A 136989-nucleotide genomic window follows, 5' to 3' on the forward strand; every position below is an offset into this window, starting at 1 on the left:
CTAGTGCGAATTTCCTTCCATCCACAACTTTGTTATGCAGCTTTTACTTCAGGAGGCAGGAGGTTTGCCCTTGTTTGGATAATTGTGAACTGCTGAGGGCACCAAAAAAAAAGAGCTGACAGCTAATGCCCTACATTTCCAAAAGCCCTACATATTCTTTCTGCTGCCATAGCTGAGACATCTAAAAAACGTGCCACCTCAGCGTATCTAGGCACCAGGAAATGCTGGCTTAAAATTAACTTTGCCGATCTCCTGTCTCTTTGGCAGCCTGAGAACGTCAGCACCAGAGTCTGCAACAACGTGTGGATGACCGCATTTCTTGCAGAGCTGTCTCGGAGCTTGGCAGCCCGGCTCAGCGCGGCTCATGCAGGCTGCTCTCGCTGCTCGTCTCAGCCTTCGCTGCTGCCGCTCAGACTGCCCTGGTGATTAACATTGCTGGTGAGGGTGGCCCTGCTCCTTGCAAATATCCCAGTTGATTTTTGCCATCTAATCAGGTCTTCTTGGTGACAACACCCACAGGAGGGAAACGGGGCTCATAAACCTGGTGATCCAACTTAAAAGCTGCTGCTGGCTCTGACCACATCTCCGTCTATTTCTGTGCGATGCTGCTGATCCCTTTGGTCACCTAGTGCAGGAAAACGAAGCGAGATGGAAGTTAGACGAGGTCCTGTCACTAGGATAGCCCCCAAGACCTGGCCTCTCCTGCGAGGCATCATTACCTTGCTGCTTAGCACAGACCCTCTGCTAGACAAGCTCCCTCAGGTAGACAAACCTCCTACTCCGGCTGTACAGGCTTCTGCCTCCCTCGACAGCTGACCGGGAGCGTACTTGCATGTGCCCGGCAGCAGTGTGGACTTCTGCAGTGTGAGGGTGCCCTGCCAGCCCTCGCACAAGGCCTGCTAGCAAAGCAGGTGAGGAGGTGAAGGAGGTGAAGAGCAGCGAGGGGATCCTCCTGCATCACCACCCCAGCCAGCTGGCTCCACGCACCTCCTGCTTTGCTGGAAGCACGTTTTCAGACAGGAATCTAAAACTGGCTCTGGGAAGGGAGGAACTGAAACACAGAGAATGGGGCGGAGCGGCCTGTTGATTTGGCTTCTGCTGCCCTCCTGGGCATGCTTTGGTTGATCATTTCTAGTTTTATACAGGTACTGAAGAGGGCTTGCTTTCTCTCTGGCTGTGTCCTTTAAGACAGGATCAAAAATTAATAATTGGTTCCTATGTACAAATAACTCCACACCAGACTGTTTTGCTGCCCAGGGCACCTGGGCTGACTACAGTTGTAACACTCCTAGCCTGCTTCTTGATGCACTTATATCGGTACTGAACTGATGGGGAGCAATAAAATCAGCTGACACTTTCTCCAAACTGTTGCTGTCTCCGTGTTAGAACTGTTACCAGTGTAGCTACGCTGTACTAAACTCTGCCCATCATCTCTTGTACTTACACTAGTAAAAAGTGTGAGTATACAGATTAGACCTTAGTAGGAAGATGTTGCTAGTGATGTGGGTTTTTTTCTGAAGCAACTGGGTGCATTTGGCTATTAGCAAAGGATTTGAGCGTATTCTAACTGATGTTACTCCATCTGGCGCTGAGATTAAGTCAAACCTTTTGGTATCTTTGCCTGTTGTGAAAACCAAGAATAACTAAATATTTCTCACACCAAGATACCGTATCGGGGCGGTATTTCACGTACCCGGAGTAATCACAAATTAATGCTGCAAAATGAGGCTCTGATCGCATCAGAGGTTCCTAACAGAAGGGGTTTCGTGCCCACACCAGTTTTAATGGAAGTCAGCTGGGCTGTGGAGGGGCGCAGAGAGGTTGCTCGTTCTGCTGTAGCTATGATCCTGGTAGTCATCATTAAAATCAATTGTAAGTACCAATTCTCTCATTTTTATGCTTGCTAGGGATTATGTAGTTTTTAAAGCAAAGCTTTTGGAAAACTTCCAGAGAGAATGTAACCTGTACATTTCTGCTTTGTGAAATAAACAAATGAATGTATTTGACGCTTCAGATGAGAAACTCAGATACCGGTTCCTACCAAAAAAGCATCGATTAATAGTGATTCTGTAACACTTACGGATCAAAGACCCAACTCAGGTTCCTTTGCATGTTAATTAATTGTGTTTTAATCATTCAGTTTAGATTTTCTAAAATGGAGACAACTTAAAACAGACAGTGACGAAAATGTCTCTTCCAAGGGCTTTAATTTCTCCTAGAGACCTACTTCTTGAAAAAATGCCAGATCTGGAGAAGAAACTGCTCTCCGATCCCCAGATTAACTCTTCTTTGCGTTCAGGGACAAGGGCCATCAGGGACATTCCTTTCATTCCTCCACCACAGGTTTAGAAGGGCAAAGTTTTCTTCCCTAGATTTCTGGGTCAGTTAAGCTGATGAGAAATCATGGCTTTTTTCTATGCAGGAGGATAGTTTTATAGGTTACATGACTCTTGGACTACTTAGTCATGAACTCCATCATTTCACCGTTTAATCGCAAAGGCCACCATGAATTCTGCAGGTATAAATACCCGGTGACAAGTCCTGCACTGCTGTTGTTGTCTTTGCAGTCAGAAAATGGGCAACGGTGTACTTCAGTAATTGCTTTTAAAGGGTAACAGTTTGCCCTGAACACTGCAAAGGAGGAGTCCTTTGTATGATCTCCTCTATTAGATTCCTTCACCCGGTGTTACCGTTCAAAGTAATTACAGTCTGAACACACACTGAATCAAATCAATATAGTTAGTCACTGATGTCCAGCTTGCGCTGAAATGGGGAGAAAGCGAAGCATGAGCAGCCCCTTCTGAGGTCAGGAGACCACATATTTTGAAGCCTATGGTACTGTGACCTGATGTTGTGGCATTAACACCCAAACACAGCCATCCCTTGAGTCCGCTTCTTGGCACTGCCATTCCCTCAGGCGGGACAGCTGAGGCAGGTAGGAAACCAGAGCAGCGTGCCTGCCAGATCCCCCAAACGAGCTCTGATTTGATGTGGCTGAAACTTGTGGTGGAATTGATTTGTATAAAACTTCCTTTGGTTTAAATCCCTGCAGGGTGTACTTTAAATCCCATAACTCAGATCAAAACTACCAACTACAGACCAGCCGAAACCGCAAGTTTTGATTGATACGCAGCCATAACGCAAACTTCAGCCAGCTGGCGTTACGCTGTCCCTGAACAGGGTTTCGTGCTCCAGCGAAACCCTCGCCCGGGATCTCTGCGCGCCCGAGTCCCTGTGCCGTGCCCGGCGCGATGCTTCCCAGCGGGCTTCCAGCTCCTCCGGCACCCCAGCGCCTGGAGCACCACCGGCTCTGCTGGAGGAAGGACACCTTCGCTGGACACCCGTGGACGGGCTCGCTTGTGCTCCTGCCTCCATCAAACTCCTGCCTCCGCCTGCGCCCTTCTCCGAGGAGTCAGACGCGCGGTTCGCCGCCCGCGGGCCGTGCCCTCTCCTTCCCCCGCCGCAGGGGCAACCCAGCGGCTCGCTGGAGCAGAGAGGGGGCTCCGCAGCCACAGGCTTCGCCTCGCCGCTCCTTCCGCAGAGCAACGGGGAAGCTGCGGGAACGAGCTCGGGGCCGGGCCGCCCCAGCCCGGCCGCCGCGCAGCCCTCGCCCAGCAGCGGCACCCGCCGTTACCCGCCGCCAGGCCCCGCTCCCGGGCGACGGGGACCGGGGGGACCCTGCCCGCCCAGCGCCGGGGGCTGCCGATGAGCGCACTGGGGTTCGGCTTGGCGAGAGGCCGCGGGGGACGAGCACGACCCGGCGCCGAGGGACCCCGCCGCGGAAGGGGTCCCGGTCGGTCGGTCCGTCCGTCCGTCCCGGGTGGGCAGGGGGTTGCGGAGCCGGGCCGGGGACAGAGAGACGCGGAGCCGCAGCGGGGGGAGGAGGGCGCGGGGCTCCCCGCCGGGGCGCGGCCTGCTGCATTTCGGGTTTTTGAGGTTTTGTTGTCCCCTTGGCTCCCCCCCGCCGCTGCACCCCCCCCCCCCCCGCTGACCCGCCCCCCGGCTCTCTCCGCCCCGCCCCGCCCCGCCCCGCCCCGCCCCCGCCCCGCCGGCGCGGCTCCCGCGGCCGCGCATTGTGCATCGCGCCGCTGCCCCGGGCGGCAGCACCGGCCCCGGCCCCTCTCCGCTGCGGGGCCGCCGGACACCCCCCCCCCACCCCTCACCCCACGGGCCGGGCCTCCGGCTCCTTCCCCCGGCGGCGCCGGCCGGGGTCGCGCACGGTGAGTGGGGGGGGCGGCGGGGCCGGCACCTGCGGGCGGCGCGGTCTGTGGGGTCTGTGCCCAGCCCGGGGCTCGCCCCGGAGCCTTTGGGAAGGGGAAGGGGCTCTGCCCCCCTCCCCGCCCGGCGGACAGGGCGCGGTGCGGCGGGGTGCGGCGTGTCCCCTGGCGGCGGGGGCTTGGGGGCGGCGGCGGGGACCCCCCCTGCCGCCGCGGGGCCGGGCGGGGGTCGGGGGCTGCCGGGGGAGCGGGGCAGCGGCCTCCGCCGGCCGAGGGGGGCTCCCGGCTTTGTTGGTCCCCGTGGGGTGCGACCGAAGGCAGCCCTCGCAGCCCTTGAGATGATTTCTGCTCGTTCTGGAGCTCGGGCTCGCAGTTTTTGCACACTGCGTGAACGCCAAGCCGGTGCTTGTGCAGACGCTCATCTCCTTTTTTTTACAGTCTGAAATAGCGCTCTCAGGTAACTGGAGTTGACTCTAAATGTGATTCCTGTGGGTTGACTGCTGTAAGCCTTTTTCACGCAAGTAAGATCTATATGCATGAGTAAGATTTTTTTTTTTTTTTTCCTTAGCGGAATGATTTTGCATGTTTCCACCCAGCAGTGTATAATCTCTGATAGCTTTTGCAGAAGATGGGCTTGCCCCTTTCAATTTCTGTGTGTGTGCAGTCGCTGTTAATTTTGGCAGCTCCTAAGTGATCCTTGGTAAAGGTCTGGTGTCTTCGTTTTCTTCAAGAATACATTAAGTTGGATGTATGCCAGGGTTTTAATATTGTAGAAGCAACAAGAGAGACAGCCTTGGAAAAAGGATCGAGGAAATGATTTAGCTTTTCTAACGTTCATCATTTCCCGCCAGTGTACTTTTAAGCATTTCATTTTAAATTGCAGGAAACAATCAGTTTTTGCGTTTACCAGCATGTTGATTAATAATGGATAGGTAGGTCTAAAACTAAATTTTGATGCTTCATTTAAAATAAACGCTTTTCCTTTCTTCTGTCTTGCACACCTATTTGCTTTTAGGAAAGAGTGGAATAGTAGGTGATGATTAGGCAGCTTTCTCACAATTTGAATAGAAGAAATAGTTCAGTATAGGCTGGCTGTAGAATAATGGACACACTTGGCATCTAGTGCGTAGTTGGATGTAAAGCTGTGCCTCGCAAAACTCTTCTTTGTTCCTAACTTCTCCCGTAGCCAAAGAATAGCCTATCTAAAACTTAGTTCTGGGAGTCAGATGAATGGTGCATGTAAGTCTAGTTTCTCTATGGTAGTCTATTAATATGTGACTTACCATGAAACATGTATTGACAGGGATTTCGTATTTATAATACGCACCGTTTAGTGAATGACTTAATGCTTCATCTTTCTTTTTCTCATTAATAATCTGATTAGGGGAAGACTCTGGAAGGAATATGGAATTGAGACGCATTCCCGGTGGATATGCAGTAAAAAAGACACAGCAAAGCAGACAGTGTAAGAGGAATTTCCAAAAGTACTCATCACCCAAGACAGAGGCAGACTTTGAACGCTCCTCGGCTTGTGTTTAGGCTCCAGAGTAAATTGCTAGATTTTCAGCTCGTTTTTGTTAGCTCTCAAACTTTTGTATCCAAAGTTCCTTGGGGGACCTTGAAGGAAATGCATCTGTGTAAGCCAAGTTCTGAGTCTTTCAGCACTTGAGAAAATCAAGCCCTGAGCACTTAAAAAAGTCTGATCCTTGGGTAACAGTCATACCTCCCCCCATTTCCATTCTAGAGGTGTTCCCTTTTAATTTTTATGGCAGATAGAATTACAGATGTAAAATATAGCCACGATAAAGCAAGCCAGTAAAATTACTTCCTTTTTTTTTTTTTTTTAATGTAGAAGCCAGCGGGATTAATGAACAGCTCCATAAACACACATGATAAAATGCAAGATCGGCAATAGAACTGTAAGTGGCACTTAATCGGGGAACGAAAATAATAGGTAATGGCTAAAAATAGTATTTCCCGTCTCTAACAATAGAGTTAAATATTGTCATGGATATTAACTGCAACAAAGTAGATTGGTCCAGAGCTGGAGGCTCTGGCCATTCGTTTGATGATAAACCACAAATGCAAACCAAAAAGCTGTTCTTTAAAGGGAAAATCGGAGCTTTTTTGCTGCACAATAGTGGCGCTATGATTTCTGGAATGTATTCTGATCTCGTGTAGCTCAGCCCAAACTGCTGAGCTGCATTCAGGTTGTGCCTAGATTTACACAAGTGGTTGGTCCCATGCATGGGCAAGAGCATCCTTGCGCCAGAAAGAAAGCGCTTAGGTCTGGTTCTGATCGTTTAACAGTGTTTGAAGTGTTTCAACATCACTGCTAGAAAAATGCCTTCATGTTAAGGTCAATGAAAAATTTGCCTCTCTGATAGCCCGGGCCGCAGCCTCTCGAGGAACTGTTGAGTTATGAGAGCAGGTAATTATCTATCTGCCTCATCTGTGGCCCAGGACTCGCTGACACCGAGCACGGAGAAGAGAAGAAAATGACAAATGCTTGTCCAGAAGCACATCCTCACGTCCTCTTGGTGGCGTTTGCTTTCCCCCTGGTTTCTTAGGATAAGACTGGTGAGTTTGGGGTGTGGAGAAAACAGTGGTTAATTAGCTAATGCATATCTAGCCCTTGTAAGATGGAAAATACTGTATGGGGATGATTTGAATTAAGTACTGTTGTTCCCTGCTATTAAAGAAATTGCTTGCCTGCTCTGTGTCTCAAGTTGGAGTTGTAGGTGATTTTAAAGTATTGTTTGAGCTGTGGTTTAGCTCAGTTGAAGGAGAAAGGCCAGGGAAGGTCTTTCGATAGGAAAAATAATAGGTAAAGATTTTCTTGTTTAAGCCTTTTTCTTAGTAGCTGTAAAATCTGTGTATATGGCAGGGAGGAGAAGGGAGTTGAATGGAGCCGAGCAAGGAGCTGTGGTATGAGGTAAAATTCTGATATTGTTCTCTCATGCCACCCTGCAAATACATTTGCATTTAAAATTTCCATGCAAGCCAAACTGTAGGACCGGTGCAGAATGCTAAATGAAACCTGACAGATAGCTTGGAAAACACCACATAACGATGCCAGGCATTCCCTTGCTCGGACAATTGAGTTGAAGATTGTTTCTTGTAATGATTATGGATCCAAAACAAAGACAGGTGCAGGAAAAAAACGGGACATCAATTTTATTCTGAGCTATTTTTACTTGAAAGATGTTTACTTTCTGTCGCATTACCCTGTGACTGCTGGAAGACTCAGAGGAACTGTAAACCCCAGATCCCTTTCTGCCCATCAGCTAGCCACAATATATGCCTTTGTGTCGCTCAGGCTGAAATTTACTCTGCTTGGGAGGCTGACGAGTGGTTCAGGGCGCAGTTGTGATCTGAAAGATGCTGGGTGTCACCAGGGAGGTACCCTTTATGCCGCTTGTGCGAGCAGACAAAGCAGCAGCTCCTTTGTGGAACTTGGTGATGCACCTCCTGTATAAGAATAAAAAGTGTTTATGCTCAGTGGTGGTGTGATGTAGAAGCCAGGATGATGACAGTCGAGGAAGGAACATGAAAGGCATCAGAAGAGCTCGGTGGGTTTTACCTTTTCATGTGTAAAACTTGGGTGTCTGCAGCTATTGGCAATGAACTGTCCCTCTGCAGACAGACCGACGGTGCAGCACAATCTGAGGAGACTGAGGGATGGAAACAGGAAAATAAAATGAATGATAGGGCAACGTGTGTATTGGGTGTGAAAGAGCGCATGCAAAGTCACAAGGCTGGAAAAAAATCAAGGGCCTGCGGTCAGGGGTGGCTGCTGCAGTGAAGCAGTAATACAAGGCAGCTCAGTTGTCCACGATATCCCGGTTATGAATGGAAGAATAACAGGCTTTACGTGTGCAGTGTGGCTGCGTCTGGCTCCCTGGCTTAAATATAGGACACCTGCCCTTTTAAAGTTTGGGAGGGAAGGGAAAGAGCTGATGAGGAAAGCAAAGGGACGGATTTCTGAGGAATGATCAAAAGCGCTTAATATAGGCAGATTATCTAAGAAGCAAAGATACCAACAATTTCAGGTGTGGGTAGTCAAGAGATGATCAGCCTTTGCAAGAGGGTGCAACTAGACTTAACGGGCTGCAAAAGAGAAGGTAACGTGAACATCAAGAAAAGCTTATTGAAGGAATGAAGCTACATAATCTTCCATGAAAAATGCTAGTAGCGTTGTTGGTTGGCATTTTTTAAAGCTCATAGAGAGCCCTGGAGAATGTTCTGCAGGGTTGGCAGCGCAGGGTCACATCTCCCCTGGCTGAACTGTGCCTGGGGATTAGGATGGAGGTTTCAGAAATGAGGCTGTTCAGTGAGCAGGCCAACTCCTCCTCTGCTTGGAGTTAACTTCTCAGCTCCCCTGTGTGGTCTGCTGGAAGGCACAGAGTCATTCTCTGCGAGCTTGGATTATGTCCCCGTAGGGAGGGAGATAGACTGGATGAATTAATAGATCTTATTCCATCTTTAGCTTACAGGAGCCTGTGATCCAGGAAATAAACGCACACTTATCTTGCTGGCAGCTGAAATGCATGCCGTTGTTCAGTAAAACAAATGCTATAGCATCTCATATGCTTTTCTGGTCACGTGGCGAGGGAGGATGGGAGGAGGGATGTGATGGAAGACACTTCCCTGTGGTGAGCACAGCAGGCCAGGCTAGAAATATTGCTCGGTTTACATTGACTCTGTGTCATTGGATCCATGTTGAATTCTCCTCTTGAGGAAAAGCTAGAAAGCAGCAGGCTCGGGGTGTTTTTCTGCTTTAAGTTCCAGCTGTTATCGGCAAAAGAAAAAAAAAAATCACATTCTTGGACAGTAGTTACCTCTTCCTTTGCTGAGTCCTGTAAGACACAACATTACGTACTGGCCGAAATGTGAAGAGCAACTTCAAAGAGGTGTGCAGCTCTGCTGAAGTCGTGGGCAATGCACAGGTTAGAAAGCCGGGGGACGTGATCCAAAATGCACCGCAGTCAGGGGAGAGACTGGCGCTTTGGCTTCGGTCCAAGATCTCATGTTTGCTTATGTTTGGATTTAATCAATTTTGGGGGGATTAAGGTATTTTTTAGAACGTGGTTCAAAGAATATAAAGAGGTTGCAATTTTGAACTTAATGAGTTTTATGGCATTACTGTATAGTAGTGATTATTGTCCTGCTCCCCTCTTCAGATATGAGGTGGGTCAGTTCATGAAAAGTCTGATTAAAGACACCACTGAATAGCATGATGCATGATAGTACAATGACATAACTCTCACAGTGGTTTGATGTCTTAACATGTAATCTTTCCTCCACTGGATTTCTTGTTGTATCCCAAAATAAACTAGAGTTTATATAAATTAGACATGCTCTGACTGCAGAACAGGTGGCGTTATAAGTGCTCCAAGATGGTATGTTGTTGCTAGATAAGGAGGAATATTTTTTTATTCTGATTCATAGCGGCTGCTTTAAAATTTGGAGACAGTTTGACTGTCATCAGCATGAATAGTTTATCGGAGGGCAGGCAGGGAAAACATTGACAAACATTTACAACACTAGCTTAAGGATGACTCTCCTTTAGTTAAGTGTAACTTGAGTCCCAAAACTTCCTCATCTGGTGACTTGGTACCAGGTTTTTACTTCCTGCGTTGTCCATTTGAAGTGGAAAGTCAGAAAAAAAGAAACTATGAAATTTTGTTGTCATGATTGGAAAGGAAATCAGAAAGCTGAGAGAAGTTAAGCGTTCTTCCAGGAAGTGCATTAACCCAGCTTGGATGTGCTCATCCAGCCCCGCCGTAAGCCAGTACTGCTGGTTTTCTTTTCACCACTATATTAATTTTTCTTTCTGTAAAATATTCTTCCAGGGCTCTCTCCAGGAAGAATGGAGGGCCGCTTCTCTTCCTTTGATTAATTACTTATATCCTGATCTAGAGAAATACCAGCAAGCTGGTTGAATTTGGCGATTTTCAATCCAATTGATTCCAATGAGTAAATTAATTTCACGTTCAATTGTCCCTGTAAGAGGAATGCCCACTGCTCTCTGCATTAGTTCATAGGTATCTCTTGGGTTTATAGTCAATTACTTTTTAAAGTATGAGCACTAATGATTACATACATAGAGTCTTGATTCACTCCTGATTGTGCCACTGGTGGTTACCATGACTTTGTGGTCATGGTTTTGCTTGTTTGTTTTCCTGTTTTTTGTGGTGGTTAGTTTTGGTTCTTTTGGTTTTTGTTGTTGTTGGTTTTGTTAATTTAATTTAATTTTTGCTCTGGAGGACTAGGCAAAGGCCACTGTCAGCAGGTTGTCAGACTAAACAGATGATTGGGTTGGCTTGGCATAACAAAAGCTCTACTCCTAAATAAAGCATCATTCATGGTATAAATTATCCTGTAGTGTAGCCTATCAGTGAGGTCTGAATCAGTCCAATTCAAAGTGCCAGGAAAAAGACATTCTTGTGGTAATTCTGGCATTCCTGGAGATAGAAGGTATTGGAAAATTTGAGAGAGAGCTTGTTCTCGTAAAATATCCGCGCCAGTTTTGTATAACTGAGAAGCAGCTTGGAAAGTTCAGATAAGAAGCCAGATGTTGGCCCAAACTTGTGAGATTTGCTTGCATGGATCAAATTTGGCCTTACAGCATGCTTCCCAGATTAATTCTGTAATGTTTAATTCCAGCATGAGTCGATTTTCCATTTTATTCTGCATGACTTTTGTTCATTTATCATTATTGAACAATTTCCTGGGGATACTCAGGCTTACGTATGTGTTTGTATGACTACCAGAATTGTCTGTGGTTATACAGACAGGACAGAAGACATTAATGGAGGTTGGAAGATAAATTTTTCCCATCTACAGCACTGTATGTACCTTGCTACAGTCATCAAGGATTTCTTAAAGTTTACCAGAAGATTTAAGTTGAAGAATGATCCCAGCCAGGAACAAGATGCAAGGTTTCTGCTTAGCATACTCATGTACAGTAAATTCCTCTTTCTTTTGCTGTTTTTGGGGTCAAGTTTTTAACATTGATAATACACCACAGTCATCATCCCTTTTTACTCTTTTGCTGGGAAAAGAGTATCCAAAAGAATATTTATTAGCTGATTTAAATTCAGTTAACTTCATTTCCATTTCGTGGAGTTTTTAACAATGTTTAATGAGAGATGCAACTGAATTGCAGAGCTATTATCTCCCCCTGAATACGTTGAGGTCTTTCTTGAATTCCCTTGAAGGTTTCTCGATCATTCATATTTTAATCCTGGCCCTCATAATTATTTTGTAGCATATGGAAAGTCCTGTAGATGCTAATCCTGGTGGCCTTAGTCATGCTTATTTAACAAATAGTTCCAGTCCCCCATTTATCTGCCTTAGTATCTGTTATTTATTGGTGATTTGATTTTTTTCTTTTTCTGCCTTTAAACCCTTGGGTTGGGGAACTAAGACCGCCCTGTGCTCGGCAGAATGCAAACACAAAACAAAGTGTTTTGTTTTGTGCATTCAAACTTTGTTTTTATGACTAAATGAGGGAGATTCCTCTTAACTGATCTGTACTCAGACGTCTCCCTTGCCACTTCAGCAGCATTTAGATATCCTAGAAAGTAAATCTCCAGCTTAGGGAAAACAATTTAAAACTGAGCACGACTATTGCAAGAACAAGCCTTGTGCTTGTTGGAAGCTGTAAAGCATGTAAGTTTATAAAGCCTACCTTTCATCCGTGTGCTTAGGCAAAAATGTGATGCTTTCCTCTCTGTTTTGCTTTGCTTTTCCGCTCATTCAAGCAAACGGGCTGATGAATGCTTAGGCGAAATGTGTCCCTCCTATTGTCTGCCTTGTTTGCTTTCCTTCTTTCAACAGCTTCTCTATTCAGTGTTAAACAACAGGAGAAGAAAAACGCTACTAAAAATGAAGATATTCTATGATCACATTATCCTGTGAAGAAGGACGTTCTGCTTCCCCCACAAATGGTCAAACTAGAGGGGTTCCTTGCGGTTCCTAAAATCTGTGATGGCAAGAAGAATGATAAAAGCACATTGAAATTACAAATCATTGCATTGCTGAGCACAAACTACTATATGTGGAGCACTCTGTACCCTTTGAAGACTATGGCTTGGAGTGTGATTTTGTAGGCAGCAGAGGTTCAGAGGCAGAGCTTGGGGATGTCAGAAGGCAGTTAACTGAACTAGGCTCTTTTCTAAGCATTCTTTGTTTTTCCTTTGGTTTCCCATACTGGCACTTACACGTACAAGGACATACATAGATACACATGCAGACGCATGATGTTTAACAGACGGAGCACGAAGGCTGACCCACTGCTCTTAATACAGAAGCCACGGCTCTGCGCATTTTGCAGTGCGTCGTCCCAGTGCCCCGTGTAACCTTGTATGAGGCGTTACGTGGAATGTGACTCCTGGAAAGACACGCTGGGTAGCTAGGCGATGCCTTTCTTGTATCGGCACAGCTGGTGGGAAAAGCGTATGGGGCTTGCCATTCTTCTGATCCAGGAGAAGGCATGTCTGGACAGACTCCGGATGGCTTCTGTGCAGTGGTCCCATCACCAGCAGGTGCTAGGAAGGATGGACACGGCTCTATGCTGCTAGGACATACCCTTTAAGGCTCCTTGCTTCATGCTCTCGTAGGGAATACGAGGAATGCTATGTAGTCATGAGGAACACTGAAACAGCTGAGACACCTATTGGGATTCCTACTCTTTCAACCTGAGCTTTCCAAAGCCTGGTGAGATCTATCTGGCAGAGTCCTGAGGAGTTCAGAATGGCTTTTCATCCACAGGTCCTACTGAGCAATGCTTACCTAACATGGGGCAGGATCCCCTGTGGTTTGATCTTTGGGTACGACCCAACTCTCTACCGCTGTGTGATCCCATGTAAAGTCCAGAGGCGTGTTGTGGTTTGGGATGGCCACAGCGATGAGAACTCCTTCTGGAGGAGCATGGGGAGCTTAGGCAACCATTGCTACTGCTTTGGCTGGCCCCAGCAGCTTCGTGCACGCATTCAGAGATCCCAGATATAAGCACATAAAAGCCATTTGCTTAGGTTCCCCCCCACTGCCCTTTTTTTTTTTTTTTTTTTTAAAACTCCTGCATCTGCTGTGTTGCACAGTCTCCTGCCTGCCTCTACAAATGAGACAGTAATGGAGCAGATTTATTAAACCGATAGATTAAAGAACAGGAAATAACAGTGGATTTAGTGGAATTTGAAAATGGTTCTGACCTCTGAGGAACACAGCGTAGTGTACTGGAATAAAGCTGAAAGATGGTGGTGCCCTTGGTCAGGGTGCCCAAAGTCATGGGGAATTTGAGACTCACTTTGCTTAGGTTTTAAAAGCACCTCGTTGTTTTGCTGACTACAGCAAAGCCCCTATCTTCCTACCTTGGAAAAAAAGTACAAAACCTTTAGCGTGCTAGTGATGCAGGTTCCTTTCAGACCAGCATTCGGTTTACTTCTTAATTTATTATGTTTTTTGCTTACTGGGATGAAGTCAAATGGATTGTGGTGCTTTGGGTGGTGGCAGGAGGTGTCTGGGACTGGTGAGTCCAGTGCTGTTGCAAACAAATCTCGGTGCTCGTGGCTTGCTTTGTAGCTGCCGAGCAGGGTGTGAGGAGCCAGGGCTTAATGCTGTCGTGTTATGGAGTTGGGCGAATTCTGGGAGAGCACTCAAGTAGGAAATCTAAGTGCAGGGTTTAGGTGAACGAGTGCGGAGAAGTCGAGTAATGCCCATGCATTTAGAGTAGTTGAAGGTACTGATTGTTTTTGCATTGAATCCGGTCTATAAGCAGCACCGTGTGCCATTCTCCTTGGGGCTTTTCCATGCAAATGGTGCTATCTCCTGCTGTAGCTGATGCCTGCAGTGCTGACAGCCAGGTCTTGTGTGCTGTCCTGTTTCCCATCCCTCCCTCTTCCCCACCGCCTCCGATTGCTTTCCAGTTCCTTCTGTTTAAGAATTATAAATTACTACAGCAAACCTATTGCTCTCTGGGGTTATGTTTAACTGTTGCTGATTTTACTGAACGGAGCTGTGCAACAGCCTAAAAGAGAAGACCATGTGAATTAGGATACTAGGTCACGTTCCGGGCTTTCAGTTTCTGCTGAGGGGAAGAGCAAATGTTGCAAACTTGAAGAAATACAAGGGAAATATTTACTGCAGCCTCTATGCATGGCATAACTTTAGGGGAGGATGCAGATTTGCCAGCTCTGCTGTACCTCGGTACACCGAAGTGAAAGGCAGCGCGGCTCCCTGGTACCGAAGTGAAAGATGGGTGTTTGGCACAGCCCTGCTTGCTGCAGCTACGACCTCGTGCCTTGTCCCAGCAGGGCTGTGCAGTGCGGGACAGTGGCAGTGGGGAACGAGGACAGAAGGGAAATGACCTTCCAGTTTTCTCTCCTCCCTCCCAGGAAACTCTGGGCCATGTGAAGTCACCCTGAAGCTAAAGCAGTTTAAAAACTCACTGAGTCAAGCCACCACCCTTGCTAGAGAGCAGAAGTCTGGTCTTCATTTCAGTTAATTCTGGTTCGGTCACCAAAACCCCTTTGTATTTGGCCCTTAGGGCAATACTCCAGCTGTCCATTTTAAAGAGCCAGTCTGGCTAACGCCTTCCTGGGGGAAGAGCCTTCCTCTTATGGGGGTTACCAAGCCTGGAGAGTCCTCTGGCTCCACAGAGGACATTTGTGTTCAAATAGAAGCAGGCAGAGCTTTTTCCTGAATCAAAAATCCCTCTGTCTGGTGCATTCACCTTTTGACTGCTGCAGCATCTTATTTGCTGTGCTCTCCTGGCTCCTTGGCAGTGCTCTCCGCTGTTGCGTTTCATTGTATGTTTTCTGTTAACACAAAGGCATCTGTGTTAATCTCTCATTTTCCAGGCAATTCGCCATTCTCTTCCAGCCTCTGGCCACCTCCTTTTTCTCAGCTTTTTACCAAGGTGAAAGGCAAATTTGGTAAAAATATGTATAAGGGGGGATTGACCCAAGTTTTCAAGACATTAAAATTACTGCAAAAGGAAACCAAATGGGCTTATGCCCTTCTTTATTTCTGTTAGATTTTTTTAATAACAGAAGGTCAGATTCAGCCCAGCCTGGAGGTCTCCGTGACCATAGTAAGTCAGGCGAGGGAAGCGGGGCTCTTGCATTTCTTTCTTTAGCAACACCTGTAGCCTTCTGGCCAAATCCCACAATCTTAGAAAGGCAGCGAAGTATTTCAGCTCTTGAAGGCCTGCTTGTAGACTGCTCCATCGTTGAAGAAAATGCACTTGGGGGGCTGTGGGGGAGGGAGCATTCCATTGTCTTTGGGTTTGGTTTTCACTTTTGAGGGTTGTTTTTGTTTGTGTATTTTTTTCACTTCCTTGAGCATCACTATCATATCAGGAACTAACTTGTTAGAGTATCTTTCTTCTCCTGCCCTTTAATTAACAGATGAGAGCTACTAAACATCATCCCATGAATATTTCCGCAAAACCAAGACATTCCTGGTGTATATATAAGGTAAACAAATGGAAGGAAGAAGCAGGATTTTATAGCAATCATATAATATCAATAGTAGGCTTTCAGCTTCTTCCGAGGCTTCAGAATTAATTTGGAGGCAGGGAAGTAATCTTTAAATTACCTTTAAATAGAGTGCTGAGGAGTAAAAAAAGCTGCGTTAACTCTGCATGGGGAATGGAGCAGCAGTGACCCGGACCATCTTTCCTTGAGGACCACTGCGTTATAGTCATCTCGGGGAGGTCTTCAGTATTCAGAGTCGCATACCAACTCAGTGTGAAACAAATGGAGCCTGCCAGCCTTTTGTGGCATCTTGTAAAGCCTTTTTTTCCCTCATCATTTGAAAATGAAGGGAAATAGGGAGGAATTTTTGGGTTTGTTTTTGAGTCGTCTGGCTTGCTGCTATGATATTATGTGGAAGTGCTTTCGCTACTCTTTAGTTACCCATGAATGATTGTGACTAGAACATATCCCAAGAGAACATATGCTTCTGTTTTTGCTTGTGCTTAATTACATTTTTTGTGCTGCCTTCCCACAGCACCTACCTCAGTCACATTTTGGTCTGTGAGTCTATGACTGAGGCTCTGCATTTTGAGAGTAATGCAAAAAAACCCCAACAAGTAATAATTCAAAATCCTTAAATACAGCTACTTCTATGCTATTTTATAGATGCTTAGGAGCCTGCTCGATGAAGCTTGGAGGAAAAATCGTCTGACTTGTAGTTAATTTTTATTGAGGTGCGATTGCCCTTGAAGCTTGGGGAGAGTTTTCCCCAAATAAGTCTGAGACGCGATGCTTAGGCTTGCGCAGTCTCTCCAGCAGCTTTCAGGTTTGGTGTTTGGTTCCTGGGGGTTTCCCCCTCTTCGTTCTCTCTGCGTCTGAACCCTTGGCAGCTTTCCAGCATTGTTCTCCAGCCTACTCTGAACAAGTGGAGGAGCGGCGCTCTCGCCGCTAATTCAGCAGAGATTGAGCGATAGCGTTCGGTAAAGGTTAGAGGTGCTGGCTGAGGGTAAGTTCAATTCAGCAGAGATTGAGCGATAGTGTTTGGTAAAGGTTAGAGGTGCCGGCTGAGGATAGGTTCAGGGTCACCCACTGGGCCACGTGCCTCAGCTCGTGGTTCCTCCCCGTTGTATGTGCCTGTTTCTTACTCAGTGAAGGGAAGCACTACCAAGGCTGGTCATCGCTCTTCAGGATCTCTCTTCCAAGTCTTTTTTTTTTTTTTTGGTGCAATTTTTCTTTTTTTGTTACATAAGTGGAATAACTGATGCTCCAGTGTAAATACTGTGGCCCTGGCAAAAGCTTCTCCTCTCTCTCTTCATTATAAGTGCTGTGCACATGATTGTGTCTCTGTATAATGCAGAACAGTGGCAAAGACGACTCCAGGTAAATTCATCATCAAAGCAATTACCAGCCAGTATTGTCCACCAGCACAGATTTGACAAGCTCCGCAGTATGCCTTGATACCCACGTTCTTTGGTTATCGCCTAACTTTCGCTATTGGAATGCAGAGTTTTCATAAGATTTCCCAAAGTTTGGTGTCACCTGTAGCAGGATCTTCTGGTTGGGTTGTGCTGCTGGATCTGAAATCTAAATCGTGTTGCCCTTCGACTGCTTGTGATGCTGCCTTTCCTTTGCTTTCATGGAAGCTTGAAAATTCTCCGGCTATATCATCTTTTGTTGAAGAAGCAGCTTTGTTCAGGTTTTAAATGACTCCTCCTGCTTGCATAGGGTTGTTACCCGCTTACAGAAGCGTTGTGGAAATAGTGTTAAAAAAGTTTGCAGGTTTGCATTCTCCTTGCACCAGCAGAAAATTGCATTGAGGGTTTTGCTGGATGACTCAGATAAGGCACAGCAAAGATGTTGCACTGCCGTCCACTTTGCAAACTGCTGTTTCCACTTAAAATATGGAGAGGCCCCCTTTGCCCCAGCTGTTTGATACTGCCCCTGCTCCTCTGCCAGCGGTTAGTCTTGCACGGTCTGCTTAGCAGAATAGGCTGTGTGACTGCTCCCTAACCCACTTGAGGCAAAATCAGAAAGCTCAGCTTAAACTGCGAATGGGAGCTGCTTAAATGAGGATGGCTGTCTCAATATTGGCCTGGCTGCTCCTCCTCTGCCCCAGGCAGGAGGGATGGCTGGACCCGGGGACTGCCTTCACCCTCCCACTTGCATCCGCAAAGGGATCAGTTTGCACAGTGTGACGGTATCTAAGCAGAAGCTTATATTGGTTTAAATAAATCCATTTAACACTAGTGCAGCAAGCATATTTTGACAGAACTAGAGTGTTCCTGTGAGCCTGGATAACATGTTAGTTTGCAAAATGTTTATTTTTAAAATGTCCAGTAGTGTTTTTCTAGCAGCTCTTTTCCTCTCCTCTGCCTGGTGAGAGGCTAATGCTTGGGGCTTTCATTTATGAGTGGGGTTTTTTGTCCACGTGTCTTGGTACACGCTCCCAAAGCTCACAGAGTGCGGTGCAGGTAGCAGGCTGCCTGTGGTCTCGCAGCAGGCGGTAACTCTTCCTTTGCTGGAAACAAACTCATCCATCCGTTCACATGTGAAAATCTCAAGTCATGGAAATTTCGGTAGGAATGAAGACGTGACTATGAAAGTCTCTCAGGACAACCTGGCAAACTAAAATGGGGACGAGAAAGACACCACCACCCAGTCTGAAAAGGGTCTTATTTTAAAAAGTTTAAAGTTGTGTAGAACTTTAGCCAAGTTGGGAACCAGTTGCATAGTCCAGGATAACTCCTTGGTTTTACCAAGTGGAGTAGAATGGGGAAGAAGTTTTAGGTTTTTCTTTTTATTGATGAATCAGGGTTCCTTTTTTTTTTTTCTTTCTTGTTTTTGTAATAAGGATGTTTCTTTTCAGTTCAGGTGACACCAGTTTAGCACTCAAGATGGTCTTGAGGCTTTCATGTTTGTATGCTCAGAACAGTGGCAGGTTGGGACAAAGCAGTGCTGCGACGAATGACAAAGTGACGTCTTATTCTGGCTACAGAGTGACTGAAGGGAGACTCTTAGTGATGTTGCTGCTGTTGCAGTTATTTGATCATGACAGTACTTAAGCAACTTATTAGCAGAACCATTGTATTAGACTTTACATAAGCACATGGAAATAGACACTTAAAATGCATATATCCAGGCACACGTATATATGTACACACATTCTAAGTTAATAAAAAATAAGAGGTCTGGTAAGAACTCCTTGGAGTGAGAAGACATCTAGAGCCAGCGCCAGTGAGGATGCTACAGCCTCCTTCAGTCAGCTGATAAATGTCCAGTGTCACCTGGCATGGCTAAGTCTTAATGGACAAATATATATTAGATTTTTCTCTGATTAAACCACCAGCCATCCTGCAGGAATGCTTCCAAATCATGCTCTCCTCAGCCGATAGGCTGGGTTTTCTCCCTTGATTTCTTTGCAGCTGGTGAGCCAAACCAGCATCACACCTGCCTGCCGTTCATCCGCCGGCTTTGCCGGTGCCAGACCAGCTGTGCAGCAGCAGTTGCCATCTGTCTGGGGTGAGGACAGATTGCTAGTGCAGAGACTGAGGAAATAATTATAAGGCGAATTTAATTTGGTCTTTGAGCACATTGAGGTCCAAGTAACTCTCCTTCCTCCCGCTGAAAGAATCGGGGGAGAGGGGGGGAATTATAGGAGGGAAATATAGGGAGGAAAGAATTGAGCTGCATCCTCGCCATCTGTCTACTGCGATTCACGCAGCTGCTCTGCCATTGACAGGTTGCTGTCTCTCCCCCCAGCGCAGAGAGCCAAATGGCTTGCATCGGGAACACAAACCACTGAATATTAATAGTGGTAAATAGCCTGGTCAGAACAAACTGTAAGAAGAGCCTCTAGCTGCTCGAAAACCTTCAATATTATCTTCCTTCTTCTCTCCCAGAATTTGGGAGCCAAATATAATTTCAGGACGCGTGCTTTTTCTGGATCAAATCCTGTACCTCTGAATGCAGCATGATCAGTTTTAGAACATTAAAAGGTTATCTAGAAGCAAAGGGGAATGGCCAGTTAGAGCTACAATGGGACTACTTTTGTCCTTCAAATTAGTTAAGGATCTACTTAAATGCTTCATTAGCTGAGGGCCTCCATCTGCTACCTGGGGCTGCACGGTTTCTGACAGTCCCAGCTCCAGGGTCATATGAAAGATGCCCTCCTTTGATTTGTGGAGAATATGTATTTTGCATCTATTGCTGTGGAAACATGGCAAACAGGCAAACATGGACTTAAAAATACCAAGGGTGTATTGTGCTTTTGTGAATAGCTTTAGATATTTTTCTTGGTAGAGAAAGGTTCATATGGACTTCGCCTGTCCTCTCCTGGAGGCTCTCCAGGGAGGGTCTCATAACAACCTGGGTCCTGATCCAATATCTGTTGACATCAACAGAAAAATACCTTGTGTACCCAATATAAAAAAATCCGGCACAACACTATTTTTGGTTTTCCTCTCCTGGTATTACTGATGATCATAGAGATTTTCCAGAGGGTAGTCACTGGCAAGTGTCCCTTCCTGAGCCTGAAGAACCATTCAGGCAGTTGTTAATCCCCAAGAATAGCTCTGCGCTTTATCCATTACTGAAAAATGGAATATTATTTGGAGACTCAATGTGTCTCTCATAACTGTTCAGAGAGATGATGGTGGGGTGACATTACAGCTCCCTAATATTTGCACTGTAGGACTTAAAATTTATAGTGGCAGGAGCACAAAATGATAGCTGAGTTGAATCCAGGTGCATCTTGTGATAGTCCTGTGATTGCTGCTACTTCTACTTACCTCTTCCCTTTTGAAGTCAGTTTGTTTCCCACAAAACCCTCCTTACCTATTGCCCCCAGCACACCAAGTCCTGACACTGGTGCACAGCTAGCCTCTGGCTGGTTTCAGTGATGGAGGACTGGTGGAGCCACGAATCTGCTGATTTCTCTGTGGTAAATCCAAGCCCAACATTCCCATCCCTGCAGACTTCGGGAACTGAGAGATTAGAGACCCGGTCTGTCTCCTCCCAACCGTACTTTACACTCTGCTATTCAGGCATATCATCCTCACTAGAGAGGAGTCAAAAATTTCTTTTATATCCTTTTCTCCTTTTATTCTCAAGAGGTTCTGGCAGCAGTACCTGCTTTGAGAATGGCAGCAGATGCAGGCTGTGGAGCTGTAGTCTCATGTTACTAGGCTTCCTCGGGAAGCTTTTGACTAAGCAGCTGCCGTCTCATGCGTAGTCAGAAGCTGAGTCTGAGAGTGTAGTAGAAACGTCGGAGGAAATTTAAGAAGTCATTGCCTCCAGCTATTTGCTGCCTTTCTTCAAAATCTGCAAGGCTGGTAGAGCAGAAAGTATCTCAGTATTGCATCTGGCAGCTTCACTGGAACCTCACCTTCTTTGGCAGCGTAGCTGACACCGCTGGATTTTGCACGGAAACAGAGCATAGCACGTCCCCTCTGCCGACTTCGCTTTGGCAGAGCAGGGGGAGAGGCAGAAGGGGTGGTCGTGTCATCATTTCTTAAATTTCTCTTTCCAGACTTGGAAAACTGCTGTAATGAGTTTAGGATTAACTGCCTAATTATTGCTCTTTTTTTAATTTTTCTTTTCCCTTTTCCTTCACATTATTAAATGCAAGTGGCAATTCTGCTTTCAGGATGGATGACTGTAGAGTACTATCCGTGCAAGGATACAACTCTTTCTTTTTTTTTTTTTTTTTTTTTCTTTTCCTCCTTTTTTTTCCCCCTGCAGTCATACTGATCCTGAAAATGGAGAATTACGATGTTTCACATGCCTTTTGTCCAGTCCATACCACCCAACCAATTTTCTTTTGCAGCCAGGGCCTTGTGAGCATCTCTTTTCTTGTGCTTCTCTCTGCTACAGGTCCTGTATGTATGTCTAATCTGGTGCCAGTGTTAGATAACCATCGTTAGGCTTGGTTATCCCGACTGTGGGCATCAGTAACCCCACCTCTGCTCTAAAAATAGAGAAATGTGGGTGGCTTTTGCTCTGGTGTATGCTTGAAAGGTGCTGAGGCAGAAGCTTGGTGATTTGAGTGGAGAAGTCCACGTTCATGTTGGTGGGCCTTAGAGCACGTTCAGCAAAGTCTACAGATTTGTGAAGATGGACAGATAAAGTTGTCAAGGGGGTTTGTGGGTCATGACCTTGGCGTTCCTTTTTGCCACGCAAACTTTAATTTCTTGCTGCGTTGGAAGTCACTTTTGGCTCTGCTCTGCTGTCGGATGCCTCTCTCCCTCTTCGGTTGCTTCTTCCAAAGCTTGCTTATCGCTGGCCGTGCCAGGAGCAATGGATCAGATGAGAAGGGTGTGATTTGTTTCTCTAAGCTGGTTATGAGTCTCAGTTGCCCAGGATCCATCAGTCTCCTAATCTCTCCATAGAGGGTTGCTGTTGTTCTTAATAGGAAGCTACTGTTCACGGCGGATGTTTTTCACATAGGCTTCAGAAGCAGCTGCCGTAAATGTGGTCTGGCAGCTCTGCAGACAGAGGCTGAGCACTGGGCTCGGAGAGGGGCCGGGGTGAGGATGGCTGTGGGCAGGACCTCCCTGCGGTGCAGGAATCGCTTATAAATAGGAAGACAAATTGAAATGTTCCCTTTTTGGTTTTCCACCTCCCGCAGTTCTTGGGAAGAGGAAGGAGGCCAATAAGAAATGTTGGTATTTTAGTCAAAAGCAAAGGCAGCTGAAGGGGAATGCCTTTTTTTTTTTTTTTTTTTTTTTGGAGAAATGTTGCTTCAGAGATAGTGCCAGGCTGCTGTGCAAAAAATCCTGCCTGGATTTACTCAGTTTTCAAATACAGGGATAAAGCAGTTGACAGTCCCTGTCTGTGAGATTGCCTAAAGTAACTGAGCCAGCAAAGGACACCCAGTGGGTGCTCAAGTGAAATTCTTCCAAAACGCCCTCCCTCATTTACACTCACTGCATCCTTTTTCAGCAAAACCCTTCAAATGCTGCTTCAAAAATTCATGCGTTTGAGTGCTTTAATGGAAGCAAAGGAGAGACCTTTCCGTTTCATCCTGAAAGAGCCCGTGGAAAGTTCAAAGGGAACTTTAGTTATGCTGCGTTCACCCATGAAAGAACTCTTCTCCCTGAGTTACCTGAAGCTTTAATGTTTTATTGAAATTGCTGGAGGATGTTGACTTTCATGTGAGACCTGTAAATGGGCAGCCTGTAAAACAGAGGCACTGTTATATCAAATATGAATTTAGCTTAAGATGATGCATGTTATTAATAGGATTTTCCAGTCTTTTCCTGAGGAAACTGTTGAATATTTTTCTTTAATTTTCATTAAAACAGAGCCAGGGCAGTGCAGAAAGATTTTAAAATCTCAGTTTATAAAGGCATTTATAAATTCAGAGGGCACTGCCACTGGGATTTTTTTTTGTCTGTTTTCTTAAGTGGTAGTCACCCCTTGAAAAATGTGTTACTGTTCCACCTCCACAATTAAATTCACAGCCTGCTTGCAGCATGAAGACGCTGGCAGTGATGCATTTGCAAGCTTTGCTTGTGAGGTGTTTTCACTTAGCTGAATGCGAATTAAACTTGGGGTTCTGCGAAATCCAGTTCACAAGGTGCTCTCTATGAACTGGAGCATCACCCCACCTACCTCTGTGCAAGCACGCTTGCAGTTATCTGTGCGCCACTTGTCTGTGCCATCAGTTAGTCCTTACGTTTAAGATTCGGTCTATGGGAAACAAAGAGTGAGAGAGGTTTTAAATATGAATTATTGGAGTTGTGAGTGTGAAGAGATGTTTTAGTAGGAGTTTTGAGTGTGGAGAAAGTCATAATCTGAGGTAAGAGGGGAGATCTTTTTTGGTGCTTTTAGACTCAGTTGATCCTGTAATTAACCCCTTAAAATTTCATTTTTGGTTTTGGGACATTCTAGCTTTTTCTTTGTCTCCATGGAGTAAAATTTGACACATTTTAATGCAGAGCTTTCTATGACTTTTTCATCCTACTTATAAGAGTAACACCAATGATTTTCAGGAGAAATTATCACCTTTAGGCTTCTGTCTTCCTAAGTTGATGTCCTCAGAGATATAAAAGCAGATTAAGTGTCACTATCGCAGCAGAAAAGAAACTCAGTGATGCATGCAACAGGAACAGACTGTCAGCAGAAGAAAATTCATCTACGAGAAGTCAGCATTAAAAACAATCATTATTATTTGTCTGAGGTACAATGTTGCCCCAGGGAAAGTCAACAGGGGTTTTCCTATCCATTTCTGTAGCCAAAATTAATCCTTTAGTTATAATTTGAATTTATAGTATAAATTTTAATTGAATGAAAGTGAACTTTTTTTTTTTTAAAGGAAAAAGATCAAGGAAATAAAGTTCAGAGGAAATAGTGACATCTTTTTGTCTCGGGGGTGGGGGGAATCACTTTATACCTGCAAATCTTTCACAAGTCTGAGAAAAGAGTGAACCAAGGTGCTTGGGAAGCCAGCTATAGATAGGCTGAACCCCATGGTTTTGCTTGTTGGGACCAGTTGTAGACTAGCTTGTTAAATGGCCAGGGAGGGAAAGGCCAAGAGCACAAAAAGTCAGTTGCTTCATAGACTGAAATAAGGCTTAACCAGCCCAAAGGAAAATCGATATGTATGTAAGTCGAGGAATAAAGCCACGAGTACAGATGATACATTTTATGTCAACGTCTTTTCACTTCATTCTTCCAATGCACTTTTTTCCACACTTCTGGTTGATTGAGCTGAGCTTGCAAAACTCTGAAAGCAGTGACCAAGCCTTTGCAATTTCCAGCCACCCATACGCTTCCCGGGCATTGCAGCCCCAAATTAAAATCTTCCAGTGGAAAAAGGTCCGTAATGGTGCTGCTGTGGGTTTTCACACAACAGACCTTGATAATGTCAGCCTGCCAGGCTGATTGTAGTTTAATTGCAATCACCATTTCCAGCCAGTGTGTTGATTCTTGGCTTGCACCTTTGTAGACTGTAGTCACAGAAATGATAGAGCTTATTTGCTGGCTACTCACGGCTGAATTGAAAGACATACGCGGTAATACCCGAAATTAGAGTCCATGTGACTGATTTCTCTTGCCGTCACTGGCTGAGCAGTAGGTGTAAGTGGGGCAACTGTGTCAGCTCCACTGAAATACTGATTTGCAGCAGCTCTCCCTGTCAGTCCTGAGGAGGAACTGACATTCCCTTCACAGAGCAAGTTCATGCTGTATGAGAAATGAATTTCACCACACTCACAAATAAGTTAAAGTACAGTCACTTAGAAAAGGAGGGCAGTTATATTAATGTGTTATTTATAATGTACCCGTGATGCGTGATCCTGTGTTTTACCCTATATTTTTGAATACTCACTGGTATTTGCACAACTAGCCTCTCTGCCAGAAGTAGCATTTTGGATTTGAGTGAGTTCCGAAATAGCTGTTCTTCCAAGCGGCATCACCAGCCACGCCATGGCTCTTCCTCCTCTGCTTCATGCCCAGAATATACCTGGAAATTGCACTGCCCTGTGGCTCAGAGCAGTTTGAGCTGAATCTGGATTTGTGGCAGCTTTGAGGTCCAAAAACCTCTGGAGTTGTTTCCAACCGTTAAGGTTGGAAAGGACCTCTGAGATCATCGAGTCCAAGCTGTTAGCCTAACTGCCTGGTCCACCTCTAGACCATGTCCCTAAGCACCACGTCCACACGTGTTTTGAATACTTCCAGGGACTGCGATTGCACCATTTCCCTGGGCAGCCTGTTCCAATGCCTGACCACCCTTTCAGTGAAGAAGTTTTTCCTAATATCCAACCTAAACTTCCCCTGGCGCAGCCTGAGGCCGTTTCTTCTTGTCCTATCGCTTGTTACTTGGGAGAAGAGACCGACCCCCACCTCGCTACAGCCTCCTTTCAGGTAGTTGTAGAGAGCCATAAGGCCTCCCCTCAGCCTCCTAAGTGTTTCTTTCCATGCCGGTCAGGAGGTCTCTAGAGCTACAACATGACAGCTATGTCTGCAAAAGTATTTTGGGCCGTTCAGCGTGGTTCCCCTCAGAGACTTGTGGTGCTGCTGTAGTGAGGTGGAGGGATGGGTAACTAATAGGTGCCTGAGAAAACTGCAAAGCAGTTCTGAAGTTCTGCCTCTGGGAAATGCCTGGTTTAATGCATGGCATCAGTACTTGATAACAAAAGGCTATACGAATCCTTGATTTGCTTTACCTGCCAAAATAACATACTGATTGCTCAGCTTGTGTGAGGAACATGCCTAATTACAGTCTCCTGGAACTTCTGTACAACAGCATCATGGGTTGGTTTTTTTTCAGGCATTCTCTTTTTCCCTTTCCCCTGAACCTATAAATAGTTTAAGATACACAGGATATTAGATGAAAGCAAGATAAATGTAATTCGCAAGTTTATAAAAATAATAACTTCATGCATGCATTGATGGAATTGCTGAGCTTTGATCATTAAAGGTTGATTTAAATAAAAAAGTCAGTGGAGTTTTATTCTGAAGTAACCCCCTCAAATCCTGAAGAATAGCACTGTGATGTTGGTTTATTATCCCGGCTAATCAAATTATCACAGGTTATAGCCAAAAGGGGGGATTTTTTTTTTTTACCTGCTAGTATAGAAATGTCAAACAGGATCTCCAAGCAAAATGCTGTTTTCATACCCATAAGCATCTAATCTTTTGAGAACCAAATAGCTATTATTATACTTTCTGTCCATAATATCTGTCTAAAATCAGTGGGATTTCTCGTATACTTTAAATTAGAAGATGAAGAATCTTCTTCAATTTGCCTTTTAAGCAGGGAGGGGAAAAAAGCCAAAATTCATGACAAGGCCTGTTATTTTAGATATATGCTTTGATAGTATTCACTTCCAGCTGAGATCAGTTGGTCGTAGCTTTTGGAAGACCTCAATGGCCTGACCACTCCAGCAGTTTTGGCAGGTGCTCCTAATATAAATCCAGCTATATCAAGAAAGCTCTACTCTGATACAGCTTGCTTTGCTCAGAGCAGTTTTTCATATACTAGTACAACGTCTAGCTGTGTCCACAGGAGTTTTTGTTGGTGTAGCATGTTCATAGCCAGTGTACTGTGCTCCTGTCTTGTGTTTTTGCTATATATCCCTCACTTCAAATTTGTCCATGTGTCATCTCCCAGATGCATGCGTGTCGCTGGAAAGGTTGCTTTTCCCACCTTGCCCCCAGGTGCTAAAAATATCAGTTCACGGCTCTGTAGCCTACAAGCTGCGGATAATTTCTCCCATTCTGCAGGCTGTCTGCTGAGCTGCTTATGTGTGCGCTCCTTAACGCATTGCAGTCAAAATGCACTGACTTCGCACAACACTGCTATTTAAACTAACACCTCTGATTTTGACTAAAATAAGTGGTAACAGAATGAAGCTGACACCCATAGAGCAGACAAAAGGTGGGAGTGTGAAGGGATTACTTAGTTCTCTCAAACACAGGGAAGATTAACCTGAAAATACATATTTTTAAACACATGCGATTATTTACATCCTTGCAAAGTGGGTATGAAATGCCACAAACCAAAAGCAAGAGCAGTTTGTACCCAGGATAAACTGAGTCAAAAAGGAGAACTATATATTCCTAGTTAGCTTTAGCAGTGTGTTAGAGCTGGTACTAATGACCATGCAAGTGCAAGGCATGAAGAACCATACTCAGAATGTGGATGTGGAAATGTGTGGATACTGCTGAGTGCCTCTGTGTGTGTATGTATGTGTATATATATATATATATTTTTACTAATAGTGTTTTATATTTATTTATCAATGATTAAAAAAAAATCTTTAAATTATGAAGATGTTTGTATTGGGATTAGAAGTCACATAATGATAAATTCTGCGCTGCGCCAAGATACGCGCTCTGGGGTTGTTTATTGTGTTAACAGTCATCTCAGAGAGGCACTTCAAGACCAGCTTAGGACAGGCAGTAATATTACAACCATCATTTGAAGCCCTAAAGAAAAAATTTCCAGTATTTCTAAATGATGCATTTAAGGCTTTCCTGGGCCTTACAGGACAGCTGCTCTCCAGAGGTGATCACCACAGATGATGCAGCGTATTTCAGACCTTTTTCTGTCACCTCTTTAGTGCTGGAACGCAGAACTACTCACAGTGCGTGTGCTCATGGAGACTCTCTTATCCTCTTTAGTGAGAGGTGTAGCTCTTAGCGTTGGTGTCAATGAGGCCCTCCCCCTGAAGAAAACAAAACAGAAAAGGGAAAAATGCAAGAAGAAATGTTTATTTTTATCAGTGATGAGATGGAACAGCACTTGATTCACTTCTGTGTGTGTCGTGTATGAGCTTATTAGTGCACTCTTGAGAAACAATTCCTAGAAGAGCAATATGTGCAATACTACTTTTTGTTCATCTTTTGTTGCAGAGCTGCCTTTTTTGCAAGGGGCTGACTTTTTTCAACCAAATTGTATCACCTGTCAAGAATTTTCATGTGACTCTCGGAAACCCGCTGCAGAGTCATCCCTATTTGCTATTCAGTCCTGTTTTCTTCTCCCTTTAGCAGGTAAGCACATGTTTCTGCAACACTATTTGCAACTGGAAAATGTTTCCAATTTCAGACACCTGGGGAGTTCATTTTGTTGAACTCACTAGGGTTAAGATCTCTATTCCACAATTTCCTACAGAACTGACTGTATTTTCTGCCGTAGAAAAATATCTGAATAACAATGCAGTACTTCGGGATTTTTAACATCAGCTCATGTCAGTCTACATCCCTCTAGCTTTAGTGCAGCTTAAAAAATGGTATGCACGGACTTTCAGCTGTGAATCTATTTACAGCTGAATCAGGGTTGTGAGCAAGCAATACAGAAAATTGCTTGAATTTCTGCTCTCTGAGAGGAGCCTCTAAATAACTTGATGTCCTTGGGGAAAAAAAAGCCCTGAAGTAAAGAGCCCGAATGGGTGATGCAGAAGCTCAGGTCTTATCCACCACGGCGACCTCGAGCTGAGTGAGAGGGTTCAGGTACTGTTCACCAAGATCATAGTCAGACAACCATTGCAGAAACTGATTAAGCCGCCCCGGCTGGCTGTGCACTGAAGCATATGAAGAATTCTCAAATGACCTATATATGATTGATGTATATGTGGGTGTGGCAAGAAGCGGCACCGAACAGCTGAGTGGTAGTAATATCTTACACAGCTGCAGCTATTTCTGCAGAGGTGCTTGGCACAACCCTCTCCAGTTCCTTAATATTCATTGCTAGAATTGGATCCGTGTTTGAGATTCAAGGTTTTTAGGAAGGAGGAATCTTTACAGATTTCTTGAAATCACTTTCAGTAAACGCTAGTCATTGATGGAGAGTGTGTATGGGGGCGTGTGTGTGCATTTATGTGAAAGGAAAGTAGATGTGCTTAATCTGTCTTTGATGTTGTTCTGTTTGTCTTTTAACATTATCATCGCATGTAGATGTTATTTTTTCAAAGCAACTTAGAAATTTTCTCAGAAAATGATTGCCAGTGTCCTCCTCGAAAAGAATTTTCTTTCTGAACATATTGAGACTTATTTTCTCTTAAAAGATTTATTTACTTTATCACTAAGCTGCAGAATATAGCCTCTGCCATGGCTTCAACTTTTTTTTTTTTTCTGTGTTTTTTAAGCAAAGAGGTCTTTTCGAAAGGGTTCACTCTTGAAAACCTCTGTTTTGATTTACTCGGCAGTAATGCATGCTTTCTTCCCAATTTGCATCAAGCGGTGAATGATAGCAATGCCTATTCCATGCTACTTCATTGCAGTGGTAGCTGGATTTCGCTACAGTGGTTACTTGGTCTCATCTCAAGCTGCAGGGGTAAATGGTCCCCTATAATCTGCAGCTCCCACCGGGGCCTTGCGCCATAATCCAGTGCAAGGCTGTGACCTACAGCAGAATTTAGCTTAGTCTTCAAACTGGGCACAGATGTTTAAAAGTGAGAGAAATAATTTTCACTTGTGCTGCACTTTTTTCTCCAAGGATTTCCAGGGTGTTGTTGCCTACTGCCAGTCTGGATTCCCTGAGAAGTGAGTTCGCAGCACCAGTAGTAGAGAGAGGGGGTATTTGATAGCTATGCATTGTACAACAGGCACTTGATGGTCCCAGGTCATGAAGAGTAGGGGTATGGGCATTGCTCTTCTCCTTATGATTCCTCTGGAAAAGTGGAGGGAAGAATCTGAGCATAACTCAGTCAGGAAATCCCTGCTACCTCTGCCCATGTTATTTCAAGCATACCCAGAAAATCTCCGCTCGTGAACTTTACAACCTTCTCTAAAACAAATACCCACTGTTATCTGCTGTTAACTAAGGTAGCAGTCTTCTAACTAATCTGTTACCAAACATGAGTTCTGTCAGCAGCAGCTCCAAATACTGCTGTTCAGAGGCTTCAGCCATTGCCAGCAGAACTAAAAGCTGCTCTAATGCTTTACTGAAATATTTTGAAAAGTTCACTGTGAGCACTCCATCTTTGTTTTGTTTGTTGTTAAACTTTTTGTTTCTGGTATTATAAATAACTGCCCCTCAGAGTAAACAGAGAGACACGTGCATGCCTTCTGGTTTTAGCGGAGCATTTGCAAACTATCCCGCTGTAAACTGTTTATAGATTACTGTGTAATCTGTAACCTTACTGTGATGGACAGTCAGATCAGAGTTCCCACCACACGAGGGGACGTTATGAGACGTGATGCCGTGAGCAGCTTACTGTCACCCTGACAGAGTGTTTGCTGACTGGAAATACCAATGCCTTATGAAAAAACACTGCCTGCCTGCTGCAAACCCAGCATTTTATAACCTCTTGGGTTTTTTTTCATTGCAAGAGCCATAACTTCCCACTTGCTGGCAATACAATAGACGTTAAGCGATGCTTATGGTTTTAAGTGCAGCACGGTATTCAAATTTTATATTTCAACAGTGTGCCTATTTTCACAGTTACATTTATTATTTGCTCTTCATCGTGGTATGATTCAATTTAAAGGTCTTAGGAGTCTGGTCCTACTATAACAGGGATGATAGAAAACATGTACTGAATGTTTCAGGTCCCCATTAGTTTACATCTGCGGGCCATGGCCTTTGTAAATGGTTGTACATAGGTTTTACTTTCTGGATGTGTAGATTCCCATATTATTCCATGGAAATGTCAAAGGTTTCAAATCCAGCACATACAGAAGCCTTGGCGTGGCAGGGGCCTAATCAGAAACAGCAAAGTAATGTGTGTGCTGTGGTCCCAAGGAGACAGAAGTCAGTAGGAGAGTGTTGAGATAATAAAGGAGGTTAGCAGTGTTTACTGTGTCACAGCTGATAAGCACTCAATCTTTTCGTAATTAGTATTATGAGAAGTTTCTGGCAAAGTTGTAACTCTTTCTTTGCTCCTTTTTTCCTCCTCCGCCAATACAAAGAGGAGAACCTGACAGTATCTTTATTTATTGTTTAATTCTCCTTGTCCACTGCTGGAGTGGGTGTTACTCCCAGCTCAGCTCTTCCCTAAAATCTCAGCTGATTCCCTAGCCAGAAGATGCTCTTGACCAGCAGATCCCATTTGACTTTCTGCTGAGGCTGTCCCACGAAGGCTGCAAACTTTGCCCTTTCCCTCAATCCCGCAATGCCTTTGGTCAGCAGCAGACTCTTCTAGAAATACTTCTAATTTGATATCTCCTTACTTGAAATACCAACTGAGCTTGTAAACCAAAGACTTACCCCAAAGGTCTCTTCATCTAGGGTCAGAGCATGTACTTGAGGAAGTGAAACATTCATTAGTTGGTTGCCAGATTATTTACATTTGTGTCATGATCAACCAGGCAGTAAGAGACTGGGGATGACATTCATCTCGTCTAGTTTTAGGTATTCACAGCTTGGAATACGATATCCATATCTGCACTTACTCGCATTATGTTCTCTTTATAGTTGGTGGAGAGAACAGGCACGTCCCGAGCATGACTTACCCGACCAGTTTTAAATATCCTTTATAGGATGTGATGAAGTGGACCCTGGATGTGCCCGCTTTTCTCCAGCAACTACAGAATAAGGCCTGGGTTTTCCTGTACATCTCTCCTTGTACTTGTACGCATCTCACACATCCCACTCCCCATGTCCGTTACCCCACTTCCTAGTAGCTAGTGCTGAACGAGCTTAAAAAATGGAAAGGCCAAGCGAGGGTGACTGAACTTTATCACAAGAGTGTCTTAATTGCACCTTCCAGTTCTGACCTCCCAGGTCACTACGCTGCTGTCACTGCGGTCACAAGTGGCTCTTCTCTCTTCACAGCTCTCGTGGAGAATTTAATCAAAAGGAAGGAATTATTTCAAATGTTATTCCCAGTTCTTCCTGTTATTCTTCCTGTTATTTATTTACCATCTCAGTAAAATACAAACAGTAGTAAAGTGTAGGAAAATAGCATAAATATTCTATCTATTGATCTGCCTATCTAACTGTACATAAAATAACTATTAACTATATAACAGCTGCATTCTTATATTTATTACATTTAATTTTGCTACAAGTAAAAGAAGGTGAAAATAGTATCTTTTATTCCTCTTTTCCCCAGCTTCACACAAGTGCAACCCAACCAACTTTCATAGAGCTGAGCAAAGGAGGACAAGTCATCTCACTGAGGTTTGAATAATCTTCCAAAAGTTAAATGATGAGGTTTACCAAAATAAGGCCTTAAAAATCATATACCAGGCAAAAAAACCCATGATGTGGGCTTGAAAATGGATTATTTTTTTGTTTCTTTAGAGCTTCTGTTTTGTTTTTGAACTGAAATGGGACTGTTTCAGCACCTAATGTTGAAGGCTAGATAGCATTTCTTGATAAAGTAGTAAGAAAATTATGTAGATAAATGCAAGTGAGTCCTGGTCACATTTTCATTAAACCTCTTAACCAGGACTTAACAAAATATCTAATAATTTTGGATCCCTTTGGTTTTGGCTCTCTCATAGGGAAAAATTGATACATAGTATTAAAGATTCAGTCTTTAAAAGTTAAGGTTCCTATACTTTTTTAGCACTACTGGGTACCAACAGTGGAGTGGGAAAGCCTTTTGCCTTTTTAAAAAACCAAAATGCTTCAAAACATTTGAACCAAGAAGATTTTCTGTTGTAAGCATAGGTAGGAAGAAATGCACTACAGTAAATGAACAGTGAAAATTTCTATTCTATTCCAGCAGAATAAGTTTAGATGCATTTACGTTTCATATGACACACTAAATTCTTGTACTAAAACCAAGGAAACCCAAATGGAGTCAATGAACCAAAAACCTGGATTAAAAAAGCTGTTTATCTTTATGCCAGTCTGAGTCAAAAGTTCAATTCTGGATACTCTTCTTCCTCAGAGTGTTCAAATCTGGATCCAAAAGTTTCTTGTTGAAGCCAATCCCTAAATCAGATGACTCTTAACACTAACAACACGACATGCGCATATTTACACGCACATATCTCCTTTTTAACATGCGGAATATTAGCTGAAGGCCACGATTGTTTTAGATTTATTTTATGTATAAAGTGATTCAACTGTCCCCTGTCCTCCTACCTCCTCCCAGTCTGGCCAAATCTTTGTGCTGGCTCCTACAGCTGCATAGCCAAATATTGCAGAAAGGAAGATGTGTTTGGTTTTTTTTTTATTATTTTTTACTAAAAAGGTAAAAAGTTTTTACTTTTTCTCCCTGTGTTCATCAATCAAATTAAACAGACAGCTTAAAAATTGATGCAAGGAAATGGCATCCAAAGTGCCCTTGTGCATTTTATAATTGCACCCAGCTGTGATTACAGTCCCACAGAATATATTTTTGCATTTTCTTTTCTTTCGCTACACTTCACTGGTGATTCACTCCCTAGAAGGGATTCACCCCTTTTAGGAGAGAGAGAGAGAATTTACTGGTTTCATGACCTTTTATTTCTGCAGCAGAAATGGGTGAACTCACTTGGAATAAATACGAACCAAGCCAAAACATTACACAGGACAAAATGAATTCCAAATCTGACCTTTCTGAGTCTTGGGGGGGGGGAAAGGGTTGCTTCCCTCTGTCTTTTGACCGGTGCCCTACAATTTGCAAGCACCAAAATATCACCGCAGGGACGCAAGTTTTATGGGTGCGTGTCCTGGCGAAAAGCAGATGAACAGCAAAACTGAGGCCGCTGTTCAGGCACATGCCTGGAGCGTGGTGGGGGAGCCCCTGCGGCCACCTGGAAATGCCTGGATGCCCCGGCTGGTTTGAAGCCACCAGTACGCCTTGCCGCTCCGACCCACCTCACCACCACCACTTGTCAGGAGTGGGAATGAGAAAAGCAGACTTAAAACCGTAATGCTGATTTGTCCCCCATTGGATGCTGGGCTGTGGAGAAGAGAGCAGCTCGGAGGCTGAGGGGAGACCTTATTGCTCTCTACAGCTACCTGAAAGGAGGTTGTAGCGAGGTGGGGGTTGGTCTCTTCTCCCTAGTGACGAGTGATAGAACGAGAGGAAACGGCCTCAAGCTGCGCCAGGGGAGGTTTAGGTTGGATATTAGGAAAAACTTCTTCACGGAAGGGGTAGTCAGGCACTGGAACAGGCTGCCCAGGGCAGTGGTTGCGTCTCCATCCCTGGAGGTATTTAAAAGACGGATAGATACGGTGCTTGAAGACATGGTATAGATGGACTTGGCAGTGTTAGGTTAATGGTTGGACTCGATGATCTTAAGGGTCTTTTCCAACCTTGAGGATTCTATGATTCTATGAAAAGTGGGAGGCGAGGAGATTTCCTTGCCTGGGACATGAGAGTGTCCCGCGGGAAGCATCTCCCACCAAGGAGGGGTACAGGGGACCATCAGGAGCTGGCCTCGGATTTTTGTCCCCCTCCAAATGGGGTGACACGCCGCTGCTACTGGGAGCTGCCTGAGGGAGCAGGGGACCAGGGACAGGCCCTGCCTGTTGTGTTTGCCCTGCTGCCACTGCCCCTTTCCTGCCGTCTGGAAAACCGAAAGACGGACATCTTTTATAAAAAAAACCACGCAGGGCAGAACAGCAGTCGATTTATAAATAGGTGCGGGGGCTAAGTCGTTTCAGTCACGGAGCCGACGGCCGAGCTGTCAGGCGGCGGGCTCTCAGCGGGCGGCCCCGGCTGCCATTTTGTGTCGCCTTCCCCCGAGGCCGGCAGGGGGCGCGGCGGCGGCCGGCGCTCCCCGCCCTGCCCCCGCTGTCGGGGCGGGGAGCGGGGCAGGGCCGGGCCTGGCCCGCGGGGGCGATCGATCGCCTCTGGCGAGCAGTCGTAAAACCGCTTCCTTGGCCGCGGCTCCTCAGGTCGGGCGGCGGTAACGTGCATCTTGTCCAAAGGAGGCCGTAACAAGTCGTGAGGGGCTCTGTCAAAAAGTTAAAATCTGGTTAAAAGCAATGTGCCTGGGAGCACGCCTCCACAGATGTTACAGTGCCTTTTTTATTGTTTTTTTTTTTTTTTTTGTGGTTTATATGGCTGTTTTCAGGGCTTCCTCCCCACACGCCCGGTGGGTGGGGGTGCTCAGCGCCGCCGCAGCCCCCGTGCCGCGGAGGGGGACGCAGGGGCCCAGCCTGGCCCGGCCGCCCTCCCAAGCATCCCCATCACCTCAGGTCTTCGGCCCTTCAGGTATCATCAGGCTGTAACCTGGCACGTGGCTCAGATGGGCTGAAATAAAAGAAGAAAAAGGCAGGCTGACACAAACGGGTTTGCCGGATTTTAAAGAGTCAGGGTGAGCAAAGGCTGCAGTTTCTCCATGAGGCCGAGCTTTGTCCGTCCTCCTGTGATCCTCCCCTCAGCGATCACCCTGTCTCACTGTGAAAATGTCAAGTTGGTGAAGTTTGGTACCAACCTATTTATAAAGACCAAAGTATCTTAAAAGGACTTGAGGCAGAGATTTGAGTGTGGAGCTCACCGCAGTCCAGGCTTCCCCGCTCATAAGAGGTTTTCAATTTATTTATTTTTTCCAATGACGTTCCCAAAGTGGAGTATGCTCCGCAGGAAGTGATTCAAGCAAGGGCTGGCTGCAAGCCCGGGACTACCTGGGCTACGGCTTTTTGTTTGAAGGAGCCGTGCATCCTAGAAACATGGCCCAGGGCTTTTGGTAGCAGGATCCCAGTGGTCCAGCAGAGCATCTGGGAGTCTTGCTCGAGATAAGTCCTTCAACCTTTCTGCTTTGGAGTGGGAGAGCTCAGTCTGTGTGGGCTTTCAAACTGCTGGCCATGGAGCAGCAAGCCTGAAAGACCCTGGATGGCTCACAGCTCCCAATGCCATGAAGCCTAAAACGTCTGCGGTCCCAGCAGTTTTCTGAGAGGAAAAAAAAAAGGTTATTTTAGTTTTACGTACATTTAGAGAACTTGAACTGTTTTGCAATGAAAAGTTAATATAGCCTGAGTTTGGAGAAGAGATAATTTGAAATGACTAAAGGAAGCTTGGTGAACAAGAAAGCTGGAGCAACAGGACTCATGAGGAAAGAGAGACAGGAAGGATACCACAAAGCTGCTGAAGACGCACGAACCTTCTGAATGACACCTCTGTTCTGCCACCGCATCCCTCGGTAGCATGAGGAGGCTGGTGTTTATGCTGACTTTAGGGAGGGGGGAGTACCTTGACTAGTTATCTAGTTGTTGCTGCCTTGTGGGGAAAAAAAAATGTTTTCTGGAAGGAAATGTAATGGAATTTGCCTTACCTCCTTGATAACAAGGCATTCCTTCCAGGTGATAACTGAAATAGTGATGTCACGTTGATGTCTGATTGAAGACTGAGACTGGCTAATGAGCTGGAGCGAGAGCGAAAGGAGTTTTTCCAAACCTTGTCGTGGAGTCTAAAAAATTCCAGCACTCTGCCCTTTGAGATAAGTTATTTCCCAGAGCATCCTGAGAAAACACTGACGTGATATGTACTGGGAGGTCATAGTGCTGGACCTGCTGACCTGGTGAAATGAAAATTTAAAGGTGCAAGTGTAAAATAATTTTTGTGATGAAGGCCTTTTTTACCCTTGCTGTGTCCACTGCCCGGTATCTCAGTCTGCAGGGACTGTCTCAGCATGCATGTATGAAAAGATGGCAAAAGGTCCCCATTTTTAAGTTCCCAATGAAAGCTTCACCGTACTGAACGCTACAGAGTCCAACTACACAGCTAGATGTTGCAATTTTGGATTACCTTTAAAATCTCTCTGGCAATTTTTCCATTCAGAAAAATTTCCTTGTGATGCAAAGGGAGAATGATAAATTTTCTGAAAGAATCCATTTGTATTGAAGGCCAGGCTTTTGTGACTTTTACAGGACTACCAAGATTTGTTCCAGAGGGCTGTAGTACCATTTGAGTAACAGCAGCGTAGTACCACCAGAGTCAAAGACCTGACTTTGCAAAGTTCACGTTTCCAGCCATGCTCACATTCTCATAGAGAGAGCATATCACACGAGTGATATCCTGGCTTTGAGAGTACAGCCAGGATATCGCTCGTAACTGACAGCTGGCCACCAGTGCAGTTTATTAGAAACTCAGCTAGTTACTCTAGTGGGTTCTTTATCTTGGTGACCTTCCAAGGCAATCAGAGCCTTCTTGGAAGACCTTGAATCAGAAATGTTTGGATATAAGAAAAATAGCGCTGCGCAGCACACGATTCCGATCTCCCAGGGTTCACAGATTTGGAAGGCGCTGTACCATATATAACTGTAGAAGACAGCACTGAGATGCTGTAGCTGCTGCATCAAGGTCGTGGTGTTCTGGGTTCCAATTAAAATTATGCAAGATAGGCAATTTAGGAAAGAATTCACATAGAGCGCAGGGAGGAAAAAAAGTCATATCCGTTGTGAGCTCAGTTACTTTGTAAGATTAATTTTCCACTGGCTATCTCATGATCTTGTAATAAGAGCACAAAGTATTTTAAACATTTGATTTGCTTATTGATCAGAACTCTGAGACCTTACTTTCTAAATCACAGTTATAGGTTTGGCTTCCATTTAACAGGAAAGTTGTGGGCTTTCCTTGGCGTATATGCTGGTTGCAGTGGGCTGTGAATTCGATGAGGGGGCAACAGTGAAACCTGGAACAGGCACGTCTGATGCTTGGAAACCCACCTCCTTCCGTCGAGGTGATGTGAATGGAAAAGGTGGTAATGTCGCAGGTCCTGTAATCCAGAGCATTGATCCTTACCTCCTCCAACATAACCATCATGCTCGTTCAGATCACTGTGCTGTCTTTAATTCCTAGAACCTATAAAGAGGTGATGAAGAACGATACTGCCAGCTAGGGGAATTGCCATTTGATGGAAAGCTTGATATTTTGGATGGCGTGTAACAGGCCTATTCCTATCCTAATTCTCTCCTAATTCCTATCTCCTGAAGGACAAGGATAAAAGATATAGCTGTCTGCTGTATTTTAAGAACTGCTTACATTGTTACGCTCTGTAAACCAAAAACTGCTGCTGGCAAAGGGGATGGGATTTCATGGATGCTTTGAGCAAAGGTTTCCTTACAGGTATTGCTAAATTCACGACCTGCGTTAGATTAACTGGTCACTGGGGACTTATTCTGTGCTCAGGGCCCTGTTTTGCTAGCTTGAGTACAAACGCCGAGCGAAAAGGGTAAAGAAGAGCTAAAGAAGAGCTCACAGTCCAAACAGGCAAGACAAAGACTTGATTCCCTTAGAGCGAGCCGTAGAGCAGTTTGCAAATACTGTTAGTACCAGTGTTTTGGTCTCCTTTTTCCTTTCCCTCTCCTTTATATTTAAAAACTTTGCCTGAGGAAGAATTAGCTAACCAAGAAAGACAAGAAAGGAAGAGGGAGCACAAGAGCAAAGGGTGATGGAGAAGCAGGAGGGGAGCAAGGTGGGGAGACTGAGAAGCTCAGGCAGTGAACAGATCAGAAATGTCGTCCAGCAGAAAACTGTGAAAAGAAACTAGACACAGATGGTTGCTCCAGTCCTTTGTTCAGATGCAGGTCTCTTTCTGCTGAGAAAGTCTCCTAGGCACATTGACGCTGCTCTGCCTCACACTGAACAAAACTGGGAAGGGAAGGTCCAGGGATATCAGCCCTGATCCTCCGCAGGTTGAAATGATTGCAGGTGTCCGTGTTTGGTGCAAGCCAGCGTATCTCCAGGGCAGGCAGTGGAACTGCAGCAGCCGTGGCTGCCTGCCGGTCGGGTCTGAAGCTTTGTAGGACAGACTGTGCTTGCAGGTGTGACTGCAGAAAGGGCAAGGGGGGCAGAGCATCCCTTTCGGGCAGTGGTCAAAGGACTCTTCTGAGGTGTCACCTTCTGCTTGCTTAGGAAGGAGATGCTGTCTTGAGCACTTCTTTTTCACAGCGTAAAAGACAAAAAAATGCCATGTGTGAGTCCTACATGCAGCTGAAGGAGCAGAAACCCCAGCTCTGTCTAAAGGGAGGCAACTGTGGTCATGTTGGTCACAGAATGCAGAAGTACAGGAGGACACAGGAGGCGTTTCAGAGGTTGGGGAGATGGCCCAGTAAGCCCAGGTCTTCTCCTACAAATCAGAGCTTGGCTGTGGTGAGGGCAGAAATAAAGCAAAGGACTAGCAAAACCAAGGCTCTCCTGTGACCAGCCTCAATAAACGAGAGGCAGAAACTGTCCTTGAGAGTGCCTTTATCTCCAGAGGCTGCAGAGAGTCAGTGGGATGGAGGGGGAAGGGTGCAAATAGTGCCTGTTTGGTTTCATACTCTCTTTATTCTCTTTATTCTTTGTTTTCTGATGATAAAGGAGCTTTATGTGGATATTGTAGCAAAGGAATTGATGAGTCATAAGGTTTGCAACTTCATTTCCCCGTCTGCTCCTTTTGTTTTTTCCTGATACTCACATCTCCTCCTTCCCTCCTGCCTTGCCCCTCCTCTGCTGGCACAGCAGGATGTGCTGTGCCTTTAAGAAGTGTGGTTTTTCAGAAGACTAATTCCTGAGCTTTGGCATGTGTTGAGGCATGCCCTAAGTTTTGTGGTGTGGTTTATGAAAAACTAAAGTGTATTTGTCTAGGGAGGTTTTTAACTCCTTTCTGCCGTAGATACACTTTACCTCTTTGTTCTTTGCTTGCAGAGCGTACACCATTCAGAATTTCCATAGGGATTTCTGCTCTCTTCTCCAAAAAAGGAGGGGAGATAAAGTGAAGTAGCGGGCTTCCCCCCCCCAATTAAAATTTATATTTATTGAGTTGTTTTTTACATGGCAAAGCTCAAGTGAATGAAGCTGAGATAGCAAATTCTCTTGCTGATTATATCCTCCCACTGGCACCAATATCGCTGCGGTGTTAACCTGTCATTGCAGTAGCGGAATGGTGTAGCCGAAGACACATTGACACGTTGATCCATAGCAGTCACAGCATGTGCAGCTTTATTATGAATTTCATATATTGTGAATTTCTTAATGTTCATCAACATTACTTTTTGCTTCCTTTCCCCTCTCATCACGATCAAAAAGAAACTTGTAAGAAGACAATACAATTGTACTGTAAAAATTAATATAGCATTACGTAAATAAAATGTAGGGTTTTTTTCCTATTTTTTTTTTTTTAGCAAATCTTACTGTTTTGAAACCAAGCGTATGCCTGGGGAGGTCTGCCTGGATTTTTTTAACATTTTCTAGGGGCAGCAATGCGATCTTTAAACCACGGCACCCAGCAAGAACGTTGCAGGCGTTACAGGCACACCAGTAGGTAACTACAGAGTTACCCTTGGTGATTATTTTAAAAGCCGTGTTTGCTACGAGGTCCTGGATCTGCATGCTAACGTTGTCTTGTAATAACAGCATAAAACCTCTTGGGCTGTCAGCCTATATTCATGTACCTGTACGTTGTTTTAGGCCTCAAGATAGCAAGCAAGTCCAGGTGAGCAGAATTCCCCTATGTCTCTGGCACCGTGGCGGCTCCGGGACTTGCCGTGCAGTCACCCGCAGGATGTGGGCCCCACAGATGAAAGAACGGTTTCTAGTAGAGACAGGCCTGTTTTTATGAGGAGATGTTGGAGGGGAAGGGAGGGAGCAGGAGCTAGGGCTGGATGTGCCTTCCGCACTGAGGTGGTTGTGTGGCGTTGATTAAATCACTTAACCTTTGAGCTGCAGGTTTCTTGTGAGTGAAATAGTGGTATTGGCATCGTGTATGGCATGCTGGGATTAAGTGAATTAACTTAACAGTACTTTACAGTCTCAGCTCTATAAATGTGCTGAGTGCAGTTGTTCTATTTAAGAAGCTTGTAGTGCTTGTTATTGAGCCTACGGGAGGGCCCCCGCCAATCCCCCATCCTCCCCGCCCTCCCAATTAGCCCGGTCAGTGCTTTTATCCCTCTTCATGACCAATAGCGAGCAATCTCTGCCGCTTAGCCGCTCGATCTTGAAGCAGCGCTGTATTGCGACAACTCTCTTTGCAAGTGGCTACAGCCGCACCGCCAGCCCTGGCAAGGAGCTCTGTCTTCTGCATTGCCCTCCGGCCGCCCGGGCCCAGGGAGTCCCTGGCTACCCAGTCCCTGCAGCATCCCCTCAGTAGCGTGCTGGAACGGGAGGTGGAGGTCCTGGGATCTCTTGACATCTCTGCCACCTGCTCAGGGGTGGCCTGGGCAAGTCACATCACCTTTCTTTTCTTCACTCTTAACGCTGAAGTGCGGATCGTGTCTTTTACCCTCCTACCCAAGAGCTGCTCAGGGCTGAATTAATGAATGCCGTAAAGTCAAGGATGTCCGTGGACGCACAGCACAATGTAAATGTGAAGTATTACTCTGTAATTACGGGTGGAGGTAACCCTTGTTGAAAATCATTTATTTTGTCATAAATCAACATTTGATCAGGTGGAATTGTAGGAAGGAGGAAGAAGTGTAGAAAAAGCCTGTCCTCTGTTACCTCAATCTGAAATTTTTCAGGAAACTGCTGCCTCTCCCATGTGTTTTGTGCATGCGTCGACTCTGAATCTAGTACTGGTTACTGAGATTGATGTGGTGGCATAAAAATAGTCTGACTTCTATAGGTGTAATATTTCAACATACAGATGTAGAGAAATCCTTTTTTTTTTTTTTTCTCTTGGGATTCGGCATTTTATGAGGAAGCAAAGTACTGCTTTTTGCAGCGTTGTCTGGCATATCCAAGGTTGACACAGCAGCTCCTTGGGTTCAGTCAATTAGTGAGATGAGGATTTTAGGAAAAAAAGCAGATGAAACGTGATTATGTAGCTGCTGACATAGTGGCATCGTCAGGGTATAGTTTATAAAGTCTCTGGTGCTGCTGAGGGATCAAAGAGTTAAAAATTCCAAGGGTTTAATCCAGAATAATAACATTTTGCAAGGCCTATCAAATTCACAGCAAGTGAGAAGCAGAAAAGCAACTGAGCTAGGTGGAAAATGAAATTAGATGGAATTATATTGCCACAGGTTTATCTAACTAGTTGTTTCACTAAGCAGGGTAGACGCACGTTTATCTGAGCCCTCAGCAGAAGCTCAGACCGAGTTGTGCTCCCTTGCTCTCCCGGGCTGTATTATCCACAGAAATGGAGTGCCCTTCATCCGATTCGAACAAAGCAGTGTTCTGCTGCATCTATTTTTGGTCACTGATTTGTATGCTGTAGAAGCCATCTCATTCCTTAGAATACAGCCATAGACTGTTGTGTTTGTTTTCCTTTTGGTCCTGTGTACATAGTGGATTGTTGTTCGTTTGTTTGAAGGATTTAAACATCTGGAAGAGACGGGGATAGCGATGTCTTTGTACATAGGTTAGCTGTGGAGCTGCAGGTCCCTTCCAAAGTGAAATGTTATATGCCATCTACTGTGATGCACACTTGTATACTTAAGGGCTTTGGTGTGGGAAGGACAATCAATATAACGCTAATCCAAGCAGCTGGATAAAACTGCTGCTGCTAAAAGTAGCACAAGGTAAAAATGGATTTATTTCCCTAGGTAGTTCTGCAACTGCTTCCCACGGAGGTAATACCAAATATCAGTTTTGGAGGTAAATATTTAAATGCAATAAGCTTAGCTGAGTTTGGGCGAGTAGCGAGAGGAATCAGTTTTTACTAAAATATGTCAGTAAATGATGCACATAGGGTGGATCTCACTGTGAGAAATTCAATTCTCCTGTAATGTAAGCTTTGCCATATTATTTGCACACAAACAAATCCAATTATAGCCCAAATCTAGACAACAGGTTATCACAGAGGAAAAGAGTAAGTAAAAAGTGGGGGGAAAAAAGAAAAGATAAATTCATCTGTAGTGCAGCCCCCTTCCAGCGAGTGGAAGGTTGCTCTGCAAGGTGCCCTCGTGGCTTTTACCAGACTATTTGCAGACCAACGCCGTAACAAGAGAAGAGCAGTTCTTGGGCTCTGGCTCAGTCTATTGCAAACAATTTCTTTTCTGAGAAAGCTAATCGCTGTTTTGTTACATTACTTCCCAGCAGATGAGCCAGGCACTCCTGAATTTAAAACAGAACTGCGAGTGAGTGACAGCGAGCTAAGCACAGGCTAGAGTCTTGTAGCAGCATATCCTTCAGCTCCAGTGCTGCAGTCAGAGAGAGAAAGATTTTTCCTTTGAAGATAAGACACCTGGGGCTTGTGTAGAAACTAGTTATGCCCCAAGTTGTGTAGCTGTTATCTCGATTAAAAAGAAAAAAAAAAAAGGGCAGAAAAAGACAAAGCGTCTGGCTCTGCTAGGTACCACCAAAAATTCCTCAAAATGCTAAAACCCAAACCAGCTCTTTTCATTCTGCTGTTGTGTTGCTCGTGAATACTTTCTGTCTTGTGGCTTATGTGACACTTTCAGCTGAAGCAGCCTCCCAGGCGAGCCGTGAGGCTGTGCTGAGTGCGTACGGGAGAGAGGGAGTGCGGGAGTGTGTGTATGTATATGTATGAGCGAGGGAGCGAGAGCGCGTGTGTGCAGTGTCGTAACGTGGCAGGGCACAGGCAGTTATGAAACTTTCCAATAAAGTCTCAGTGCGTCAGTATTGGTTGCTTGGGGTTTTTTTTCTCTCTGTCCGTTGCCCTCCAGTTTCATTTCCATTTATGAGACAGAGAGAGAGAGGGAGAGGTTGAGAAATGCTTGCAGAGCCCACCAAGCCACTGGAGGAGCCGAGCAGTTCCCACGACAGGTGGAGCACGCTGCCGCGGCGCTGAGCGAGATTCCCGATTCCCCGGATCGTGGTGCCCGGGGCCAGGGGGAGGGGAAGCCCTCGCACTCGGGGCAGCTGCGGTTGCAAGGGGCCCCTTCAAAGTGCTGCAGCAGCAGCCAGAAGTTCGACTTTTATTTTTTGAAAGGACTGGAGAAATTATTAACCACAGTTGATGACGTCAGAGTTGATCTGATTAAAGGTTTGTTTTCTTGCTGGCAGAGGTGTGCTCCGTAGAGACTGGTTCTCTCTTCTTTTTTTTTTAAGTTTCTTTTTTGAACAGCAAACGGAGGGAACTGCTCGCATTGCTGCTGCTGCCACTGCCGCTGCTCCAGCTGCGTGTGTGTGTGTGTAACAGGATGGTGTATCTGTAGCTGCCACGCGCAAACACACATTTGACCATGAGGACTCTTCGCAGGTTGAAGTTCATGAGTTCGCCCAGCCTCAGTGATCTGGGCAAGAGAGAGCAGGCAGCCTTGGATGAGCGGGGGACCCAGCAGCGACGGGCCTGCTCCAACGCTACCTGGAACAGGTAAGGTCTCGCACGATGTGCCGACTCCCCTGCAGCCTCTCCGTGCTCCCACGGCCGTGATTAACGTGTGGGCAGCCGCTGCATCGGCTTGCTGGAAGGGCTGCCTTGCTCCCAGCTCGGCAAGATTACAGTACGTCGGGCTTCTACATCGGTGCGCTACACGTACCGGAGTTCGCGTTCAAGTAAAAGACGGGAGCAGCTTTTTTCCCATTGCTGTTAACCGTTCTCTGAAGGCTGATAGCAAAGAGCCTTTCCTGCCGATGGCTCAGCCCGCTCTTCCTTGTGACGGACTGAACAAAGGGTCCAGCTACAAATACGTCTTTGTGTCTATCTAGATATTCTCATTCGAGGTTGATTTGGTTTATTTTAGTTAAAAAAAATTTACATATACACAACTATTAAAATACATTATTTTTATCTGCATAACTATATATGTTGCTGGGTGTTGATACAGATATGACAAAGCCTGCTCAATTTACTCGCATTAATACAAATGTCTCTGTGTGCGCGCAAGCACACGCACTTTAGACAGGGAAAAATAAGCCCTGATGGTTTTCTTTATTGTGTTTATACATCTGAATTTCATTACTGTTTGACAAAAAAAACCCCATGCAAACATTTTGTTGAGAATATGTCATTTAGCACAGATAGTTGGAAAGCATCTTAATGACCGTTTTGGTGACACTCTTAAAGATGAGTCTAAGTCTCTAAGTTGTCAGGAATTATGTCCTTTTTGAAAATGAAATGTCATCTCCTGGGTCACAGCTTGGAAAGCATCATTTGTAATGTTTTATAATTGTATGGCGGTACAGCTGTAGGAAGAAAAATGCCAGTGAACTATAGATGCATTTGTTAAAGGTATTTGAGTTCTGAGTAAAAAAAAATAATTATGAGATATCACATCTTCTGTCCCTCTCACCACTCGATTTGTGGTTTCATGCCTGCATTATGAATTAGTTGTTTAATGCCAGCAGCACACCAAGCACTGAAACCGTACCGGTCACAAAAGAGACGGAGTTTCTGCTCAAATACCGTGCTATTTATATGACCTGGAGTTGCCCCTGAGGTCTGGATGGTGGTGGTAATGAAAGGCTAGATTGGGCCACCTTGGCTCCTGCCAGTTGGGGTTTCACTTGGCCGGTAGCCCCATGGGAAGCAGCAGGGAGTGAGATACTCCTTGGTGTGAACCCAGGTGACAGAATATGGTCCCCAAAGCCTTTTTGTGATGGTGTGCTGACGGCTTTTGTTGGCAGGGATTAACGTTTCCAGGTCTTGCTTGAGGGGAGGGAACTGTGGAGCGGGATGCGAATGGAGAGGAGGTCAGGCACCAGGCTTGCTGGGAGGGGGAGAGCTCCAGGCTTAGGGGCTGCTGATATTCAAACCAGAGGGTTTTCCTAAGTGAGACGGAGCAAGAGTTTCTTATTTTTAATTCGGACAGGACAGGTATAGCTCTGGCCAGAAGTAGTTGCCTATCAGTGAGCTAGACTTCTGCGCGTTTCATCCAAACGATTAGACAGCTGTCCCATTGCCTGTTCCTGGAATAGGTGTCCACAAGTCATCCTGTCACCGCTTTGCGTGAACTCAGGCCTAACTGTGCTTTCCTGCCTCGGGTTGCCTTTTCCCTGTGCAGGGATCACTGCGCCATCCCTGCCGTTTGGTGGCACGTGCCTCCGAAACGCCTTGGGAGCACTGGCAGAGCTGCTGTCGTGCAGTTTAGTTTTTTTTTTTAGCTGGTGCTACCTGCGATGGCAAGTCAAGTGGGCATTGCATGCCTGCGCTAACAGCTGCCTAATGCTATTGGCAAGTAATGCAGATTACGAGCCGGTTGCACTGCATGGGCAAAGGGAAGGCGCTTTATTTCTTATTTAATAGCGCAAGGCTTTCTCCTGAGTGGAAGAGAGAGTGAGGATAATTCTTCTTTCAGGCGCAAAAAGACTTGTATCCTCTCTGGAGCTTATCCTCAGGAAAGCCAGGGCTTAAATGATGTTGGATTAGTTGTATTAAGAAGTTATCCACTGTAGCTTCTGCCTATCACCACTGTGTGCCCATCTTGGCATGTCTAATAGGGTTTGGTCTTGAAGGAGTGGGTGTTGAGCTCTCCTGGAGAGACCGCAACGTTGATGTGGCAAACTGGGCGTCTAAACTTTGACTCACTAGAAATCTGGGGTGGGTTTTGAAAATCTTGGGCTGTGGAATGTTTTTTATTTTTCCCCTGCAAAATTAAAACACCCCAACAGAGGACTAGCATACCGTACTTTGGTTTATGGTGATATTTGTTCTTCCAAATGAAAGAATTGCCTGTGCTGTTTCATCCTGTGCAGTATCCAGCGTAAGAGCTTGCTGATCAAGGAAGTCGAGGTGCACCAGCAGAGCTCTTCCCTCTCACCAAGCCTGGCTGTTCTATATTTAAATGTCTGCTGGTTTCTTGCCTAATGTTAGCAGCTGTGCCTGGGTGTGGCATGTGTGTATCTGCTTTTGAAAGAGGCTTTCAACCAAGCTCATCAAAACTGATGTGGGGAGAGGTAAAGCACAACCCCGCGGCAGGCCCTGCCCTACACGGGACTGGTAATCCCGTGCTGAAAGTCAGCCCTTTGAGGTGGAGCGAGGACGCTGCCTCGGCCCTCCCGAGGACTGCGCTGAAACGCTGCCGAGCCGGAGTTTTGCTGGTGGGGTCTTCTGCAAGGTAGCAGCTCCGTCACCACGGGCTTTTTCTGAGGAGGACGTGCGGCTCCACTTCTGCAATTGGCTTGTGTGTGGCTACAGTCTGGCCGCCCAGCGACATCCCCTCTGCCACCTCCGCTGTGTTCAGACCGGTCTCAGCCCTCAGACTGTTTATACCAGAGGATGCCTGCTGCATTCTGACACCGAGGGAGGGCAAACTGCAGGAGCTTTATTGCAGGGTTCAGTGTGCAGGGACATGTAGCACTCAGTGCTAGCAAGGAAAGTCTCTTCCTCCCTGATAACTTTCCTTCGCCTCCAAACTAAAATGCTGTAAAACTTCTTAACGCTGTTAGATCAAAGGGAAATTGGTGCCGAGCTGCTGTCTGCTAGTATGCAAATGAGACTTTATATCACAGCTTTTTTGAGCTTGCTTTCCCGTGAACCCCAAAAGATCTGTACAGCAACACACCGGCAGTGCACGTTAACTAGCAACCAACAAACAGCAACATAGTGGAACAATATAGTTTCGTTACAGCTCACAGAATTTGCATTGGATTAAAATAGCTTAGATTTTTTTCACTAGCATTGTCTTCAATTCCTTCCCCCCCTCCCCTTTTCTGCTTCAGGCAAAAAATGAGGGCTGAATGCTGACTAAACCAATTGGACCGAGAAACCCGGGGTTTTTAATCTTGAGCTTGCAAGCCAGAGGGGCCCCTCTCAGGGCAAATAAAATCCATCGCGAGGTTTTCATTCTGACTGAGCTAGCACAGACTGCTTAATCAGGAGCTGATACTGTCTGAGTTGTGCTGTGGGAAAGCCTCTAGTCAAAGGCACTTAGATCCTCTTTGGTGTAAGGAAAAATGGGGAAAATTAATGGAAACGTGAAGGAGTAGGACATGGCAAAGAAAAGGCGAAGAAAACACAGAGCAGATGCCTGTGACATTAGCGAGATCAGCAGTAAATCCAAGGAGACATACAGAATCAGAGTTTTATGGTTTGGGCTAATTTTTACAGGATTGTAATAAGCACAATAACTTGCTGTAATTTTTACAGTCATGGGAACCGTATTTCATCTTCTAATTAAAAATGAATGTTTTTTTCAGATGACAGGGAGGCTTTTCTAGTGGAGAAAACATTCCACACCAGCATATTTATCTACTACTTCTACTTGGAAATTTTCTTTCTTCCTATATTTAGTGTTTATTTAGAAATATTTTGAAATATTTCTGCCTGTCTGAGGGTCACCTTCTTTTTCTGACCCTTCATTTGCAGCCCTCTTTGGAGCATTTGGCTGTGTGCATGCATGGAGGACAGACAGAGCCGAGGGACGGGGGGGGGGGGGGGGGGGGGGGGGAAGGGGACTTCCCAGCAGGTCCAGCCACCACTGCACCACGGAGCATGTGCCAGCCTTGACTACAGTAATAGAAAGTGGTGGAGGTGGACAACTGCTGCTCCCCATAGCCCTCCAGACATACTTATACTTGCTTGAATGCAGGTATAATTGGAAACCAAAATCTCCTTAGTCCTACACCCTGTAGAGATATTAACTTTTGGTAACACTTCAGGGAAGTCCCTTCACCTGTCTGTCTCAACTTCTTCATATGTAAGAGTAGTGTTTATAGTTGGTGAAGTTAGTGAACTAATGCCTCTAAAACTCTTTGAAGATGGAGTTTTGCAGACCAGCTTATTTTCACTTTTATGATCCAGTACTTAATTGCAGCCTATCCCTCTTTGCAGATTGCTTTACCTTGGGTAGAAGTTTCAGAAACGTAAATGGACTAGCAGCTGCAAGCTTATTTTGAAAGGGTCAAGGCCTCATGGAAAGCCTGTGGAGTTGCAGCTGGCCTGAAGCTGTGCTGAAAATGGGCTCTTCCCAATTGGATTAAACTAATTCAGAAAAATGAGGTTTTATTCTGATGCGAGGGTGTCTTCAAGGAGGTTTTGATGCAAGTGTATCAGGTTAATTATTGTTAATTAGCTATTCCCGTAACTGTCCAGAGGAAATGAGCCCTAAGTCACTTAGTCACTTTTGAAAATGAAAATGTTGCCTTTAACTACCCAGTACTTGCAGGGTGTGATTATTCACACAGCATTGTTTTCGCTGATGGACTTCACCTGGAGCATTTGCAAACACTAAATAAAAAACACTGTGATATTTTCACCCGTGCTGTTTGCACGTGAAGGTAGTGACTACTTTAGAGAACCAAAATCACCTGCGTGCTGTGCATGAATGGAAACGTGGGCCGCTCCACCTCCTTTGCCAGGAAGCGCTGAGCTGGGAAGGCCGTGGCGGTGGTCAAAGCAAACAGGACGTCATGATTCAGACAGAGACTTGCGAGCCCAACTTTGCAGTTGTTCCTCAACTCTGTGGACAAACTGATTCTGACCTGGCAGAAACCAGTGTTTTAATCACACTAGTTTTACCTTCTTGGTTTCTTAAAAACATCAGTGAAAGAACAGGGGTGGTACTTCGGTGCTGGGGGGAGCCAGCCTCCCACCCACCAAAGGCAGTGGCATCTGGGTGGACAACTAGCGACTCAAGGGACAGGTATGTTTTGGTGGTATCGAGCTACTTAGGCAGTGGCTTTCTATTATGCAAAAATCAGAATAATAAACCCTACCCTTCTCGTCTTGGCACTCACTCTGTTAGGCTGGTTGGGAGTGCCATCAGCGAGCATCTGACTTTGTACTCTGGGGATTTACACCTTCCAGATCCCTTCGTGCTAAAGCCAGTGGTGGGGAAGATCTGCGCTGTGTGTGCTGGAGCTGTCATTCCCCATGGTTCAGGCAGCCAGATAGCGAGTCCTGGAGCCACCGCCTCCTCTGGAGGATGAGGCAAATCTAGAACAAGTAGTCTGTCCAAAGAGGTGAAGTTTCTGAGGCTGCTGGGTTGATTTTTGTTGCTGCGAGTGCCGCCTTGGTTGTAGGTAGTTTTCTTTTGGCAATCGGTGGCCACTGTAGGATAGATAAGTACAATACATTCATTGCTGGAGCCATCTGACATTTTGTCTTAATTCTAAAGGCACTGCCCCCCCCCCCCCGCGCAAAAAACTGGTCTCTGCAGTTTTCTGATCCTGATTTCCCCTCCTACAGCCAGCCTGCTCTAGCCATGCTTTTCTCTTCCCTGCCCACCCACTGACCTGTGGGAAGCCTCCTCCCAGGCTTCTTTCTGCCCCACTGCTGTTCTCTCAAAGTGTCTTCTTCTAGCCATAGTCTTCAGACCCAGAGTTGACCCATGGCATATGTTTTTTATGGCAAGGTGCTGGCACAACGTATCTTAGTGCTTGGACTCAGGTTAAATAATACTGCCACAGCAATTTACCCCGATTCAGACCAGTTGAGGAGCTGGCTATTGAATTGGTGTTGTGCTTTCAAGAAATGCCATAATCCTGTAAGTCAGAGATTTGCCTTTTCTCGCAGTGTCAGGGTGGCTGTAGCTTGTTTCAAAGGTGCACTGCTCAGGTGCACAGAGCTTGCAGGTCCCCCTTGTTCCAGCAGAAGATACTGGTGGGGGAGTGGGTTTTTTGGCCTCTTTTGGGCTCTTTTTTGTCTCCTCAGAGGCACTGTGTTCTTGTGCACACATTTCCACACACAGCAACTACAGTGAAGGTGTTCAGAGTAGTATCAGTGCATGAGTGCACCTATTATTAACTTTCATATTGTAAAAGAGTTACAGAAGGCAGTTTACAAGGGATTTCCAATTCAGGTTAACTATTAAAACATAAGTTTAATTACATACATTATTGACTTAAGCCTCAGTGAAGGCTGGTTGCAGGCACAAGTAAGGGTGATCCACCCACCTCAAGCATCTTGCAGGACTTCTGTGTGTAAGCAGCAGCCCAGATTTTCTTTACACCAAAAGGTTGTACCATTCTGACTAAACCCTTTTAAACAATCACTCATTATAGAAACCATAGCATTACTTTGATTTAAGCAAGGGTTGGGTTTGTTTTTTTCATTAGCTTAAGGTAACTAAGAAGATTTAAGCCAGCTTTTTATTATCCTGACACCAACTTATGCCATTGATAGCATCCTGGTTATTCCAACTCCTCTTTGTTGCGTCTTGAGCAGGTGTGGAGGGCCAGATCACAGTGGCATTCCCACGCTGCCTGCAGCCTGGGACTGCATGCCTGCACCCTGCAGGCAAGCGCTGCTGCCTGTGATAGGAAGGAAAGGCAGCTGGTCAACGCAGCAGGGCCAAGACTTGTTTTCCGGCCAAGGCAGTTGTCCCTCACTACAAGGAAGATCCCAGGCAGATTAAAAGATCAGCACTAGGATGTTTTATGTAGGTGCAGTTCTACTACCTGAGCAATAACTTAAATGCTCACAACCTGTGCCCTTAAGTTCTTCTTAAAAACGCTTGCTTTCTCTTATTTCTTTGAGGAATAATAATGGACCTGTTAAGATGGAAAGAGAAAACCTCCCCCTCGTTTAGAAAGGAGTGCCAGAGAGAAGGAGAGAGAGCACGCTGGCTTCTAGGAGAGATATTTAGTCATTCTTCTCTGCAGAAGGCTGGCAGGGAACATTGCAAAGTTCATTTCCGAATCAGAAGAGCGTGTAAAGACTGCTTGTTTTATTCACTACATTAATCGTACTTCACATATTACTCATAATATTAAAATACCCAAGTCGCTTGACTGTATACCAGAGACATTTAGCTGCCAATTTTCAAATAATCGTAAATTGAGTGTGTCTGTTCAAGCCAGCCAAAATAAGCTGGGTTAGATCATAAGTGTATGTCTGTGCATGTGAGTGTAGGGGGGAAAGAGGGACCAACACGGTGGGGGGGAGTGCTTAACGCCTTGGAAACGTCCTCAAAGGAGCAAAAGAGAGAAGAGGATAATGGTTCCTATTTTGATCTGCTTGTGTGTTTCGCCACAGCGGGTCATATCCTTCACCTGCCACTTTTAATTTCCTTTTTCCACAGATGAATGCAGCTGAGCTTTTCTAGCAGTGCATGTCTTTGCTCTTCAGCGTTGTTGTGTGCCTGCATTTCAAATCTCTCGCTGAATAGCGGCAGTTTTACCTTCCAGCCCAGTCCTCTGCTCCCAGCAAGCATTGAAAGGGGGTGTCTTACCAGTGACCTGGGGAGGTTCAACATGGACACCTGAGGTCCCCCCACACCCTCCGCTGCTGCCTGGCGTAGCGCCTGCAATGACATCCCCTTGCAGTGGGAGCAGCCGTATGTGGCTGGATCTGGCCCTGAGCCAACCAAGCTTGTCCACCCGTAGGAATCAGGCTTTCTCCCGCTGGAGACCTTATGAACAGATATCGCCTTTAGTTCTTCTTCACAATACAGGGCAACCCCAAATCCTGGTACCTCCAGGATGGGCAAATCTGGTCCTGGTTTTGCTTTCCAGAGCTCTGAAGCTGGTTGCTGCTCCGTTGCTCCAGACTCCAGCGCAGTGTGAGCAGGGGGAGGTCAGCTGCAATGCTCTGAAAAATGATGTTGTAGAGTCACTGGTAAAACCACATCCCCAGGAGGGATCTGCATGCTGTAGCTTCTGATCCTCAGAAGATCTTTTCAGTAGATGTTTTAGGGGTGTGATTTAAGTCGGTGACCCCAAAATACACCTCCTGAGCACCTCTGTGGCTGGTTGTTACTACTCCTTGCTCCTGCTGAGTACAGGCTGGAAGGTGGTATGCAGAATGACAGCCACCCAAGAAGGCAGTGCAGAGCAGGAAGACTTCTGCCCAGTGTTTTTTTTCTAATAAGCCTTAAGATGTCATCTCCCCTTCTCAGGTGCAACATTAAATAGGAAGAGGCATACACCAAAATATGTATTTTCCCTTTTCAATCAGGAGGATTGTGAGGGAAGAAGAAAAAAGCAGTGACAATGTTGGCATGTAATACTGCTATTGATAATTACACTCATTGCTTTTGTTGATTTTCATAAATATATCTTAAAACATACTTTAGTGGTCAGTGGCATTATCTTTATTTTACACATGGGGTAGCTGAGGCAGACAGAAGTGAAATAACTTGCAGTCGCTGCCAGCGGTGGAAATGTTCGTTTCAGTAAAAGCAGTCATATTAGAAACCGAGAGGCAGTAGTATGAGCAGTGGAGCTGATAAAGGTTGCTTTCTTGTGTGTTAGTGTCGGAAAGCTAAAGCGTCTGTATGCGTGTTGAATAAAGGCTGAGCTCACCCTGCAGTAAGCTCTTGGTCACTAAAAGATGCTCCTTCTACCCCAGCTGAAACCTAAAAGACCGTAATGTTTTAGGGACCTCAACTCCATAGTTAAATGTGGTAGAAATTGCGAACCGGTTCCAAGAGTGGAGGAGTGGGGATGAGCTGACAGATGGAGGGACCACGTGAGTCTTCTTTCCTTTTCGAGTCAAAGCTGTGAGGCTATAAAAGGTGGCACTGGGTTGGGGCAGGGGAAGGAGACTTCTACTCCATCCTACTAATACTGGAACAGGTTTGGTCTCACGTTTCACTGGCATTTCTTTACCTTTGTCCTCAGACCTAAGCTCAGTGATTTAGGCCGATGTGTCATCGTGCTAATTGTGTCAGGTGTATTTCAGGAGCATTTCAGGGCTTCATCTTGAAGCACATACTCATTTCAGTAACCCTTTGAGGTGCAGTCTTGTTAAGTTCATGGGACCAGTAGGCATCGCTGCTAAGCACATGGGTTGCCAGGTACCTGTAGTACCTGGCAGGTTCTTGCTATTCAGCATCCTAGAATTTGTAGGGCTGGTGGCCATACGCCCCAAGGACAAAAAGCGTTGGGTATGTGACTTTCTGTTGAGCTAGAATTTTGTGCTCTCAATCCTGTCTTGGTTTGCGTCTGATGGCAGCAGAAAGTCACCACCTCTAAGCAACGTCTACTTGCAGAACAGTTACAAATGGCATTGAAAATGAAAAGGGAGCATTTTTGTAGGACAGATGGTTTGCCTATGCCTAGCACATCGCTGCCTCTCTCTCTGTCCTCCTTAGAAACTCTAGACCTGTTGTTCTTTCAGCACAGCCTTGGTTTTCCTTTAGCTGGAGCAAGAGCGTAAATCTTTGAGAAATGAGTAAGTGGTAATCGGAAACAGTCTTTGTAACCAATTGCCCCTTTTCTATTGTTTCGTTTTTGAAAATGATTGAGCGATTGGTTAAATTGACTTAAAATTCATAATTGTGTTTGTTTGTTTGTTTGTTTTAAAGAGCTAACCATTCTTGAGATTCTATTCTAGTAAAGGGGTGCTATATTTGTGGGTTAAACTTCAGGTATAGTGTCCAGTATGGATAAATGCTGACCTGTTGATAAAGAAATCAAGTAACCATAGCTCAGACAAACATGCCAACAATGCCGGGAATGTCATCACTGATCTCATAGTGAAGCTGTTAATTGTCTCTGTCGTGAGCCATAGAGACAAAAATATACTTAAAAATACGTCAAATATACTTAATATATGAATATATTAGAAGTTATGCTTAAAATACTTAAAGTACCTAAAATATAGGTATATATAAATATATAAAGTACCTAAAACCTAAGTTTTCTGAAATTACTGATTTCAGATCTGCAACTGTTGAAGTTACCAAGTTGGAACAAATCAAAAAGAACTGATTTTCAAAGATGTCATCTATTTTCTAGGCAATAATTTCCCTTAAGGCATCTGGGGTGGGGTACCAGAAGTCATCTATGACTTTTAAAAAGGTCCTGCAGTGTCTAGGCAGAGACGTTAGGCTTATTGTGGAAGTGATACCCTTCTAAAATGTGATCGGGTGCTAATGACTCCTAATGTCCTCTTTCAGTATCCACAATGGAGTAATAGCGGTGTTCCAGCGTAAGGGTCTCCCGGACCATGAGCTTTACAACCTCAATGAAGGAGTCAGGTAAGAGACTGGACTCTGCGCAAGGTGTGATTAGCCAGCGTGCACAGTACTGTTTGCTAGCACTCACACTTGAAAGCTTCTACAGCAGTACTATGATTTTTTTTTTTTCCCCAGTGGTAGTTTCAACCAGTACGGTCAATTTGGCCTCAGTGAATAGCAGTTGCTGATGTGGGTCAATACTTCGCGGCATAATGAGAGCTGGGTTCCTCCTTCTGCAAAGGAGTTATTTAGCTGGGAGTAGGGTGGATTATTTCAGAGTCTGTCTTGACATACTGGACTGAAATTAAGGAAGGGAAAAACCTGGACCCCTCTGGTAATGCAGCGCTGTACCACTGCAATGATGCTGCCCTTTCCATAGGTGCCAGGCCTAGCTCCGAGGTGCTTCCCTTGCATCCCTGGAGGATGTAAAGCCTCCAAGCGCTGAGTGTGACATGGCAAGGAAAGATGTCCTGCCTGGTGGTCCCTCACATCTAGCTGTTCCTTCCACACAGGCCAAATATGCTGTAGATGTTAGAAAGCTGTCTTGTCAGCACAGTGACCTGAGTAACACAGTTTAAGGTTCTTATTTCTTTCTCATACTGTGATGATACTGTTAGCAACAGACTAAATATGGATCAGTGAAATGTATAATGGGAACTTTTTTTCCTTAAAAAAAAAAAAAAAAAGAAGGTGAAAATCCTACCATTCGAGTTATTTAAGTTACAGCTGCAAAGAAAAGTTTACCAAGAGATAAGCTGATACCTGGATTTACAGCACTTTACTTTTTACTACTTTTTCTAGCACTTTACTGCTTTTTCTAGCACTTATTATTACTTACCAAACCCTCTCTCACTGACAAGGGCAAGGTAGCAAATTTCCTTTTAGAAATTTGTCCCAATGCTTTGAAGAATAAACAGTGGAAGAGAAGACAAAAGACAGACAGCTTATTACATTCCCTGGTTGTCTTCAGATAAGAGCCTCAGTAATTCCCTTTCCCTTGCTGCTTATTCCCACTCTATCCAGGCACTGGAGTCTGACAAAATCCACAGCATATCCAGATATTCTGGGATTATCTGCCCCTTTCTGCTTCCCAGTCTGGGATGGCTGTCCCAGTCTGATTTCTTTCATTGTGGGAATATCTTCAGAGAAGTCCAGGTGAATGACAGTTGGCCTGCGATCTCTCTTTTTCCCTCTCTCTCTGTCTTTTTGAAATTAAAAAAACTTATTCTCCAGTTATTTCTTACTTCTCTGGGGAGAAAATGACATACAAAGAATAGCTTTTCTAGGATGGTTGTCAGTTAGCATGATCCATCAATCATTTTGAGTTAGTTATTGCAATAATGGTTGATCATTATTACTGTAAGTGCAGTTAGGATTCTTCAGGTTTATCTGAATGATAAAAAATGGTAGTTCTGGGCTGAGATTTCCTGGCCCAATGCATTTGCCTCAGGATGCTGATGTGCTGGTGAGGGACAGAAGAGGAAAAATTATCTGCTGGTGTGACAGAGACAAATACAATCTTATATGAACCAACAAATAAAAGATAGATAGATAGATGGATGGATGGATGGATGGATGGATGGATGGATGGATGGATGGATGTTATTTGGTGAATTGTGCCCAGGTTTTACTTTCATTTACCTGGGTATAAACCCTGCACCATGATGATGCTTGCTAATATAGTTGCGTTGAATTTATTGCAGCATCCCATGCCGCTGAACAGGCAAGCTGACTACAAATAGACTGAGGGTTTTTTCCATTTTATGATGGGCTTTGCTGCTGCATGATAGGCCCATTTCTTTTTGTTAGGGTAAGGATAATGCTGCTGTTATCTTGACTGATTGCTCAGTTTTGCTCTGCTTCCTGGCGGACAACGTTGGTGACTCATACCTGAGCTGATGGACAAAATATTGTGAAATCTAGACCACGCTAGAAAGCTGCTGTCGTAAACGAGGCGTCAGCAGCGTAACTCTCATGGGATGAGCCAGCGTTGGGTGAGATGCAGCGTGGCTTTCGAGACTGGTTCTTGTCTATTGCTGCTTTGAGGTTGTTCCCTCTTGCCTGTTCCTGACTTGGCCTGAACAGCCTTCTGATTCATTGCCAAAAGCTGTCCATCCTCTCGGTGACAACTCTAAGTTTGTTTTTGTGAAGCTTCTCGTGTGTGTCCTGCTTACTTCACTCATAGAAAAAAGCTAAGATGAGAAAACTGCAAGTGGGTGAAGAGGACACAACAGCTGAAAGATCTGTCTCTAGAGGAGAGCATGATAGTGCTATTTTTTAAACATGCCTGTTTAAACGTCCAGCCACGGGCTCTTTCCAGAAGCTACTGCTCTCCTGCTGTCTGCTTCATTTTACTGCCAACCACAGTCAATAACGTTTTGGGGCCTCCTGAATATTTGCAACGGAAGCCCTTTTACCTCACCTAAATTCAGCTCAAAACCTAACTAAGAAATTACTGATTTGACACATACCAAAAATATCTGACTTACTACTATTGTTATTTAATTCAGAATAACTTTCTTTGGGTTAATGTTACTATTGAATGCAAAAATATCTGATTCATAAACATGGCCTCAGAAGTGAAACAAGTGTATATTTGCCTTACGATTGTTTTGGATGCATTTTCCCTATAAGTACATAAATAAAAAGAAACAAATAGCCGTTGTTTCCACTGGGCAGAATTTGAGTGTGGAAGCATTCAGGTAAACAGCTAGTATCAGTAACTTTTTTCCAACAGTTACAGGACAGTAAAATAAGTTATTTTATTTTACTACTTTAATTAGAGCAGATTCTGGGATACTTTTCATAATTAAACCTTGAATATCCACGTTGACTCACAGACCAAGCATATATATTTGAACAGTTACGTTATGCCCACAATATTTGCACACCATCGTTTTGACTCAGGAATGTCACGTATATTCAACGACTGTATGTCACATACGTGCAAACAAATACGTATAACTTCCTTTTCTGAATGCAGTTCTCAAGGCTTTGAACCCTGGTTATGTATGCACTGATTATTTAAGAAAACATCAGTGGGTACAAATCTGTGCAGTACCATTGACTTTTCTTCTAGGTTTGGCTCATAAAAGCTGCCACTCATTTACACCAATGCCTTTTGACACCGTTCTTGCATTCCTCTGGCATTAGAAAGTGGCCTTAAATATGGAGTTATGTAGTGCTCAGAAGCCCTACTATTAAAAAAACCAGTGTGTGACTTCAGTCTTTTTCATAACGCTTTAACTCCTGAATAACTCTGCTAAAGCTAATGAAGTAAGTAAGGTGGTGAGAAGATACTCTAGTAACTGGGAGTATCACCAGTGTATGTTTGTACATTACTTCTTCTGAGGCCTTACTAGATGATTTAATAGGGGCTTGAGTCAAAAGTCAGGTGATAAAAATCTATGTGCATATACTTACTGTTTAGTATTTCTCTTGATGTATGTGTGTGATAATAGTAATCATACAGTGTTTTTTCCTTTTTCATTTCATGCACCATATGTCATTTCAAAGTGTTTATTTACACCACTTGTAAATCAAGGAAGAAAAAGAAGGAAAGGGAAACACAGTGGAAGCAGGATGTCCTGTATTAAAGCTCATACATATTTATAACCGCCTCTTTTCTGAGTTTCAGGATACTGCTTTGATGCAAACAGAGCACATTTCAGTGGCGTTTCCTTTTTTGTAGCAAGAGTTCAAATCTAGTAAATTCACTTGTTTCCATTTGCTTCATTTGACTTTATTTAACAGATATTATACAGCGTTAGAAGTTCCATTCTGAGTAATGTTGTGAGAGTTAATTTCAAAATGAACCAAAGAAGTGAGAGCAGGAAGATACAAAAACGTCAGGAGCTATTTTAGCATATTTTATGTGAATTTATATTATCACCTTAATTTATGAAGTCATTAAACAGGCCATGGAATCTTCATACCAGTGCTAAACAAGCTTCATAAGAGTGCAAAATGACTGACTTCAAAATCGGATGTGCTTGAAGTGAGGTCTGCTACCTGATCAGGGATCTGTTTTAGGTTTAGCTAGATTTTTACCTGGATGCCACCATGATGTCCACATATCTAGATAAGGTTATTCAGTAATCTGAATTATCCAGGATCACTTAGGTGACAACCTAAGTGATTTTTGTTAAAGGAAATTAAGCAAGGATGAAAAAAAATTGCAAGCAATGTCTTGGATCCAGTTTTGTTGCGGATCTCTCTTAAATGAATATGGATATAGAGAACATCAAACACCAGTGTTCTGATGTGGCCTGAGGGCCTCACTATTTCATGAAAAATTAATTAAGCAGCATGAAGTATCTGTATTATGAGGGATTCAAAGAGCAAGATGCATTAATTGTGCTGTCAGTTCTTCTTCCACCCTGTAAACAGAGATGCTAATGTAGCCATAGTGCTGCTTGGTGTGATGCAGTCCAGTGCATATAATTAACTACAGGCTGGTTGTTTAGTTCATTCACAGCTGAAAAAAATGGAAATGTGCTTGGATTTTGTTTTATCAGAGGGCTAGTTATTGCATAAGTAGAACATCATTTTGTATTTCCTGCCCTAAATGCCAGGAATTATCAGTAGAACCTAAAATCTGAAAAGAGAAGGTATTTGCAAATTGCTTGTTCAAGACTGTGAGGAATCCAGGACTAGACTTCAAAGAGCTGCTAGCTTGAGAAGAGGGTAGATAAGCAAAACGTGTCAGCATAAAGTATCAGTATTTTTTTAAAAACAGTGGTACAAAGAGCTATCTGGGAATAAATTGTCTCTATCATAGGAGAATTCAAAACTGCAACTTTCTTGTTATTTTAACCTAAAAAAATGGTTTATCTATCCATGTTCAAAGTAAGAAAAACCTTTAGTGCCTTCACTTGTGATCCAGAAAAAAATCACACCACTTGGACAGTAAATTCCCGCTTTGAGTGAGCATGGCATGATTTGGCTATAGCGTCCTTGTACTCACTCATGTACTCTTAAGTCTTTAAGACGTTAACAGTCTTTGGGGGAGGTGGGTTTTAACCCCTGCCAAGGGCTTGTCAGTGGGTACCATTGAGGATGGAGTCTCAGGGCACTGCAAAGATTGTCCTCTCCCATATGTTGCAACAGCATGCCACAGGCGCTAGCCGTGCAGTGGCCGTTCATGGCAATGAGAGACCAATGGCTAAAGCCTGAGCTGGCTTTGAAAACTTTTGTCCATAGATAGTTTGTCGGAATTAATCACGTTTCTAACAGAATAGGATTTTGATGCTTAGGAACATCTGAAAACCCCCTTCCTTTTGTTTATTTTCTATTTCGTTTATGCCTAGAGTGTTTCCACAGGGTGCTATGAGGTCAGTGTGGACATGTGCTTAAAGATAAATAAATAAGATACTGTATTTCGGCCTCCTAAAGATTGACCTGCTCCTCCTTTCCCTGAATTTTCAGAAGATCTCAAGAGGTTGTGCTGAAGCATGTGGTGTTAAAAACATCAGATCCAACTCCTGCAGACTTTTTCATGGAGTGTAGGGATATGCTGAACTTTTTGAATCAGACGTGTATTTTTTTACTAGTTAAATAATTTGATTAATAAGTTATTTGTTAGTTAAAGACATAGCCCAAAGGGATAGATGATAACATGCTACCGAATATATCATTTGCATAACTACCTTAATTGAAGTGGGTGTTTAGATTTTAAGTTGAATTTGGCCTCATTTCTTCGTGGGACCTGACGTGGCCACACAAGGACAGGTTTTCAAAAGAGCTCCAGGCGAGATTTGCAAATGTTCAGAAAACCCAGCTGGGACTACATTTTTATAAGGTCCACGCTCTCATTTATGCATCTTAATAGTGACCTGAGTGCAGAGAAGTACATCTAGCATCCAACACGTGAGACTTATGTGACATACAGCTCTTTAGCAACGTAGTGAGTTTTATCTGGATACGAATGTTGGGCTTGTGGATTGGGTTGAATTCAGTTTTTGAATGTGAGGGTTGTTTGTGGGAATTTTTTTGCACGTGAGTTTGGTTTGCTCTCTGAGATTGCTTTGTAGGTTTTAGTGTAGAGGAATCATGAAAGGCAGAGCTAAACTGTTAAATTCCTACCTGCTTTTTCACTGAAACGATATGAAACTTCAGCTGTCATGGGTCTCCGGACTGGAGGATCGTGACCCTTTCAAGGAAAACTGGCCAAGTTTCATGCCTGCAACAAAACCCGCAGAGTATCATCCTGCTTCAGGTTCCTCTCTAAACATTTTGTCATGGCTCTCTTTTTCAGCCTTACACAGGACAGGGATGATTTGGCTCTGAACATGTCAGCCAAGTCACGTGCTCGTTTTTTGGCTCAGGCCCATGGATGGGCAGAGAGCGCCAGGCGTTCTCCCACGTCTGCAACGCCAGGCGCCAGTGAAGCCCTGGCACAGCAGAACAACTCAAGCGTTTTTAAAACGGTTAGATGTAGGATGGAAAGCATCCTCTTTTTGTCAAATCTCAATTTCGTTTCATGTGCATTTGTGCAAATGAGCCATCTAAAAGCACAGCAGATTATCTTTCAACACATAGAAATGCTGGTTGAATGCTGGTATTGTTGACCGTTTGCTGTGTTTCTAGTTAGGCATTATTGACAGGCTCTGTGCTCATATGAAAATATTTTGCTATTAGTGACTTCCCTTTTTCCATGCAGTGCGCAGCTAATACAATTTGCTGATTACACAGATCCTTTTCTTATTCTTTTTAATACAGGCAATTGTTGAAAACAGAACTGGGATCCTTTTTCACTGAATATCTACAGGTAGGCATGTTTTCTTTCATTTAAATCAGATTTTGTTATATGATACTGAGCAAAATCATTTCACCCACTGTAAATGCTGATCTGGAGCCCCTTGAAACCATTGAGAGATGTCCACTGACTTGTCTGTGTTCTGTCATTTATAGAATAATGAGATTTGGATTTTATGTATATATAGTTAGATAGTGAAATCCCAAGCCGTGGAATAGATTTGTGCAGTCACTGTGTTTCTGTATGACATTGCTGTCTTTCAGTAGACTTGAGACATTCTCTTTTAACTTAAAATTTAAGTTCCTGAGTAAACCAGTTAAGTTCATTGTAGTATAGTTAATAGGAAGGACATTTAGTAGTAAGTACACACTGTCTATTGGAGCAGTATTTCTGCTTCTCTAAGACAGAGTACATGCTTTGTGGGTCAGCCATTTGAAGTTCAAGAAGCACTTTGTACCACACAGAATACGTGCTGTATCCTGAAAGCAGTAGGTGATTGTATCATCATTTGACAAGTGTCCCAACTGATTTAAGCCAGATGGACACAGGAGGAGTCCTTTAGTGATTGATCATTAAAATAAAAGACCCCCTTTATTGTCAAAAGTTAAGAATGAACAAAATGTGAAATATGGTGGCTGTAGGGAAGTACAGAATTGAGTAAAGGTAGTCTATATTTTATTTACAGAATCAGCTGCTCACAAAAGGCATGGTGATCCTAAGGGACAAGATCCGGTTTTATGAAGGTAACTTGGATTTTAGCATGGCTACCTATGTCTGTCACAGGAGCTAGCAAATGCATTCTGGAGGCAGTGTGGTGCTTTCCACTCTCTTTCCCAGACTATGGATTAGTTTGTATCAATTCGTTCCTGCAGCCTGTTGTTGTGTCCTGCCTTGGTGTTCCCATTGGCTTTCATCAAGTAGAGGTGATTGCCTAGAGCAGCAGCATGGGAGTAAAGGAAAGATTACCTCCAGCATGGACACCTCCTTCTCCTTCAATTATAGCCAGCTCAATGTTAAGAAAAAGTGAAAAAATAGAGTGAGATATCTCAATAAACAAAAAACTAAGCAATAATATCCCAGTTAGTTGAAGTGTCTGTCTAAGTCCAAAATAACGCTGTGGGTTAAGAGTTATTCTGGATTCATGCTTACATAAACAAGGTCAGACACTGTCTTTTTTTTACAGTCAAGGCTCCATTTGTCTGTCTGTACCTTCTGGAGGTGTCACCTTATGGAAGTAAACTTCAAGGATAACCTCCATCAGATGTGTCGTTTTACAGTCACCCTCATTTTGTGTCCTATGCTGTTGTGCGGCATTTAGACGTGCTGTTAAATATGCCATTTTGTCCTACATGTAGGCATACAGGTTGCACCAGAGGAGGTTTAGGTTGGATATTAGGAAAAACTTCTTCACTGAAAGGGTAGTCGGGCACTGGAACAGGCTGCCCAGGGAAGTGGTTGAGTCCCCATCCCCGGAGGTATTTAAAAGGTGGGTAGATGTGGTGCTTAGGGACATGGTTTAGTGGTGGACTTGGCAGTGCTAGGTTAACGGTTGGACTTGATGATCTTAAGGGTCTTTTCCAACCTAAATGATTCCATGATTCTGTACATCATCAGAGGGTGAAATGATTTCAGAATATCTTCAGGAATTATTGCCCATGTAAACAGTCTGAAGATCTCTGGGGAGTCTTGAGGCAATTTTAAAGAAATGCGTCTTTCCTTTTCCAAAGCTGCAGTCATAATACCACTTAGTCTAAATATACTATTTAAGCAGTAGCCTGGAGACAACCATTTCCAGTAGTTTCAGCTCTCTATAAATCCTAAATGTGACCTTTCATTACTGACAGTACAGTTGATCAGATTAAGATGGTGCTATGGGACCCAGCTTTTCTGATGAAAATACAATAGCCATGAACACTGCAAAAAGAGAACAATTTCACATTTAAAAAAAAAAAAAAACCAACATAAAAAAGTGCCTGAACTCTTCTAAGCTGAACACAGAATTCCTTAGTTATATAAAATAACAGCTTGGAGGGCACAAGGGAAGCTGTAAGGATCTCAAGGTCTTCATAGCTGCTTTGTAAATCACAAAGGAAGTTGGTTTTTAAGTATCAAATCAGCAAATTAGATGCAGAGACCTACCAAAGTCCAACCCCTTTTTCTTCTGGTTTTACTAGCTTGAAAATCAAAAATACTATCTCTGATGTTTGAGATCAACGCTGAGATGAAAAATTGAAATGTGAGGCCACTAAAGGGCTTTCAAATGTAGGAGTATGTTTAGCAAATATAAAATTTCAGCAAGCTGTTAAGTTGATATTGGTTTTGAATTTGGTGTATCATTTTGTGGTTGCCCCTTAAAATATGGTCAGAAATGCTGGTAAGGTGAGGATTAAATTGGCCATGTTTTTTCCAAGTCTGTCCTCAGAAACGTCAGCTCACTAAAACTAGCAAGTTACAGGATGGTAGCTGTAATTTAGGAATCTCATTCAGAGGCAGAGGACTTTCTGACAGACAGTTTTCTTTTAGCCTGCCTGGGGAGCTGCTGATTGATGTGAGTTTCCAAGGCTGGAATTTGGGGTTCCTGGCAGCAGAGGCAGCAGCACCCCAGAGTCCATCCTGTTGTCAGTGACCCCATGGCTCCCGAAACACCCAAGACAAAGCTGGGAGCACAGAAATCTTGGGAGCTCCCATTCTGAGCAGGGCTCCCTTCCTGGATCTGCAGCAGCAGCGGTCCTGCCCTCAAATCTCAGGTTGTTCTGCACCCCGTGGTTTGAGTTTCCCTATCCGGTTGGTGTTGAAGTTTTCAAAAGAGAAAAAAGAACACTTCAGAGCCCACTTTGGAGGGTTTTTGTCCTGCAGGAGGTGTTGAAAATTTTAGCTTCTGTTTTGAAATGATGATTTTTTTTATTCTTATATTTCTTTCAGGAGTTTCAATTAACTTTTAGAAGCACTGTGAAAAGTACTACATGCATTTTTATGTCATACAAAATTGACTATATTGTGCTTCATTAAAATGAGCATTTAGAGTCACCCAGCTTCCTGGAATCTGGTAAATGCTTATGGTAAATGTAGGGATCTTTGCCTGACAGTAAAACAAACATATTTTTGAAAGAACACGGAAGTCATGTTCCCCTGTGTGAAAGATGCTCATCATCAACAAACTGTAGGAATTCTTCCACAGTCTCCAGTAAAAGGCCTTGCCTGGCGAAAGGCAGTTAACTTTGCAGCCTTTCTGAGCTGCTGTACAGAAATCCATCACTTCACAAAACAAGCTGCCCACGGGATGAAGGGAGTGTGCGGCAGAAAAGGCATGTCCATCTCAACAGGGTAATTTGACTTCATGCAGTTCTAGCAGCAAGATTTGAAAAGGACGAATGTTCAGCACCCACATCTGGAGCCAGATTTGTAAGGGCTTAGTTTCCACTTAGCCTCAACTTGTGGGCAACTAATGTATTTAACTCCTTTTAAAGCTCTGCCCTCGAGGCATAAGAGTGATTGGGCTTCTCCTTCATGATCTTTGAAACACTTCAGTGTTCAGACACTAGTATATGGAGGTTATAACGCAACGGTATTTACTATTATTATTACTGCTACAGCTACTAGGAATTTTGGACCTGGTTCCCTGCTGTGTTTCACTAGAACTAATGCAAGACAAATTTTTAAAAAACTGGAACTGAGAACACCTTGTTCAGTCTTGTGCACGAGTGTGTAGGACAGAGAGAACTCCTGCCTGATGGTGCAGAAATGAAGACCTTGGCGTGGTTCACAAGCCAGCAGCTGCAGTATGGCACGGTGATCCACATTTGTCACTGAAAGCACTTAAAGTCATCAATCCACGAATAATTCAGGAGTTGCAGATGGGCCAGAGCTGGTGCTATTTGTCATGTGCTTAAAAATGCAGGGAGATCAAGTACCCCATAATAAAGATTGGCACTTGCTAACTTGGAGTGTAGATGCTTTCATGCGGAGTTTATTTGTGATGTGTGTGTAATTCTGGGCAAAATGTTCCCTAGCTGAGGCCCTAAGTAATGCTGTAACGCAAAAATTAAGAATAGCATGTGATTCTGACACCGATAGTAATATTGATTAATTGCTATTGAATTTGCTTCCTGAAAAGTCATATTATCTTGTCTGAATGCCTCATAATCATTGATGTATTTATCTCCATAATACTTGCTGGTGGAGGTGCAGTGGCATTGCTCACCTTTCACAGCTGGATTAGGGGCACAAGGATGCTAAAGAGCTTGCCCAAGGTCACACAGGCCGTTTTGGGGAACAGGGATTTGAAGCCAGCATCCAGCTATCGAGCCAGACTTCCTTTCCCGTAGATCTCGGCTCCTGCATTTGCCTCTGTGTTTTGCAAAATGTTCTGTGAGGAACTCTGTGTCCAACTTGGTTGTAGGACCCGGCCAAAGCTTCTCTGATCTCCACTGGGGAGGCTTCCAGGTGGCTGCAGCTGGGGAGGAAATAGGGAGGGAGGTGGCCTCGCTGCAAGGACCATGGGAAACTCACGTTTTGACTGCATCCTTTGAAAGTTACAGTAAAAAGTAGAGCCGCAAGACTATTCTCTTTTTCTACAGATCTTGGGTGAGATTTTCTATGTAAGTGGAGATACAGGGAAGCTAAGGGATCAAGCTGAGGGGATGCTTTGTGGAGGATCTCCACAGAGCACAGTTTGCTCTGCTGGCTTACAGCTTAGAGGGCAGAGAGGAGCATGCTGGGGGAGACTTCTCTGCAGGAATATTTTCACGTTTAACCTGCTGTGTCCTCCTCCTACTGCTCTCCTCCGCAGTCTTGTCCGGTAGGTATTTTTGCAAGAAGAGGAGGAGGTAACCTGAGCTATTATTCTTTATTCTTCCCAGGGTTTTTCTGAGTAAGCTTCAACCTCAAAGTCTCTGAGTTTACTAAGAGCATTAGATGTGTCATCTGAAAAGACACAAATACTGAATGATCTGATACAGTGAAAGGAATACTAATTCCATACTACTAATAGTAGATGTTACATGATTCATTTTTGTGTATAATAGCAGATCCACATTGTTTCCTGCGTGTTTTAGTCTTTGCAGTTAGCTGATTACAACCTAAACAGTTCACTAGCTCATTTTGTGTTTTTGCAGGGCAGAAACTACTGGATACCTTAGCTGAAACCTGGGATTTTTTCTTCAGTGATGTCCTGCCCATGCTTCAGGCTATTTTCTATCCTGTGCAGGTGAAAAATTACTCTGTTACTATAGAATCTTGAAAAACTGGAAAAAGCAACTTTACTCGTTTGTCAACAGATTGATGCAATCCTTAACTCTCTCTCCTTGGGCCAGCCGCCCAGTGCAGCTGTTCCGTGTAGTCACGTCATGCAAATAAGTTACTTATGCAAACAGCGGTTTGAAGTGCTTGGGTGAAAAAGATGAAGGGGAACTTTGAAAACAGGAGTGGAGTGCAGGGAGGATGGTTAGTGCTTCTGTCAACTTACACGAAAATTCAAAAAAGGTTACGAAGGATAAACTAAAATACGCACACACTGAAATGAGTGGAGCTGTGTTGACTTAAATATATACATTTCCTTCTCTGCGATGTGAATTAATCTCTGAAATATCTCCACTTTTGAAAAGGGATTGTATTTCCAAGGTCAAATTCTATGCTACTATAAAGGAACAGCAATAGGCAGTGAGGTTAGACCAGTTTACATGAGCACAGAATTTGACTCCAGTAATTTGAAATCCACAATAGGTACTTGATCTGTTTTGGATGAGGCTCACTCTTCTAACTTAATGATGGCCACAGAATGTTGTTTATCACTTAATTCCAAAGGACATCTGTACCAGATAGGTATAAGTGGCCTTCTGGAGTTGCTCGTAGATGCCTACAGATTTTAGTGGGAGTTTGGTGCCTAAACATATTTGGGGAAACTCTGGAAACTTTCTCCCATTTTTCCAAGTGGACTTCATGCCTAAAATGATTGTCCAAATGTGATTGATATTACCATTTGCATCTGCAGTTAATTACAGACATGAAATCTGAATTAAGTGGAAAAGCTGCAACTTTACACAAAATTTCATTCTGAAAGAGAAGAGCTCTAAAAACATACAGGACTAGTTCACCCATTGACTTCTGTCTTACCAGTAGAAACTTTAAAACGATAGACATAATATGGTATTGAAAACCTATTAGAACATGATGGGAGATTTTTCTAAGTGCCACATAATTTAAATCCAAGGCATTTGTGAACCTGGAGATACAGGTAGGCTCTCAACCTGGTTTTCCATGGTGACTTGACTAAATCAGAATTAAGTCAGATGTTTTTGAAAATTGCACCAAATACCCATTTTCACTGTTGTGTTCCTGAGGCCTTTGAAAATAATTTAGCAACACAAGCCTCCTCACCTTTCAGGTGGAAATAATTGCTTGAATTTTCAAAGGAACCTGGAAAGGCTAAGAACCCCAATTCCCATGTAATTTCAAATAGATCTAGATGCCTGATGTTATAAGGATACTTCCAAAAGCCCAGCTGGTGCTTATGTGCTCTTCTAAATTCTCTTCATTAGCAACTGAAGCAGATTTGGCCTTCTTTACTTCAGTACAAATAATTAACAAAGTGAAAAGGAATGGGTGGGGTGGGGTCAGACTTTTTTATTCTAAACTAAGGTAAGTCAATACTAGCTGAATATCAGCCCTTCCAGGAGGGTTAATATTTGGTGGGCAGCACTCAGAACTGCAGGCAAGAATATGTATGTACAGCTATATATACCCAAGGAAAAAGCCCTGGTGCCGGCAAAGGGAACAGTTTTACAACTCCTCATAAGGTATAAGGCAAGTGGTGTTAATCTCTGCAGGCAGAGCTAGCATCGTGTTCTTCAGATGAGATTTTTTTTTTATGAGAAGTGATGCTTGAACTGCAAAAAGATGTCTGAAAATGCAGTATAAAACTGCAGCTCTGCTTCTACCTTATAGTGAAGTCTCCTAAACTGTAGAGAAAAAGAGGATCCACAGGTGGGCTGAGTCAGGATGCCTAATATAATTTGAGGATGGTATCCAGCTAGTACTCAAAATCTTGAGAAATAATGGAAATTCAACCCTTTTTTAGCCTTGCTTTTTTTTCTTCTTTTTTTTAAACATGATACATTTTATTACTGTTAAAGTATGAAATATTCATATATATTCTGTGCTCAAGTACGATTGCCCCACACCCCAGCCCAACCCCTCATCATCTTCATGCACAGACTCAGTCATTGTCTGCAGCATTCGTTACTGCCAAATCAAATTCGCCGTGCAGATTTGTAGGCTGCTCTGTGTCCTTTGTTATGTTTCCTCTGCTTTTCATTCAGGTTTACCATTCTTGTAATCCCTCAGAAGCGGAGGAAGGAATTTTGATGGAGGATTTTGAAACTCATTTTCACACTGCTCATAATCCATCTTGTTTTGTTTCTTTTTCTAAGGGGAAGGAGCCCTCAGTTCGGCAGCTGGCTCTTCTGCACTTTAGGAATATAATTACCCTCAACATTAAATTGGAAGATGCATTATCACGTTCCAGAGCCAGAGTTCCACCTTCTATTATTCAGATGCTTTTAATACTCCAGGTAAATTGGTTACTTTTCTTAAGCTGTTTTCTTTATCTGTCTTTTTGTACTGTATTGCTGAAGCCTGCTTAAGCAGTCTCTGATTTTGCTCATTCATTGAAAACTTCTTACTCAGAATGCCAGAACTTCTGTGCAATTAAATGTGGTCCTAATATCTAAAAGTAGAGACAGTAGAGGTTCAGATTTTATGCCTTAAGATCCAGAGGGTCTGAGAGTAAAGATTCATTTTGAAACTGTGGGCCTTGAAATACAAAGTTTTGCAAGCAGACCGGTGTATGTGGTAATAACATGACTTCCATGAAACGCTGCGTGTTGCTGCATTAGCACTTCCAGATATGAAGCTTCACATCTGGAGTAGGCAACAAAGTGAATATGCAATTTCTGGTTGAATCATGGTCATGTTTAGTCACTGGAACCAAATTCTATCAAAGCTGTTGATACAAAAACATTAAGACCAGATCAATACTGGTATTTGCCTTCAGTGTTAGATTTATTTTTTTTTTTAATAGTTGTGAGGAGGAACAAAAAGGAAATTACAGGCAAAAGGCAAGTTTAAGATTTTATTTTGCTGAATTAAAGAAAAGCATGAGCTTGTGTTGAGGAGAAGGGGGGATGAGGCAGAAGGGAGGGAGAGAGCCAGGAGTGGATTCTCAGGAGGTGAGGAAGTTGAGATTTTCCTGGCCGGTGACTTTTTTTTTTTAATAAACAAATAGATTTACAGCAAATTAAAGGATATAGGGTCTCACACTTAAAATGATTCTTTGCTCTTCATAAGCATATGAATTAGTTCTGTGTCTGAAATTGTTTTAAAGAGCAGGATAATATAAAGGCTGGTGATGAAAATGGAGCAAGGAGTAAGATTCCCTCTGCTGGGTCAAGAAATGGTATGTCATCCTTGCTGTCGCAGTGTACTTTGGTGGAGTGTATACTGGTGTGTTTAACCTAGTTTTCTCAGAAAAAGATACGTAATAGGACTGCCTGCTTGCCCCTTGTCTCCCTTTTCCCTAACCTCCAACTTGCCAAATGCTGCTTGAAACTGCTGGCTGATTGTGGCACAATGGCAGCAATATTGGAGATATTAAGATTCCGAGGAGTTTCATGGAAATTAGTGTCTGGAGAGAGGAGAGGAGCCTTAGGGAAAACTGGAGCATGGGCTTAACTGCATAATGAGACATCAAAGAATTCATATAATTGAACTGTGAACCCAGCTGTGTTAATAAACACCAGACATTCCACATGAGAGAGTAGTACCATCATGAAAACCTTAATCACAGGAAGGTTGGCTATCGGGCCTAACCCCTTCTTAAATGCGAGGTAAACTCCATTCTAAACCAGGCTTCAGCAGCATTGTTGCTAACAGATCTGCTAGCGCTTTTGTGGTTTTTTTCTTTAGAGAGTCTGTGTTGGCTATGGGCAAGATCAGGCTTCAAATGAATTCGGTGGTGAGCTGGGAACTGAATAACATCCTGATTTAGAAAGTTCATAGGAGGTGATGTGGAGTCATTTGCCAGGATTAGTGCTACAACAAACAGTTTCTTTGCAAATCTGCTTTCTTCAACAACCAGAGGTGTTAACGAGGTGGATGCCTGTTTAGGGTAAAAGGCCAAATCCATTCTCATTGCAAAGCTGTCGATGGAAATCGATAACAAAGTGAGAGGGAGTTTGCCCCTGAGTGTTCGTTTCTGCATATGTTACCTATGGTTGTGTGGTGGGGATGGTGAAAGTTCTTTCTTAGCAATAGCTCTGCCAAACTTGTGGTTTACAATCTAATGGAAATTACAGGAAAAGGTCAGAAGAGGATCTGGGAGTGAGCTATTTACATGCTTAGCAGTGTTAGTCAATAATTGGATTTCGGAGCAAAGGCTTTTTTGCAAACTCAAATGTCATGTTAAACAAAAGCAAGTTTTATACATTTATGGCATATAATGGAATTTCCTTGACTTAGATTAACTCAACAGGTGAATAGGGCCAGAAGAGAGATAACAATTCAACTGCCCAAAGAACACATGGTGGGCTTGTGTGCGTGGACTTTCCAGACTGAGAGATGGTGTCTCGGTGTGGACATTGTCTAATCCCTATTTCTGTCTACCGTGATTCTCTCTTCCATAACAAACTTGGTGACACCGGAGGGGACTCCCATGGCTAGAAGCTGAGCCTAGTGATGTTGACCCTGGACCAAGTGTTGAACCTGACGCTAAGTTGCCCCATTTCTGTCCGTGACAGCCTTGTGCAGCTGTGTTATGCAATTAAGGAGTAGGCCGTGTTCTTCAAGACAGCAGCTGTAACGTCAGCTGAAGGTCGCGGGTTGACAAAGGCCCATGCTGACATGCACCCGTCTGTCCTGTTAGAGTGGATTAAAGCGGCAGAGATTTGGTAACTAACGCAGGGTGCATCTGGTATTGCTCATGTTTTAGCTTGTCATGGTGTAGAGGAAGAGCTCTATCAGTTTGTCAGGAGAAGACACTTTTCTTATGGAGGGGAAGTTTTTTAAAGAGGAAATGGAAGCTGCAGCAATCCTTGGACTTTATTCAGGAGGTAGGTGCTGATTTGGCAAAGCTCAGTAAGCACACGTTTTACCTGAGTGTGGGTTGACTTCATTGACTTCAGCATGTGAGCGATTTCATTGACCTCTGTGAAGTTACTTACTGCAAGTTGCACACGTTCCTTGCTTGCTCAGCTGGCTGCGCTCTGGCAAGGAGAATGAAACAGCATGTGCCAAAGACCTCCTGAATAAAAGGGCGTGAAATGAAGTTGAGCCCCTTACTTCGTTGTTTGGGTGGTTGATTTTTCTTCTTTGCATCCAATCTTTCATCCTGTCCACAGTGAGCTATTTGCTGGAAGTATGCCTACCAGCCATGCATTTAATACCCGACCATGTGATACAGCACCCACAGCAGTCCTCTGGTATACAGTGACATGACAGAGGATACACATTGGCACAGACACGATCCCCAACCTGACACATGCCTCACAATTTGCCCAGAGAGCCACATGCCTCAATTTCTTTGCATTTAAGATAGCAAAGATATATATATATATATATATATTTTTTTTTTTTTTAAAAGGGAGGGGCATCAGGCAGGAAAATATCATACCTTGTTTATGCAGTCCCTCTTTGAAGGCAAGAACCTCCATTTCCGGGATAAAGCTGTTACAGGTATTGTGATAGCAGATTGTATATCTGAGGCTTTGTTGTAAGATACCCCTCATTTAAAGCATCAGAAATTATTTTTCAGGTTGATTATTAGACTTCGGTTCTCCAATCCAGTAGAGCCACTTCTGTATCTCACCAGTGCTATAACCTGGACTAATTACAAGCCAGCAATCTATCAGGAAAGAAGCAGTCCCCCAGAACTGGGGGAAGGAGTGATATTCCCATGCTGTTGAAGTCAGTGGGAATTTCACCACGGCGTGGAAGAAGGGCTTTATACCACTCAAACTTTTTGTTGCCAGCATAGCCTGATCCACTTACAAAACACAAACTGAAATGTTAATCCTTTGTGGCTGCTTACAGGCACATCAGCTAAAATGCCTCCAGGATGCTCCTGTTTAACTTCTAGGGCCTTCAAGAGCAGAGTCATGATTGAGGGAAGTAAAAGAAGAACTAAACCTGCTTTTGAGCACAGATTGACGCACAGGAGCTCACGTAACTACACTGAGTTGTCAGTCTCGCCTCAATGACCTTTCTCTTTGGGTGGAATTAGGAAGCTGGAGGGAGAATTTTCTCCCTTATGCTCTGTGAACCAAAGAGAGCAGAACTACCACCGGAGGATAAGCAATCTGACTTATTTCCCAAAACGTGTTATCAAAGATGACCTTTGCCACTGAAACTGGAACATCTTATTTCCAGGTATATCTCACCTGAGGTCTGAGAAAGTTGGAAGAGAAGAATTAAAGAGTGTTTATCTGCATCTTTTGGTTAACATCAGGTTTATTGGAGTTCACAGAATCTCTCTGGGTGACCCAAGGTACTTAAAAACCCCAGAAAAGCACAGCACAGTATCTCTTGTGCTGAGGGATGAGGCCTCACTAAACATAAGCTCTGAAGAGAAAAATAAAACCTGTGGTTTCCTTTTTGGCTTCTCTGAGCTTCGTTTGAACTCCCTTGCCTGTTGCCTTTCTCTGTAAAGGAAGACAAAATAAATACATAAAACTGTCCAGTGGGACCTATTTGTTATCTCTGGAAAGGCTGTAAATGTAGGCTCAGCTCCTTGCACTTTAAAGGGATGGAAAAGCACATTGCAAGAGCTGAAAGCAAGTGCAAAGAGTGCTATTTTTCTATCTCAGCAGCGACACAGCAAACCAAAGATAGCATAGTGGTTAAAAACAAAATATCCTTCGCTATTGGAAAACTGTAGCGTCCTGCCTGTGGAACAACAGATTTGCTGTAATGCTGCAATGTGTGTCAGCTGGGGTTAATTCTTTATGGCCATATGGTTTTGAATTCGGTGGTTGCTTTTGAGAGGTTGTCTTACTGAGTCTCTTAGACCTGAAGCATAGGTTGAAGAAAGTGGTGTGGGTGTGAGGTTTCAACATGCTTTTAATTTCTCTACCTTTTTCTGAATTCCTGGTTTATAAGACACAAAAAACCAGAAACCTGTAAATAAAAGTATTGTAGACCCTATTTAAAGATAAATTGCCATATCGAAAACCTGTGCTTCCCCTGGGTTATGCATAAATGTGCTCTCTTCCTTCCTGCTGAAAGGGCGGCTTCTCTGTGTCATTTGCATCAGCCCCATAGGCACGTAAGGAGTCAGGTGAGACATTTTACAGCCGGGACACTGCCTGACACAAAGAGAAGAGTCCTCCATTGCTTTGTGTTGACATAGGCGAAACTGAGAATCTGGCCCTCAAGATTTACACCTCAGAGTATTTTGTAGAAAAAATGCTGCTTCTAAGCAATAGCCTCTGTCTTATTCTGTCTTACTTATTCTCTCTATCAGCAAGTGCAGTTTGCAGTAATTAAATTGACACAAGTTTGTTGTCCTGAATGAATTTGTATTGCCGTGATTTTTAAAAAGGCATAGCATTCGTTTGTTGTAGGAAAAAGATCCTTTTGAAAGAAAATCATGACCTTTTTGCTAGCGAGGAGCACTTGTCATATTTGATTTTGAATCTCTTCATATAGTTTCATTATTGTGCTAGTTTTCTGGTGCTGGGAATCATTTCTGCATGGAAGCAGCAAAAATGCTAGAATTATTTCATCCACATCTTGGGGTATTGCCTCAAGCAGGGTGGGATGTGCTTGGTCAATGAGTATGAGACAAGAAGCTGGGAACTGACTGGAGAGTTCAAAAAAGTGGCAGCAGCAGTAGCCTGAGCGCAACACAGAGGTACCAGAACGGTCTAAATGTACACTACAGCGGTGCTGACATTTTGGTCAGCCAAAGGTGCCAGGTGGGAGTGATAAATAGGCTATTTGTAGTAACCGAAGTACTGCCTTCGCTTGCTTTGCATCTCAATCAAGAGCAAGTCCCCTAGCATAGCTGGGGACCTTGGTGTAAGTGGTAGGGATGTGAGTCAGTGACCGTCGGTGGCTATCCATTTTCCATTTACAAGCTGTAGGCTCATAGTTAAGGAGGGAAACCACATCAGAGGCATTTTTCCTCTATAATGTTTTTAGCTCTGTTTCCACCTGGCACTTACAGGGCTCACCGCAAGTATGTTTTCTCTAGGGGCAGAGATAGGGGAAGCGAGTGTGGTCGCTCTTAACCATTCTGTAAGCCTGACTGACAGGGGGCTTTTACAACAGTAACTCCAACGCAGCCAGCGTTTCTTCACCACGGACCTTGAAAGATCTGCACTCCTGTGGACCTTCTTTGTAACTAAGGCCAATGGAAGTCCATTGCCATATGAAAAGAACAGAAGTTGTTTTGAAATCGAGTACTCTCCAAAACTAGCTCTCAATATATTTGACAACACTACCTGTTGCCACTTCTGTAACCTTAAGCAGTGGAAAAACAGGAAAGCAACATAAAATGTTTTACTTTGTTATATATGAACCTGTCTCATGAACACCATGGTGCAGTAATTCAAAGGTCCATCTTGTCCCTCTTCTTAGCAGAAAGACAGTGTTCAAGGGAACATGACCACAACCTTGTCCATACCCATTAAACACAATTGTTTTAGAAGGCAGTTTGCATTGTGCTAACTCCCTTTGGGCGTATGCTCATAGTGCGTTTTAAGAGTACCTTGCATTAAGTAAAATGTCATTTCTGTGAAGGATACCAGTTAGTTAACCAAAGGTATGGCTTCAGATGGAGTTGTTCAAACACTGCAGCAGTTGTCTAGACTGCCTGAGTTATGCTGTTACCGTCCATCAGGTGCTCAGCAGTTACTGCCCCTTTGCTGTCTTGCACTGTGGTAGGTGAGAAGTGCTTACACGTCCTCCTTCAAATTACCCAACGCTTGCCTTGGGGCTAGAGTGGGCGTGCATGGGAGTTACAGCATAGCTGCTGCCTGCAGCACCTGAGACTGCCTTAGCCCACAATAATTTACTTGTGCAACCTCAATGTGAGTTGTTTCAGCTCCAGTCAGTTAGATACATGTTTAACCTCAACTAAACCAGGTTGTCCTTACTAAAATATATGTCTGTTTCCTGGAGTTTGCCTCCATTAACGAAACTGGCCTATTAAAAGCAGTACAAGTTCATTGGTAGGCAAATCCTTAATCTGTAACAAAACAGAGTTAAATCAGTAAAATCATTCTTAACTTGAATTAGAATGTCCCTGCAGACCTATAATTTTATCGAGGGAGAAGGTTTTAACTAATTGCATTAGTTTATACAAATGTCTCTTGTGGACCCATTTGGGCCAGTAGACTAAAACTGGCATAAAAGATAGCATAGAAATTTTGACTATTGAAACTGAGCAGGAAATGTTCCCAAGGTGCAAGAATCCTTTGAGGCAGGGTGCTTTAATACTGTAATTCCTGGATTGTCTACAGGGGGAGCATAAGAAAGTTAATCTAAGCTACCTTTTAAAGAAGATTAATTAAACCTCATTAAAACTCTGTATGGACACTCATTCTGAGAATTAAAGGGGTAGGAAGGGAGGCAAGTTAAATTAATGACACTTCAATTCTACATCAGAGGCCTAAGCACAATTTATCTCAACAGCTTTCTGTTCTTAATTTAGTGAATATAATTTCATTTTCCTGAGTGTCCCCAGGTAGACAAAGCCACCAAGGAATCACGGCTGTTGAATTGCCCAGGGCACTACGGGGGAGGTCCCCAAGAGGTGGCAGTCACTTCTTGGCTGTTATGGCTGACCACAGACCTGAGAGCCGTCCCCAGTGCCACCGGCACCGTGGGTGGTATCTACCAGCTATGGCAGTGGTGGCACCTGGCACAAAAGTGGAGGACTGTTTGCTCGCCATGACTGAGTTGTGTCCATGCAGGTCGGAAGGTCAGCTGATGCTGTGGTTGGGGTTGCTGGTGCAGCTCCTCCTGTTCTGCCCTGCTGGGATTCATCTGGCCCTGCTCATGAGAAGAACGGCAAAAGACACATTTCCAACAGAAAGACTGTCCAGGGTTGTTTCATAGTGTTGCATACGTGGGTTTCTCTGTGGCTTTCGGAGATGAGTCAACGTCGGTTTCCAGTCAGAACTGTCCTGAGCCGCAGCTGGGTGCGGAGTGGCTTGGGTAGTCCCCTGTGCACATACCACCATCCCCATGCCTTCTCACTGCCTAAAGCTTTCTGGCTGAGCACAGGGCTAGCAGAGTAGCTTTCTGACAGGAGATTTCAGAGGCAGCCCATGTGCCTGTTCTCCTCCTGCTCCTGGAGCCTTTTCTGCGGCAGACACGGGGCTACACAGTGCTCGTTGGATTTTGAACACTGGTGCTTGCTGGTAGCACAGCTGCTTCTCCCATCATCTTGGTGGCTGCTTCATCACCTTTTACCTTCCCATACGTTGCCTTCTGGCTCTTTTCCTCCCCCTGCCCCATCTTATTTTCCCACAGGGTGGACGGGAGGAAGGCAGAGAGGGAAGTAGCTGGCAGCATGTTAGTGACATGGACGACACCTGGAAGCTTGTCCTTGCAGGCAGCTATTTCTCTGATCTCAGTTTCCCCCTCCTGTCTTCAATTACGTCCATACACCGGGTCGAGACCCAGTAGCAGCTGGTTGCGGAGCGCCAGGACACGCAACGGGGAGAGCTGCCTCCGCTGCGGTCCCATTAGGTGGTCGTGACTGATGAGCATCTCTCAGCGATGCCCAAAGTGCTGAGTCCTCTCGGAGGCGGCGGTGACCTGAGGGAGTTACGGGGACCCGGGCTGCAGCTAGTGGAAAGACAGGTGCTGTGAAGCTCCGGTCGCCATGTAGGCAGCGGGAGCTGGAGCTGGCTGCGGTCCCTGGCAGGCAGCCAGCTGCCCCTCCGGTTTCAGGACAGACGGGGCACGGCCAGCACTCCTTGCCCTAGAAAGGGGGTGTCCTCCGGCAGCAGGCACAGAGCTGTTTGCCCACACCGATGTGAATGGCAACTTTGTGCAAAAGTCCCCTATAATTAGAGAGGAGTGAAACGAATTGTCTGCTGTACGAATTGTTTGGAAGCAATTCTGGCAGCTGTTTGCTCTCCATCAGGAGTGATTTCTCCTGGGGTTTTGGTGTTTGCCTGTTTCTCCATCTATGCTATAGAACTTTATTATTATGGGAAGGTGTGTTTCCATTAAAGCCAACATGGTGATTAAAACAAATTATATAAAATGTCCTGGCCTCTGCCTTCTCCCTGGAAGGTGCACTGAGAATGGAAAAGAGTTGAGAAGGGTATGGAAGCTCCTGCTCTGCAATGCCAGCCGAGCCCTGTCCCCAACCAAGCCTTTCCTCTCCCAGTCTGTGGTTGCTAGTGCCAGGGCCAGCACCCCGTGGGGACAGCGTGTACCAGGCTGGTGGCATGGGGACTTGTGCAGAGGGTAACTGCTTTGTGGTGTATTTCTTCCAAAAATAAAAAGGCTGTGCGTTGCGGTCCGCAAAAGATGGGGGAGTGATTGAATGAGTCTTTCAGAGGCATCCTTTCTCCCACGGTGAGTGGACAGGGTTAATTGTCTTCTATCTGTAATTTCACAGTCTTACCCTTAGTTCTGCTGCGGCTGCAGAATAAACAACTATGTGGCACAGTGATATGTGACACGTACTGTGAAATTCATTAACTTGCCACTGCCCAATTAGTGCAGGCAATTAAAAGGTAAACAGTTAATCATGTGACAGCAGGATTCAGATTATGTTATTTGATTTAAACCGTTATCTGTTGGGAGCCTTCTCCTGTTTCTGGTGAGATACTGGGTGACTGCAGCAAAACTTCTGCAGCACAAGGTGACTACGATGTGACAGGTCGTGCCTGCGAGTCAGGCGTGTGGGCAGTTGGGCCGAGCGTCCCCAGTACGTTACGGCTTTGCTGCGAGCGAACCGGCTGGCTGTGGCAGCGTGGTTTTGCCAAGAAGCAACCATCCATCAGAAAGAGCTGTGGTGGGGCAAACCAGGGGCATGGGAAGGGGACCACTCCTGACTTGTGTGCTCTTCAAAATGGATCCAGAGGCCTCCAGTTTGAAGTCATTAGGCAGGGGATTGCACCTTAGTGCTCTCTCATCCAAATGCAAAGCAAAAAGCAAGCCTGCTGCAATCAAGCAGACACTGGCAAGAGAAAGAGCCATCGTTGAGCCTGGCTGAAATCTGTCAGAAAGGTATTTTGCAAAATACAGCTGTTGTACTCAGAGTAGCTCTCGCATGAAACCAATTAAATTTCTTCTCCTTGAGCATCTAAGAGCCATGAGCTGCTTCTATTACCGGCTGCCATGTATCTCCAAGCCTCCTTTCTTGATAGCATGGGTAGACCAAAGCCTTCATGCACTGCGCACTATAGAAACACAGTGAAAATATAGTCTCTGCACTAAAGATTGTGCAGCCTGATGCAAGAGATGGTAGATATATCTGGACGGACAAATGGTGAACAGAAGGAAACAAGGAGACAAACATATAAGAAGTGATTTTATGACAAATAATACATCGTTGGCCTTATTGGTCTAAATGTCCTCTAGAGACTAAGGGCAATGTGGTCCTTCTTGTCCTCTTGTTGTAGGTTGCCTGTTGGGCTCCAAGAAAAAAAATACATCCCTCATTCCTCCTGTATCGCTCACGAGCCTTTCTTGTGGTTTCCTTGTTTAGGTGAAGAGAACAAAACCTTGGAAGAAGCAGTGGGGTATTTCCATTGTTTCTCAAAATGTCTGAATCATATGAGGACAGATGTTCAGGCAGTAGGAAGCTAATACAGCTCTGCCAAAAGCCGTGTATAGTAGAGGAGGAACTGGACAGTAGTTTCGTCTGAAAAGTTCTGAAGTAAGGATATATATTTAGCACTGTTGTTAACATTTAAAAACAGAAGCAAGGAGAAGGCTTGCTTCATGGAGGTGGCTGTGTGATATTATGCGAATTAGATTAAAGCATCAGTCAGCTTTGAAAAAAAGAAAAAGAAAAATACTTTCGTTTCAGTAGTAGAGTCATATCTACAAGAGGTAGGTCAGGGCGCCTGTTGGTTTCAACCACACAGGTTTCCATTACATGTAGATCTACCACGGTTGTTGCAAGAATTGCTGAATGCTGCTGAGTTTTGTCAGAGCATGGAGTTACAGCGTGCATGCCCCTGACACGTGATGGGGATGAAGGAGGGAAGGTCAGCCCTTTAGAGCCGCTCATACCATCACATCCCGGCTCCACGTACTGTTTGCATTTGGGGAGTACACTGCTCAGTGCTCCCTGGCTCTAAACTCAGATTTTGTGTCCTTTTTATCCTCTGCACATTGGGTTGCTGAGAGAGGGTTTCTGCTCTAGATCCAGTCAGTAACTTTCCAAGTATTTTGAATTGGCAAAGCCTTTTTTTATTGAAATTGAATTGTTCTGTAGGAATGTGTTGCTTTCAGCAAAGCTTTTGCTGCAAGCCAGGAGGGCTCCCATAGGTCCAGGCTGCTGGGCACCTGGACTCCAAAACTAATGTGTTCTGGGATTGCTGGAAGCTTGACCTCCTTGTGCAAGAGAATAACCATGAAGCGCTCGCTCAGGAGCATGCTACTCAATTCCCAGTTGTACTGATGGGTTGCTCCCTGCCTGCACAAGCATCAGGCTGAGGGCAAGCAGCTGTCCTGAATGGCTGGTCGCCCAAGCAGGCAGCTGCCCACGGGTGGTGACTAAACCATGCACCCTCTTAAACCAGGGTAGATAGGTGATCTGGAGATGATCTGCTGCCTTCTGGCTCACAGGGATGAGTTGGTGGTGGTGAAAACTGTGTCGCTACCAGAAATAGCAAAAATTTTAAAAATCCAGAAGGCACAGCTGACAACGTTTGCTCAGTCTATTCAAGTGTATTTCAGAAAAGAATAAAATTCTTGGAGTAGATTCAGTCACCTGCAAAGGATGAAGCAGCATGGAGGATGCCGAGGGATGAATGTTCATTAATGATTTAAAAGGGGAGTGTGGCTGTGAAAGGCAATACCAGAAACCCTCACAAGCAGGTAACAGCAGTCAAATTAATGTTTGCAGCTCTTCAAAAGTGTTTCTTGGATGTCTCTTCAAAAGAGCCTGGATGCACTGAGGGAGGGCTCTGCCATCCTTTTTTCTGTTTGAGTACCCACCTGAAAATAAATGCAAGATGGATTTTCTTGTAATAAATGTTAAATGAGAAAACACTCAGAGCCAAGACTAGGTAAAAGACTTGAATGCTCAGAGTTAAAAGTCATCAATTCCCCAGCAAGGTGAGATGAGCTTAATGTGTATAGATCAGCAAGAACTTCAGGAGGGAGCCCGAAAAGAAATGAGAAGCTTTATTCTGTTGGACGTTAAACATCACATCTAATTATTTGGTAACTCGCAGGGTGATCTCTGCATGGGGCTGCACATCCCCTTCCGCGCACGTGTGTTTGCCTGTGAGTGTGATGTGGCAGTGCCAAAGCATTTGTAAATGCAGATAAACTAACTCCAGCTCAAATCTGTTCCGTAAACAGCTCTTCAGAGACACTCACCTATGCATAGATTCATTTGGTGGGTTGTTTCAAAGTCTCATTAGCTTATTTGACTGAGATGATTGCAGCTCTTGTCTGTGCCCAGGGGAGTCACTTAGCTGGGAATAAGACAACCCCTAGCCCTAAAACTATGAAAGGCAGAAATGCATGCCATTATTTTTGGTGGATCTTTATTAGCAAACTGGCTGTTCGGCTTCTGCAGGATCCCAACCACTGCATTTAAAGCCTCAAAGTCACTTCCTTACTTCTAATCATTTCTTATCTTTTACTTATCTTCAGTCTTCATCTTCTGCTTTGTCTTCTGCAGTCTCATATAAAACGTTTAATAACAGTGTAAAGAAAAATAATACATTGGATTTCTGGGGGTCAGGAGAAGACTAGCCTGTTCTTAGTGTTTGATCCTTTCTGGAAAGAAAAATCCTATTGCCATCTTTCTGCAGCGGAGACATTTGAAAAACTCTCACCAGCCTAACACAAACCATGTCTGGGTGTTTTGTCTTCCTTATCTTTTGTCTGTGTCTCAGTGCCACCGACAAAAGGAAGAGGGAGACAGAGCAGCGTCTCACTCTGACATTGACATAACTTGGCACTTCCTGGAGATTAAAGTGGATGTGACAAGATCTTTATTTCTGAGGCAGTCACAGGGATCTGAAGAGCTGACTTCTGTCAATACGGCAATGGCAAGCCTCTCTGCCTCTCCCTCCTGTGAATGCTGTTGCTATGAGAAAAGCAAGAGGCAGAGATGAGACGAGACATGACTTAACCCTTCAAATATTCTAGGCTTTACCAACATGCCAGTGGCTTAGGATAAAATGAAGAGAGGAAAAAAATAATGTGAGGCAACACTACTGAGGGCTCATAACATTACAACCATGAATTGTGCAGCTGCATCTGTCCAACACATGCAAAAAGGATACCGGTGCCTAGGAATGGGCATGTCATGCATAGGGCATGGCCTCCTGTGGTTGTAAACCAGAATAAAATTATTAACCTAACAGGGTTCATTCTGACTTAAAGCTATTGAGAATTCGATGTACAAGTCCTGCTTTTCACATTTCCTCCTGCCATGAGATATACCTGTTTGTGAACACACGTAGCATAGTCCTAGAGGTTTACTGAAAATGAGTCTGTTATGAATTCTTAGCCACCTCCAGTGGGCTCAGGTATCCCTCCGAGTGGGGAAACTGCTTTCTTCCAGCTTGTTCCAGTCTGCAAAGGTAGGGCCTCCATTTCCCCCCAGCCCAGGCACATTTTCTTGTTCTGCCTTTGGACTGCTGCAGAGACACCCCCATGGGGAAGAGGGCACACACAGTTTAAGTGGATCAAGTTCAGCTTAGTCAACGCAGGCTTGGAGAAAGCAAAATTTAGTCCCCGCTTGAAGCAGTTTTGATCCTGTTTTGAGTCTGTTTCCTAAAGGCTAAAAAATGTCTGAGTTGTCTGCTTGGGATGAAAGTGGCATGAATCATCAGGGAAACCCAGGAGGAAGTACCTGAAATTTTCCATCCTGGCAAACACAGACAAGTGGGCTAGAAGCAGGAGGAGGAAGATTAAATTCCCAGTCTTTGATCCCTTTCTGCTCCCAGTTAATTTGATGCAGAGCATTTCTTTTTACCCAGATGTCTCTTCAAAATGGATCAATTGATCTTGTAGTCCTGCTAAGTGAGCTCCCAGAGTTTAACTCAACATTTTTATGGGACTTGAAGCTCGGATGGAGAGTCCTCTAGAAACGCTGAGCCCCATTGAAGCTAGTAGAAGAACAGGAGCCAGCACTGTGCCCTTGCTGCAAAGAAGGCTAATGGAATCCTGGGCTGCATGAGGCAAAGTGTTGTCAGCATGTCGAGGGAGGTGATCTTTCCCCTCTACTCAGCCCTCATGAGGCCACACCTGGAGTGTTGTGTCCAGTTCTGGGCTCCTCAGTGTAAGAGAGACATGGACATACTGGAGAGAGCCCAACAAAGGTCCATGAGTATGATAAAGGGACAGGAGCATCTCTCAAGGCTGAGAGAGCTGGGACTGTTCTGCCTGGAGACGAGAAGGCTCAGCAGGATTTTGTCAATGTTTATAAATACCTGAAGGGGAATTGTAAAGAAGATGGAGCCAAGCTCTTATTGGTGGTGCTCAGTGACCGAACCAGAAGCACAGGAGGGTCCGTCTGAACATAAGGAAACACCATTTTACTGTGAGGGTGACTGAGCACTGGCATAAGTTGGCCAGAGAGGTGGTAGAGTCTCCCTCCTTGGAGACGTTCAAAAGCCGTCTGGGCATGGTGCTGGGCAACAGGCTGTAGGTCGCCCTGCTTGAGCAGGGGGGGGTTGGACCAGATGACTCCAGAGGTCTCTTCCAGCCTCAGCCATACTGTGATTCTGTGAAGATCAGGATTTCATCAATATAAGTGGAAAAATTAATCTCTCTCTCCATGTCTTATGTTTTCACCCTGTTTTCACCCTTTCTGGCTTGGGTTGGACTGCCGGCTGACATCACTCGGTGTAGTTCCACCAGCTTCAATTAATGTTCAGAGTTAAGCTGAATAATTGTTGCCAACAGTCTGGTTCTTCTCTATTGGACAGCAGAAGAGTTCAGCATTGCACTCACCTCATAAATAGGAAAGCTGCAGCTACATGAGGAAAGCACTTAGTGAAAGTACCAAAGAAATGCATCCTCTCCCATGTGCAGAGGATTCAGTAGCTAGGCTGGTTCTTTATTTTTGGAAAGTAGTTATTCTATCAATTATTGACCATCTTCATCTTGTTGGTTAAGTAATTTCTAGCACAGATTGTTTATGCTTAAGGGCTACTGCAGAGTCCCAGGCAGCAAGTTTTTTACATCAGTATTTGCCAGAAGCACCAACATATTCTACAAGAAAGCCTACATTGAGCATGCCCTATTTACTCCTTTTTTTTTTTTTCATGCACTTCTCCTACTATCACTGTTAGCAAGAAAACGTTGAATTTAGTTAACTTTTGGTCTGACACCATATGGCTGATTGTACGCACTGTGTTACCCTTGGTGTCAAGATTGCAGAGGCTGACAAGAGTCTGTTATCACATCTGATACCTTCATGAGTTTACTCATGAGTCTGCATTTACTCCATGTGTAAGTGGAGGCCAGATGCTGCTCCACAAATGTAATTCCATTTGTATAATACTGGGGAATTCACTCGGCAGGGCTGACTCCCAGGGAACAAAGTGGGCAGTTGGGGGTGGGGGATCCCAATGTATCCACCTACTTGGGCTTCCTGATTTTGTGTTGGAGCCCAGGCGGTTGCTGCAGGGGATATAAGAGCAAGATCTTCGAGTTTTTCAGTAGAGTGTTGTGCAAGTCAGCTGAAGATGGAAGAAATGTGCGCAGGAGGCTCCCATGACGATGCTCCGCAGTGCAGTAAGAGCAGCAGCTCTGAACAGCTGTGCACAGGAGGACAGCTTCGGCTGTTTGGGCAACAGTTGCTGCTCCAAGAGCCACTGTGGTTTCCTCCAAAGCATGAGGCTAGTTGGGCTTGGTCGATAAAAACGCCACACTGCTTTAGAGAAAAGAAAAATTCTACACATCTGGGGACCACTGCTGAAGCCTCTTCTCAACCAAGTAATCCAAAATGTAACTTTGCTGCCATAGGTTTGTGTGTGAGCATTACAAGAGCAGTAAAAATTAGATGATTAGGTATTAGATGATATTAAGTACATGCACGTGTCTAATCCAGAATGTGACCCGTAGCATACCTGGGAGCACACGGCTGTGCTGCGAGTGGCGAGCATGGCAAGGACCAGTGGCCCATTTCTCCCCAGTTCCTCCTCACAGTGATTTCATGCCTGCCTTGAGACCAGGTTGCTCTGCGTTGCTCAAGTTTTAGAAGGTCAGATATGACGCAATGAAAGGTGTTACATGCACCAAAGCGGGATAACAAGTAGTCATGGCCTGTAAGGGCACTGGTTTCCAAATCTCTTACAAGCAAGGCTGCTGCTATCTCTTTGACTAAGGTAAGAAGCAGATCTTGCCGTTCATGTGGTCACCAGGGTGTGCACTGCAGTCTGCACACCTGTATCAATTCTCTACCGGCAGTGCTGGCTGAGTAATGCGTTTTCACTACAGATATTATTCCGTGTCTGCCTTGCAGTATGTCTTGTGACTTTTAATTTGTTTTCCCTGGGAGTAGTTGGGCAACTATTATTACCCAGTATTTGTCAGATTATCGCCGCTGCATGTGTGTTTCTTTCAGTCATATTGATCTGACCCATTGCCAGTTAAAGAAATGCATTTCATAATGCGTTCTTCTTTCCTCCAAGGAATCTGCTGCTTTTAAGCAGAAAATAGTTACATTTCTTAGCTGTTTTCCTGTGTGGTTAAGACAGGGCAGTACACGAGGCCAGGACCTCACCTTGCGTTTGGGCTTGACCCTGTAAACGCTTCCTGCAGCACGTTTTGTTTCATGTAGCACCAGGTCAGGGCTGCTTCAGTAGTAGGTCATGGCTTTTTGTTGGTAGAGCAGGGTGGAGGCCAGCTGTTAAGGAGGCCCCAGCAGACCCAGGCTGAGGACACCCCAGCAGCCTGAGGTTAGGGTGGGTTATCTGGCCACGAGCTGAGCCGTGTGCGGCTGCTTCCTGTCCCCTGGGCAGAGGACTTCTCTCTTCTGGGTCATCAAGTCACCAAGGGTAATGATTGCTGAAATGACTTCATTAAATCAGCTAGAAGTCTGGCTTCTACTCCTTTCTTTCTTGAGTCCAGAAGTTGGTAACCCCGGATCTGGCTCACGGCTGTTCCTGCTTGGTGGCCCCTGTGGTAGAGCTGCTCCCACATCAAGCACCAAGACGTGCTGTGCCTCCCTTGGTGCCATGTCGGCTCCTGGCAGGGTGCCGGCCTTGGCTCCAGAAGGCCTGCTTGCCTTGCCCACCTTAACCTGGGGGAAGACAGTTTTTTTTTTTTAATTTTAATTTTATTTTTTAATGTTTGTTTATTTTATTTTATTCTATTTTATTTTTCATTTAAAAGCTATCCCTCAGTTTGTCAATTGAAATAGGAGGCAGTCTCCTACATCAGTACTTACTCATGTAAACATGCTGATCAGCTGAAACATTAAAGCTAAAGTTGAATGCTACATCATTTAATGAATGACCAGTGTATACTTCAGCACATCTACAGTTGGAGGTGGGGGTGAAGTAGTTCCCACCATTGTGTCCAGTTGTTAGGGTACAGTTAGACTCTGGAGATATCTTTTTTTATGTATAATTTATTGGGTACATGGTCCTGTAATACTCTGTGCTAAAAAGAGAAGCGAAAAGCAACTGAGACCACCGTTTCTGGAAGTTACTAATGGTGGGTGCTAGTAGTCAGAACTCAAAACTGTAAAGGACCTATAACCTTTTAAAAGTAGTCAGCAAAACAGTAAGTTACTGCTGGTCAGTTAAAAGCAGCTTGGTGTTTAATAGTGGTTTATGATTATTTTCAGACACCAATGGGTGAGGAGTTACCTGCGGCAACTCGCAGTTGTCCAGAACTGAAGCAGCCTCGGTAAAGCTGAATACAGGGAGGCTCATACAGCAGAGGAGCTCAGGAGATGACAGGGGGCTGGCTCAGGGCCTCAAAGAGGAGGTCAGGATGGATGTGGGGTATTATGAAACAGCAGATGTCAAGGGGACAAAGCAAAGGGTTAAAACTACAGGAGTCAGGCATGAGAGAGTGATGGCCATGTGGAGGTCTAGCTAAGACACTGAAGTGCAATAACATGAGCCAAGCATCAACGAAAAGCAGCCAGGAGAAGCAGGCAGCAAAAAGAACAGCCAGCAGCTAGGTTTACTTCTAGCCTCTTGGCATGCATGAGACATCCCCTTCGGGTGTGCCTGATAGCCAGAGGATGTGACAGCTTTAGCTGTAGCTCTTTTGTCTGCAACTATTGTGATTTATGTGCTCAGTTCTCTGGTCTGGTGCCTCGCCTGCCATTAAGAGGATGCATTGCAGGATTTTTAGGGTAAATCATTTTTCAGTCAATGTAACCCACCAATTCCCAAGATTTCAAGACAGTTGGATGAAGTGGTGAATATACCATTCTTCTGCTGATGGCTGCTCTGCCCACCAGGAGAAGAAAATTTCATCTTTGTTCTACTCAGTATTGTGCTAGCAAGCACTTGTGAGCAGGCTCTAATTCACAGAGGGATGGGGCAGAAACTAATGCAGCCTGCTCCGTGACCCAGGAGCAGTCTCTGCTCCTAGAGCTGTATTTCATTACTGGTCTTCTTGGGCAGGCTATCAACAGTGGGGATTTGCCACCAGTTTTTGCCACCGAAACGGTGAGGTTTTGCCACCTCTTTCCTCCCTAACACTGGTAAAAAGGAGATGTGCAGCTTCGCATCCAGTGATTGGGGTGAGAAGCGAGAGGCATAAGCAGCAAGCGATACACAAAACCAACTCCCTTTCTGCCACGTGCCAGGGTTTCACAAGCCAGGTCTTTTCCATAAGATGTGCTACATCTGCTCACAGGAGCATGGGAAGCCTAAAACTCTGCATCCTAATTGAGCCGGACTGTCTAATGAGACATAACCGGACCATCAGCAGCCCAAATAGTTTTTCATGGCTGTGACTGTCTTTGAGGATTGCTTCATGTCTGTTTTTTTTACCAGAGCCTGAGGAAGTGAAGTAGCCAACACCAGGTGAAAAGTGGTGGGAGGCAGATGATTAGTTTCTGGGCTCCTTTGCAACTCGCAGCCTGAATGCCTCCCCAATGGGCTGGGCTTGGTGCAGTGGGGTTTATGGTCATTTCAGAGCATTCGTTTGGAAGTGCTGATACTAACCAGTTATATTTTAGGTGTCTTTTTTTTCCAAAAATTAAAGGATTTCAGTTATGGTGATGAATAAAAAGACGGAGCTGGAGCAACGACTGCCTAGTTGGCACAGGGGCAAAGGCTGCAGGCAGGCTTGCATTTTACACCGAGTTGGATCGACGGCAGGTCTACCCACCTGCGTGCTACTATCACTGTTCACTGCCTATGAAGAAAAGAGCAGGGTGTTAAAAATGAATATAGTAGGATATAGAAATAAAGAGTTGTGATTGTGGTTATTCCATTGCCATGGTAAAATAAAGCAAGGACACTTGATACTTTTTTTGATAAGGAAAGTTGTGGCAAATGTTACCAAAATAGAGATGAGGTTTCTGGCAACTTTGCAAGTCAGGTAGCCTGCACTTAAATACAATGTTTATAATGGCTTAATAGTATTTTTTTTAAAAACATATGTTCATTGAAACAATCTTGAAAGCAATCCATCTTTGTTGTACAGCATGCCAAAGACTAAATCTATAAACCTTAACCTTAGGCAGGTTTTAAGGTTGTGTTTGAGGAGGACTCTTCAAGTCCTTAAATGCCTGCCTGGAGTGGCGTTCACTTTAGGACCACTCTGAGGCTTAGAGAAGTCCTACGTATTGAAAAAGGAGGCTGTGGCCTCATGTGAGGTTACTAAACCCCCTGCTATCCTTCTGAAGGTATCTGTTTATTAGCAGTGCCAAAAGACGAATTTATTCTTTCCCCTGTGGTTTCAAATAAAGCCCTTGTGTCCTGTATAAACTCAGTAGGAGTTCGTGGTTAACTTACTAAACTAACAGGGATGGAAACCTGAGCGGTTCCATGCGTCCCATCTCGTCGGAATGACTTATGGTTTTGACTCACCGGGTTTTGTTCCCAAACACAAGGAGTGTTTTGTTCCAGCAGCGTCCTGGAGTGCAGCGACAGGGGGCACGCACGCGGCTGGTGCCACAGTTCAGCAGGCAGGGCAGTAACTTCATAAAGCAGCTACCTCAATAACCTGTAGTCTTTAGGGTATGTCGGTCTTCTGGGAGTGCTTACAGATCTACGTATCAAAAATAGCAGTGCATATGGTCCTTTTAATGCTTTCAAACTACTATATACAATTCTTGGTTTCCAAATGATTTAATTACAGGTTAATGAAGTAAGGGACCTGGATACCGTGTTACATGCAGAAATACATGTCTCCCTTCTTGATGCTGAGTATACCTTTTCCATTTGCAATAGTATTCACATATTCAGGACTCAAATCCCCATTATCCATTCCTCGAAAGTAGGGCAGACTCTTGTCATAATATTACATTATAATCCTTCCAAAAATAATGAGGTGATGCTTGTTGCATTTCAAAACAGTGTGACAAAGACGAGGATTTGATCAGCAGCTACACTCTTCCAGAAGTACTAAGGTACTTGCAGCTATTTGTTATTGAGCTATTTTGGCCCTCAACTGAGAAATAAATAGGTCAGGCAAGACCTTTGAGAGGAATTTAATAGATACATCTAACACTTGCAGAGAAGCATGAAACTCTCCTGCTAAAATGAAATTGGGTTCATGAAAGGTCACGGTTATCTTTTAAAGTAAGTTTTTGCATGTCTGCAGAGCAAATATTTCATTAAAGATAAGGGTAGAGTCTCTGTTTTACTGATAAAGCTCCAAGTTTTATTTTTTCCTCCAAACCATGATATAGCTTCCTGCAAGCTAAGCAGCCAGCCTGCTAGATCTGACTTTTGCTTTATTGCTATACAGTGACATACAAAACTAGTAAGGCACCAAGCAGTAAGTACAAGAAGAACCACGAGTTGCCAAAATAATAGGAAAATACTTTTTAAAATTATTTTATTGGTGACTTTTAAGTCCTGCCATCGTTTTTTCAGAAACTCTGGTGATGTGGATAACAATCCCAAGCTGGCTTTACTCTAAAGCTGATTTTGCCTGTATAAGCACAATCACTTACAAATTTGGGAAAGGGTCTAAAAAGGACCTCATGTATCTTTAAGTATGTATAGATATCCATGTAGATAGATGTATAGATGTCTATACAGGTATGCCTGTCTATCTGTATTTACGTAGAGATATAGGAAGACTTTATAACCATACTTTCCTTCATCCTAAACTTCCACCAGAAATGCCTTCCCGCTGAACTAGAAGGTGTCAGACAAACAACTGATTTCGCGTGTGGCACAATGGATGGGCTGGAAACCTCTGGTCAAGAAAAGTGTTTAAATGTACCCTTGGGGCTGGCAGCTAAAGCAAAACAGAAGCTTCCCCCGGCCTGCTAAAGCTGATCTGCTGTAGGAGGTGTCCATCCCTCCCCCTGAAGCTCCTTGCCCCGCTCAGCCCCATACAGTGCCAAATTACAGTGCCCTCTGAAGTGAGGTTTGCACGCTGCTGTGGTAACAAGAATTGGCAGGTCAGTCACCGTTTCAGACCCCGTTTCTAACCCAGCTATGCTGGATACTAGTATCACTGAGGCAGTAACAGCAAGCCCCCCCAGGGCCATGGGATCTGCTGGCTGCTGCAGCCCCTGTTGCTGTGGGTTTGCTGTTCCCTGTGCCCCGCTCCTGGCTGGCTCAGAGGCGCTGGTGCCACGGCAAGCCCCCCTCTGCCTGCCCTTCAGCTGCACCAAGTGCAGCACCAGCCACGCCTGGGGTTCACTAAAGGAGCGAAATTGGAAGAATTGCAGAACTGGAAAGCCCCACTGTTGTGGGGCACCCCCCGCCCCTATTACTACCTTTGGTATATCTCGGCTAACCTGTTGTGAGCTGATGTATGAACCTGAGTGATCTTAAAAGCTCATGAAGAGGAACAGGGGCTGCCTTACACCCCATGACCCAACCTTTGACAGCCTACAGCACAGACCCCAGGGTCGGGATGCTTCCCAGCTGTGTCATGTCGACACAGCTGCAGCAAGGACCAGCTGGCTGTGGCTCCGGGGACATTTGGCTTCGTGAGCAGCACACAGTGACTGCAGCACGGTGCCGCTCTGCCCCTGGGCAGGGGCTGCGGCCAGGCGAGGTGGCCCCAGCTTGCTCTGAGCCTGCAGACACTCCTCTGGGCCACTTGGGCTGGGGCAATTCATAAGTAAGTGATGGTATCTGTCATTCAGGTCACGTGGAAAGTTTGAGTTTGGAAAGCTGAGATGATCCTTGCTGAATATTGGGATGTACGTGTATTTGGTTAAATAGAGGCCCGGAGGATGTTTGTCATTGAAAACACAGCAGAAAGAAATGCAGGAAAACCGCTCTTTTACAAGTTCAGGACATGGTCTGCAGCCTGTTACACTCCTGCTCTCACAGAAACTCCATGCTGAGAAAATGGTTTAAGGGAGCTGCTCCACCAGGCGCCTGCAGGAAGGCCTGGAACAATGGCTGATGCAGGAAGGATGTTGCAGGTGGATACGGCACGTTTCTGCCAAGGTGCGGAGCAGAAGAGAAGTCACCACGGCTCTAGCGGACGCCAGATGTTTTCTGACTTTTCAGTATGTTTTGAAAAGCATCCCGTGGATGATCGCAGAACTGAGGAATACGACTAATGGCAGGCTGTGTTAATACTGGGTGGTTTTACACTGTAAAGGTGTTATTTTGTGGCCTCTTCACTTCAAAGGTGGGAACTAAAAGAGGCTGAAGTGAAAAGGGGAGTGGAGATTAGCACCGCTCTTGGGAGAGCAGGAATGAAGGTTTAGGGCAAGACTGAAGAAGCTGATGCAAGTGGCTAGGGAGTTGGGATTTTGAGAGAAGAGGGTGTTTCTTGGGAGCAGTGAGCCGATGGGCTCTCCAGGCACAGCAGCTGCAGGGCAGCAGTGGTGGGGACAAGGCAAATCCATGCCCCAGCACAGCTGCTCCCTGGCCCCGTGATGGAGGGGTGCCGCAGCAGCTGGGGGTTCAGTCTCCATCCTCTCTGCTCATCCCAGGAGCCTACCCCAACCCAAGAGAGCTGCTGGAAGCTTCCTTGTATCCTGGCCAGAGCAGCAGTCAACGCAGACTACAGCTTGGGCTTTTGAGGTGTTCATCAGGGAAGGAGTGTATAGCAGAACAGATGATTCACAACCAAGAGGGAAACTGAAAGAACTTTTAAGTAAGGCCGATAGGAAATCAGTGTTAAGATGCCACTGGACAAGGACGCTTTTGTCACTTGTACAGTGTCGCAGTTCTGCTAGTGGTAAGAGTTATTTTGTGGGCAGCATGGTACTAGTGAATTACTGGGTTTCATTCTCCACAGTTGATATTTAGCTACCCTCTTTCACAAGTATCAAAAACACTTAAATGGCAGAAAAGTCAATAAAGCCTTACCACAAAGTCTGGGCATGAGCAATGCTAAATATCACTGGCTTCTGCCTCTAGTATTATATATCACATTTAGGAGACCGGTTCCAGAGGTGATTGGAGTGGGAGCCTCGAGCGGGTGGCCTAACGTGCTGGCCTCTGCCACTGGCTTATGAACTTGATGTGATCATGGATAAGCAGTAAGGTAGCAGGCATGTTGCCCTTCTGAGGGCTGAAAAGACCTTGGCTAAATCCCAGCAAGACAGGAGGGGAAATCCTGGAGCAGATACCAACATGATAAAAATTGAGCCCCTTCCTCCTGTTATTTGAAATGTTTTCTCTGATATAGGCCAACAATGGCTTTGAAATAACATGTGCACCATCACTAAGTCTTCTGAATTATTCCTATGTTATTTTTGTCTGGTTTTAATTGGTTGAATATCTGTGGGGTCATTCTGCTGTTACTTTGGTGTTTGCAAACTTTCAGATTCACTGCATATGCCCTTGTGTTCATATTTGTATCTGTGACTCACCCAAGGTTTTACAGATTTTACAGTTTTACACAGCACATCTCCAAAGATTGTTATTCATTATTTAAAACCCACTGAATTGGAATCCAAATTCTATCCATTCTCTGTTGGCCGTTATTTATTTTCCATTCATAAACTTCTATCAAGTAACGCCAGGCGGCATCCAGGCAGCGCAGCAGCCAAGAGGTGAAGTCAGCCATTCACAAACAGGTCGCAGGCTGATAGTCACCCGTAGACGCCGGCTGGTGAATCATACCGAGCAGCGAATACATCCTGAACATCAGGATGCTTTCACATGCTGAAGGAAGTGTTGCAATTTTACTCATTTGATCTGCATATTGCTTTCTGGAGGCTTTCATCCCAACATGTTTCTTTTTACAGTAGTTCAGGGACATATTATGAAATCTGGAATACTGCTAAATTCAGGGAAACTTCTTGCTGCGTATGACATTTAGGATCTTAATTCTGCAACAAGATATGTCAAACATATGGCTGCATAGCAGCACACTAAAATGTGAATTTACTTCAAGTTGCAAGAGGAATCCTCCACATGAGTATACAGGGCTCTACTCAGACAACACAGGAGCACGCGCGCTGCAGCTCTAAGTGGAAGGGAGACTACAGCTCCACAGGGTGTTCCTGTCACCTCTGCAGCCTTATGAGCCCATTTGTGGGTGAAAGTGCAGAGTTAACAGCTAAGGGCAAAAGATTTTGCCTATGGGTGAATCTGACCATCCTAGTTATAATGTGACTTTTGCCTGGATGGTGGCAAGTGCCAGGGAGGGGGTGAGGAAAGAGGTACAAACCTCTTCACTATAAATACGTCTTGTTGAAAATATCCTGGAAGAAATATTTCTGAGAGTCTCAGTTTCACCTTTTTCTTAACCCTGTTGGTATTGCTTAGATGGCAGTGACACCCTGTGGTACCAGCCGCTGGTGCAGCACTCGGCGGTGGTTCATTCAGGAAGTCAGTATAAGGTTGCAATAACAAAAAGCCCAGCCATGTTTTTAATTCATCTTCATGGACTGCATCCTCCATCCTCCCTGACTGCCTTTGCGCTAAGCTTGATGTACCTTTCTGGATTTAAATGTCCTGGAAGTAGCTACTGCCTTTTCCTGAGCATTTGTGCAGTACCTGCATGGTGAGTCTCTCTGGTTTGACTCAAATCTCTTGGCTTTCCAGTAAGAGGAATCAGCTATAGTAACAAAGGAGTATGGCACCACGGTGCACCTTCACCATATAACTTAGTGACAACGCTTGCTGCCTCTTTGCTTGCCCTGGTGAGCAAGGAAGGCTTGTGGTTGGAGGCAACAGTGCTCATCTTGGGTACTTTCTCTCTTTCAGGGGGTTCATGAGTCGAAAGGTGTGACTGAAGATTATTTGAAACTGGAATCCCTGATCCAGAAAGTCGTTTCTCCTTACTTGGGCACATACGGTCTGTATTCCAGTGACGGACCCTTCACGCACTCTTCCTGTATCTTGGGTAAGAATAACAGAGACTGGATTTGACACAGCACGGAGGGCTTCACCAAAACCTTGGTCCACACAGGGCCAGGGCCCACATGAGAGGAGACTGCCAGTATTCACGCAACACAGTCAAGCTCCTTTTCTAAGGAGCATGCTCTTTGCAATGTACAAAGTCGCGGTGAAACTTGTCAGTGGCAGAAGATGAAAACACGCCATCATAACAGTGCTCATTAATAAATCTGAATCTAGAGTGCATTTAGCATTTGCATTCTACCTTTTAATGAGAGAGCTTTAACGCAGGATGCTTTATGGATAGTGAGAGGAAGAAGCAAGAAGCCATTTCTGGAGTGCTGAGGAGTGTCTGTTCATTAGTGCACAAAGGTCATACAAGGCTGTTTAAAGCAGGGAAGAGAGTAGGAACTTGTCATATAGAAGACTAAGTGATAAGCCTTCAAACACGTAAAAACTTTCTGCAGAGTGGAAGGTAATAAGCCATTCTTCATCCCACTGGAGATAAGGAAAAGAGAGTGGAGTACACATAGCAGGGGAAATTCAGATTACATGAAAGGAAAAATCTCTAATGGTACATAAACTGCCTCTGGAGGCTGTTGAATCTTCACTGCTAGAGGCGCTATATGTATGTCACATACATAGGCATCCAAAAGGAGCAAGGTGGGTAAACGTGGTCCTGCCTGGTGACAGAGGCTGAGTGAGTGACCTTTTTGAGTCTCTTCCAGCTTATTTTCTATGATTCTTCAAGTTCTGAAGTGTTCAGTGACTTCCGTGAAGGCAAGATACAGCCAAGATGAAGGTCTTTTGAATATCCCATGTAATAATTCAATCTGTTGAAAATGCAAGGGGGATACTACCAGCATAAATCAAAAAGGAAATGTGGTAGTACCTGAGTATTTGTAAATATTGTGATGGCCTGCTTCAATAGAGAAATAGAGGGGAAAATAAGTTCAATTGTGTGTTTTCTATGCAGTCGATTTAATCTGTTTGCTTGTCAGAAATGGTCAATAAGGTAGTTGATTTTCCCTGGAAGCTGAATGGAAAAATGGGTTTATTGCAGTAGGCGTTTAAGAAACAAATCAGTTTTATCTGAATAAAGGAGGTCAGTTATTTATGGAAAATGGTTCAGGATTACCACTTTGTATTCATTGCTTGCCATTAAAAGGCCACAAGCATTTAAATGGAGCCCCGAACTGACGTTTTCTGAATACAAGCTTCTGTACGTCAGGACAGGAAAAATGCACCCAAAGAGAATAAAACTCCAGTAAAGTAGGTCATTGGAAGATAAATGTTGTATTATATGACTGCAGAAGATAGGGAGGTTTTGGTGAACTGAGCACTTTCCTTGCTGTGGTCTGTGGCAGTACCCCTCAACAGGTCTTACGATAGTCGGTGAACCTGGATCCAAGGGAGTTGAGTGCATAAGTCTGCTGCTTTTAAACTAATGCATCTACTTCTGTCCAGCTATTTTGGTAGTATGATTTAAAGGCATGACATATTTTCCTTGGGACTGGTGAGGCCTCTGACCCCTTTTCTTCCCTGTCGGGCCAGCCTTCCCCTCCAGCCAAGCCGTGGTAAGGGCAGCCCCTAGGAACCTTTTCTGTGTGCCAGGTTGAACTCCTAACAAAGAAAAAGTCCAAAAGTGAACTTGGCTCAGTTGATTTCACTGCTGAGGCAGAAACAACTGCAAAATACAATCTTAAGTACAGAAACTGGCTTTTTTAGTAGTACAGGATATGATTGGAATTGGTGTCCAGGTTAGCACATAATTATACATAAGTATAGTTTCAGAAGAGGCTGGTATTTGTATAGGTAATTGCATGGTTTGGAGGGGAACATATACCAGCATCCTAATTTAAAGTCAACAATTTATATGTAGTGGCTGTAGTTGACTTCCAGAGCGTAACTCATTTCCCTTCTCCAGCCGTGCCCCTTTCATGGGCATGGTGAAGTGAGAGTAGCAGGGAGAAAGCTTCAAAAATGAGACCTATTATTTACACCACTTTGGGTTTTTTTGTTTGCAAAAGTGAGTCTGAACAATGAAGTCTGCAAAAAGTTTTCATGATGATCATTTTGGTCTAGCTGATGGAGAGCTCTCCAGCCCTAAATTACTGGTGGTGGATCTCTGTGCTGACTTGCTGCCACCTGCTGCTCATTCTTTGGAAAGAGCCCACTTGGTTAACAGCAGCAGTCATACAATCACTGCTGGATCGAGTGCAGGTTTGTTCCCCACAAAGGCTGCTGTGGGCACTGCCCTCCAGTTAACGTTTCCAAACGCTCTTGGTGCTCTCTCCTTGTGTGCTCTCTGGACGATGCTTTGAATCTAAGTTTTTCCAGAATTATTAGTAAGACTGCCTGCCTTAATCCTTGTGCCCCAAATTTGAAGAGACCTGATTTTTCCAGGGTGGGTGGAAAAGCTAGATTTCAACTACTAGAAATTAGTGATGGCTTTTATAGCCCGAACAAGAACGGAATGGCACTTTCTGTTCTTGTCTAAAGAAAGTATTTGCAATTGTATATCAGGTCTCCCAGAATATTTACTGTTTTACTCCAGCTGCTGAAGTTGTATGAATAGAAGGGCATCTCAGCTACTATTTGTAAAGATATGTTTGGGGTCTTCAACATGCTAAAGAAATCTAGGAAATCTGAATCCTATGGATCTATAAAACCAGCAAAATGTATTCTTTTAAAGAACTTTTTGTCATTCAAGAAAAGCTCATGAATATTCAGGCCTTGACTTTTCTTTTGAACACTTGTAATTACTAGTACCACAAAAATGGGAGACTGTAGATATGACTCTGGATCTTTCTCTATTTACAGAGAAGCGGTTCTTCAGGCGTTCAAAATCGGGTGACATCCTTGCCAAGAACCCTGTGGTGCGATCGAAAAGCTACAACAATCCACTGCTGACACCAGTGGCCGAGTATGAAACCGAGGGCCTGGCTGCCAATGGAACGGGCATCCGAAGGCACTCTGTTTCGGAAATGACCTCCTGCCTGGAGCTACAGGGATACTCCAACCTCACCACCATCATGGACAACGGTTCCAAGAGCTCCATGACAACCACGAAAAGCTCACTGTCAGGAGACCAGGAGAGGCCCAGCACCGGGTCAGTGCAATGCTCGAGCAAGCTCAGCACAGTTGAGCAACAGAAAGGACTCTTCCACTCAATGGACGACCCACATAGATCTTTTGAGCTGGACAGGGACCCTTCCTTGATTCCAGTTCCCTCTTCCAGCCCTGAGAACATAGTGGATCAGATTTTGGAGTCAATCGACTCTGATTCCGAAGGCATTTTTATTGATTTTGGCCGAGGCTGTTCCAATTCATCAGCATACAATGTGGACGTGAACAGACAGAGCATCATGTGAAGGACGCTGGGAGACAAACCTTCAGTTTTAATGTTATATATGAAAGTTACTAACGCATTGAGTCGGACTATGGGCAAGCTATATATGTCTAGGCAGAACCTCTGTTGTAGGTCATCACAGCTGTACTGAAGTACACAAACACAAGTTTACAGCAGGTGGGAATCTGCTGCGAGGGGGAAGAAACTCCAACCACTTCTCCCTGTCCCCGTCACTCTGCAGTTGGATTTCCTATTGTCTTTATAAACTTAGGGGTTCACAAGCTGACAAGTGTCTGGTAAAATGCTATTAGTGCAGCTGGCAGTGTTCGTTCAGTAAAACAGCCTAGCAAATAGCTGTGTTCACTTTTAATTTTCTCAAGAGATTTCCTGTAGACGGCAGGTTGTTCTCTGAACTGTAACACCTCAGCCAGAGTAAAAATACATCCTTTTAAAACAACAAAAAACCCCAGAGGCTGTGGGCCTTCATGCCACAGAATACAGTGATAAAGAAGTCTCTTTTAATCTTTTTCTTGTACATCTTGTATGCACTCCTTTGCCTAATGGTGAGTTAGAGTTCTTGAAGAAAGGCAAATAAACAGAAGTGTGCTACCTGATGTCACACGATGCCTCATGTCTCATGTCCTGTTTCACAGTCAATACCTTGTGTCTGTGAGAGGGTGGTCTTGAAACTGGCTTTTAAGGCTGTGTGAATTTGCTCTGAACGTGGCACTTCCAAGAAATCTGTGCACTGTCGACTCCTGGAGTATCCATTGTATGGAGAGATTCCAGCAGAATCCAACTTACTTGTTTCCTAAATAAACAAAAATATGGTCTCTCAGTGGAAATCCTCATTATATATTTATATTCTTAAAGAAATACAATAATGCATATACTGTCAATTATGTATTGATATTTGGGGAGCGTGAACCTTGCAGCTCTTCTCATCCTCAGCACCCCCAGCTCTTTGATTCTCCCCCGCAGTAACATGGTTTTGTAAGAGCTGTGTCAGCGGTTTTACAGAGGATTGATGCACGTGATACTAAGGTGAAGTAGAAATCCTGATGCCCGATAGATTTTTGATCAGATGGTTTTACAGTGAAGAAAGCGCTACTTCAGGTCAGTCCATGCCAGGCATGTCCTCTGGAGGAGCAAGTCGGTCAGTAACTCCTGAGCTGCTCAGCAGAGACTGGTTGTCAGTTCGGTCTGGCAGCACCTGGCGCTTAGCTGGGATGCTCAAGGACTCTCCAGCTTCGCTCTCAACTTGCGCTGCTGACCCCAACATTCGCCAAACTCTTCCCCAGGTTTTGATTACGTTTCTAGGCTCAAGGCCCCACTTCTGATACTTCATTTCCTTTGGCCTCAGTACTTGATCTTTTGGAAAGTGTGAGCTCAATCTTTTGCTACCACCCTGCTTCACTGCTGGAGAGTTAAGCTTCTGGATAGATGTGCGGGCTCCCCATAACACAGAGATTTGAGAACCTCAGAAGCCAGCTGAGGAAGGAGCCTCATAAATGAGGCAGAGGTTTGGTGTCTGTTTTGTTTCTTTGTGTTTGGCATGTTCAGCTGTGCAGCCTCCCCTACAGGTAGGCACTTAAGTTAGGTCATACTTAAGAGTTTCTTTTGCACAGAGATAAATAATTGCTTCTATGTCCCAACAGTCTGAAACCTAACAGCCAGGGAACACACCTGGATGGGACCATCTGATGTGGGGCAGAGTCAGTGCAGAGGTACGTAACACCCAACTGGCAGAAATGGACGTTCAGCAGAACCTACACTCAGCAAGAGCACCTATGGTGCCTGGGGCGATCTTTGAGGTCCAATAAATGAAATGGCTTAGGATGCAGGCACCTAACTAGCCCTCTGGATGTGCAACTAAAAGTTGTAGATTATCAGGTCACCCATTTGGCCGCTTCCCGGCCCTGGCGATGCCTGTACAATCCCACGGTTGTGCACCGGGGCACATTCAGGAGTACTCCACTCCTGATGGGGCTGAGGATGTTGGCAACTCGCTCACATCTGAGGTTTATCAGGTTCCTACCAACTGGTTGGTGCTACCAATGGGTGTTTGCCCACCCTCTCCTAGCTGGGGAGCATGATGAGCCCGCAGTCTCAAGGCACATTTGTTGCCACATTTGGGCCTGTGCAATCCACAGGAGAGCGAGGAGGTCTCACTGAACTTGGATCCCATATATGACAGGATCGGTGATTTCCCAAAATGTCCTAAAGTGGTATAAGCCCCCATGCTGGCGCCCTCAGTCTCCACCCTCGTTCCTTCTAACAAACAGTTCTGTTTCCTGAATTATTATTTAGGTTGGAGAAAAAGAGTATCCACAGCCTTGTTCTAAGGACACAGTGCAGGGGAGGAGATAGATTCAAACCCTACAAGAAAATTTAAAAAATATAGTGGATCAAGGCCTCTGCACACCTTCTTCCCTTAGGGAACATCATTAAATGTAATAAGAGTCATAAGCTTACTGAATTATTGGGGAATATTTAAGCACAGTTTCAACTGAGAAGAGAAAGGGACTGCTAGGACCCTTCCCACCTGAGCTTTTGCATGGTTAGTGCCCTCCCCTATGATAGGAGACCTTGAACGCCCTGGTATGCTGGCAGTGAACTAACCTCTCCCACCCCGCACATGTGGAGCCAGTGAATGGAAATCCTCCTCTAGCTGTTGTAGAAGGTTATTTAAAGATTGGGTTCAAGACAGCGACCGCATAAGAGGAGCATTCCTAACAGCCCCCTCAGAAAACCTCAAAGAGGAGCAGGATTTAGGAAATAGTCTTGTCTTCAGCGTTTCCTCTTGGCCAAGGCAGGCACTTGGCACCTGTTGTGAAAGCCTGTTCTGGACACTTCGCTTTCCCCCATGCGCTGCGTGGGGAGCCGGCTATCCCAGAGCATTGTAGCATTGCAGCCCCGCGCTTCCAATCTAGCTTTTAAATTTCTAACTCTTACACTTAAAGTGGGCTCTTTAGGGTCAAAGCTCCAGCAGCAGAAAGATGTCATGTAGGTTTTCATTAGCAGCACATAGACTCATCAGCAGGTACAGACCAAGCCCTGTTCACCAGGACCACACTGGAGAATGGGAGAAGAGAAAAGCCAGGCCCAGCCCAGCCCCACCCCACCCTGCCCCCAAAACTGTGATTACCAGCTGTGCTAGGGTTGAATGAGTATTTAAGGAAGTTGGGTTCGGACCTTTTGGGCTTCATGACTTGTTGGATGTTCTGTGAGTGCTGCTGAGCTGAAGTAAAAGGCTTATATTTATCCCCTTGAGGATGAAGAGGCTTTCAGCCGGCTTCGATTAAAGTGAGTTAACCTGATGACGCCGTAACAGAACAGGCTGAGCTCTGCTCGTGGTGTGGTTTAGAGCTTGCTGAACTAAACTTGCCTCTGCTAGCAGCTGTGGTGTTCACGGAAGTGTTTGGTCTGCTATGCTCAAGTTCTACTACTGGGGTAAGGACTAAAGAAGAAGCAAATGTATTCTGACTCTAACGGTTCAAACTGCAGTTTCAGGGCTATTTTTTAATTAAAGAAAATAATATAAACTCAGCAGGCTTGCTATGAAGAGCCTGAAAATATGAAGTCAGAGTTAAGTTCCCTACTGCAATGGTGGTAGGGTGACATTTTGTCTCTCCTTTAAGTTTGTATTAAAATATGTAGGCAGATATGACTGTAAATTGAAAAACTGGGTGTGGTGGTCTAGCTAATTCCTGTGAAAGCCACCATCTCCCTTGTCCTCAGAGATGAAGTTTCTCACCACCTCCTTCCCCAAGAAGTGGCATGGCTGAGGGCACTACGTACTCTGTCGAAAGATGTAGGTGGAGCTGTGCCCTGCTCTGTGCTTTGAGCCTTTGGGCAGGTCTGGTTTGTAGTTGCAAGATCATGTGTGTGAACGTGCAAGGTGCGGAGGGGCACGGAGTCCCTGGGAGGGCAGATCATGCAAGGGATGCTGAGCCAGGCATGTGCAGGCAATCAAAGCCCAGCGTGCCAGTGCTCAGTGACTTTAAATGCTGCAGAGATGTGAGACTACCCTAGTTTTTGATCCTTCTACTAGTAATCCCAATGCAGACAAGTCAGGGATGTGGTTTTCTTAGAGATAAATCATGGAGTCATTACAAGGGAAAAATGCGTGTCAAAGAGAATAGCGTAGGTTCTTGCCAAAATATATTTATGAAGTGATGGCTTTCAGCTTTCAAATGCTGCTTCATGGCAGTGTCCCAGTGCACCAGTGGTACTCAAGCTTTGTCCCTAAGGGAGCATTCTCAGTATGCCAGGTACTCCTCTCCACCCTTCCTTTGTTATGATAAACTGTGGCATTTTATATCCTAATCAAAAAATCAAAAGCTCTCTGCTCTTTCCCTGGTTGGGATGGCTTCCAAAACCCTACGAGGGATAGTACAGTGCAACAGATAGCACTTACAGCTCCTGTCATCTGGCGCTGCAGGGTGAATCTTATGCAAGCAAAAGGAACAGGGAGGCTTAACGTAGTGAACAGCTGCTGAGCTCTGTGGAGAAGTAATACAGCTCCCTGGAGCACAACTGGAAATAGCAGAATAATTGGCTGCAAATAATGCTGCCCAAATAGAGGCTTTTTTTTTTGTAGAAATGGGGAAAATGACTTTCCATTATTCAATTAGCTCCTGGCAGGCTGTTTTTGATAGTGCTTTGGACTAAAACAAATGCACTTGCTGATACTGTCTGAAGCACTGAGCTGTGGTGACACAAGAGCTATGGGCCACCTTCTTCTAGGGCCACCATACAGACATGTGAGCGTATGAAAACACCTGATCTGTCTCTAAAGGTCTGGTTAGAGATGTATGGATTGCCCCTTTATTAGCATAATATCCTGTAAAAGCATCTGGGAAATAAAGATGTCAGAAAGCCCTTAATGTTATTTTTAAGCTCTGGTCTGCAGAGGTGTGACTGTCATTCCAGAACTTTTCTCAAAGTACCAAAATTTGGTGGGGCAGGGGGGAGCAGAAACCCAGATATCAGTTGAGCTGGTAGTGCTGCAAATAACATATGCAGCCATTTTGATAATAAATAAATCCTTGCCACCATGCCCTCCAGGAGAATAAAATGCCTGGTTTACAATTGAAGTCTTGTTTGCACATTTCCACAAAAGAAAAATACACTTCTAAAAGGGGAATAAATATATTTTTGCCTCGGAGAGCCTTCCAGCATCCCCTTCTCTTCACATGGCGTGGTAGCCACAGCAGCAGATTGTTGTGCTCAGTGGTTTACAAGTTCCTAGGCTCCTCTTCCCGTGCAAAGTGAGGAGACGGTGCTTGGGGCTCAAAGAGCAGGCCAGCATCTCAAGCTGGGTGCAGGGTGAAAGGTGCCAAGAAAGCAGCTTGTGCCATGGTGTTCTCTGGAATCCAGCTTGGGTTAGAGCTGCTCAAGGCCGTTTATTTGTCTTAACTGGCAGCAGGCTTCAGAAAACCTCAGACCCACTTTGTTGGGCTGCTGTGGGTCGGCCGCCAGCCCGCCCTTCCCAGGAAGGTGATATGGAGAAGAGCTTGCCAGGGAATAGCTGCTGGAGGCATCCAAGATGGCTCCTGGTCCCTCTGTACAGCCTGAAGGACCTCAGGCTTCTGCCTGTTCTCTGATGTTACTGACGGGTTAGGGATTCTGAGGGACCGAGGTTATACCAAACGATTGAAGTCCCTGAGCTATTGAGAGAAGTGCCAGAAAGTGGTTCAAATATTTTGTGTGGTCCCAGGATACTGCAAAAAAGTGGACACAAACTCTCCCAGGTGCCAGGTGCTCTGTGTTGGCCTCGTTGCTCCATCAAAACTGATGGGTAAACTCAACTGGTTTCATCAGACTCAGAATTGGGCTAATGCGTTGTCTTTCTGAAATCCCCTACCTGGCTTAAAGCTGCTGCTTACTCCTCTTTATCACCCTCAGAAGCCACATTTTTGGGGAGATCTGCAGAAAGGATTTAGCTTTGACCTACTATCTCAATGTCATAATTACGCTGGCATTTTAATATTCTTCAGGCAGGTAACTTGACTAGTAATTAAATAATGAAAATAGTCTATTCTTTCATGAACGGTGCACCCCTCAGGTCTTGTAGTGCATAATTGGATTAGCGAATTGGCTGCTCGCCTGCCTATAGCAGGACTGCCTCCCTGAGAGAGGAGCTGCCAGGCTGCTCTGCCAAAGCCGGAGGAGAGGGAAGGGAAAACTGGGTGTGTGAACAGCTGTGGAACTGCTGGGCTAATAAACCTGCCAGAAGTTTGTTGTTAGTTAGTTGCCTTTGTAAAATGAGGTAGCAGGGGCTAAGTTTATGTTTCTATTACTGAGGGTCTGTGTCAGCGTTTTCACCTTAAGATTGCTAACTCTTCTAGAACAGAGTTATTTCCTAATTATTTTAGGATGATTCCCCCCCCCCCCCCCCCCCCCTTGCAAAAGCAAATAGTTAGTCTTAAGCAGAGTTTTTTAACTAGGTTCCAAAATGCATTCCCTTTTTAAACCGTAGTCCTGTGAACTCTGGGTTTGGAAATCAGGATTTAAAGGGAATTCTTAGGGCACTGTTGTTGTCTTTACAATGAAGATTAGTCTTGGGATCAGATTGCTGGGCTGGAGCTCAGAGACTGGGATGGTTTAATTCCATGTCCTCCACAGGCTTTTTGCATAGATTTAAGTCACTTAATAGCTCTATACCTCTTCAGAACATGGGGATAGTGTTCTTATCTGTCTTTCTTACATTTTAAATTGTCAAGTGGATTGTTTGTTGCTTAAAGTTTTCATGATAAAGCATGCACAACAAGAGGAGAGGAGGCATTGTACTGGAGAATGAATGAATGTAAATGAGCAATGCAGCCCTAACTTCTGTGTATTTAACTTGTTGCCATCATAATCTTTTAACATAGCTGCACCACTGATTTAGGTCTATACATGCTAATTAATTCTTATTTTAGATCCATTCCCTATCTATCTTCATGCCTTGTTTGGCTTTCCTCCTCAACAGCAATCTTCACCGACACATTTACAATGACACTAGGCTCTGTTTCTTTTGCTAATATTACCCCTTTAATACTCTGTGAGCTTTGAGCACTTCACTTTTTTTTTTTCTTTCAGTCCGTGTTACTTTGTTCTTATCAGCATCAAGCTTGTTATTGCCCATTACTCTGAATAGCTTAGGTCCCTCTGAAATTCCTCATGTTCTGTCCTGGATATACTCAGTAACCCCCAGAAGCAAATATCTCTGCTTCATGCTTCATCCACCTCTTCCAACCAAAAAACTGGAAGGCATTAGGCTTGATTTCCAAAGAGGAAAATTTATCTTCCCTCTTGCAGTAGTTTTGTGGAAAAATGAGATAATAATGTTCTGTTCTTCATCATCACTTGAACTGTTTTTTCCCAGATACAGATGTAAAGGTTCCTAGTTTATAAGTGTTTGGATAATACCCTCAGGTTTATGTTAAAATGCAGGTATGGTACTTTTGTGCTCTCCTGTTCTCTACAGTAATGTCTGTCTTTCATAAATACTCCATTTGCTGTGAATTATTAAGCCGCTTCATCCTTAAACCTCATGGGGATGCAATCATCTGGGATGGCAACACACTACAGGACGCTGGAGAAGTTGGTAACCTCTTGGGGTACCCACAAGTAATCTCTCTACATGGTACGATAGAGTAGTAAAAGCAGAAATGGAAATGCTGCACCTAAGAACTGGAAGCAGAATGGCACGTGGCTGCTAGAGCAGACAAAAGATGCAAAGCATTTAATGGCAAGGCCTAACTGACTTCAAACGCAGCTAAGATCTCACCCCACATCTGTACCAACAGCTTTGCAATGTCCCTGTTGTTAAATCTTGTTCAAGCCTCCCCGGGGGAGCAGGGTGAACAGAAATTATTCTGAAGAAAAAATTGTACAGAGCTCTGAGTGGAGAATTTTGTAAGGCTTGTGAGGGGAGGGATTTCTCAGGGTAAGGGTGAAAAACATTTTCAGTTTCACTGGTTCGATTTAAATCCTGATTTGTCACAGAAATGTTCCAAATCTTTGGCAAAATTGGCTTTTAAAATTATTTTTAATTGCTTTTTGTGTCATCCACTCCAGGAGTGAGGAGTGGTGGCAGTCGAGTACACTGTACCGCTAGCAAACCAGGCAGTACTCAAGCGGATAAAAGCTTTCTGAAGAAAACTCCATCTTTCCAGGCACGTTGACTGAGAGGAGGAAGAAAGGGCTTTGTTGCACAAACGTTCCTGCAACTCCCCAGCTGCTGCTGTGCACTGCGAGGGGGAAGGCGATCTGCTGCGCTTTTTGGGATAGGATGAACATTGCTGAGAAAAACAGGCTTGGGATGTTAGTTATTTTCTAAATTCACTTCTCCCTTCGTTGGGTCAGACACCAAGGACACTGTTCATGCACAAAACGGCATTCGGGTGCCAAGATCCAAGGTGGGATTTGAAGTTCTATTCTGTCCAATGCAGATGCATCCAAACGCATCTGGGCCAGTGCTAGTCCCCCTGCCTCCTCTTCTGCTTCCTATAAACAAGTAACTACTGGTTATTGACAAACAGCTCTAATATTTTGGAATTGGCCTTGTATGGGTCAAGCCCTGGAAGGTACTACAGATGCATCCACAGTGTATGGATCTATCCAGATACTTCCACTAAGCTCGTCCACGGAGCATCAGGGGAGCCTTCTGCAATTGGAGACTGCAAGCATCCAGCGCAGCTCAGGATCTGGCCCTGTCAGTCTGGAATTAGCAAACGATGAAGAAACAGAGGAAAAGTGATGCCACACTTCATAGGGAAAGAAACTGCACGTTGATGCCTCCAGTTGGCGTGTGCAGTCTGGAAGGACCACGCACGTGGTTACGGTGCAGATTCAAGTGAATCCAGCTTCCTGTCAGCAAGAACCGCTTAACGATTTGCTCACGCTGAAGAACTAATTTGATGTTCTACCTTTTTGCATCTTCCAAAAGTTATTCCTTAAATGTTGTGTGTGGGCGGGGGTTCTTGGCTGGTAATGCTGCAGTTTAAATGCTTCATTTTTAAAGGCTCACAGCGGATGTATCAATCTTGGTTGAGGTTGCAGGAGTATTCAAATATAGCATCAAGTCACTGCTAAGCAGTCTCATCCATATGAAGATATATATATATATTTTTTTTTTTTTCCCTTACTCTTGAAACTGTCATATATTTTCCTCTTACTGGTTAAGTAGAGTTCAGGGATTTATGTGTGTGGTGGGTGGGGTTTTTTACTTGTTTGTTTTTTCCCAGAGGATGCTTTAAAACAAACCTGAAGTCCGTCTTTTCTGCTCTTGGCACATGCTGGGATTATCTCTCTGTCTTTTCTAATACAGATGACTGTTGTTCTTATTTCTTCTTTTGTGCGGTAACCCTGCCAGCTAGCCCACTGGGACACTTGATGACAAAAGCTGACCACTCGTTTCATGTAAGGAGATGCTCCCTCAGCGGTGTGCCAGTGACCAGGCTGCATGTTTAAGAAGGGAGAAATAACTGTAAACAGGACTGACTCAAAATGGCAGTGCTGTTTGCTCGTTCCACTGGAATTTCTCTTTTTCCCTCATTAATAGACCTGCTGTTGCCTTTCTGACCAATCTTGTTGACTCTACAAGCTACCTAGAAAGATACCTCAGTAATCTTGTTGGGGTTCGGGATCTGTTTCTTTGGTTCCTTTTTTGCATGGCAAAGAAGCCCGTTGATGAGGGAGGTGAGGATAGCAATGAGATGCACCCAGTGCTGAGCGTCTCCTTGGAGGTACTCCTATTGCAGCCTGGCTTGCAGAAGACAATTTCTCATCTCATATGGTCAAAAGCGGTGAACAGCTTCCTTCAGCAACACCTCCTCCTCTCTCCTCTCCAGACTAAAGCATACATATAAACTACACAGAGTAAGGAGTCTATTCAGCATAAACACTTCCCCTTCCAGCAGAGGTTTTTTGGGAGGGCTACGCAGTGCAAGGTTTGCTCAAGTCACTGCCACAAGCTGACATTTTCCCAGTGCAGGAGTCCAAAGGCAGTTCTCAGAGGGAAGGTCCTTCCTCACAACTGGCTGGGTAGCAGTCAGACTTCAGACTAAGATTTTCTACATTCTATTTCTGCAGGATTTCTATGGCTTCACCTCTGTGATTCCTTGGGTGAGCCGTGATATCAAGCCTACACCATCTCCTATTGGGATGAAAGGATCCTGCAGGTCCACTTCTTTTGCCTCTCTCTGTGTGCTCTCCAGGCCAACATGCCTAGTCGATAGCAACAGAACAAATAAACCTATGTTCCTGCCTCCAGGTGCTGGCCCTCAGAAAATCAACATACTTAAAATGTTAATTTATTACTGACAGTGGCAGTGCTAATGTCTTCTAGACAGTGAGCCCCTTCCTCGCTGGAGGGTTATTGTGGAAGTAGTGTGCTCCCTGGTCTGGGGTGCAGGTCCTCTTCTGGGATGCGCTTTCCGCTTCAGAATGGAGTGGTGCTAGGCTTGATGCCAGCATGCACAGCACCTGTGCTTAACACCACAGGGAAATAATACTCAGAAATGCATTAGTGAGGGTTGTACAGTTTTGTGAGGATGGGCCCAACTGCCCCTAAAGAAGAGCTGCCCCATTTACTGATTCCAACAGCTCAGTCCTGAGCCTCTCTTGTCAAGAAACATGGATCTTCTGTGCATATCTTAAGAGCACTCATCAATAGACCTCACCGCTTCTCTGCGGGCTTAATGGTACTGCAGCTCCCTTTTGGTGCTTCCTGGTTTTGCAGTGGATTAGAGCTTGTACAGTATTACTGTGTTACTATCCAAACTGGCCACTGGATTGCACCATTGCTCCAAATAAATGCGTCTGAAAGCAATGCAGCATCTGAGAGTGGAGAAGCCAGCTCTGTATATAAATGGCCTTTTGTGTTCTCACTTTCCACAGTCCCTCTGAGAGAACAGCAGCAACGTGGTGAGCTTGCTACAGGAAAATCAGTCTCTGATCAAACTTGTGTCTTCATTTGTGGGCTGACGGGGACTGAGAAACACGAAAACCTTAGCACCCTTTGATTTCCTCAGGCCCTGGTTCCTGTGACATACTCAGCCACGCACAGTCTGGTGATGAGCTGGGCAAGAGCTGCTGCATGGTGTTTCAGAAGAATGCCCCTTCTGTGGTCTGTCGTCTCATGGTGAAGGTGAGAAGATTGAGCAACTTGGAGAACTACTTGCTCTTTTGAAAGACCCTGGTGAGAGGAAGAAACAGCAGAGGGGCATCACAGAAAGGCAGAGCCCAGGCTGCCCAACACAGCCGTCACAGCAGGGCCATCTCCTGAGATGTGGAGAGCTGGGATGTGGAAGGCCCTTTTAACAAACTGAAGCAAATAGCTCTTGCAACAGCTGTCTTGCTTCCACCCCTCACATCACCCCTCTAACCCCAGCTATGCCTGGAGTTGCTGATGTCTTCCCTATACCCCAGCCCAGGAGCCAGCAGCCTGAGACATGGGCACTGCAGCAGGGCTGCTGAAGCTTGGTAACTAAAAGATCCATTCCTACAGAGAGATCAGACAGCCCTCATACAGATCTGGACCAGGGTTCCCACATGTAGCTCCTCTGCCACCAATGGGTCTCCTCTGGGGTTTTGGGGGGAGCTTCCCCAAACCTGACCTGCCACAACTTGTGCTTACATTGGAGGTCTCTGGTCATCCAGTCAGTCAGATCCTTCTTTGTCTTGCCTTGGTGCTATTTGGTTGTCATAAGTCTCCAGTGGACCATGACTCTCTGTTGTGACTTTTGATCGGCTGCCTTGCAGCTATAGTTCATTTCTTATCCTGTCCATCACCTTAAAGCCACAGTGTAGGCATTTCTCTGGCACATGCAAGGTGTCCAGGAAAGGCCCTGCAGACTCCTCCACAGGTCCCAAGCAGGGCAAATGGGCAGGTTACAGAGCGGCATGGAGGGGCTGGCATGGGGTCGAGAGCTGAGGGCCAGGGTGTACCCAGTAGGGCAGGCTCTTGTTCCTTCCCGTGCGTGAGGTTTTCAGGGTGCAAAATACTGTTGATAAGCTCACAGGCTCCTTGCCTCCGAGAGGCAGCCTCCCCTGACCTCCCTGGATTCAAACGGCACAGTTTTCCTCTAAGTGGTGAAGGAATAAGGTAGGTTTGGCTTTCAGCCATCAGGTGGTTGACTTCTCCATTTCACAGCATCTTTACTCGAAACACATAGTTCTGTATCTGCTAATTGTGTGCGTGAGACCAGTGGTCTTTATTGTGCTTTCTGCCTGGCACAGCATTTCAGCTAAGCGTTTAGTCCTCTTTCTGTGTGCCTGTGCCAGAGCTGTGCCCTCTGTGCTTCTGGATGTCTAGGCTGGGCTTTTTGTATCTTCCCATCTCATCTGTGCCCTACTTATACCCCACAGCTCAGCACAGAATATTACCTATCTTCCTCTGGTGACACTGCTCCTCTCATGAGTATTAACTTGATTGCTTGTGTCTGAAATCTGTGATGTTAGCCCCATGAACCTTTTTGACAATGAGATCACCATCAAAGACTCTGTTATGCTGAGCAAAACCTTAATGATGAGGAAAACCTTAGCATTGATGAGCCACCTTGGTGGCTTTTCTGAGAGATGAGGCGGATATAAGGCTGCTTGCACAGAATCAGTACAGCTGTGGGACTGGGAGAAGAGGTGGCAGTGAAAACATGAGAAGAGCTTTGCTTTGCTTCAGGTGGTGCAATGGGCCAACACAGCTAAGGGACACCCATTCCCAGAGCACGCAAGAAAGGGAGGGATCATCATTGCATCTGGTTGTTTAGCTCATGTATAGCTGGTCTTAAGACAGACTTCAAAACAAGTTCAGACTGAGGTGCTTAACTCATGTCTAGCAAGGCATATTCATTGCTTTATCACTGTGCCCTAAGACCTTGACTAAATTAAAAAAACTTTACTCCAATGAAAGTCAGTGGGATACTTGGTATGTACAGAGAATCCAAGAATGGTTATCTGTACAATATACTTCAGCACTGTTATATTAAGAAATAAGGGCAGAATGTGTATTTATTTCACTGAGATATATATATATTTCCAGATATATTGTGCAAACATGAAAGTTAAGCTTTGCGGTCATTGTTGAGTTGTAATTTAACATACCCTTAGGAAATGCTGAGTTCAAAAAGAATCTGTATCTTAAAAATATATCCTCAATGTAGGTAGGAAGTAACCTAGATTTACAAGTTGCCAAATATCTGTGATTGTTTGAGACTATTTGATATAACTGTTCAGTCATTTTCAGGTATGCTTTGGATGATTCAATTAGGCTTGCAAGAAGGTTTAACAGTTTGTTGTTGATAAAAGCTCTATGCTGCTATTCCTGACTATGATATAAAGAAAGGTCTACAATATTTCTCTGATGAATGACTGAATTTAATATATATCTTAGAGCATGAGATAATAGGTCTTGTGCTTTTATTTATATGCCATTAGGGTGGTAATATATTAAAGTGCATAGTAGCTGTTTTGTTTTGCACACCTAGCTTAAAAAGCAAAACTACAGTCAAATTGCTGATGTTGTTGGATCAACGTATTTTATATACTATGAAGGTGAATATTGTGCTCAGTTTTTTAAATCTTTAGGCATGAGGGGAAGGAAGGTATAGGTAAAGGCAAGGGCAGCTGTAGATCTCTGCTGCCATTTTGCAGTGTCTAGAGGCAACCTGGGACAGCATTCTTGCAGCCTAGGCTCACTCTAATATTAATTGTGTCCTTTGGGAGTTTCTATTATTCCTCTTAAGTAACCAGCAAAAACGGATCCAGAAGTTCAAGGGCTTGTCCAAGGCTATAAAAAGAACCTAACTAAATTCATGATTGAACAGATCACCTCGGACCAGTGAACACACAGTGCTCCAGGCTCAGGCATGAAGCAGAGAGCTGGGAGACACAAATGAGACCCTAAGAAGTGAAAACCTGAGGACAGTTGTAAGGGAATGGCAAGGAGCTCCTGTCAGTGGAGAGAGACTAATTCCTAGAAAACAAGATCCTGATCCTCTACCCTTTCAGAAGTTCTTCCTTTTTCTAGCTGTGCTGGAGGCTAACATCAAGGTAGCACAAGGCAGGTGGATCAGAGAGTGCCAGAAGATGCTTCTGCCAGCTCCACATGTTTGCAGTGCCTGGGCACCTTGGCTGACAGAGCCTACGCTGAGCATTGTATCCACAATTTCTGCTCTCAGTGCCAAGTGAAATGGTCCAAACCTGAAGTGGCACATTCACTTTGCAGACAGCCTTTTCAGACTCTTTTCTGTCCTGTGCCACATGAGGACAACTAGGAAGAGTACAAGACGAAGCCTTTCACAAATGGCTTTCACCAGGCTGGGGTAGCAGTGTTAAACATTGTTCTCGATTCAGGAGGTGACATACTTCTTCCCAATGAAGGCGTTCCTCTTTCAGGAGGACAGACTGACCTCCTGCAACCATAAGTGAGAATGGCCCAAGATATCTTAGGTCAAGATTTCCTCTGTCTTTGGAGGAAACAGAGGTGGCTCTGAGTCCTCCTGGAGAAGGAGCATCAGAGTTGAGACAGGACTGCAGGTACTTGCTTATCTGGGAGACTGAACACAGCCCTTTTTGAAAAGGATGGAGTCCAGTCATTCTTGGGGACTCCCCAGAGAGATGCAGTCATATAACCACTTGGAAAGATGCTCAGTAAAGAGATGAGCAAGGCCAATGTGGAGTCCTGCAGGATCTTGAGCCCTGCAACAAAATGCCTCCCCAACTCTGGCTAGGGGCCAAGGCCCATGGCAAGGACCACTGCTGACAGAAGAGCTTTTCAGGGGTTGCTTTTCCTTGAAAGAGCAAAAGCAGTCCATTTCACCCCATGTCTGCCACCCAGCTGGGGCTCTTGGCTCAGTGCAGCTCAGGAGCCCTCTGCAACATGGCCTTGGAGGTCATGCAAGGGCCTCTGCCCTTGATTCTCTGAAGGACCACTCAATCAGGCCTAGTTCAGCTAGACCCAAATGTCTCTCATTGATCCAAATCTCTCTTGTGTGGGTGCACCCAAGCTGCAAAAAAGGGAATCGGCCCTTGCCAAGCACATAGTCAAATCACAGCTTCCCCTTGATCCCTGCCTGCTGCTTCTTTCACAGGCCTAACCAAGCTACAGAGAAGACAGTCCAGCTGAGGCTCCAGATTATCTTTTGCCCAGCTCCTTTCAAAGCTTCAGCGGTCATCCATCTCCTGTGCTAGGCTACCCAGAGAGCTTTGCTCAGTGTGGTCACAGACTGGATGGGTGCAAAGGCAGTACTGGCCACAGAAGGGTGGCAACAGGGACAATGTCCTGGCAGGAAGAGAGGTCTTTGCCTACACCAAGCCAAAAAAGCGGCAGAGGGTTCCTGCATGGGTGCAGGAACAAGTCAGGACATAACTGATTGATTCTCCAGCATGTAATCAGTTTGGAGCTTGTGGTTGTAAGAAACTTCTTAGGCATAAATGGGATTCTCTGGTTGGTAGGTTTCTCTTTGGGAAGCATACCTCAAAGGTTGCTCTCAGAAGCAGGTTCTCTAGCTCTGCAACAATATGCCTACCCTCTGTTACCTATAAGCCCTTGACGAGGACCATCCCTGGGAGAACGATTGCCAAAGAGGCTGGCGGACAGTCCATTTGGCTGGAATTTCCCACCATCTACATTTAAAAAGAAAGTGAACCAATGGTACACTTCCTACGCTTCCAAAAGAGATGGCTTTGTTTTAATTGAACTTCTGTTTCTTGCTTCCTCAAGAATGAAATCCCTGGTTTGTTTTGTGTGCCTTCAGACTGTGGTCTGGGAAATGCACCCAGTTCTTGGATAGAGGTGCTCTGAAGACAGAATTAATAGAACAAAACTGACTTTTGTCTTGGGGATAGTTTGGTCCCTCCCCATGAAACCATCATAACCCTCCACAGCTGTTTTCTCATTCTTGTATCTGTCTTGCCTCGAGCCCAGCACTGCAACCAAGTCAGACAGGAGGAATCCACCAGAAAAGGAAGTTCACTGTGCCTGCACAGTTGCACTGAGTCAGGATTTTCTCAGTTATTAACGAAGCGATAGAAACAGGCAGGGGGCAGCCTTCCCACGTGAGCAAAAATAATTGTGTACGAGAAGGCTATAAGGTCCTTTCCAAGGTAATGGCTGTTTCTTGTTGCCCGATAACTTACTCTCTTCTTGTTTTGCATTAATTTGTTCTTTAAATTTTTATTGCATTTTTCCCATGTTTGCACACACACATATACTAGAAAATTTTCTGTTGGGATTGCTACCCCCTAGAGTTGCCACTGTATGGCAGTTTAAGGCATTGCCACGTCCTGTTCTCCTCCTTACCTCTCTGCTGATCTCAGAACCCTCCAAGGTATCCAGCAAAGGCAATACTGGTCTCTCCTGTTCTTTTGGGGGCTGCAGTCAATACTATAAAGGAACATATGCTTTTGTTGCAGTCAGTTCAGAGCTTGTTGGTTTAAATTAAACAGCAACTGAGATGTGAATATATTTCCTGTTAAAAGAGCATGGGCATGAAGAGAATGAGGTGGAATGGGGGAAAAAACAGACAGCTGTTCTAAAAACTTCCTAAAATAATCATAGCAGGATTTATCAGACTTGCTTTATCAGTTTTCAGCCCTCTGTGGTTCAACAGTGCAGCATATCCAGCTGTGAGGTTTGTAGGGCCAGATGAAAACTGCCACAGCCATGGGATGCAAAGTGGTGAACTAACCTAAACTCACTCTGCTGGTCACATTTGTTTTAAAAGTAATTATAAACCAACTGGACAATATCAAGGTGGAGTGGGGGTTGTTGGTCCTTTTACACCTAGCATAAGCTCTGCATCATGTGTGCTGGTAAACTTGATAGAAAAGTGATCAATGCTTGACACAGACTGTATTTTTGTGGTTAAGTGATCTGGTCATATGAAGGTCTGGCATTACCCTGAGTGGAATCATGTGGTCCCACAAAAGCCACTTTGCTTTGTACTTCCAAGGCAATTTGCAACAGGGTTTTTCTAGAAAGCACTTGGAAAAATACTTCTAATTACAAGCACTTGTTGTACGCTGGACTAATTAACAGAGTGAGTGATGTGATGGAATTTCTTTAACCTTGTGAACCTAGAGAAAAGGGCTTGTAAAAAACCACGGACAGTGGTGTTTAATCCATGACCTTACAAGGAAAGCATAGCAGGAGCATCAAATTGTACTTCTTTTGATAGACTTTGTGCAGCCAGACATCAGAAATGCAAAAAGGGACAGAATATCAAGTGGTAGTAAAGCACCCCAAAAGCCTTGGAGTAGGAGCATGCTGTGAACTCAAAGCTATGCACATAAGATCAGACTTTAAGTTGAGGTTTTTCAAAGAGACTGAAAAAGAGCAGAGTGGCAGCATTGCTTGTTTTTCATCTGGAGCAGAGCAAGTAACTCTCAGGTGGGATTTTTCTAAGGCTTCTAATCCGCAGGGGTTTGGTCTCAGCTCTCTACTTCCATTGAGCATTAATAGAAGAGGAGACGTGTGTGGGTATAGCCAGTAGAATGTTTTATTTTCTCTTTACAGATGTGAAGACTGTTTTGAGGTAGGAACTCGTCAGTGTCTGATGGTTGAATATGGGGGAGGAACAAGATGTGAAACTTGATTTCTCATCTCTTTTGTCCTCAGAGCCTTCTGAAATGTCATGTGCTTTAAAGAAGGGCTTGGCCCTTCCTGTTTCCCTCTAGGAATCTGACTAACAAATCATTCAGGTTTTCAGCAGTACTGGGTCAAAGCTCTTCAAACTCATTATCTGGTTCGTAAGTCACAGAAGGAAACACTTTTTTTTTTTTTTTAATTGTAGTCTCAGTGTGTGTCATATCTGGCAGGGGCTGCGTAGTACCACAAAAGGCTTTGTAAAAACAAAACTGGCTGTTAATTAGGAGAAGCGTGTACGTCTGTCCACATTTGTTCAAGGCAGGAACACCAGCTGCAGACAGATGTGGATTCTGGGAAGAGTTTCTCCAACCACGTTTCTTCAAAGCATCCTCCTCTCATCCTCCTTAGAAACACCGTCTGAGGAAAAGCTTTCTCTGGACTAGAAAGTATTCGTCTTCAGTAGCATCCAGCTTACTATTTTATGGGTGCAGTATGGACCCCTATAAAGCTACTGCCAAGGGTTCTCTGCAAAGAACCTTTGGTATTTGCCACTGCTTTTCTTTCCCCAGATGCTGGGGTTCTGTTGGATTCAAACTAGGAAATCCTTTCACTAGAATGCACTTGTAATAATCGCTACGTGGCACTTAGGTGTAGGGATGTGCAAAGGGATCTAGAGACGGTGAAGTAACAGAGCAAATCATTGAGTTCTCCACCCTTCCACTGGGACTAGCTGCAAGAAGTGATACAGAAATGAATGCTGCAGGCTGCAAACATTCTCCCAGTTAAATAAAAGGTTTTAAATTAAGTTTCTTTAAAGAAAAAAGTTCCCCCTCGTCCCACGAATCTGAGAGCCAATGAGTAAAGATGTCAGTACCTTGCTAATTAGTAACACCAAATAAAACCATATGGCCTGGGCATGTTCCTAATCTAACTCAGGAAAGTCAGTGGATTAATTCTACTTTCTTTTTTTTTTCCCCTCCCATTTTACGTTAAGTCATATTTTAAGGTGTAACAACTTTGGGAGAGAGAAAGGAAGCGATACATTTTAATTGTGTGGTTAGTTGTATCCAAACAAACAAGAGGTAAAACCATGGTGAAAGGTCACTAGCTAACACCAGTTAATAAATGAAAATCAAGGCAATAGAGACCATGGTACTTAGGAACTACTTATTTGAGGTATGAATTTAGTCTTCTACTCAACTGGTTACACCCTATTTACACATAGTAAAGCCCCTTTAGGTTTTGTTTTGGTTGGTTGGTTTTTTTAACAGCAAAACCATGGTGGGACAGGAGCTCATACAGTACCTCAAAAGCATGGAAGTTACATGCTTATTCTCCACAGATGGTTTGGATGCTCAATGGAAGAGAAGGAGCAATTCAGAGCCACAGCCTAACTTAGGTGGCGGATCCTGCATCTCATTTCTGTCTGCATGGGGATCCCACAGAGCCCACCATAGTCTCGTGGGTTGCCTATTGCCCTCCTTCCCCTTGTTGTTCCACTGCAGAAAGCTTATCCTTCAAGAATGACCTTGAAAAACTTTAGACTGTTTCTGGTGACACCCCTTTCTTGTGAAAGTGCAGCTATTAACAGAGTAGGATGCTGACTGAGAAGAAGGGGAGAAGAATGCCAATACTCTATGCTTGAGGCCCAAATCATATCTTGTGTAGGCCCTTGTCGAAAACAAGCAACAGTGCTGATGGGGATACACAAGAGATGAACTGACTGAATCCCACAATCACGTTACCTGTATGTTCTTCCTCATCAGTAACAACTACGAAAAGGAAACCCAGCTTGATTCATGGGTCCTAGTGCTCCTTTCTTCCTTGAAAGTCTCAGACAGTGCTTTAAAACTGTCTTGAATAGAAATGAAAATGTATGTCCCTTCAACTACAAGACCCAGCCTGAGACTTTCCCAGTGGTTCCACATCAACAAGTCAGATAAGGCAATTGATTGTGCCTCAGATAGCTGAAAATGAGAATCTACTGATCCATTTGTCTAGTAGGGTTGCCCTCAAGTCTACAAGCTATTTCTCACCCCTGCTGTATGTGTGCTTTCTCTCACAAAGCTATCGTTCTCTGATCACTTGTTTTTTAAATGAATTGGTCAAGCTGTCTACGTTACTCTAGCTTGGCACAGATTCTGCTGTCTAGAGTTAATCCACCCTTAACTGGAAACTTTGCATTAAGTCCTTACATGCCATAAAAAGTGAAACTGCTAAGATAATGTGAAGGAAGCCAGGGGAGACCTAAAAAACCTGAAAGAGTACTACTTGTACACAGTCTCATTTTTGCTGTATATGGGAAATACAGTAAATCAAGCAAAATAATTTAATTGGAAAGAGAGGGGCAAATTTAGGGCCATTTTCTGACTAGCTGTCCACAAAGGCCTGATGTAGTCAGTTCCTTCTGAAGTGAAGCAGGTGTCTTCAATAATTTGAATGCAGTCCTTTGCATCTAAAGGACAAAAGACACGAAGACTTCAGACTGTTTTCTGTGTGCCCTTGTAGATGAATCAGCCAGTATTCCATGTTTAGTATCCCCAAGTTAATAGCCATGCCAGGTTATACCAGTGCCAACGTAGACAGTGCTGAAAGGAAAGGGAGCTAAGCTATGCAATGCTTTAGTTGGTCCCTTCTTCAACATGCAGCAGAATGCATGTAGCAATTTGTTTAATGCTAGTGGCTGTTGAGAAGTGGGAGAAAGGGTTGTTGCTACTGTTTTTTACCAAAGCCTTCTGATTACAGACTAAATTGTCAGCACATTTGTATACCTACACATGGATTGGCCAGGGCAGGGGACAGCTGGAAAGAACTTCTTCCATTTGCTCTCCCCTCACATTTTTTTTCTGCTTACCCACTTTTACTATATCCTATGCTCCTGTACTATATCCTATGCTCCATGTGAAAAAGAGCAATCAGAAAGTACATGATACCTCTATGTACTCACCTGTCTTGGTCCAGACACTTCCTAGGCAGCAGTGTCATCTGCTAGCATGGACAAGGGAGTGTTGGGTTGCTGGCAATAAGATGGAGTTATGTTTTATTTTAACTTCTCAGTCCTTGAGGTCATTATGCTGGAAATGATTCAATAGCTTAAGAAGTTTAGGGACAACTGAAGCAAGTATTGCCATGGTGTCAAAATGCTGCACTCTGCTTCGGGTGGTTGATACATAGCTGTAAATGCCACAGCCTCTTCCCAAATGCTGCTTCCACTTCGAGCCCCTTTGCAGTCACCTGTGCGTGGTGTCCTTGAGCAATAGCAGGATGCCCTTGAGAACCATGATTTCTTCTTGTCCATACTCCATAAAGCCACACATCTCTCCTCCAAATCTTTCTACGTGAACCACTTTATTGCAAAAATATCTCTAAGAAATCAGCAAGCCAAAATGAGCCATAATTACTGAGAGCAGATGTTTCCTAAAAACCCATGTGAAGATCAAAACTGAAATCACCTTTGGGACAAGAGTTACACAGCAGCTAACTTCCAAGACCATTTGATTTTATTTCCTTCTGTTATTCTTTTTTGTCATTTCTTCCTTTTAGCCTCTTGTTTGCAATCTAATTTGAGATGTTTTAGGGCAGAGTATGCCTGTGTACGAGGGCTACTGCATGCAGCATGTTTCTGCTCAAAGCCCCTCCCGTGCCCATTCTCTTCTTCCCTTCTCTGGCAAAGACTCTTTTTCCCTCTTCCAAGCTTTCTAACAAATTGCAACTGCCGTCACTTTCACTCCCTTTTTAACTTTTGGGGGTTTGGGTTTTCCCCCCGCTCAGTACTAAAATTACTAGGGTTTCACTAGAAGCCTAGGTGCTAGAAGCATCACGTGAGCTTCAGAATGGAGAGGATATGGCCTTCAATAGCTACCATGTTAAGCAAAGAAGCGTTACCCACTTGAGTGTTCTGCCTCATACTATACTTGGGCGAGTAACATCAAGCGTCCATACATACCGTGCTCTCTGGAGAGCTTCCCCCTTGCTCTTGGGCTCTAGCTGCACAGAGGCAGCTTTGAGACGCTCGCTACCACGCGGCTCTGTGCTGACTCATTGACCTCCAGCTACAGAGCAATGCCACGGTATTTCTGTTAAATGATGATGCCTGGTGCCTTGTGCTCTGAGCTCACTGATGCTTGTCTCTGGGCATTCATCTCCACAAAATAAAAAGCACTCTATAAAGATAAAATAACACTGTCAGGAAGGGACAGTGTTGGAGACAGACTGCAGGGAGGGAGAGATCTTATCAAAGCTTGATTCCCTTTTGGATTCTCTCCTGGTATGTGCTACACAGCCCTTCCTCCTGCCCTTTAAATATTTGGCAGCCAAGTACTATGTGTCGGGATTATCCTTCTGTAAGGCCATCTCTTGTGTACAGACTTCTTTGAATTGGTAAAAGACACCGTAAAAATGGCGTAGTGACTTTTGACAATGACTGGGAAGGGGCAATTATTTTCTGTCAGTATTACGTTATATGTCAAGTAATAACCACAAAGAACTTGCTGACGATTCATCACTTGGAGGACTTGTTTGGTTTATTTTTTTTCTTCTCAGTGTGAATTCTGTCCTTTGAGAGGAAGAAGTGAACTAAAATTTCTATACAGAGAAGAGGAGCAGAGTGGCAATCTCATTTCCATTGCCCCAGCTGTATCAGTCTAACATGGAGCAAGAGACCTGTTTTTCCTTTGGTCTCCCTGCTGTGAGGCAGTTGCAGTAGCCAGTGGTCATGGTTCTCTTGGTATAGATTACAGCCTTCTAGAACTGGTTTGATACCAAAACAGATTATATTAAATCTGTTTTAATTATCCAGTTGATATCATGGTACTGATTCCTTACAGAGTCCCTGAGCCAAAGTTCTCAGATGCTATAGCTGACTTGGCTTTTGGAGGTGAGGCAAGTGACTGTTGTGTGTGGAAACAATAAATTGATTTACAAGCTTTCCTATCCAGAGCTGCTAGGCTCCTCCAGATGGCCAGATGAATCATTAGCAATACAGAAAATGTAGCATTCATAGGCTAAGGTTAGCCTTTGATAAAGCATAAGCAGAAACAGAAATGAGGTCAAACAATAATTTTCACTCGTATTGGGCTATGTTGTTCTGTTAAGAATAAAAAGTAAAATGACATGTTAAGCTGAGAGAAATTTTCATAAAAATTTCTGGCAAACTATGGAATGAAGTCCTTGCTCTGACTTTAAATGGACAGTACATTATCTATGAGAAAAAAAGAATATTTTATGCATTTCCTCAATCGCAAACCAGGGCACGTAATGATGGAATTTTCAAAAAAATTTGGTTTTCATCCTGTGCTGATTCTCTTGAAACCAGAAAGATGTAAATAGCTACTATGCAGAGGAAGAAAATCCCATTCTTTGATGTTTGTGCAAAGAAGTGTGCAAGAAGCCCAGGCCAGGGATGAAATTTGGAAAACTATATCCTTTACTCCATTAAGTAATTCCACCTAAGTAGCACTAATAACATGCCAGCACTAACGTGAGCACACAAGAATCTGCTCAAAGGAAGAGGCTTCAGTGCTCCCTGCCTTCATGGACCCATTCCTGTTATTTTCTAAATGACAGGCCTGGTTTTGATCCCTGCATCGAAGCACAGTGATGTTTTTGGGTTGTGTTTTTTTGTAAAGAAATATTTATCTCTTCTAATACGCTTGTTCCTTTCCAGAAAACTTCTTAAGCTGTATCTCCCTTTCATCACCAAAGCAGGAAAGATGCTTTCATCTTCCATCTCTAGTTATACTTCTCTCACTTCATCTTTAAAAAAGAAAAAAAATCCCCTTTTAGTAGCAATGCTGTTCAGAACTTTGTTGGGCAATTCTTTGCCCTTGGTAATCTCTCTCTCTCCTGAAAAGAAATGGGTAAACCCTCTAATTTGAAATGGATGTGATAAAATATCTGTGCTCAGCTTGTGGGAAGCACAAAGACAAATATATACTCTGCAATATTGGCCTACGCCACCTAACAACTGTGGAATAGAGGATGTAAACCACAAAGCAGGGAATCTCTCTAGATAGGAAAGTAGCAAAGATTCTCATAACAACTTTGATAATTATTTTGTTTTACCCCTGAGAGAGAAAGAAAGAAACGAACCACACAAAATTGCCGGGGAGTCTGACAGTGCCTTTGCAGCACCGAGGGCAGCCGCACTAGTTCGTATTGTACAAAGGGGATGTTGCCAATTTAATTTTTTCATGTTGAAAGAATAATTTCTTGACATGACAAGGCATGTGCAGATGTTCAACTTCTTTGGCCTAAATGATGTATTTCAGTAAGATCATAAATGCTCTTCTTCTGTCTTTGCATTACTGTGGAGCTTCTCCTCCAGGGCACATAACACTTGGCTGGTGGTAAGCGAAGAAAGTCCACGTTTCCCTAATCGCTATGAAGCACTAAGGGCATCTCAAAGATGCTACAGCACTGAAAAGAATAACAAAAGGAATAACCTATTGTTGTTACTCATGCAGGTTTCTTTACCTTCAAGAGACACCATATTTGTGACTGTTTATCTACTTCTAAACAGCTTTTCTATAGGTTGGTTTGGTGGGGTTTTTTTTCCGTTTGCTGTTGTTTATCCAATGTTCCCATACATAAAGGACATTAGCTAGGCAAATAACACAGACCCAGCTCTTTTCTTAGTATATTTTAATGAAAGTCTTGTAGACCAGAAGAAAAATTTTACTGGTTTGAAGCGCACACTTTTTTCTAACACTTAAAATTCTGATTTTGGCTGTACTTCACTGTTTTACTTTATGCCAGACCAGGACAAGCTGTGAAAAACTGTCACTAACTTGTATCAGCTGAACCAAAATAAACTTGGTTTCAACCAAAATAAGCACACAGGCAGCCTTTTATACAGGTTTGACTGAATCTGTTTAAAATCATACATCTTGGTAGACCTCGTTTAAATGAGATACTTAAAGAGTAAAAGACCTGAGGCTAAGGTGGGCTCTGGATTTTGTTGCAGTATTGGGGCCTGACTACAGACAAGAAAGCTAAAAAAATGCAACAACAAAAAATGGGAAGAAAATTAAGGCAGAAGGATCTGGGTTACATATTTATAAACTAGGTAATGATTAATAGTTTAATTTAAATGATTTTTTTTTCCTACTAGAGAGTGTTTTCTATATATTCTTGTCTTGCAACTAAATGATGCTTCCTTCCCACTCCTGCAAGTTTTTTTTCCTCCTCCGAAGCCACAGTGCCTGTGACCTTGCATTCAGGAAATAGCAGCTGAGCCTTTTTTAGCCTCAGTGTAAATAGCTGAATTCAGTGCTGCTAAATTTTTTCAGCTTTGTTTTACAAGATTTATAGACTTCGAAACGTTACGGCCTATTTAAACACTGAGATCAGTTCAGTTGTCCTTATCTTTTTGTTTAATAAATACACAGTGTTAACTCTGCTTTGTCAGGTTGGGATATGTGATTGCGTCCGCGTGAGAAGAAATTCAATGAGCTGCAGTGCTGAGAGCAGCAGATTATTTTTTGCCCTTCTCAAAGCAAATAGCTGTGATTACAGTTCATACAACGCCCCCCCCCCCAAAAAAAAAAAAAAGTACAGGCTCTTAAGGTGTGTCAGGCTCTGGATTTCCAGTTTGCTGCTTTGACACCTGACATGGACAGAACTGTGTGGTATTTTTAAATTCGTATGTTGGACTTCAAGCAACATTCACAGCCACAGCAATGCTCTCTGCACGCTGTTGGTTAGCAGCTCAATATAATAACTTTGCATTCACTTAGTGGATCTTGCACAATCAGAGGCAGATTTACTGAAGATAAAAATCCGTCTCAAAATGCTACAGCAAAATTTTGTGTATTGAAATAATCTCAGACCAGACATAATTTGATAAAGTCATATGAATTGACAGAAAGAATCTTCAATTAATGTACAGGTTTTGATTCTGAAATAGATAATAACGACATGAAACAAACTGCATTTTTGCGGCATAAAAGAGCTATTAGAACTTTAGAATTCTAGAGGGTGAATTTTAGATCTTGAGATATAAGGTGCAGTACAAATGTTGTTATTACTTCATTATTTTTTATTAATGCTATATGGTTTTATAGGGAATATAGTTAGAAAATCAAGATCTGGTTGAATTCCAGGGCTTACCTGGAAGTTCAGGACTACTCAGAAAATGCTTTATTTCCATTCCTGGAAATGCATGCATTAGCTTCCTAATTCAGTTTTGAAGATTGCTTCCTCATATATTACTTTAACAGCTGATTGACACTTTTGTTTTTACTGGCCCCATTGTAGCATGAGCTGCATGTAGTCTATTTTATTTGATTACCCCAGAGGCCAAGATCTGCTTGACTTCTACTTTCATCTGGCTTTGTTTGGTATAAAGCAAAACTGAGCTCAGTCCAGCGAGATGCTGAGCCATCCCCTGCCAGTGAAGGCTATTTAATTTTGAGCAACGCTTTCCTCCTTGTAGTACTGAGGCTGCCCGCCACGTGCTAAAATGAAACACAGTCTGGATGATACGAGGGTACTCATTTTCAGAGGCTATTACTCCAACCTCTGTTAGGGTTAAACTTCAGCAGCATTACAGCAGTCCCTCTATTCCTGTCTTCTGCAGCTGCTCTAAAAGAAGCGGGGTAAGCATGGCCCGAGGTGTGCCACCTCTCTCCATCCAGCAGCGGGGAAAGGGGTTTCCCTTGCAGCACTCGGCAGCAATTTGGATCCAACAGCCTCTCCTTCAACCATGTGGTGGTGGTGAAACACTAGAGCGAAGAGCCAGGCAGTGCCAGCAGTCAACAGAAATAGGGAAAGCAGGAGCCCAAAAACAACTAACAGCTCTCGCTCAGTTTTCTCTCTTTTCATGCTACCTGGCTGTTGCTCAAACCCTATCTCCTATTCTCTTCCTACTTATTTCTCCAGAGTTCCCTTTCTTTTTTGCTTTGATTTCCATATACCACTTCACCTCCAGAGTAAACCCATGAGAGGAAAAAGTAATAATTGTAGAGTTGATGCTTGCCATCGCCTTGTCTGTTTAGCCCACGGGGTTATAAATGTGTTCTGCAGGGTACTTTGCAAGGCAAGGATCTGTCCCTGAGTGCTTGTTAGGCACTGCTATCCTAACGTTCATTAAAAACTTTATGCCTGCTGAGGATGTTATTATTAGCACTAATTGGTGTAACTCAGCTTACTTCACTTGACATGAGGGCAATCAACAGTCTCCAATGTTTAAGAATCGCTCTATTTGTAACAACGCTTCATGCAACATGTTTGTACAACCTCTCACATCTGCCAGAGGCATTTGCAACGTCACCAAAAAGCCTCCTCGAACTTTTGATCACGGTAATGATGCAGTATGAGTTCCAGCAAAGAAATTTGCTTTTCGTAAATATGTTTCAGAATAATGCTGCCTTTCATGGTATTCACTTTCCTATTTTTAAAGATTACTTTGCAAAACAAATATCCCTGGAACAGCAATATGTGAACAGAGATTAATGTTTTACATCCTGGGATGAGTCGTTTCAACTATGCCTGTGTCTTGCCAAAAAATAACAAAGCTAAATGAAATTGATAGTATGAAAATGATAGCACTCTTCTCTTGCCAGATGCTCATTTCTAGCCCTGTGTGCCCTCTCCTACAAGCTATGGAGTCCTCAGCAAATCACATTTCACCATAAACATGGAAAAAGAGATTCAGAGACATGGAGTCTTGTCCTTTTAAAGCATTAATGAGAGACCAAGTGTTAACTTAAATGAATGGGACAAACCCAGTATTTCACTAGAATCTGTGTAACATAGGAAGGATGGATGTGCTTCAGCTTTAAATAATTACAGACCCTTTTCTGTTCATAGTTACTTAAATTACTTGAAAGATGGGTGAACTCAGTACAGGGAGGGTTGTCTAAATATAACTGATGTTGAGTTACTTAAATAGGTTTTTGGTCTGTTCTTCAACTTTCAGTGCTTTTCTCAAGGTGACCGATCATAATTTACAGCAATGGATAGCAGCAATTCCTAGAAAGCCGGCAGCACCATTGATTTTGACCTCAGCTTTCAACTGGCGAGCTACCAATTACTTCTATAAAGGTTTCAGCTGCTCTGTATGGAAGCACACATGGCGCTGGCTCTTTGGCAATTTGCGATGGCAAGGTAACCAATGTATCAATTCTCTTCTATTGATAAAGCTCCTGGGCAGTAGCTGCTGTAGCGCTACTTCTAGATCTGGAGATTTTTTTATCATCTCAGATTTAATGACTTCCCCAAGTGGAGGATTTAATGTGCATATATTATGTAGCAGTAATACCCAACTGGCAACACACACAATAGATACCGATTGATGGGCTTACAGAAAAGTGTACTAAGTATACACTGTGCCCAAAATTCACCTCTCTTTTTGGCAAAGATGGATCAAATGTAAAGTACCACAGGAAAAATATATCAAAGCATACTAGGCAAATCTTGAATGCAAATTGAATAGAAATTCACCATACAATGCTTGACTATATAGCATAAGGGTATAGCATGTAGTATAGGCTTAGAGATTTTAGTGCAAAGTGAAAGGTTTATTTGCACAAGTTTGGAGTCTTGCTTTTGGTTTTGGGCTTTTTTCCTTGGGTACTGAGGAATTTATCTAGCTTACAGCTTCTGAAGACACTGTATAAGGGGTTCTAAAACTACCACTAATCGCATAAGCAGATTTGCAAAATCCTTTCTCTTCTGTGCAAAGATCTTCATCAGATGTACTATTCAACTACCGGGAAGGCGATTTGTTGTTATCTGCTATCACTGGAAACTCCAGCTATCTTTATTGCTAGAATCAACCTTAAAAAAATAATAAACTGCTATCATACACTAAAATGCAGGCACATGTACAGGATAAGGAATATTAGTATGACACACAAATGAGCCTGTCTTTAGGCCAAAAGGCATTTTTAAGTTACTTGATCAGAATTGTATTGGTTTGGAGATTTCTGGTAGGACGAGCTCGAAGATAGCACTTGGCCTGCACTGTTTGGAAGACCTTCTAGTAAGATAGCCTAACTCATTGCTGCCCCTGCTTTACTGCTTGATTTTTGCATGTTTCTTAGATTGTAAGTTCCTGTGGGCCTGGTTCCCTTCTGTTCTGCGTTTGTGAACATCGTAGCAGTGAAGCCCAAAGCTTGAATGCCTCCAATGTACATAAAGAAATAAAAGGCTATAGCCCAGAGGTTGAGTAATACCATCCATAGACTATGCAGAATTTCCCTTGTCGTTTTGGGACTTTCTGAAGGAAGTTTCTGCATAAGTACAGAGATTTTCAAAGAATTTCTGAGCACTATACACCTTCCTTTGAATTTTTCCTGCTTTATTTCCAATGGCTTTTGGCTTTTTCATGTGCAGTGGTTGTTCATAGTAATAACCCCTAAGAGAAAAGGCAGCGCAATGCTTCTGAAAATACAACAGATGCTTGTAATATCATTGCCCTCTCTACAGGGAATTCTGTAAACTGATTCCTTGCTACACTCAGCATGTTAAGATCCAGGAGCAGAATATTGTTTGTGGAATTTATAATGGGACCAGGGATTCAAAAAATTGATCCACGGGGTCTTATAACTACAGGAGTTCCAAACTATATGTTATCAAGCTGCCTCGACTTCGCTGGTTTTCAAACGCAACTCGGTTTGCATTTACAGCCTATTCTGAATAATCTTCACCTGGTACATCCTTACAAAGAGATTGTCAAGGACAATGATTATCTGCCAAATACTGATGTGTTTGGGAATATTCAGCACAAGTTTTAGTGTGTTATTTAAATGAATGACTTCTTTTGTCACCCTTGAAATATGCATCGTCACTCTGGCAACCTCTGTATCCTGGAAGGTGTGCAGCGCAATGAGACGTATAAACGAACGAGAGGCAGGCAGAGCAGCATACATGATGAATGAGAAAAATAAGTCATTAGGAAAGCCTGGGGTAAAAACAGAAGGGACAAAAAAACCCATCTCTCACACAGGGGTGAGGTGGGAAAATGGGGTTGGTTTAATTTTCTTCTGTCTTGGCAGATTTCTGGGACTGCATGCAAGGGCTTAGAGTGAAAATATGCATGAAAAATGCAAAAGTCCATGAAAAAACGGAAACTTCTTGTTTCCAACGTTCAGTTCTTTTATGGCATTATTTTGTCTTCTCTGACTCCCTGTCATTTTCCACTGATTTCTCAAACCTTCCTATGAATGAAGCGTAACCCCCACACTGCTCTGCCAGGCTTTGTAGCTGCAATCATTTTTCTGGCCCAGAAGCCCCTTCCTCCCCATGAGCTCTATGGTTATAGAAAACTTTTTTCAGCCATAGAAAACTTCAGCAGGTGCCCACAATCTCTGTCGCTGTATTCCTGCCGCCTCCTCACCCCATTTGCAGACATTGATGAGCATTAGCCGTCACCAGGCTTATTTCCAGTACATCGGCTCTAATATCCATCTCTGCTCTAAGCCCCATCATCGCCTTTGCGTACAGCCTCTACCTGTTTGAGGGGGTATATAACAAACATATTTCCTCAGGAACTGAAGGGAAGGCAGGCTTCCATCCCCACAGCTAGCGTTTCCTATTCTTCCTGGTCAAAAATATTATTTCAGTAAGCAAAATGTACCCATTTTTTTCTCTTGCATTTGGGTTTTCCTTATTTTTTCCACAGTGGTATTTTTAGATCGTGATTAAATGGATGAAATGAAATGCTTTTTATACTAATTTTTTATTAAAAACTCTGGTATTGGAAAGTGGGATATTTCTGTAATACTGTGCAACTTGGAATTAATGTTTTCAAGAATAATGCATAATGCTCATTTGCTTTTCAATAAATTATGATTTTAAAATTTACATGTTATAAACTTTTACAGTCCTGTAATTTGGGAGAATTCAAATCCCAGTGCAAATCTGTGCAACATTTCTCTTTGTTGGTTTGTGTTGTGGTTTTGGGGTTTTGGTTTTTTTTTTTTTTTAATGCTTAAATCTGAACTTTCTTCTTTGGGTACATGTGACTACCAATAGGGTTCTTGAATATGTACAGGGACAATACATTAATCTGGTCTAAGCTTTTGTTTTACCCTGCGGGGGTTTTTTTTGACAGCCCTAAATACTTTTGTGGAAATCCTGGTCTTTGATGAAAATGGTAGTGCATGAGCTGAACACCTTATTCCTCTTTGTATCAGCATCCATTTCTATAGGTAGTTGTCCTTCAATAAGTATATCAATAGAGCTAAAGCAGTACAATTTTTTAGTGTTGGTAAGATGTTACGGGTCATTTTTCTGGGATGCATTTTTGCCAATTAGGCATATAAAAAGTGTCAAACACCATAAGCCTTTGAACTTAGCTGGGGCATGTACTTGCTATTGTTAATAAAAAGAGCAGCAGTAGTACCACCATCGTCTATATGCACTTGTTAATTGGCTGCTTACCTTATCTGGATGTGAAGTCCTAACTCCATTCATCATGCGTTCAGCTAAGACGAGAGTTCTTTAACCACTCTGGCACTTTAAATCAACGCGCAAATATACTGGGAGAGTTCCTCCACTGCACCTCCTCATCCTACAAAACCACAGCGTCCACCACAGCTTTTTCTTGGTCCTTTTTTTCTTCACTGATGGATTATAGATATTGTCCATGTTAGTCTAGCTGCTTATCAGTCACTCTCTCAAGTTCCCCATTATCTCAGTTGCACAGTTACAAGATCATTAGACTGTCTAGCATTGCTTTTGGCCAATTTGTGTTATGTACATATATTCTAATGGCTTATGAATGCTTCCTGTCTTCTGAATCCCTTCTTTTTTTAACATAAAAAATGAATATGTTTTAGGGCACTGCAGGTGGGATCCAAATTTGAGAACTTGTATGACAACATCACTGGGTTTTGTAAATGCTGCATTATTTTTCATGCACACCTGAAAACCAGAACCGCCACCCTACCCCAATTGTTCCCAAATCTAAAACCTTCTCCAAATTACATTTGCAGAAAGATGTTCCATGGCCAAAACGTGCGATAGGATAAAGGCACCATAGAGATTTACAGCAAATTTATTTGGGAAGGTATTTTATTCTCCCCTTCAGGATTACAGAGTCTGTGTTTAGGGACTGGTCTTGTGCTTAGCATGCCAAGTATTTATGCAATTCATCTTCCATGCTAGTGCTCTGATGTGTTCTCATGGGATGTCGAAACTTGTCCAGAGCGGAGGGATGTTAGACAGCCTGTGAGTCTGAGCTTTGTCCTTTTGTATTATCTTTGTTATCTAGACATGCTACTTTGAGATTTAGACAATTCACCTTTTAGAAATATCTGAGGAGTGGTTCACATTTTCTCAACAACAACCCCTTCAAACCCCTTTCTAAATGATGGTTTTGACCTCTGTAATTCCTGATAGCACTAAAGTATTTACCTTTCTGCACCTTAACTTGTCCCTTCTCGGGCTGAGGCTGCATAGGTGGGAAAACTAGTGCCATATGTGTAAGCACGTTCAGCAAAAAATGCTAATAATCCCACACCACTGGATAGTGATTTGTCTTTTTGGTTTCTTTTTGGTGAGGACCTGGGGAATTTGCATAAATCAAGAGACAGGTAGGCATAAAATGGTGACGAATGGCTCCCTTGGCTTGACCGCTAAGCAGCAGATCTAGCCTGAGTGATGAACCAAGGGTATTGAAACGATACTTATACAACAGCAAGATATGTCTTCTCAGGGTGCTTCTTCAGCACTGACAATTATCTCTGTTAATGATGTGTTTGCAGCAGAGCTTGCTGGACTTCTTGGATCCAGCTCAGCCCAACCACAGCACCACCAGCATCAGTGGAACTCTGCCCGTCTAAATGAAGCTGGAGGGTTTTTTTTGCACCGTGATTTACAGCATGTGCTGCTTGGACGAAAGAGAACTGCAGTTGTACGCTGGCTTTTAAAAATATTTTCACTCTTGAAAGAAGCCTGATTGACAAAGAATATGAGCCATTGAATTATAACGTGCCAGATTTTACTAAGAACACTCTAAATATGCAAATTTATGGGAGGGGAAGCAATATTCTTACTCCTATTTAGGATGGGTTTGATAGACAGAAATAATTCTCTTGTCACTTGTTACAGAGAAGAATTATTAATTTTGCTTTGTCTGTAGAAAGGCAAAAGCCAGCAATCATGTTACAAAGTAGGTTGCATAAATTGGTTGACTTTCAATGCCTCTTTCCCCATCACATCTTAGGAAGAAGAAAAGATTTCTTAATGGTGCCAGGTTCCATTAGAAGAGTAGCGTAACATAGTTTTATTGACGCATACCATGTCTTAGGAAAATAACAGGCAAACTCCCTGACCATTCAATTACCATATAAATAAGAATGCGCATATCTCCCCTCATATCAGCATCTTGCTTTTTTTGTTGTTGACAAAAATATGTTAATGGGTAAAAGCAGCTTTTCATTTGAATAATGACTTAATGCTTCTGTGAATTTCAGATGGTGGATTAAGCCCTTTCTTTAAAAGTTTGCAATTTCCCAATAGTTCACCAGCTGCCTTTGCTCAAGGAAAAAAAAAAAAGGCAAATGGGAGACTTCAAACCTCAGCACCTGCTAGGGTGCTGCTGCAGTTTATAAATCTGTTCAGGGAAATGAAGCATGCAACTCCTCTGCTGCCTTTTGTTCAGAAGACTATCATTGATGGGAGGGAGGAAAAAGCCCAGTGTGTTTTATGGTATAGAGCAGTTTTCTTTTTTGTGCCTTGCCAGGTGGAGGTGATCCTTTTCAGGTACGCACTTCAGGTTTACAAGATCGCCAAGGAAAGCAGCAGCGCTACCTTCTTTTGACTTGACCATAGGAGAGGCACCAGACTGGAGTAAAAATTATGTGCGGGGCGCTAATGTTAACTGTTCAAGCAGGTAATTATTTACGGGGAAACGGTACTAGCTGCGGTAGTTGCATGCGATGCCTCCTTCATTCTGCACTGCAGGCCATTCCCGCTGCCAGAAGTTTCATTGTCTCTCTTCATTTTTCAGTGACTGGAGGACAGAAAACCCATTTGCTTGATAGTCAGTAGATCCCAAACAACAACTGCCCCATTTTCACTTGCTCTTTCCCATACTTTGGACACCAGACACCAAACTTGCTTTGATTCAGCTAAAAAGTCAGTAACGCTCCAGTCAAAATGACCCAAAGGATGGGCAGTAGCACTTAAACCAACCATGAGACATGTGTCCGGTAGTATATAAAGATGTGGCTCATCACAACAGCCAGCCTCTAGGCCCTTCTCAATTTCTGAAGGAAAGCTCCAAGTTCAAACAGGTGTTGCAGTTCAAATCACTTTCCTATTTTAGGAAGAAAAATAAAGGCGATACCATGCTCCCCGCATCTCATTTCTGAAATATTCAGGCTTGAACACTGACTGCTAATAGGAGTTTTCAGCATGCCAAGGAAGGTGAAAAAGTGGTTTGAGGCTCTACCGTGTATCAGTGGAGCATCCCAATCTGTAGTTATATGCTGTGGTATACAGAAGCATAGGGCTCTGCAAGTGGCGGTTACTAGACTAAACTCACTGTTAAAATTGCAGAGAGTTCTGAATCAGCTGTTAAAAAACAAAAGCTTCCACTAGATGGAAGGCTCTTCTTTCTGCTTCCTCCTCATCTCTTCCCCCTACTCACTGAGTCTGGGACCTGAAAGCCATGGGCTTTGATTGTACGCTCATGTCACTTGGAAAAGCACTTACACATCGCATCAGCAATTCACTCTTGCAAGGACCGTCTTCTGTGTCTGATTTTCAAAAGGTGTACTTAGCACATCTGTCTGAAAAATCCAAACTGTTAATTATTAGCTCCAAATGATATATATGTTCAGGCTGAAAGCAGAAAAAGCATCAGGCTTTTCACAATAGTGATTTGTTTCTCCCAAGTGAATTCCTCAAAGTATCTATGTCTTTCTATCCCTTTCACTGTGGAATAAGAATCCGTGTCCATTTGTCTTGCTAGAGAGGAAAATAATCTATGTTGTACTATACACTTGGAATGGTGCAGATAAAGGAATGTGTAAATAGATACCTTTGCTTGTATTTGCTGCCAGCAGCCTTTGTGTTTCTCTCCTAAGGTTCAGTATTGCAATAGTTGTGCTATAACAAAAGGACATGTTTCATTAGTGTAGAAGAGGCTCTCCTGGTAGTGGAGTAAGACTTAGCTTAACCATCTTCATCAAACAGAAAAAAAATTAAGTAGGGTTCAAGCAAGCATGACACTGATATAGAAAAAAATCATATTAAAAAAATCCAGTTTAAGTTCTCTTTACAAACCTTCTGTATTTTTGGGCCATTAATAGTACACTTGGATTCCTAATTTCATACATCCATTTTGAAAAGCAAAACACAATACTCCATAATAGCGTACTGAGAAGTTTCAGCATAATAGATAGAAGTCAACAGAAGCCATATGGAACATGAATAGGATTGCCTTGCTTTGTTGCCCATTATCGTCTTGGTCTAGTTCCATATGGTGATTGAGCTCTGTTTACATGACTTTGATGTGTAGGCATCTATTTTATTGGAGCTGTTAACCAATTAATAAAAATCTACTGCCATATGTGCTGATTCTACAGTTTGCTGTTTTATTTGCATTGGAAACTGATTTGGGAAGAACTCTGTCCTCATTTCTGTTCTGATGACAATTATGTCCTTTTACACAGAGACGGCACTCACAGTCGCACTTCTAAGTTGTGCTTATCGAGAGTTATCGCTTATTGATGAGAAATGATGCAAAGCTTTAGTAGAAATTCAGATCCAAGCAGGTCATGACCTGAAACAAGCCAGTTCTTCTCAGTCCATAACTTGGGAACAAACTCTGATTAATGAATGCATGTCAGAAAGCAAAGTTTAAGTCATCACCCTATGTGTAATTCAGGTAGGTGCTAAAGATGAGGTAGAAAGAAACTCATGACCAGGTTTCTGGACAAGGGCTGATGAAAATTATGAAAAAGACTTGATTTTAAGAGTATTCATCCGTTGTTAAAAAATTTAGAAAGGGGTTTTAATGTCACACTTTCGTTGAAGACCAGATCTTTTATGCATTCCATTAAAATCTTCACGAGGGACAGGTGTTGTAATGTCTTCCTTCTAGAAAGCGTGAAACTTTTTTGACACACCTGGTACGTATTGAGAGGCGGGGCCTCAGTTGGACGGACCACTGCTTGGGGCCAATGTACTTCTTTCTGAAGTCTGTGGCTGCAGGAAGGTATTTCTCAGAAAAATCCATATCTGTAATCTTTCTCCATTGATCTTTACTTATCTCTGCCCTCCAGGAATTACGAGCCAGGCTCACTTTGTTTTTTGTTTACATGATCTACTAAAGCAACAAATGTATTTGTACAGCAGCGCTTCAGTGGTACTTCTGCGTTATACCACACTACTCTTGCAGTTACTCTATGCCTCATAATAAGCTTGTTTGAGAGTGCGGATGATTTGCCAGAGTAAATTGTTTTGTTGCTAAATTCAGTGACACTAACCCAGCAAATGAGGATTTGGCCCGTATTAGCATTTATTTCCTTTAAAAGGGAATGACTTTGAAAAGAGCCTGTGGATTCATGGGACTGCTACTACCGTAGCTCACTAATGGTAATCACCATGGAATTTCCTGTTTGAGGAAATCCAACTGTGAGTTCATAAACGTGTGACAGCAAACAAAGAGGAAAAACAAAATTCAAACAACTCTTCAGTCCCTTAAATCTTGCTTTCGATTCGCAGCTTTCTTTCAGTGTTCAATTCTGTTTTGTTGCAATGAAGGGCTCTGACAAGTTGCCTGAATGGGAGAAGTATTAAAGAAACAAAACCAGAAACCAAGCAATTCTTTTTTACTGACATATGTTATTTTTTACTCTAAGTAGTATAACAGGAATTTCTTCTCGCCTTTTTAAATTAATGTTTTTGCTTTATTATCCATACAGTAGTACTGCACTGCCATTTTAGAAATTACAAACGCATTGAAAGAATACTGGAGGTTCCACCAAATCTCTGTATTTATGTTGCATTCATCGTGGTAACTGATACATTATACATCATAAATAAAAAGACACCCATATTAAGTCAATTTGTGTTAGAGGGCCCTCATTTGCAACTTTCTCTAAAGCAAATTTTAATAATAGTGAATTATGTTCCTTAAGTGAACCTGTATATAAATTACAGATTTAGAGATGACAAATAGTATACATTTGGTTCTTGTTCATATGAAATGAAAGGCTAGAATATATACACATGGTAGAGTCAAACTGGGTACACTCTCCTATACAGTACTCTCTTATTTTGAATAAAAAAATGGTGCATGACTTATTAAGGTTAGCCTGGTGAGATGTCACGGCTTTACTCGAAAACCTAACCTTGCTCTTTCTGTTGATCTTTCCTCCAGTTTGCATAAGATCAGCTGGCCTCAGTGCTGAGTCTTATCTTAGAGACTCACCGTGCAAACCTACCTCTCGCCTTGAGAGAAAACAGAGGTGATATTTTACCAAGTAAAAATCTGCAGCCTGATGTTACTCCACTATTTTATCAGTAAAACTTGCTTTCTGTGACCAAAGTCTAGTCTCTACTTAGCTTTAGAGCCTACCTGCAGAATACTGATCATCTACCCACACAGTTAAAATAACACAAGCAGTATACACCTCGCACAGGCGTTCTGCCAACAGGAGGTAATGAACAGCTTAGCACCGAAATCTTCCGGTGACGATCCTGCAGTCCTTACAGTCATTGCTGCTCTGATTTGAATTTAGCTGCTCAGAAGACCTCAGTGACTGGAAGCTCCCCTCTTCCAAATTTCTAGATAATCTTTTACAAGCCGAGCTCAGTGCTGTGGGCTGGGGTAAAGCCATGTAAAGCCAAGTCTAAACAACCTGTTTATTCGGACATGCAAAAGGACATGGAGAGGCTGAAATACACTAGGGGAGAGTTTTCATGCTGGGTGAAGGATATGGAAGTACGGCGGTCCAGCCAAAAATCTGGACTTGCCTTCTCCACTCCCATTTGTGCTACTGCTCTGAGGAATTAAATGTCGCTCTCAGTAACAACCTCACCGTGGTCTTCACCATCTGGAAGAAAGCAACCTGGAGTCTCGTATCAACTGGGAGCTAATTAAGAAAGTGGCAAGGTCCATGGAAAGAGACCTCTTTTAAGACCAAACTAACACTAGAGAAAAAGCTCTCTCTGGGTTCTGTAGGACAAACTTAACACTTCATTTACCCATGACCTTCACTTCTACATCTCATTTTGAGGTGGCATTTGGCTGCAATTGGAGTCGAGCAAAATGATTTTGTTTTCAAATAATAAGATTTATTCTAAATCCATTGGCTGGACATGTTCATAAAGAGGAAAGTAGAAGCAGCGTTCAACTGTTCTTTTTGGGTTGCAGACAAAATGTTAATACAATAAAAATACAAACATAAAGAAATGCATTTGAAACAGAAAAGAGGTATATGCAAAGCAATGCCAGAGCATTCAGGTTGTGTACATAAAATCTCAAAGGCATGACTCTAAGTAAATCTGGGAACTAGGAAATCTGAACACGTGGTTTTGTGAAAGAAACCTGTGAGGCAGGCTTTGAAGCAAAAAAAAATAACATTTGGCTTTGTCAGCCTGAGGGGTTAGTCTAAAATCAATCAATCACAGGCATACTGTGCCTTAATTTCAGGTCACACCTAGTGGCTACAGCAGCCCAGGAAAGACACTGAAAGTCCAGAGACTGTTGTGTGGGACTTGTACTTGGTGAGCAAACGGACTGATCCAAGCAACTACAGGCTTTTTTATCTGACCTCATTAGTATACAAAGCTTTAGAACAAACGCTGAAGGAAAAACTAATTAAAGATGTGGAGGTATATGAAAAACTAGTTAAAATGCAGCAGGACTTCACCAAAGATAGAACATACCAGACTAAGCCAGTATCTTTGTCTGATAAATCATTTTCTCAAACAATGCAAATACGGTAGATCAAATCTATCTGGGCTTCAATAAAACATTTGAGAGGATGCCATGCGAGAAAATATTAATTAAGATGGAGAGATGCGAATGAATGTAAGAAATGAAAAGTAAGGACAATAGCTTGTGCTGAAAGGGAAACTCTAGATGGAAGGAGGTTACTAATGCAGTTCCATAGGGACTGATCTCAGAACTAATCTTAGTTAAAATTTTATTAGTGACCTTGGCACAAAAACCATGAGTGTGCTAATGAAATTTGCTGATGACATAAACCCAAGACCTGTTGTTACAACAGAAAAGGATTGGAATACCCTGTGGAAAGAATTGGATGAATCTGCGGACAGGAGAAAGAGAAATGACATGCAATTTAATAGTAGAAATACAAAGTTGTGCACTTAGAAATTCCTATTACTTTTAGTAAAGTGGGGTGAGGAGGAGGCTTCTCCAGATGGACAGAAGAAAGAAAAGATATTGCATGAACTAATCACTCAGAAGCAGGAGTGAGTCCACAGTGAGCTGACTCCTGTTTGGAAAAGGCAGCATGAGGGGCATACCATGCAGGCAAAGCTCTAAGGGCAGCCATACCGGGTCAGACCCCACATCCCATAGCCCCCCTTTCTGACAGTAGCCACCAGCAGAAGCCAAGGAAGGTGAGTCTGGCAGGATTTTCCCACAGCAGTGGAAGCATCCGGCAATTTATGGCTCGGTGAGGTGGTATCCTTGTGCCTCTAATTGTGTTTTTGTCCTTTTTTTCCCCCCTACCATTTATTTATCTCAGCTTATTTCCCATTCTTTTACTGGCAATGACCTACTCCTAGCATGAGTTTGAGGGAGTATAAAGAAAACGTCAGGATCCTGGTGAAATTGTGGGACAAAAGATGAACCTGGAGTCTTTTGTCAGGATGCTGATGGTACTTTGGACTTCTCCTAACTGCATGGGGACACGGGTAGACCTAGAGGAGCTACCGGTGTCACACGCTTGTAAAAAAGGTATGTGAAAAGGATAAACGTTAGTCATACCGACTGGAAAATTACACTGGGCAGATATTGTCTGTTCACTCCCTGGGCAGACGGAGCAATG

The 136989-nt window shown here is 43.9% G+C and overlaps 1 protein-coding gene across 6 annotated transcripts; it reads left to right on the forward strand.

Moving 5' to 3' along the window:
• Nucleotides 1–4160: 4160 nt before the first annotated feature.
• PRR5 (proline rich 5) lies at nt 4161–98045 on the forward strand. Of its 6 annotated transcripts, XM_087766346.1 has the most exons (14): nt 4161–4220; nt 4656–4738; nt 5602–5682; nt 6070–6136; nt 28058–28195; nt 32200–32267; nt 44117–44230; nt 54639–54719; nt 61419–61467; nt 62141–62198; nt 66570–66661; nt 68883–69023; nt 93948–94086; nt 96903–98045. In XM_087766346.1, exons 7-14 carry the CDS (start codon nt 44127–44129, stop codon nt 97451–97453), a joined length of 1215 nt encoding a protein of 404 aa, XP_087622472.1. In that variant the 5' UTR covers nt 4161–4220; nt 4656–4738; nt 5602–5682; nt 6070–6136; nt 28058–28195; nt 32200–32267; nt 44117–44126; the 3' UTR covers nt 97454–98045. The 6 variants fall into 6 exon arrangements, with proteins under 6 accessions (XP_087622472.1, XP_087622470.1, XP_087622474.1 ...); XM_087766344.1 differs by lacking the exon at nt 32200–32267 and having other exon boundaries at nt 43966–44230; XM_087766345.1 differs by lacking the exon at nt 32200–32267 and having other exon boundaries at nt 4162–4220.
• The last annotated feature ends 38944 nt before the right edge of the window (nt 98046–136989 follow it).

The sequence above is a fragment of the Nipponia nippon genome, unplaced genomic scaffold, assembly GCF_047370975.1.
Source record: "Nipponia nippon isolate SJK-2023a ecotype South Korea unplaced genomic scaffold, ASM4737097v1 scaffold_3, whole genome shotgun sequence".
Taxonomy (NCBI): domain Eukaryota; kingdom Metazoa; phylum Chordata; class Aves; order Pelecaniformes; family Threskiornithidae; genus Nipponia; species Nipponia nippon.

What these genes read in the sequence shown, in the direction of transcription:
- PRR5 (XM_087766344.1), top strand. Translation starts at nt 44,100, where the DNA reads ATGAGGACTCTTCGCAGGTTGAAGTTCATGAGTTCGCCCAGCCTCAGT. An exon ending in AACCTCAATGAAGGAGTCAG is followed by an intron (nt 54,720 to 61,418) that starts GTAAGAGACTGG and finishes TTTTTAATACAG; the next exon opens with GCAATTGTTGAAAACAGAAC. An exon ending in TTTTCACTGAATATCTACAG is followed by an intron (nt 61,468 to 62,140) that starts GTAGGCATGTTT and finishes TTTTATTTACAG; the next exon opens with AATCAGCTGCTCACAAAAGG.